This window comes from Leptidea sinapis, chromosome 13, assembly GCF_905404315.1.
Source record: "Leptidea sinapis chromosome 13, ilLepSina1.1, whole genome shotgun sequence".
NCBI classification, from domain to species: domain Eukaryota; kingdom Metazoa; phylum Arthropoda; class Insecta; order Lepidoptera; family Pieridae; genus Leptidea; species Leptidea sinapis.
In genome coordinates, this window is record NC_066277.1 from 3,845,916 (window position 1) to 3,990,094 (window position 144,179).

Consider the following 144,179-nt stretch of genomic DNA (forward strand, 5'->3'; position numbering starts at 1 on the left):
TGCTGCATTGTGTGTGAGCGATTGATTGCGAAACTGAAGTGGCAGAGGGCAGGGCACATAGCTCGACGGATAGATGGCTAGAGGGGCAGTAAAGTCCTCGAATGGCGACCACGTACCGGAAGACGCAGTGTTGGTAGGCCCCCACAAGATGGATTGACGATCTGGTCAAGATCGCCGGAATACGTTGAATGAGGGCAGCGCAGGACCGATCGTCGTGGAAATCTTTGGGGGAGGCCTTTATCCAGCATTGGATATACAAAAAAAAATACAAAAATACAAAATCATTTATTTCGCACTTTTCATATACAAATTAACATTTTATACTGACCCCCACACTAGGCATTGCCTGTCTCGTGGGGGAAATAGTAGAATTAACAGAAAATAAAGATATACAAGCGGCTAGTGACAACAAGCTGATTACTAAAATTTTACTAATCATATAAAGAAATAAAGTAACAGTAATAACTATACAAGTATTAATTGTGTGTATATGTGTTGTGTGTATGAAAGTGTGTGTATTGTGTATATGTATTGTGTGTATTTTTTTTTAGGATTGTACCTTAAGAAGATTTTCAGATTCCATATAGGATAGTTGTATTAAATATTTTGATAGAAGCTCTTTAGCCTTGAAGATGGAGTGTTCTTTAAATTTACATAGCTGGACCAGTTTATTATAAATCCGGGGGTACAAAAAGGTTGGAAAGCGACATGCAAATGCAGTTTTGACATTAGTAACAGGCAATTTGTAAACTCGGTTTTTAAGCAATGTGTTGTATTCTTTTGAGTTCATAGCTGTTTTGTGGACATGCATCGCCACTCTTATCAGGTACAGCTTTCGAACACTGAGTACCTGAGCGTCGCTGTACAAATCATTCGTTGGGTATCGAATCGGTTTCCTCAAAGCGACTTTTAACACAGCTCTTTGCGCTCTTTCCAATTTTATGAGGTTGGTGGAATTTGTACCTCCCCAGGCTAGAATGCAGTAATTTATGATTGATTGTCCGAGGGCTAAATAGATGCTTTTTAATAATGAAAGGTCAGCGGACTCTCGAAGCAATTTAATGGTGTATACCAATTTTCGTAAACGAGTTGAGACAGCAGCAACGTGATCTCTGAAACTTAATGTTTCGTCTACGACTATTCCAAGATATCTCATTGCGTTAACTCTTTTAATGTGGTCACAAGTGCACTTTTGAGCTGGACGTCTTGTACAGTTTGTACTGTGAATTTTAAGATTTTGCTGTTGGCTTGGTGATGAAGCAGAAGTCTTATAAAAGCATTGAAATCTAGTTTTAGAAGAATTTAAAGTTAGAATATTTTGTTTCAGCCAGTATGATACCAGTGACATACCTTGCTCGACATATTCGTAAACGGTATCCCAAGAGAGTCCGTGAAAAACAATAGCTGTGTCATCAGCGTAACACAGGATCTCAGCATTTTGTAATGGGATAAACATTATGTCATTAATAGATATATCTGTATCTTTCGCCTGATGATCATGTGTAAGCGGATACGGATTTTTTTTTTGATTGTATTTGAATTTTAGGAATAAGACACATTGTATATAAGAGGAGCAAACGGGCAAGATGCTCATATGATGGGAAGTGGGTAGGTACCCGCCGATGGACATCAGGGATCAAGAGATGCCTTACCAGCCTTTGGGTTGGGAGTATGCTCTACCGCATCAGTTAGGGAAAACTGCAGCCATGCTTGATTCCACAATGTGGCTGTGCGAAGCAAGAATTCTCACAAATCGCGCGGTTGTAGAATGCCAGATGTCAATATGATGTGGAACTTCGAATTTTGACGTAATGACTGGCGGTGGAATTCAGCCATAGACCAAGTATAATATCTAGACTAATTGATAGCTTCCGTCTCACTCACACGAGAAAATGAAAAATTTATGCGAGTCTTATGTAAAGAAATGAGATAGAGTGATTAGATTTTTCAATTTCAATTTCAATTTATTGCAATTCCATAATAATAGTCCTTAAATATAACATTCGAAGTTAATACTATAATTATTATACAAGGCAGTATATTATGGATACCCAGTTTGGGTGTCGCAATTTGGTCTGAACAGCAGACCGTAGTAGGGAGACCCATTTTTTAATTTATTTTAGTTTGGCTCGTTTAAAAAATCATTTACGGCATAGTAACATTTTTCTAATAAAAAGTTTTTCAGTGTTTTAATAAATTCATTTTCATCATTTATGCTTCGAATTTTGTTAAGCAGATTATTATATATTTTTATAGACATTACATAAGGACTCGATGTATGTAGTACTAAATTAGATTTTGGGAGGTTTAATTTATTTATATATCTTTCGGGATATCGACGGGGCTTATTTTCTTTCTTCGTGTAATTGTGTAGATTATTTTTAACAAATTTGCATATTTCGAAGATATATATGGAGGGTAGGTTTAGAATATTTAATTTTTTGAAATGGGGTAGACATGAGTCTGTTATTTTTTGTGCTGTTTCCCCAGAGAATAACTCCGTACCTCAAAAATGCGTAGCCATATGCATAATACCCGGCTAGTACGGTTTTTAAGTTGGTAGTTCTTTTTAGTTCTCTGAGTCCATATATAAATTTCGATAATTTTATTTTTGTTTTTTCGATATGGCCTTTCCAATTTAAATTACTGTCGATTTCAATGCCTAAAAATGTTAATTTCTCGGCGCATTCGATGTCCGTGTTTTTAAAAGTATATTTAATATTTAATGGTTCCCTTTGGTACGGTCGAAATTGGATTATTTTTGTTTTATTATAGTTGATTTCTAATTTATGGTCATTCATCCAGTCAGTAATGTCATTTTATAGTCGAGTGATTTTATCATTAAAATTATAATTTTTTGTTAAAGGAAGTAATAAAGAAATGTCATCAGCAAATAATATACAATGTTCGTCAAAAATTTTCGGCAAGTCATTTACATAAATTAAAAACAAAATACACCCAAGGACACTTCCTTGGGGTATTGAGTTAGTCATGGTTGTCATGTCCGATCTGATGTAACTAACTAGCCCTGTTTTATGGTCACAATTTTCTACGTCGACGTGTTGTTCGCGGTTTTCTAATACGATTTAAACCATTCGTGTGGTGTGCCTCGTATACCTATGCCGTATAGTTTATTTAATAATATGTCATATTGGACTTTGTCATATGCCTTTGACATGTGCAACATTATCCCTATTGCATATTTTTTGTCATTTAGGATCTTATATACCTCTTGAATGTATTTATAAACTGCTAATGTCGTACTGCGATTTTTTCGAAAGCCGTAATGGCTTTCGTCAAATATTTTAAACTTTTCACAGAACAAATTTAGTTGTCGACACATAGCGGTTTCAAAATTTTTTGATGCTGCAGGGAGTAAAGATATGGGACGATAATTTCTTGGGTCCGTTTTTTCCCCCTTTTTCTTATAAACTGGCCTTATAATGCATTTTTTAAGGAGGTCTGGGAACACGCCATCAGTGAAAGATTGGTTAGTAAGGAGGTATAATGGTAGTGTGAGCTCTTTTGCACATTTTCTTAGTAACGAGGGCGGCACTTCGTCAATTCCGCAGCTGTTTTTATTTTTAGCGAGCGTATAATATCGTATATTTCGCGCGGCTCCACTAGGGGCAGGAACATACTATTTTCGACCGGGTTGTATACTGGACGACCCGCGGTCGACTGATCAGTCGAGTGACGGGCGCATGCGGCCCCTCCAACGGAAGCAAAGTAAGTATTGAATGCATTTGCTTTTGATTCGCCATGCGTGCCGGTTTTTTCAAAGTAAGCAATTTTGGCCACGCTAAACCGATGTCTAGTTACTAATAATACTTGGTCTATGAATTCAGCTGCTGATATCAACCTGTACAATAACTCTGAGCACTTCCATGATAGAAGTATCAGCTAGAAGTTTCAGAGAGAACCCACATCTCTAAGCAACAATAAAGGCGATTGCAGATGACTGATTGTCGACGATTTGTTGCTCGATCCGCCCTTCGTTATATGTGAGTGAGGAGATCATCAACGCCAAGACGCTCCTGTACGAGGTTTTGATGAAAACCGACCAGATGCCATCCCGCAGGGAGAGAGAAGTCTTCAGGACATGATAAATCTCCTGAAGGTGACTGATCCTGACGACGTGGCAAGGAACTTGAACAAGTTACCGCCCGTCACCTTCGACCATGTCGACGTCACCAGGTTGCTGAAGGACATCACAAACCTCAAGGCAGGCCTGGCAGAAGAAGTGTTGAAATTAGAGGCATCTCAGAACACCATCAGGGATCTGCAAGCTGAAGTTGCGACTTTTCGCAACAATACTGTTGTAAGTAGGTCAATAGAGGCCAATAACATCAACACACGACGTGGGGCTTGCATTGCTTCGCCAGCGAGTATTGAATCAGCGAAATTCGACTCGACACCGGCCGCTGCGCCCGCACGTGTAATGTACTTGCCGCCCGTCCCTCACCTCCTCCCCTCTCGGAGGTGTCGCCTGCTGTCGTTACGTCAACACCTCAACGTGACTATGCTGCTGCCATCCGCCCGCAACCCAGAAAGCGGAAAGTGCTGAGGACAGAAAGTGGAAGCGGGCACGCCCGCAACGAACCCGCTTGTAGAGCTCTGTCGAAGGGTCTGACTGACAAGGATGGCTTCATTAAGGTGGAGCGGAAGACGAGGAGACCTCCTAGTCATAACCAATGTGGCACAGCACCGATAGGACAGAACCAGCTCCTGTGTCCCGTAATCCCAGCGACGTATATCTACGTCTCTCGCTTTCACCACACCACCAAGGCCTCCGACATTGTTCAGTACTTGGTGGAGAAGACAAGGTTCCGGTTGGGTTGAAAAGTTCGTGACGCGTCACGCAGTAGACTTCAACTCTTTTGTTGTTCGCGTCCCGACAGAACATATATCAACCTTCCTGGACGTGCAGCTGTGGCCGAAGGGGGTCGTGTTCCGCAAGTATCGCGGACGTCGCCGACCGCCGGAAGCTACCGAACCCGCGCCTCACATCGCCGCGAAAATGTGACGTAGATTTAAGTTATATATCATATGTATGTTAGACTATAAGGTATTTATTTTATGGGCCATGTAGCCAATTATTATAATTATTATTATATACGGTCAAATGGAACAGGCTGGTACTGGATAGAATGTGTAATGAGATACCATAAATGATGCCAATAGTAAAACTATTTTATAAAAAAAAACAACAATGAAATACCGACTTTAAGCATATTATTAGATATTTTTTATTAATTAAAAAATAAGTTTTTTCTACGACATCTGAAGTTCGTGCCAAGATAAACATAAATTAAGAAATTACATTGAGTTAAACATAAATAACTATACCACAGATTGGGAATGGAGCGACCGCCCTCAGGCAAATAAACAGTTAATTTATTTGTACGATATTACTTTATAATAATATTATTTTTATGTAAAATAAGAAGCCCACTGAGTTTGTTGCGCCCATTTCTTCTTAGGTCTGAGGCATACTTTATGGGATGGGTGTTTGACTTTCAATAAGTGATAGAACATCCTATTTTGAATAAAAATATTTGAATTTGAATTCAATATTTATTTGTTCAGTTATAATACAAGCATCGGCTTTGTTAACATAACTACATAAATAACATTGAAGTAGGTAATTTCCATGTATCGAAACTAATAAAATCAACAAGATTTGGTTCTAAAAATGACTTTTGATCAAAGCTATTATTATTAATAGTTAAAAAGATATATGCCGGCAAAGATATTCGTAAAACTATTAAATCATACACACATACAATCGGCTCGATACTGTTTTTGTCGCTGGTGCGAACGGTGGAATCTACATCTTACTCGTCGATTCTTAGCTATTTGTAAGATTTAAAGATTAACGTATATTTATTTATTATATTATATATTATAGTATATTTATATATATTTCGGCTCGCGGTTGAAAATCTGTAATTTAAACATTTCTACCACCATCGCACCATTAAAAACAGCCGCTCTTTGCGAGGGCACGCCAATTATGATTTATGACCGTTTCAAATATTTATAACATAAAAAAAGGAATCGTCCACCGAGGGTTCCGGGTACATATTATTAGGTATCTACCTATTCTTTAAAAAAAAAAAAGGATAGCGGTGTTTTTTTTTTCATTCTTCGTCATTAATCGAAAACTATAATTCTTAAAAAATAATTAAAAAATTGTTTAAGTTTGTTGTTAATTGTTTAATTTTATTCATAGCCCACACACACATGGTTCAATTAATTCAAAATTAGGACCGCCGTTCCTAGCATAAATACTATCCTGTTTTTTTTTATGATTTTATAACAAATGTTTAGTTTTCAGACGCTTCCTTATATTTGTAGTAAAAGACGGTATTACTTGCTAAATTTCAACGGAAAATACCAAATAAATTTTGATTCTTTTAAGAGTGTCGATTTATACGTTTCTTGCGGCATAAACGGCCATATCTTTTCTGTACGTTAACTTAGAAATGTTAAAGCTTTTTCATAACTTCAAGAAACTAGACTTGAGAATATTGTTTTGATTTCAACTCGATACCTCCACGCGTTCCCGAGATAAAGGGTCTTGACGGTCCTAGATCCTAAAAGGGTTCTGTTATTTTCTTTTGAGGTACGGAATCCCAAAAATAGTCGTCCACATTTCCATATCACAAAATCAATACATTTATCACGTCGGTATCATGAAAGAAAGTATTAGGTAATTAATTATTCAAATATCTATTTGATTTGATGCAATGTTATCTGTTGATGTCCGATAACACTATCGTATAACAAATTTCATTGCGGTTCACCTTCAAATGAGCTATTTTTTAATGGCACAGGTTTTCTAGCATGGCAGGCTAGCACTGTAGATCTAACTAGACGTAGTTGCGCTTTAGTCCGACAATACGACATAAGTTGTATGAAACGCTGCTTGCTTCGTATATGCAATCATAAGAGTGCCTACCGTTGGTAGTAAATTAACTCTTATACTAAGTGCCGGATTAGCCATAAAGCAAGTGTAGCATTTGCTACGGGCCCCGCGCAAAAGGGGGCCCCGAATGTCCCACTCATCTCTGTCTGAGCATAATTTTTTGAGAGAAGCTTATTAAGATATTGAATTTCTTGATGTGGCAAAAACGTGAAACGTTACAACTTTTTCTATTGAGAAAACCCACGTCAGACACTCGGTAGCTGACTATTTCCAGTATATATACCAAGGGCTCTTTGAAAGAATTTGCTACGGGCCCCGCGTAAGCTTAATCCGTTACTGCTAACACTAGTGCTATATTTATTTAGGTTACTAACGAGGTAGGCACTGTTTAATTGCCTATATGATATGCAGGCCCCTGCTATGGTAGTAATGAACGAGACAAGGAGGACGTTCAGCTGATACACTCTGCCTATTACAATGCAGTACCGCTCAGGATTCTTTAAAAATCCAATAATTCTGAGCGGCATTACAATTGCGCTCGTCACCTTGAGACATCAGATGTAAAGTCTCACTTGGTCAGTAATTTCACTAGCTACGGCGGCCTTCAGACCGAAACACAGTAATGCTTACACATTACTGCTTCACTGTAGAAATAGGCACCATTGTGGTACTCGTAATGCTGACGCTGTATGAGTTACTAGGGAACAAACACCTCTTACAAGGAAAGAAACCCATACGATATAGTATATTACTATATTGACCACCTATATTCTATTCTATATTCCCATACGTTATAGTATATATTGAAAACCTATATTCTATTCTATATCTACCATGCTCCTTTGCACAGGATGCCGCCTAGATTATGGGTATCACAACGGCGCTTATTTCTGCCGTGAAGCAGTAATGTGAAAGCATTATAGTGTTTCGGTCTGAAGGTCGCCGTAGCTAGTGCAATTACTGGGCAAATAAGACTTAACATCTTATGTCTCAAGGTGATGAGCGCAGTTGTAGAGCCACTCAGAATTTTTGGGTTTTTCAATAATTTTGAGCAGCACTGCATTGTAATGGGCAGGGCGTATCAATTACCATCAGCTAAACGTCTTCATCGTCTCGTCCCTTATTATCATAAAAAAGTTATTCAAATTTTTTGAGTCATCCTGAGTTTAAGTTCCGCTAATATTTGTCTTCAATCAATATGAGACGTGTTTCGCCTGTACACGAGGCATCTTCAGGAGATGTAGACTCGCCAAATTATGGCGCGAGACGAGTTTTTCAAAACAATTGGATTGTTGTGCCGGGTCGACTTCCTCCCTCAAGTATGTGCGAAGGGAACGATGGCTTATCCATGCGTCAACACGTAAATGGGTGCTGCTTGTTGTACCAGGTCGACCTGTTAAAGTTAATAGATCATTGTATTTGTTGAATGCAATAAATAATTGTCTGCAGTAACCACGACCATCATGTTCACGAAGCATCCTTATACAAACTATGAATTCAAGCTCTAAAGGTATGTACATTCAATATACGATAATTTATATTTATACAGTTTATTATTTATTACTTTTTATGAAATCTATAAAGCTGCAGTGTTTGTTTGTTTGTTTGAACGCGCTAATCTCTGGTACTACTGGTCCGATTTGAATGATTATTTCAGTGTTGGGTAGTCCATTTATCGAGGAAGGCTATAGGCTATGTTTTTTTTTCAAAATTAGGGATCCGTAATAAAATTGCTATTTTGTAACACAAGGTGTAAAATCGAAAACCTATTTTTGCGTGCGCTGCAAAAACTATTGACAATAGAACAAAATGATGTAAAGGCTATAATATAGGCAATATTTTATTACTTATAAAACTATCGCGTGAATTATACTTTATATGGCAAAACAACGTTTGCCGGGTCAGCTAGTAATTTATATTACTTAAACACGATTCAAATATTGGATGCAGTACCTTACAAACTAATTTGTTATGTATATTACAGCCATTGTAAAATACTCTATTTGATTTAAAAGAGTGGCCGTTGAATTTCTTGTATGTTCTTCTCACGAGCTAAATTTTTAACGAACATATTTTTATGACAATACGGGACGAGACGAGCAGAACGTTCGGCTGATGGTAATTGATACGCCCTGCCCATTACAATGCAGTGCCACTCCGGATTCTTGAAAAGACCAAATATTTTGAGCAGAACAACAATTGCGCTCGTCACCTCATTTTTTTTGGAATAGGAGGACAAACGAGCGTACGGGTCACCTGTTGTTAAGTGATCACCGCCGCCCACAATCTCTTGCAACACCAGAGGAATCACAGGAGCGTTGCCGGCCTTTAAGGAAGGTGTACGCGCTTTTTTTGAAGGTACCCATGTCGTATCGTCCCTGAAACACCGCACAAGGAAGCTCATTCCACAGCTTTGTAGTACGTGGAAGAAAGCTCCTTGAAAACCGCACTGTGGAGGTCACACATCCAGATGGTGAGGATGATATCCTAACTTGTGGCGTGTCGTGCGAAGGTGGAATTCGGCGGCAGGAATCAGGTTAAACAGCTCTTCGGAACACTCCCCGTGATAAATGCGGTAGAAGACACACAATGAAGCGACGTCTCTACGCAACGTGTGATCAAGTGATCCAGCCGTTCACAGAGCACTGGGTCCCCGACAATTCGAGCTGCTCTGCGTTGCACGCGGTCAAATGGATCGAGCTGATACTGGGGTGCGCCAGACCAGAGATGACAGCAATACTCCATGTGTGGCCGGACCTGCGCTTTGTAGAGCGCTAGTATGTGGGCCGGCTTGAAGTATTGCCGTGCTCTATTAATGACGCCCAGTTTCTTTGAAGCCAATTTGGCTTTGCCTTCCAGATGACCACGAAATTGGCAATCGCTCGAGATTTCGAGACCCAGTATTCCGATACGGTACGACACGACACGGTCGGTATACGGTGATACGACAAACGGGGTTTTTTTAGTGGTGAACGCGCAAACTTGAGTCTTCTGGGGGTTAAAATGGACAAGGTTCAATTAATTTGCTCAGTAATTTCACTAGCTACGGCGCCCTTCAGACCGAAACACAGTAGGTAATGCTTAAACACTACTATTTCACGGCAGAAATAGGCGCCGTTGTGGTACCCATTACTAAGCCTGGCATCCTGTGCAAAGCAGCCTCCCACTCCTCCCAACATATGGTAAATTCAGTAATTTAAAAGAAATATTTGTAGTAATAAACTTTGACTAATGCCTAATTCAATAAATATACAGTTGGTTAGTTGAAACTATCTCTAATTTGATTTAGTAAATATCTTTTTCACAAATAAATAAAGTTCCAAGTACATAAAACGTAAGTAACAAACGTGTGTTTGAGTTACCTGTGTATCTGTTGATCACCGCTCACTGCATCATTATGAGAGGGCATCAGAAGTATTAATCGTGAGCAAAATCAGTTCTACATTTTATGGGAGTAGTGAGAAGATGTTGTGTTTTACGGGAGATTTTTTCTTTGGTGATGAATCTTGCTAAGTCTTATCGTTAGCCCAAAGCCTGTAGCCAAAAACATGTAGAATAATATTCTATTAACTGGGTTCCGAATTACAATGGGACCCCCAATTGACGGATTGGCTAGTAGACTAACGGCTGTTCCCAATATACTATCTACAGATAGAGATAAATAACTACCATCTACTGTCAGTAATCAGCTGTCAACAATCTGAAGCTGTACCAATATACCCGATAAGTCATTCTTATCGCCTTATATTGGGACGCGTGAATTGCAATTTCCAAACAAACTTTATACCGCTGGTAAGCTATACGTCGTCCCATTGACAGTCAGCGTGCAAGGATAAGGTGAGTTACCGTCGATAAGTTTATTGGAACAGAAAAGTCAACGATAGTTACGATTTTTATCCCAAGTAAGAGATAGGCTGAATATTGGGAACGGCCGTTAGCTCTGCAGCAAACGCTGTTGAAAAGATTAGAAAATTAACATACTTACATATGGCGCGACTGTTTTAGTATTTTATTACCACTTAACAAGTGCTAGCGCGGTGGCTGTGACCTACCCATAGGCAGCAGACCACAGCAGCGCAGTCAAATAGTAGTATCTTACCTAGCAAGATGCTAACACCTTAAATCATTTATGCGTCTAGATAAACAAAATACAAATACAAAAATACAAAATCATTTATTTCGCACTTTTCATATACAAATTAACATTTTATACTGACCCCCACACTAGGCATTGCCTGTCTCGTGGGGGAAATAGTAGAATTAACAGAAAATAAAGATATACAACTGTGACAACGTCGAAAAAAATCATACGGTTGACAGTTAAACTCTATTTTAAGATTTTAAGCAATGTACGCCCACTAACACAAAGTGACCTACAAATCACGAGTGTAACGGCCGTTCCCAATATACTATCTACAGATAAAGATAAATTACTACCTTTTACAGTCAGTAATTACCTGTCAATAATCTGAAGTTATCCCAATATACCCGACAAGTCATTCTTATTGCTTATATTGGGACCCGTGAATTGAAATTTCTATACAAACTTCTATCGCTGGTAAGGTATACGTCGTCCCATTGACAGACAAAGTGTACGGATTAGGTGAGGTAAGATGTAACTTGTCACGCACACTAACGGCCCTTCCCAATATTCAGTCTATCCCTTACTTGAGATAAAAATCGTAACTATCGTTGACTTTTCTGTCCCAATAAACTTATCGACGGTAACTCACCTTATCCGTCATACACGCTGTCTGTCTATGGGAGGACGTATAGCTTACCAGCGATAGTTTAGTTTGTATGGAAATTGCAATTCACGCGTTCCAATATAAGGCGATAAGGATGACTTATCGGGTAAATTGGTACAGCTTCAGATTATTGACAGTAGAAGGTAGTAATTTATCTCTATCTGTAGATAGTATATTAGGAGCGGCCGTAAAGGAATAAACCTGATCTTTTTCCATCATTTATCTAGCAGCAAGTAGCTCTTTGGAGGCGTATAAACTATCGAAGGCTAACACTATTTGTATCGAAAATACTGGGCCTATGAGACTTACCATTTTCTCTCAAGGTGACAAACGTGTGATGACGCTAAATTTTGTTTTACAATAACCTCGAGCGGCATTGTATTGCAATGGGCAGCCGGGCAGGGCATATCACGTTAACGTGTTGCTCGTCTCGTCACGTATTTCATCGCACAACATAAAGCAGGCTAAATGCTGAAGCATTTGTATCATGTCAGCTACATTTTTTTTTATTAAGTTGCCAACGGTAAGAAGTTGACGTGATGCTCAGTTGTGAAGCTACTAACTACCTATTGGCTTGAACATTAAATTGGGAGTATTCTTTTGAATCTTGAAGGTCCCCGAAGTCGTATCGGTTCGGGAAAACTGCAGCCGGTAATTAATTTGGCTGTGCGAGGCAAGACTCGCGGTTGTATGATGAAAGAACATGGGCGTGAAACTACTGTCTACTGTCCGCTGCTGAAATTCAATTGCTGCTTCCACGATTGACTTCCCATTTATCAGTGTAACCATTTTATAAGGGTTATAATATATTGTATTCGTGTTACAAAGCTGCCACATCGGTAGATGTATTCAAAACAATCATCTCTCATCGTTAATGCAGCACTCGTAAGATTTTGTTCCAGACTTACCTTGCAATTCTCGGGTTAGTAATTATATACCATATGATACTTACAAATACTTTTTGAATCAGTTCAGTAGATCCAGAGATTATTCCCTACAATTTTACATACCTCTTATCTCTTGTGCCGATGTTTGTCATCAAATCTTGCAAATTAAATTTGATTCAGATCCCGGTTACCGATTGAGTTGAAATTTTGCAGACATTTGTAAATCGCGTGACAATACAATATTATGAGATGGTGCTGATCTGATTATGTGGCTGTGAGGTGGCCAAAGGAACTTTGCAATTAAACGACACAACCTCCATAGAATTTTGGCTCGATTGATTCGTCTTGATGAGTAGGTACTTTGGATGGTTACAAAGATCTCATCTCATGATGGAGCTGGAAGGTGGTCATAGGATCTCAGTAAAGAAACGACGCAACCCCATCGACAATCGGCTCGTTTAATTTGTCTTGACGAGTACTTTGGTGTTAGATGCTAACCAGGATCTGATGAAGGAACTGCAAGAGGGCCATAGGAGCTCAGTAATTAAACGATGCAACCCCATATAGATGTAAAATACACACGCTCAATAAAACTTTGTCGTATTTTTTAAATTAATAACTACTTCTTATTTAATTCAGCAACAAAAATAAAACACCACACAACTTTCAAATTTTCTTTAATAATTTAAAGCTTACAGGAGACATTATCTGGTATCGTCAGCGACTGTAACGCGCTTCGAACAACTCGTTTTAACCGAAACTTTGTAATATTTATACGTTCCACTTATACACTGCTCGAATCACTAAGCCACCGTAGTAAACATAATGAACTGGCTAGACGCAAGTGAATATTGTATCTTCTGTATATCCGTTAGAGGGACACGCCCTATGCGGGTGCGGGCGTGTACGCAATTTACAAGTAGGTACGTGCGTGCCCGCATTGCAGAGCACACATACATGCATATGTATGAAGGTTTGCGCTATGAAGGTTTCAAACCTTGGACTTTTGGAGTAGAATGCCAACGTGTTCTGATGTAGTTGATTCAAAAACTCGTTTTTCGAATGAATCTTTACATTTCTCGCGCCTGTTAAAAAAAAGATCGAGCAATAGCAGTATTTTACAACAATAAGGCGTACAGTTTAATTAACAGGGCCACTGCTCACAAATCTCGTCGGCTTTAGCGCTCTGCGTATAAACTACGATGGCTTAGAGCAAGCTACTCAGGAACATCAAATCGCCACACTCTAGAACATTCCAATTTTTCATATTTGCATCCGATAAAATAAATAAAAAAATAGTATCAAACCGACACATGATTATCATATAGGTGGTTACGTTGGTCAAAATAGAGTGTGTGACCAACGACGATATGGTCGAGATTATTGCTACATACGAGTCGAGATATTAATGGACGGTTTATATCGACTAATCGATATCGATCTCGGCTAATTGACACGACGCCAGATGCCGACTTTCGCACTCATTATGTACCTACTGAAATGATAAGAGTGCTGCTAGAGAAATGATAAGAGACTGCCTCTAAAATATAGTGTGAAAACAATCCGTATAAAATAGATTCTAGTTTAAATTTTAACTTATCATCAGGAAATTTTATCGATAACCGTGTGATCGCCTCTTAATAGAGAATTTATACAATTTTTTAGATTTAAGGAAAAAGTTATTTATAAAGAGCGTAGTGGAAAATCCAATCATTGAAAGAGAAATTTGAGGATAAGATAGAGATGTATAGAGAAAGATATCGACAGCAACAAAAAGCGGATAGCCAGAAAGTAAAGTAATTACGAATGGTAACGATAAATATTTGTAGGAAAATATTAGTTCGATACATCGAAATTCAATGAGGCGCTTGACATTTGACATTGACAGGTTTGACGGCCATTCAAAAAAAGATTTTCGCAATCAGATTTGAATGTGGTGAGACTTTTTCAACAATATGTGTGTAGGCACATTAACGAGAATTGTCCAACTTGGTGATTTTTTTCTTTATCATGCAAAACGCTATTGAAACGTACGTGTGCGAATAACACGTTTTTTTAACGCAAGGGGCACCTCACGCATTTAGTATTTTAATATTTCACCTTATTACGTAAAGCAGGCTAAATGCTAAAGCGTATCACCAAATCAGCTTCATTGCATCACATATTAATACTTCGTCGCCACAAGATGGCGCTGATCGCAAATATAATACAACCAATATAACAAACACAGTCCACAATCGTCTGGCGTCGCTTATCGTAATACAACAAAGTTCAAATTAAAATAGAAAATGTCGGACAGACGAGTGAGCATTACAAAAACGCCGCCTTTAAATAGAAATCGATTGTAAAAAGACTTGAAAATGAGAAATATATATTTTTTTCAACCTAAACTCATCTCTCCTTAAGAAAAAATACCAATAGAGTAACAAAAAAATCCCGGGAACACAACCGTTGATATTATGCATGTTTATATCCGAATCACTTCGTTTTAACAACCATAGACAATAGAAACAAGGCGGAGTTGTCTTGATCATACTTTTGTTTTTTTATCGGGTTAAGCAATAGCCAATAGACAGCCCATATCTTCATGCATTTGTAATTAGTACAACTATTTTCATCGCAAAGTTTATATCTTTATCACAATCTTTAACAATCAACTATGTTATATATGCAACTGAAAATAAATTCAACAAAGAAGTTAAGTAAATGAACCGAATTTCATCTCCCTTGTTCCCATTTGTCTGGTCTGGTCTACAGAACAACATAGTATTGTACAGTTTCTTATGTCATAATAACGCCTTACAAATCCTCACCAAAAGTAAGAAATCTCAACGTAAAAACGAAACCATTTTTAACGATATACACTAAATAATTTATTGTATTTAGATACTTTTTTTTTTTAATAAATTAGTGAAAAACCACTGATATTATTTTATTGCATAACATGTTTTATTAAATTATAGTGACTCTATTCAAATCACATGAGATATTATCAGGTCTTTTCGTAGCTATCTAAATCTAAAATATGTTAAAAATGGTTTCACATTATATTTTATACAATATCTATCAACTTATCATCACAATCTTATTATTCGGCCTCGCCCACACATGACGTTGCGAATCGCAGTAGCGGGGATTTTCGCTTTTTATTAGCTTCACCTGTATATGTATGTTTGTTTGCAACCGACTCATTTGGGCGCGATTTTGAACCACTTTAAACGGTCAGATTTCGTTCAAACTTCGTAGATTTATCGAGGACCGATGACAATACATTATTTTGATAAAATTATTCCATTTTTCATAATAAGGCAGGAATTGCTGTTCATTTTAAATTTCAATCAAAGCGTTTTTTTAGTGTTTTTTAAATACTTTATATTTATAATTATCAACTCAACTTTGTTATTATCGTTCACGGTCAATCTTCAGTATTCAGGCTACAAGGCTTTTCAATCGAAATAGAACCGTATTCGAAAAAGTACCTAATTGATAAAAAAAATTGTAAATAAAATGAAATCGCACTGTCTTCTAACAAATTTAAAAGCAAATGGAATAAAACGAAGTTCTGTTATAGGAATCAATTCGAAACGAGTGAGACGACAATATGCTCAAGATATGCGTTCGCAGCGTCGATGTGGGAAGGCCTTTACACTACTAATGGTCGTATAGTCAAGAGCCAACATTATCTTAATACTTGTAAATTATAATTCATTATTAGTTTAAGTCACATTTTATCGCTCTTCTCACACTCTTGTTTTCTTCTCTTAAGTAAAGAAACAATGTTGTACGGGATTTTTTAGCCATCAGCAGAAGCTGGGGCTCATTTCATGGTGACCATTCCCTCCAATTATATCAATGAGGAAGATATAAATCTTTGTTTTAACATAGCCAATGGGGAGACTTTCAATAACGATACGATTGCTCGAGGATCTCCTCTGCACGTAAAATAGGCGTTGAGGCGTTGCAGAGATTATGGCCCCGTCACGCGTTTGCCCGTTCACGCAATTGATTGTACGCACGTGTACGGGCTTTAACGTGTTAAAAATTATTTAAAATGTATTAAGATCATATAAATTGTCAATAAAACAAATGTAAGATTGGGTTTGGTATTGTTTTTTCATCCTCGCACAACTTAAAATGTAAAATATTTAATAATTTATATATAACTTGAGCTGGATATGGCGATGTTAACTTTAAGACACGTTTTTTATTGCTATATTTTATATTCGCGTAGATTATTATGCTCCATCCTTCGATTACTAATTTTATATATTCTTTTTAATTTAATTTTGACTTAATATCTTTTTAAAGCATTATTAATGTTTCGCTCTTCACGGTTGGTTATAAATTAAATATAATTCAAAAATGTTGTTTTCATAGAATAAAAAAATCAAGGTTTGGTGTTGGTCGAAACACACGAAATTTTTTTTAAGTATAAATGAACACAAATATTTATATTCAGAACTGAGAATACTTATTTCAACTCGACTCGACGACGTTCGGAATGGGCGTTGTCAAATTCAAAACAAAAACACTTCATTGCGTTTGACACAGAATAGACATTTTGAAATCCGCGTCCAAAATTGACACCGTAAGATACACTTTTGGTTGGGTTTGTAGCACTGAATTGTTCACTAGGCGTGTGACGTCACAGATTGCGCAGTATAAAAGCGGCGTTCTCTTTGATGCCGCTCAGTTGCGCATGGGCGGCGCCGGCGAGTAGTGGTGCTTCTCGAGGTCCTCAAGAGACAACGCGTTTGGAACGTGCACTGATGGTAGCTTCCCTTCAGACGCTCGCGCCAACAATTCTGGTGAGAACCACTTCGCTAGTTGGTTATCACCACCGCCGCTATTCGCTTCTATACATTAAAGAAAAAAAAATATTAATACACAGTATTTCACAATACATTAATGAAGATGAAGAAAACAACATCTTATTTTTATCTTACATATTTATGGAAGAATATTCAAGGCTACCCCATATTTTTTTTGTGAAGAGCCCATTCTACTACTGAACTACAGGTTACAATAACTTTCGAGACGTTTTTGCATTTGTAGCAGTATTTGTATAATCTTGGTACAGTCAGAGAAATGAGGTTCGTTACATTTTGAAGAAGAAAATATATTGACACTTAAAAGTTGAATGGTGAGTGCCAAATAAAGAATAACTATATTTAAAAACATTGCTAATTGTTGTGAGGTCCGAGTGTAGAGAGAGATGGATAGAGATATAGAGAGAATATAATGAGAGAGAGTTTTAGTTAATAATTGAATGAATTGATTTTATTTGTGGTTTATTCTTATGGTTTATTATAATATTTATTGTTCAGTGTTATTATTGTAAGGTTATTAGAAACTTCAAGGGACGGACTAGTCTTTAGATAAATGATTATTTTGTTTAACAAATGTACACGCTTAAAATATATACATAATATAGGGCAATGTCAAAATAATTAACTGTGATGGGACTTTGAATTTTTTAAGCAGTATAGATAGCTTATGAGGGACATCAAAACGTTCTCGAAGGTATCTCGGGTCCGAATCTGCATTGCACTCACCAAGGGTCCTTTGATGTGACTGCACCAACAGTTTGTGCAGGGTCGTACCACTGGGCATGCCTCTGCCTGTGTTGTTCATGTTGTACTACAAAAATATTACAAATGTTACAAATTATAATAATCACGCAGTGTGCCAAAATTACAATGGGGCCCCCATATTGACGGATTGACGAACAGACTTAGTTCTGCAGCATACGCGGTTAAATAGATTAGACAATTAACTGACATAGATAATTTAGTATGTCCTATGGTATATTGCAATGGGGCAGTTCGTCCGATATTAATACCATATTTGTGCTGCACAAGAGGGTTGGATCTAAAAACCTGGGTCCTAAAGAATCATTAAGAGATTTTTTTTAAGAAATACACATTTTGACTGTTGCTTCTCAATATATTCTTGATAATGTTTTATATGTTCATAAGCACATTGGGGAATTTGCTAAAAACTGTGACAATCATAATGATAACACGAGCAACAAACATAATCAAATCAAATCAAAATCACTTTATTCATGTAGGTCACGGAAATGACACTTATGAATGTCAAAAAAATATTTTTCTTATTGAATCTACCGCTACTTCGTAAAGGGTTGAGCTATTGAGAAGAAGTAGCAAGAAACTCATTGCCCCTCTTTTATGTCAAGATTTACATTTCCATCGATTTACAAATCATTTCAATTACAATATAATATGTAAAATGATGCAACAAAAATACTAAGTCTTTTATTGGGCGATGTATATGCTTCTACAATATGATCCCAGAATATGTTCAAAACAAAAGTATTACGATATTCAAAAGAATTGGTAAAAAACGTTTGTGTGGTAAAGGTTACTTATTATAACATAAATGAATTTCTTAATGATACCACAGATTAGGAATGGAACGACCGCCCTCATTCTATTCGAGACATGAGATGTTAAGTTTCATTTGCCCAGTAATTTCACTAGCTGCGGCGCCCTTCAGACCGAAACACAGTAACGTTTTTACTGCAAACTTGATTTCATGCCAAATGTAAATAGTTCTGTACTTACAGTATTATTCACCGGCACTCTTTGCTGTTGTTGTTGTTGACTTGGGTAACCACCACGCGAACCAATCGCAGAACCAATTTGCTGAAAACACACAAAGTATTTTGATATGGGAGACTCACGATGCCGTCTTATGACGACAACACGAACGGGCCAGAGTCAAATGAATGAACTCTCATGGAAAAGCAGCGTGAAGTAGCGGCCTTACACCGCTACGTTAGGCTCAGGTTAGTGTCAAGAACCGATGTCAATCGCCCCCAATCCGTCCACCAGTACCACAATTCATGCCGTGAAGCAGTAATGCGTAAGCATTATTGTGCTTCGGTCAGAAGGGCGCCGTATCTAGTGAAATTACTGGGCAAATGAGACTTGACATCTTATGTCTCAAGGTGAGAGGCGCAATTGTAGTGACGCTCAGAATTGATGGGTTTTTCAATAATCCTGAGCGGCACTGTATTGTAATGGGCAGGGCGTATCAATTCCCATCAGCTGAACTTCCTGCTCGTCTCTTCCCTTATTTTCATAAAAAAAAAATATAACAACTGTCTGAATGCCTTTGAAATATCCTCGGTATTCACTGGCCCGACAAAATTTCCAACGATCATCTTTGGCAACGCTGTCATGGAGTCCCAATCGACTAACAAATAAAACGCCGCAAATGGAGCTGGATAGGCCACACACTGAGGACGGATCCCAACCATATACCGAGACAAGCCCTAGATTGGAACCCTCAAGGAAAACGCAAACGTGGCCGTCCAAAGCAAACCTGGCGGCGGACTGTTATGACGAAGCGAATGACATCGGAAAGACCTGGGGAGAAATTAGGAGATGCTCAGGACCGACCGCGATGGAGATGCACTGTGGATGCCCTCTGCCCCAGCTAGGGGTACAGGAATTTAATGAATGACTTTTAGAGAAGGTGTAGTTATAAAGATATTTAGTGTGTGATGGTTGCCGTACCGGTGTGTTCATGTAGTGTTGGTACTCTGGTGACGGCGCGTACCCAATAGGAGCGGTGCCACCCTGGTTGCCCTGGAAGATATACAAAATTCTTAGATAATTTATACGTCTAGATAGACTTTGACAGCCGTAAAATCTAAATTGAGGTTGACAGTTAACCTCTTATTTTGAGGAATGCACGCACACTAACAAAAAGTGACATAAAAATCGCGAGCGTAAGACGTAGCTTATCACGCACACTGTTTTCATCAGTTGTCTAGCAGCAACAGACTATCTAGAAGTATAAATTAGTGAGGCTCCTTGCACAAGAAGCCGGCTAGATTATTGGTACCACAACGGCGCCTATTTCTGCCGTGAAGGAGTAATGTAATCTTTACTGTGTTTCGGTTTGAAGGGCGTCGTGGCTAGTGAAATTACTGGGCAAATGAGACTTAACATGTTATGTCTCAAGGTGAAGAGGGCAATTATAGTGCCGCTCAGAATTTTTGTGTTTTTCAAGAATCCTGAGTGGCACTGTATTGTTATGGGCATGACGCATCAATTACCATTAACTGAACGTCCTGCTCGTCTCGTCTCTTATTGATATAAAAAATAGCTTAGGTCAAACGTGCGGTGTGCACTCCACGGTGCCACCTGCATTTTGTGCTTATCGGTGGCTCATTGGCCACTAGAAATTTAAATTTTGAAAATAAAATTTAATGAGCTGGTTAAGTGAAGCCACAACCTGAAAGTTGAACAAAGCATACAAGATTGTCACTCGAACGGTTAGCTCAGCTTGCGAGCACTGGCACGGAACGCCCGAGGTCGTGAGCTCGAATCCCGCATCGTTCATAAAATTTTGTATTAAAATTTTATTTGTGTATTAATCCTAGAAGTGAGGGTTATGACTTTAACAACAAAATAAAATGCACTAGAAATTTATTGATTATACAATCCTATCGCATGGAACGTGCCTTTTGAGGAAATTTACAAACACTGAATACCAGAATTGAATGTGACCAAGAGAGATACAGTTGCATCTAGCAAACATGAGACAAACAAACTGCAGGCGCTCTCTCATAATTAACTTTTAACCCTTACTTAAGTTTTTATTCAGAAATTGAAGTGGCAGTGGGCAGGGCACGTAGTTCGACGGACAGATGGCCGTTGGGGCAGTAAAGTCCTCGAATGGGCGACCACGTAGGTACCGGAAGACGCAGTGTTGGTAGCCCCCCACAAGATGAACCGACAATCTGGTCAAGATCGCCGGAATAAGTTGGACGAGGGCAGCGCAGGACCGATCGTCGTGGAGATCTTTGGGGGAATTTGTCCAGCAGTGGACATCTTCCGGCAGATTGCCTATTATAAATAAAAATAGACGCTGATGATACGAACCTTAACGATGGGCCTCCCTTGCGGCATTTTGATTGGCTGACTCCACTGCATTTGAGGTTTAGGACTCAACGCTTCCTCCTTATCGGCGGTCCTCTTCCGCAATACCTAAAATTTCATTACATAGAAATGTGAAAGATAAGTAAATTTTTATATCACTACTTAGTATATGTCTATCTCTTAGAGATAGCCCACAATAAACATTATTTATCCTTTACTTTTTAACAGAAATAATGGTTTAATTACGATTTAAAGCAATATAGCATTGATCTATATTAAATACATTGTGCATTTAATATAGATCAATATGGTCCTATGCAGCATGTAAATTAAATGAATATTTTCGAAAACATTACATATTTTAAATGCAGGGACTTAGCCGTTGCGTAAGTATCGGCCGGGAAAGTATTAGAATGCAGTCTACGAAAGATTATTGTTGACATATAAATAACGGGATCACTCGAAAATTACATTATATTTATTTAATTTTTAATATTAATTTTGACAGCACAAAGTCTGTACGGGCAGCTACAATAGTGTATAATAGTATTTTAAGCAACAGTTGTATAAGAGGGGTCAGACAACGTGAGTGGTGTGGGTTGCGATGTCACCTGTAGGCGAACATCGCAATTGATGACGCCACGAGCGATTATTGGCCTAGTTATACAACGTTGCATATCATAATAATTTTTCTACGACTAGGTAATTTATATGAAACAAAAATTACGAGTTGCGGCTTCAATTGGGCTGGAAATATATCACTGGTGAGTGGTTTTATTTTTACTTCAAGTAAAGGCAAAAGCCATACAGGCAACGCGGGAAAGTGAATATTAAAGAATGTACCTATCAACCAGCAAAATTTGTTTTTAAGCGGACATGAAAAAAATACATTTATTATTTAAAATGTAAGAACATGGAAATATTATGTATGTGTACAACTACCATACCTAATCTACATTTAGTTGTCTATTAGGTACAGACAACTTAACGAAACTAAAAAAAAATTGTGTGTGTACCCAGAGTACACAGGTGAGAAGTGAAACTTATAAAATATAATGTTTTACTTATTACAACTTCACAGAAATTCGGTAGATAAGTCTAAGAAAAAAAGGCGGCCCAGATTCAATATCCATATTGTTGAAATCATAATTTTGCGCGGCGGCCATCTTGGATTAAAACAAGATAGCGCGTAACCGAAAATCGTGACGGTTTGCTATAAAAATTTCTCTGAAACGTCGATAAAGAAGTTTCACATCAAAAATCTCTAATTTTTGGCGACATGGCCGAATCAAATGAGAAGTAAATAAATGTTTTACATTGCTCCTTATTGACCAAGTATATTGAAAACACATGGATTAAACGCGGCAATTGATGCGTGCTACGTTGTAATTTATGGCATGTTCGTCTATATGTATAGAACGTCATTAAGTTTAACCATCCGCTTACAGATGCGTTAAAATTCCAACTACTCACCGAGGTGGGAGTGAAGGCGAGCTGAGTGGGCGGCTTGATCTGCTGCACCTCGTGACGACGCCTCAGGTCGCGCTGCTCCTCGATCTTCTTCTTCAGCATGGCGCCCTGCATGAGCGACTGAGTGTGCGCCATCTCTCGCGGCGACGGGATCCTGCCTTGACCTACATCACGGAAGTCGTTAACGAGTTACAAGTTACTTGAAGTATTTATTAACTGGCTGTTTGGTACATAGCTACGACATTTAATAAGTGCTTAAACGTCTTAGATCATTTACACGTCTAGGTTTTTTTTATGAAACTAATGGATGTTTATGGTATTTGATACGCCCTGCCCATTACAATGCAGTGCCGCTCAGGATTCTTGAAAAATACAAATATTCTGAGCGGCAATACAATCACCTAGAGATATAAGATTTTAAATCTCATTTCCCCAGTAATTTCACTAGCTACGGCGCCCTTCAGACCGATACACAATAATGCTTACAAATTACTGCTTCACGGCAGATATAGGCGTCTAGGTAGACTGCGACAGCTGTGAAAACGTCGAAAATAATGGAGGTTGACAGTGACCCTCTATTTTGGTCAATGCACACACACTAACACAAAGTGAGATAGAAACCGCGAGTGTAAGACGTAGAGCTTGTCACGCACACTAAGCTAATAAACCTGGCCTGTTTTCATCGGTTGTCTAGCATCAATAGGCTCTATCTAGACGTATGAATTATCTATAGTCTATACTAATATCTTGCGTGCAGCGTGATTTGACATAAGTTTAAAATAGTAATTACAGTACGGTGACTAAGTACAATTCGGTTTTAAGTTTGAAAGCGAACAGTTTCTTAAAACGCAGTGGATTTCGGCTATCTCCGTTTTTCACAAATTTTAGCTGTCGTCTGTCAATCTATCAATGTCTGCACGATACATACAATCGAGTGAATCGCTTTTTTTTAGAGAATCTCGCTAAGCTGGAAGGTACCCCCGTACTTGGAAGGATAATCTTTTTGGTACGCTCTTTACGGTATCAGGTATCAGGATACCGCAATTCGATGGTAACCAAATACTATGATTAATATACAATACCTTGTTGATGCATGTTGAGTGAATTGGGGCTTCCCATCATGATTGGAGACATGCAGAACGCTGCGTCCCATACAACACAATTCGATAATAATTAAATCGATAAAAATATTTTTATAACTTAACCGACTCCGGCCGAACCCCATCACTATTACTTTCTTACCCATCCCTTCATTACTTCATACAATGGAGTAAGTATCGAGCATTTTAGTGATAATATTATATTCATGAACATTATCTTTTGTATTTTGGTAGAGTTCTCGTGACAGGCATTGTCATGCTCGCCTAATGCCTCTGCTTGTGGCGGCGACGTGGGGCGGGTCGTTCCCTTCCCCAAAATATGATCGAGGGAGGCGATGGCTGGTCCATGCGTCGTGCTCGTGAACGGGTGCTGTATTCTCTCACCGCGAAATCTGATTTATGTTTTTTTATTCTTTTTTAATTAAAGTTATTATATATTTTTACTTAATGCCTGTATTTTATTTACGGTATGTGTGGATTGATTCATCTACTGTAGTGTACTATATGTATGTACTCAATAACTATGACTATGTTTTTACTTATTAATTTACATTTTTGTGACTTACTCGTGTAAGACATTTAGTAATTGACTTTTGTGTATTTTGTTGCATCACTTTGCATATATTGTAAATAAAAATCTGTAAGTAATATCATTCGGTTTTGAAAAGAGCTTAAAGTTTCTTTATCGTTCTTCTCTATGGAAATCTGCCTTCCGAATGAGCTGTATAAAAAAATTGCATATTTCAAGTGTAATGCAATTTACCTACGAAATAAAATATTTTTGTATATTTGCATGTCAATGTATAAATTTACCTCAAAAATAATTCTAAAATAACTAACAATTTGCCTCGTAATAGTAATAAATTAATATTCATATAAACAAATTTCGTAAGACGTTTTAAACTTGATCTCCATGTACATTTATAGCGACACGACTGTACCTATTAGTTATATTTCGACACGATTGTACTTTTTCATTATTTAATTATATTAAAGCAATGTCATTGGTATCTGTTGTATGAGCACTAACTTTAATATGTAAGGTAATCTTCGTTTCGAAGACTCCAGAAAAAAATATAGTAGCATAACAGTAGCACTGTGAGATTAAAGATACCTAAAAATCATCGTAGCATACTTAAAAAATTAAAAAGTATTGTTATGTTTTCAAGGAGTTCTGTTGTGATGTTATTGTGAAAATTAATAGAATAACACGTTATCTTGCGGAAATCCATTGCTATTTAAAATATTACAAACGATAATCTTTAGTATTATTTCTACTAAGCTCGAACGAGACAGCGTCGTTGCAGCATTTGGCGAGTCAAAAACGCCTGAAGATGCCTCGTGTAGAGGCGAAACACGTGTCGAAGTGTTAGCGATTAATAGAAAGAGTTTAAGACTACTTATACGGGTATATTGACATTTTAAATTTATTTGTGATCAATCCTTAGTCCTCGCGTCTTCAAATTAAAGTTCAGTAAGAACATAATGTGATAACTATGAAGAATAGCTTAATTACAAAGTTGTGACTCACCTGAGTGGGATATTGGGGACAGTCGTAAGGGTTGATGAGCCACGCCCATATTGGGAGTGCTCATACCTGGTAGTGGAGACGCTTGCATCTGTTTACAAATAGATAACATAATGTATTCATTTTGTATTTTTTATGTCCGCGATGTCTCGCTTGAGGTAGATGCTCGGAAGAATATAAAGGTGGTAACGATGTCAGCTTGCAATAGAAGAGGAATCACAGGAGCGTTTCCGGCCTTAAAGGTAGGTGTACGCGCTTTTAAAGGTACCCATGTCGTATCGTCCTGGAAACACCGCACAATTAAGCTCATTCCACAGCTTTTTTAGTACTGTGGAGGATCGCCACATATCCAGATGGTGGGGATGATATCCTAACTTGTGGCGTGTCGTGCGAAGGCGTAATTCGGCGGCAGGAATGAGACGTCGTTCTGTACATAATTAATAAAATTTATTAACTTGTCAATAAAATTTCATAACATCAAGAGTTATTTCGGAAGATATGCTCCCTGTAGTTATAATGAAATTGTTCCACAGCAGAACTGTCAAACTGGGCGACAATAAATTGTCTCAGAAAATATGTCCATACAAAACAAATATTGGAAATAAAAATAATTATGGGTACCAAATCGAAATAAAAACTATCCTATCACTCAAGTTGGACTAAACTGCACCCCATGAAGTAATCCCCACTAAAATCTGTTCATATGTTTAGGAGTTCATTTCATTTTTTCAGTTTTTTATTACCTGTCTCTGATGATGATGAAGCCTCAGTATCGTGAGCAGCACTTCACGATGCCGACTCTGCAGGCCAGGGTTGCCGAGCTGCTGCATTAAATGCTGCACGGTTATCTCACCACCCTTGAGGCCTGCAAGTAATTACAAACATTATAAATCCACCAATTTGAAGTTTACATTGCAATTAGAGTCCGTATATACAACAGTACTTTAGCACCCTGATATAGACACCTAATTTGTTTTTCTTACAACGCAAATACAATTTTTTTTTTATTTTGGATATCTATCACTTATAAAAAGTTACAGCCGGTCCGGAACACAGGACAGTACCGAGAATAGGCGTAAGAGACACAGCGGGCAATTAAATTGCCTCCTCTTATATAAAAAAACTAGCTGACCCGACAGACGTTTTTCTATGCTTAAGAAATAAAATACAATTTTTTACGAATTTGTCAATTATATTTCATAACACCAAGAATTATTTTGTAAAATATGCTCGCTCTCAATAACGTTCTTATGTATAGAACGTTGTTTCACAGCAGAACTGTCAAACCGTCCGTCAACAGATTTTCTCGAAGAAAATAATATGTCCATACAAAACAAATATTGGAATTAAAAATAATTATGGGTCTCTAATGGAAATAAAAACTATCCTATCTCTCAAGTTGGACTAAACTGCACTCGATGAAGTAATTCCCATTAAAATCCGTTCATTAGTTTAAGAGTCCATCGCGGACAAACGTGTCACGTAATTTATATATGTTTTTTAATTATATATGTGTATGCTGATATTAAAATCGCGATACAATAGTAACTGTTGATCGCAGATGGGAGAAAATTTGAAGTTGTATGTATTTTTAAATGCTGACACATAATCAAAAAAAAAGTCAAAAAAAATTAAAAAAAAAAACATCGTGTGGACCACCCTTAAAATTAACATTTAGGGGGATGAAAAATAGATGTTGTCCGATTCTCAGATCTACGCAATATGCACTCAAAATTTCATGAGAATCGGTCAAGCCGTTTCGGAGGAGTTCAAAGTTAAACAACATGACACGAGAATTTTATATATTAGAAGGTAACAAAATTATTTAGAGTATAAAAATGATGAGAAATAAATGACCCTCTTCTATAGTACAAAAATCATATTATTATTGGGTGCATTCCACCATAGCATATAGACCATAATGCATAAATATTATAAAATATTACGAAAATTCCAGTCGTTTGTCAAATCTTTTAAACCGTGTATGCTGCGTAGTTATGCATATACATTAGTATGGAGCCTACATTGTAAATTTCAATGAACAGTACTACTTAATAGTAATTTTTGATTCCTATATCCAATAAAGTCGTTTCTATATCTTTAACATTGAATGTGCTAAATTGATGACTGCCTAGTTATGTTCAACGGCAGTTACACGAGAGTCAAACGGGGACAAAAGTGTAATATTTATAAATTTTTATAAGATTTTTGAAGTGATAACTTCTTATGGGAGAGTAAACTGCTTCGTAACGTAACGCGTTACGGCGCCAGTGTATCTGGCTTCCCTTTCTCTCACGCTCTCTCAGCGGTAGGCAGGCTCCTAAATAATGAACATACATAAAATTCTAATGAACATACTCAAGTATTGTAAATAAGAATAAAATATATTATGTTATAATCAATAAAATATTTTATTAATAATATACACAAAACTTAAGTAATAACATAAGTTTTTCTCAAGTTAAACAATTTCAATATTAAATAGTTCAACTTAGATTTAACAAATAAAATTTATAAACAAGATTATATGAATGATGCGAAACTCGAATCCAAGACCTCTCGACATCCGTGCGAGCGCTCTTCCACTGAGCCAATCGTTTGAGTTACGTATCGTTGATAAATCTTGTGTATATCTTGTTCAACTCTTGTTGTGGCTTCATCTACAGGCTAGGTCCTGTTAACTTGCTCAACCCCAGTATTTACATATTAGGAAATTGACGTGAGATGTCGCTCTTGTTAATCTAAACAATTTGTTATGTTTTTAAAGTGATAACCCTCACTTCCAGGATTAAAACACAACCAAGACTAGTTCAAGTTATCACTTCTATTGGGCGTCCAGAGACGCACACGTTTTTTAATGGATAAAAAACGCCAAAATATCCAAACAATATCAAGCTTTATAGAGAAGAATCGAAAAGAGTGTATTTTGTGTCAAGATCTAGTTTTATCATTAAGACTCCACTGTCACTCCGTCCACCTGTTAGCGGGCTGTATTTTCACATAAATATAATAATAGAATTAAAAATTAAATCACCATGAATGATCGCTTGAGCTTCGGGCCTCTGCAACAGTTCCCGGTCAGCCACGGAGAGACTCATTCCGGCCATTTCTGAAGGTGCCTGCTGTTGCCGCTGTAAATAAAAATACCAATTTACAGGCGAGCGTTTAAAGGCCTAAAATGACTTTAATTTTTTTTATCTTTTTACCAGTGGGAGGCTCCTTTGCACATGATGCCGGCTAGATTATGGGTACCACAACGGCGCCCATTGCTGCCGTGAAGCGGTAATGTGTAAGCATTACTGTGTTTCGGTCTGAAGGGCGCCGTAACTAGTGAAATGACTGGGCAAATGAGATTTATCGTCCTATGTCTCAAGGTGACTAATCAATTACCACCGACTGAACGGCCTGCTTGTCGTGTCCCTTATTGCCAAAAATAAATAAAAGAAAAACGCAAATGTGCCGTAGTACCTGGCCGTTGTCTCGTCCGGTTACTGTCACGGCCGTGTCGATATACAAGAAGCTCGCACGCTTCCTTAAGCGTGGTATTCACTGTCCCATTTCACTACATTTAGGTATACGAGTTAGATAGTACAGGAGAAGTTATCTAAGTTCAATCGGATGTGATAAAATAGTATATTGTCCAATCGACAATTTGTCGCACGAGTTGCACATAATATGTTGAATTACCAATGCGACGATTTATGTATTATTTCCGACTCCATATTCGGTTTTAAACTTTTGTATTTAAATTATAATTTTATTTATTATTAATTGAACTGTCAGACGCGTCAACCTCCATTCAGTTTTGGATTTTTCGATTGTGTTTTGTTTTTGTTATTATTTTATTTATTTTAGCAATTCTATCTAAATTTGCGTGTGCGAAGTTTAATTTGCTTGCGACAAGTGAACTTTTCGCACTCAAACAACAGTTTCATATAAGGAAAAACTCACGCGTAATTTTATAATGGGCAAACGGCTCTTTTTCAACCGCAACAGCGAGCGCCAAGATACTACTTTTCCCGCATGACTAATACAAAATAATAATAGTAAGTAGAAAAGAGTGTTAAAAGGCATCATTTACCAATAACAGTGGCAGATTGATCTGAACTGAATGTCTGATTAATTGTAATTGATTACTGTATCGTGTTAAATATTGGATTGGTTTCCACTTTGGTAGTAAATGCTTATTGTTTTAAATATATTCATAACATACAACATACCTGTTGCACTTGCAGCAGCTTGTATAGGAGCTCCTGCGGAATGTGCGGCTGTTGTTGCTGCTGTTGCTGTTGTTGCTGTTGCTGCTGCGCCTTCTGCTGCTGCTGTTGCTCCATGCTCTTGTTCAGCATCTGTATATTTATAATTAATCATTTAAAATTAAAATGAAACCATGAACTCTTTAAATTTTAGATTTATTTGGTTACATTGGTTGGTGGTTCACCTAGCGATCTAAAAGTTTATATGTTTATTTGTAAGTACCTCATCAACTGTACTTCGCCTAATGACACTCTCTGGATATTTACATGCTTGGTTTCGTAATCCAAATATGTAGTACACACTTTGACACGATTTCAGATGTCAAACTGTTACCATATTACGTGGTAAAAAAAAACAAATAGTAAACCAATTGCTTTGTTCTGCCTCTAAATTGCTCGACATCTAGTCACGTAAAAATGCAAAGGAACATTTAAATCAGAAAATGTAGCTGTTATTCGATAAGAACAATTACAAAACTAGCAAAATCATGTATTGAAATGAAAACACCAAACGCGTGTAATTCTCTTACGCGTTTTACTACCGATTTGCAATGGAATGAATCGGTCTAGACGCAAACTGCATAAGGATACCGTTCTATTTAGCGGCTGAGTTGATTCACCATTTGTATGTATTACACTCATATGCTACTGGGATGAGAGAGGTAGAGAAAGATTAGCGAAATTTTGAATGACACTTCCCATTGCTGACCCTTCGTGTAGGTACAGAACCCGAACGAGGAATTTGTAAAAGGTTTTCCAATTCTATTAACTATACAATAAATAGTATGACGACTTATTATTTTACACCCATATCTATATGTTATAGTCATATATTCAGTAGTGGGCTGGTCAGATTTAAAGAACGCGTTGTTAAGCACTTAGCAGGTACTCAATCTGCATTAGTCATATAAGTAGTGTCGTTTTTTTTTTTCAATTAAATTATAGGTTTAATTGATAATTTTATTTCTTCTTTTGTTTTTGTTTTATTTATTTATTTATTATATACGGGCGAACCCTTTTTACAATATTAAAACTATGAAACTGATACAATATTAACTTAACTAACAAATAATAATATTTAACTAACTAATCAACACATCTTAATTTCTAATTATAAATAAACATGGTTTTAGTGTGTCTTGCCACAGATAGTAAACTAGTATTATATAAATCAATCCAGTTTATCTGGTTGTTAGTAGCTTCGCTGAGCCTAAAAATAGGAGAGTGATGATACACACCTGTTTTCAACAATTGAGTAGAAAAGTAAGTGTCATTCTTTCTCAAGATTCTACTAGGAACAGAAAAATTTAATAAAGCTAAAAGTTGACTACAATCAATATTACTTGATAAAATTTTAAATGTAAAAATATAATCACATCTCAGCCGAGCCGAATAAAGAGTGGGTATATTCATGACTCGACGCATAAAACCATAATCGTGAATAGAGTACGACATAGGAGATCCAATTCGATAAACCACATATCTCAAGTAAACATGATTCAGCCTTTCGAGCGTATTAACCTGATATTTTAAGTAAGGATTCCAAATTACTGAACCATACATTAAGTTGGGATATATAAATGAATAATAAAGCACTCTAAAACTAGCAATATTATTAAATTTTTTGGTGAATCTTCTAATAAAGTTTATTCTTCTTGTAGTGATGATTTTTATATAGACTATGTGATCATTAAATGAAAGTTTGCTGTCAAAAATTACCCCTAAGTCTTTAGTTGTAATAACATTCGGTAAAGCAATGTTATGTATTGAATAGTGACTGGAAGAGTCTTGTTTCCTTCCGAATGAAATACAAAAACATTTCTTGATATTGAATGAAAGCCCATTAAGGATGCACCAAGATTGAAAAGAATCAATATCAAGTTGTAAGAGTATTCGGTCATGGTCACTAGCGATTGCTTTAAATATTTTCATATCATCCGCAAATAACAAGAATTCACTATACTTAATGCAAACATTAATGTCATTTATAAAAACCAAAAACAACAATGGACCTAGATGGGTACCTTGCGCTACACCTGAGATGACATGAATAATCGTTGATAAAAAGTTTTTAATTTTCACACGTTGAATGCGATTCGATAAGAATGATTCAAACCATTTTAACAAACTTCCAGTAATACCATATCTCTCTAATTTTCTAATCAATTGAGTTGAATATTAACTACATCAAAAGCTCTGCTTAAATCCGTGTAAATGGAATCTACAATCAGATTCTTATTAATATTAGAAACTAAGTACTCAAGGTAGATACATAAGTTGGACATTGTTGATCTACCCGCCAAGAAACCATGTTGTTGGGGAATGATAAACTTGGATATTTATTACTTTTATTTTTCAAAAGCAAGTAGGGAGTATTTTTTGTAATTTTTATGTTCAACATAATTGTCATATAATATGTTAGAACACCAATTTGTTACTTAAGATGTAGAAAATTGTCCAACTGTATATGCTGGGACGTGCATTGGTATATTGGCTAATGAAACGAAAATATTTATGAGTGGGTGTTCAATAGAAGTTTGGTAATAAAATAACGGAACCAAACTAAACTAAATTAACTTTAACACTATATTCATTTAGGTTAATGACGCGGTAGGCACTGCCTAATTCCCTATATGATACGCACGCCCCTGTGTATATGATGTGGTGTACTTTAATAAATAGGGAAGAAATAGTACATTATTGCAAAGGCCGGGAAATAGGCAAGTGTAGGACCGAGCATGAGTTTGAAGGCCGAGCCGTAAGCGATGAATTCACTAAATATGAGACAGGCAATTACCAATTCCTGCCTAGGCACACATAGTGCTTTTCTCAAAACAATGCAGGGAGATAAAACACACTTTATATATTATACATAAAATTTAATTTACCTTTGATTTCGCTGGATGCGATTTGCATTGCCAATTTGGGTACTGATCTTAAATCTGGTGGAGTACAATCAATCTTCATTTCACTCTCTGAACCATTGGTACTAATTTTACATATTATTAAATTTATATTTATTACGTTGGTATGTAAATAACAAATCAAAACGAATTTATAGCTTTGCTGCCAATTTGTTTATCATCTGTGCCGAAAAGCAAACGCATTTATGGCTATACAGCCACGTAAACGCAATTTTTACTAAGAAAATATACTATGGTATGCCAAGAATGTCAAAAGAGATCCAATCAAAGAGTATTTAATAACCCCAGCACGCCGTTTCATACAACATTGCAGGAGCGTTGTAATGTTCCAAATTCAAAAAACGTCCAGCAATAGATTTGATTTGCTTCGTCCGAAAATTCGATACTTTGCGTGGTCTCTTTTCGAAAATAATGACAATATTGCCATGCATGTTAAAGTGACATATAAATAAGTAGGTATATATTACCTGTAACAAGCTCATCGGCTGCGGTTGCGGCTGCGGTAGCGGGTTGTGTAACGGATGCGGGGCGTGTGACGTCAGCGGGCCGTGAGCGGTGAGGGGGGCGCGGTCTGCCGCCACCGCGTGGCCGCCCGACACCTGCGCCAGCTGAAATACCGTTCACGACATTTGAATACGGCACAAGTCATCGTCGCGTTTCTGATTGGTTGGTCTCAAGCGAGTGTGGTGATGACAAAACGCCCATTGGCTACATACAATCGGTGTAAAATAATCTCAGTTTATAATTTCCTACAACAATCCCGAATTGTGCTGGGGACTGTACAATCTTACATACTACTACGTATATGCTACTACGTAAGTCGGTACTGGCAAGGAGCCGATCTAATTCCTAGCCAACAGATTTGTTTGAAGCGTTAAAGCAAAAAGCAATCATACATATATCATATTTTACAATTCACACGTGCTTTGTGATAAGCCTTCTCGAATAAATTCAGTAACACGACGCACCTCATCGTTCGCCTCAAGTACATCAATCTAGAAACCAATGGAACAGATGGGATCTGAACCAAGTAACAACCTTACTGAAAGTTAGCCGGTGTCTAATGCCTCTGGTATTCATAATGAGCTCATTCGACTGTTAATTCCTGACAATGATATTCGTAGCATAAAACAAAGTCTTATGGCGGTACCCGCGTGTCACACGGTAAGTACGCGCTGCGGCGCCCGTGCCACGAGTCCTAAAAGTGTTTAATCTATTTACTAGTAACTAGTAGTAACTAACAATAGCTATAGATGTAATTGATTAATATAATTGTTTTTTTAACACCTAGAACCTTCAATTTTTTAATAAAATACCAGACAGTAAGTAACTAACTAAGCAAGAACTTAAGAAATATATTAAAGCGTATTTAAGAATGAAAGCTTACTGCAGTACACGAACTAGTAAGAATATAAGGACTCCATGTCACCTTACATAAAAGTGTAGCACCAAAACAAGCCGATTAACATGTAAATACATAGCCCCACGCACACACTTTCACTACTACAGGCCCATAGGCTTCCATTACGATAATTGTCATCGTCTGTGACAGATCAGTTTGCGTCTCAATAAAATATTTTAAAAATTCCGTCGTGCGTTGTGAATAAGTGTAAAAACGATACTTTATAAGTATTTGTGGCCATTTAAGAGAGAAAAAATTGTGTAACTAGTGGCCCCCGTAACCGCACACACTAGCATAACGGTGCTTCACTTGCTAATATCACGGCACGGAGCAATGATATTATAGTATTAAAAGAGGGCGGAGTCCTTCTTTTTTTACTCGTCCGTGCTGCAGTATAGTATATTATATAGAAGATAAAAATTCACGGTTCTTGACTGGTTATGTGCAGTCCATCTAACATAGTACAATATTATATTAAGTACTAGGCTAAGCAGTTATTATATATTTTATCTACACCCATGCTTTAAATCCTCTATTAAAGATTCTGAAACAGTTAGCTTATTGCCAACATTAAAAACACCCAATGTCCTAATAAGCATTACATCATCCAAACGAGTGTTGTAATGTTGTACTGAATTTCATAACAACACTCCTATGTTTTTTTTCGATCCCTTCATGCGTAAAGAGTTTCAACAGACAGCCACATTCTTATTGCTCGATGCGTGGTATCTGTACGAATTTAAAAAAAAAAATTTTCGTTTACGCCCGTTCCACACTACCAGAACGTCGCGCGCCGTAAAAAAAAGTAGGTTATTCGAATCTCCGCCACTTTGCTTCGATATTTTTATTGTTTTGTTTACAAAAAAAGAGCGATTCATTTTACACGCTGCAAAAGGACATTATATTCGAGTGAATTTTAATTACTGCACTATACAAAATGTAAATTACTACTAAAATAAATAATTGTTTCATTAATACTTATTTTATTTGTATATAATCAGTAACGAATGATATTAGGTTACTACTAGGATTGGTGTTTTAATGTTAGCAGTAAGCTAACTGTTCCAGAATTTTTTAGAGGATTCATATTGTGGGTGTAGATAAAGTCTTGTATGCAACTGTTGATAATTAGGTATTAAAACACTCATGTGATACTATTATCACACTCGGCTCACAATCCACATTCGTGTTTTAATACCCCTTATAACACAACAGTTGCATAAATAACTATTAAAAGGAGAGGGCTGAGAGTTTGTTATCAGATTTTCTCCCCATGTCAAAGCCTTTTACGAACTGATGCAGCTTCATGGTCTTTACCAAGTGTTGTTGCTATATGTTGTCACAGTTATAATTTACTTATTTTCCTAGCACCCGGAATACACGATCGAATATGCCCCGATATGTTAAAATATGCAATGTTCTGATCAAAGCCATGACCATATGTCAAAACATGTTCAACTGGATGAGCACAATGTGTATATTATATATAAAAAAAAGTAAATAATGTTACTTACCAGTCTTTTAAATGCAGATAGATCTCTGTCGGGCTGCGGGGGCGGTTGCGGCCTGAGTCTCGCTTCCAGCTCCTCCAAGCTGTGGATCTTGCCTCCCATCGACGAATTCATCTCTGAAACCATAATATTTTTTCTTCATTTATTGTTCAAAATATACAAACTACCAAACAATTAAAGCTAGCTTGAAACTTAAGCGTTTGTGAGAGGAATAGCGAGTTCACTTACCCTAAACTTAATAATGAAGATATTTAATAGTAATTATTATTCTAAAAAAAATCAAATTAAAGCAGAAAAAAAGCAAATACAAAAAAAAACAAAGAAAAACATGAAAAAACGAGACAATGAGACACCTGTAGAATATCTATAACAATAATTAACAAGAATTATATGTATCAAACACACATTATTAAATGAGTGAGCCAGTAATATTTCATTTAGTAAGCAAGGCATTCATATTCAAAATCAAATATGATACAAATAGGATTTAACATCACCCATTGAACATCAAAAACTACCACCACCCATTCGAAAAAGTTACCTCAGTAGACTACTTTGAAGGCTACTTTTTTAAACTAAAATTTCATTACATTCTAAATTAATTTTAAAATTAATATTTTCTCTTAATAATTCTTTAGGACCTAAGATATAAAAAGATGGTATTAATATCGGCTGCACTGCCCCATAACAATATACCACAGGACATAATACTATGAAAATAATAAAAGTAAACAAAACATGTCTACTGCAACCAGCTCATTCCTAGCTCACTGCCACTAGCTCCGCCCAAAATGACAGTTTAATATGTTTTACTTTCAACAATCAAATAAGCTAGCATTTTATTTTTTTTTTCTTTTCTGTATCTATTTTTTTTTTTTTTATGGAATAGGAGGACAAACGAGCGTACGGGTCACCTGGTGTTAAGTGATCACCGCCGCCCACATTCTCTTGCAACACCAGAGGAATCACAAGAGCGTTGCCGGCCTTTAAGGAAGGTGTACGCGCTTTTCTTGAAGGTGTAGTCGTATCGTCCCGGAAACACCGCACAAGGAAGCTCATTCCACAGCTTTGTAGTACGAGGAAGAAAGCTCCTTGAAAACCGCACTGTGGAGGACCGCCACACATCCACTATTTTTCAATGTCTTGATTGTTAGTAACATTATATTAAGTTTACTCTTGTTAATCACCACATATATATGTTTACATCAACCAGTCAAAGCCACCACCACACAAAAACCCAATAGGTAAAATTTCTATAAAAACCAATTTACCAAACTGTTTTAGATAAAATCAACCTAAAAAAATCAATGGAACTGTTTATGAATGTAATACTCGGATTTATTAGAAATTCTTAGTAAAAATCCGATTGATAACTATTTAAGAACAAGATTTTTAGGAAAACTACTAATTCTTTGACCATTCTATAGTTGTGGGTACAGACTAGAAAGTTAAAATAGTATATTACGCACCCAGGGAGAAAAGTTGGTCATTCTCTACTATACTCCTGGATGAAATGCTTTTAGTCCCTGGTACGAGGAACAAATTCGTCTTGCCGGGGCCGGGAGAGAATCGGCCACTGTTGTCCCTCGTACCAGAGACTAAAAGACAACTTTTCATTGATAAAGTTGACCAGCATCTTCATGATTTTTTATGAAAATAAGGGACGAGCCGAGCAGGGCGTTCAGCTGATGGTAATTGATACTGCCCTGCCCATAAGACGCAGTGCCGGTCAGGATTCTCGGAAAACCCCAAAAAATCTGAGCGGCACTACAATTACGTTTCAAGGTGATGACCTTGAAACGTAAGATGTTATTTAGGCTACTGGGCAAATGAGACCATTTGCCTGGGCAAATGCAATTACTGGTAATTTCACTATCTACGGTGCCCTTCAGATCGAAACACAGTAACGCTAACACATTACTGCTTCACGGCAAAAATAGGCTGGTAACCCATAATCTAGCATCCTGTGCATAGGAGCCTCCCACTGATGAAGATTCTTGACAACAGTTAAGAACACAGTACTCACCTTGTCTCTCGGACTGTGCATTGGCTCTCCTCAATAAGTCAAGCAGCGAAGGAGACTGGTTAAACACAGTCGGTTCCGCATTGTAACTGTTAACACTATTCACACTGGTACTACCTAAAACACTGTTACCCACCATACTACTGTTCCCAACCATGCCATTGTTTACACTCATACCACTATTCACTCCCATACCACTGTTCACACCGATGCCACTGTTCAAACCAATGCCACTGTTCAAACCAATGCCACTGTTCACACCAATGCCACTGTTCATACCCATGTGGCCAATTATGCCATTGTTCATCGAGATGCCGGCCATGTTCATGCCATGGTTGACGTTTGGTGTCTCCACTTGAGTCGAGTTGTCCAGATCTGAAATTGAGATGTTGGTAAAGCTTTTGCAGACCATAAAGTTGAACCAAAATTTTACTGCATAAAAGGCATTTATATTCTCAAAATCGATACTTTTAGAATTCTTTTTGATGTTATTTCTTACTAGACACTAGTACCGTTTCGGAAACAAATGGCGCTCTGAGAGAGAAGATGCGGCACAAGAAACTCTCCCAGCATTTTTTTTCGCGCTCTTGCTATAAAATAGTCATAATCTAGACCCAAGCTATCGGGACACTTAGATATTCAGCTGTGGAGTAGTAGGATATACAACAGAGCCATTTTTGAATAAAACATTTAAATTTATTTACATAATAACATAGATCTATCTTATTTATTATTTGGCAGAAATTAATTTTCTTGATAGAAAGTTGACGTCCATGACGTTTTCATCATTTTACAACTGAATAATTTTAATTTAAAATTAAGTATGTTATATTTGTACTTATGATACTTTACTAAAGATTAACAAGAAATTATTTTCATTAAAATATAGTTTGTCACTACATATTGTTAAGTCACTTCCCTCTGTCTGTCCCTATGTATGCTTAAATCTTTAAAACTACGCTACAGATTTTGATGCGGTTGTTTTAATATATAGAATGATTCAAGAGTAAGGTTTACATGTATAATACACTCATAATATAGTAGAGAAACACTGACAACTTGTGAGGTTTCTAATGAGATGTATAAGTAAGCACACTTTTTTTGAGCTAACATTGCAAACGATGGCTGAACCCTACGAGATAAAACAAAATAATGTATAACAGTATTGTACACCCGAAAAAGGTCTAAATAAAAGTCCGCGATGGAAAAGGTCTTTTAACCCACAATATCCATTTTTATCCTTTACTTTTTAAGAAATTCAGTGTTAATCCTTATCCAATTGAGTACATCAAATAATATAGGTCAATATGGCTCTTTACACCAGGTAATTTAAATAAATATTTTCGAAGATATTACAGATTTAAAACGCATGTTAAGACACAAATAACGGGAAATAGCTGCAATAAATATATTTAAAGGAACAACAAATAAAATTTGAAAAACAAAATTTTATGAATTCTCATGTTGTGGCTTCATTTACAGGATCTACTTTACAGTTGATAACCTACTCAACCCCAATATTTGCACATTAGGAAATTGACTTGACATGTCGCTCTTGTAAATCTAAACAATAATATGTTATGTCTTTAAAGTGATAACCCTTACTGAAGCCACAACCTGAGAGTTGAACAAAGCAAACAGAATTTTATAACGAAGCGCTACTCGAACGGTTAGCTCAGTGGTTTAGAGTACCGGCACGGAACGCCGGAGGTCGTGGGTGCGAATCCCGCATCGTTCATAAAGTTTTGTTTTACAAATTTTATTTGTGTATTAATCCTAGAAGTGAGGGTTAACACTTAAAAAACACATATTGTAAAGAAGACAAATATTTTTTGGGCCCACTGGATATGGTATGTTTATTAACCGTATTATGCTAGTGAAATTGTAACTAATATATTATTGTCAAAAGGCCACATACCTTATTGTAAAATCTAACCGGGATCGTGAAATTATAATAAAAAGGCAAACACATGATACATTATGGTCACCATGGCAAAAAATGCGTAAAATGAAACATTTGTAACATTCAGTAAGTAAGAAAATAAAAATATTACTGCAAAACGTGGTAACCGTGATTATCGATCGGCTTTTGAAATGTAACAAATAGCAATTGGATCCATAACCTTATTTTAATTATTGTTTTACAGGTAACACTAATTTTCACATTTTTGTCGTATTTCTCAGTATTCCGGTTAGACCATTTCTAACTATATATACCGTTGTAATCTAGGGATTATCTATATTATATAAAAATGAGTTGCTGTTCGTTAGTCTCGATAAAACTCGAGAACGGCAGGACCGATTTGGCTAATTTTGGTCTTGAATTATTTGCGGAAGTCCAGATAAGTGATATGTGCATGAAATGTATATGAATAAATATGAAAGTGCTCGGAATTAAATAAAAACAACAATTTCATTTTTCCTTTGAAATATCCCCCGTTGTATAGAAATCCAATTTAGTTTCAAATGAATAACAAATTAGAATTTTTATATCATTCCAACTTTCTCAGGAGGTAATAAATAAACTTAATTTTCGCTAACTATAGTTGGTCGAGTACTTACAGTTGTTAACTATCTATCAGATTATTTTTATGTAAATTGATAAAATATGGCGATATGATCATTTAATATGAAGTTGATATAGTTTTAGGAAATAAAGATTTTTTTTATAAGTACTACGTGCTTAGTGATGTGTGTACGTGGACAAAATCGCGGGTATCAGCTAGTAAGGTATAAATTAGAGATGAAATGGATATCCGGTAACTATCCGGTATCCGGCCTATCCGGCGGCCTTAATACTATCCGGCCGAATACCGGATAACTATTCGGCCGGATAGGCATCATGCCGAATTAAAAAAAATCTGTACAAAAAATATATTTTCGAGTAATTATTTGCTTTATTTAGTTAGTTTAAGTATCATTTAAGAAATATAATTAGTTTTAGTTGTAAATTTTTAATCACACCATAGTAAATAAATGTAATAGAAAAAAATAATTAGTGAATACTCATACTGCACTAAAGGCAAATTATGGTGGATTAATACTAATTTCTCTGCATTGAGAGGTAGCAAGCGGTTTCGCTTCTCTCAACCGAATCTAACCGAGTCTAATCGATCGTTCGCGCGCCGCCTACGCAAGTCTGTGTTTGTGTGTGCGATACACCAAACGGCTAAGTTCCGCCGGGTATCCGGCGGCCGGATATTCGGCTATTCGGCCGCATGGTTGGCCGAATATCTGGTATCCGGTATCCGGCCAAACTGCTATCCGTTTCATCTCTAGTATAAAACAATATAATATTTTTCAATACTGTACTACATTTCGAATTTCTACGAAAAAAATTGCCTTCTTTTACTATTAACTTTTGACACAACGAAGTCTGCCCGGGCAGCTAGCAATACTTATAATAATAATATTTACTTTTACACAAATATACATTTGCAGAAGTGATGTAAAAACACGGAAATTGTTACGGGTGAAGATTTTGCGTACAAAATAAAAGTGGTCAAGTGCGAGTCGGTCTCAAACATGGATATAATATTTTCATACAATAGTTGACCAAAATGAAGGTATTTTATGAAAACATCTAAAAGAGCTCCAATTATTAAAATAGTATTTATATATATATATTAATATTCAACTCTAAACAATTTGTCAGTTTCGAAAATTTCGAGGATTAATTACTATACGAATTAAATTTGAAAACAAAATTTTAGAACGATGCGCGACTCGAACCCGCGACCTTTCGCGTTCCGTGCGAGCGCTCTTCCACTGAGCCAACCGTTTGAATGACGTATCGTTGATAAATCTTGGAATGTCTTGTTCAACTCTCAGGTTGGGGCTATATCTACAGCATCTACTTTACAGTAATTGATAACCTAAATATATAGATTATGAATTATCCACTGCAATGGTAGGAAATTAGATTATTAAATCTAAAGCTTATAGCTTTTGATCAATGGAGAATAGTGATTTATTAAATCTACCCTCAGTGATACAGTATTAAAATGCAAATTTTTAACGCGTTACGTGCGAGCGCTCTTCCACTGAGCCAACAGTTCGTGTGACGTCTTGTTCACCACAACGAATGATGTAATATTCAACTCACCATCAACCATGTTATGCATGAGCCTTTCGTAGTGTTTCGCGTCGTTGGTGGGACTGTCTCTGTGGAACCATCTGCTGAACTTACTCTCTTCACTCTCGCCGGCACCGTTCTATAAAATATAACAATTACTCCATAACTTAGTTAAACAGGTAACTTGGCGTTGCGTAGGGACGTCACTTCATTGTGTATCTTCTACCGCATTTATCACGGGGAGAAGAGCTATTTAACCTGATTCCTGCCGCCGAAATCCACCTTCGTACGACACGCCACAATTAAGATATTATAATCCCCACCATCGGATGTCTGGCGTACTTCCACAGAGCGGTTTTCAAGGAACTTTCTTCCACGTACGACCAAGCTGTGCAGCTGTGGAATGTGCTTCCTGGTGCGGTGTTTCCGGGACAATACGACATGGGTACCTTCAAAAAAAGTGCGTACACCTTCCTTAAAGGCCCATCCATAAAAATATGTGAATTTTGTATCAACATCATCTGCGCTATGTCGGTCGAAGGTACCAATGGTTCTTCTAACGATGGTTGCGAATCTGAATCTGAAGTGGCAGTGGCCAGGGTACATAGTTCGACGGACAAATGGCCGTTGGGGCAGTAAAGTACTCGAATGGTGACCACGTAGGTACCGGAAGACGCAGTGTTGGTAGGCCCCCCACAAGATGGACCGACGATCTGGTCAAGATCGCCGGAATACGTTGGACGAGGGCTCCGCAGGAGTGATCGTCATGACGAGCTTTGGGGGAGGCCTTTGTCCAGCAGTGGACGTCAGAACCCGTCAAAACCGTTCAGAGTTACGTACGAGTAAGGGAGTACTAAATGGTCACATTAAAATTTATTTAGCTTGTGTTTTAATCATAATATGTTAATCAAGATGGGTATTTTAATATAGAACATATCGAGAATATCTTAAACATCATTAAAATTATTCCAGTTTGTAACGGATTCTCTAGAAAAGTAATTTTAGTTGCCACTCATACATAGAAGACTCGAAAATAAACAAACATTTTGGCATTCGATTTTTAAAAATGATGATTCTCCTAAGGCTTCGGCCACATTATAATAATTCTCTGTGTGAAGTACTTACTGTGAGTTCCACTGGTATTGAATCAAACTCGAGGAACTCGTCCAAATTGAACTCCGGTTCATCGCTGCCCCCCAGTACATTTTTATTGTTCAACTCCACTCTCGAGTCCTTATCCTGGGTTTCCTGCGGGTTTGGTGATTATTAATAATAAAACACATAAACAATTACAAGGAACAAAAGAAACACAATAAGGGGGGGGAATTTACAATACAAAGTAATAATAAAAATAATACTTTAATACATTTATTACAAAATTATACTTAATTTTTTTACCACAGGTTAATTTAATATAATTTTTGTAAACGTCTGTGGGATTATGGACTACTAGTGCAGTGAGGTATTAAAAAAGACTAATACAGGCATTTTCCAGAGGTACTGTAGAGTAGTGACATCTAGTCTGAATTGAGTGTGTGTTAACAATGTCACTGTCATGACACCGACAGTGACATTAACCGTGTGACTTTCAGTGCTATATAAGGAATGCACAATACAGCGAAAGGACGTCCCCGGGTGTAGTGCTACATAGTAAAGATTAGTTGTTTGTCATTGAGAGAAAAGTTTAGTGAAATTAATATTATGACAGTACACTACCAGTACATATACGAGAATCTCATATACACTCATAAACATAACAGCCAATTTAAAAAGAATAGTGATGTACATAATGTCAATACTTGAAACAAACATAAACTCGCAATTCCATCTACTAGGCTCCGTAAAATTGCTAAATCTTTTAAAGTGGATTGTGTTATATTTGATAATAAACTCCCAAAGAATATTAAAAAAATTAAAATATATCCTAAAAAATAAATTAACATCTAAGACCTATTATAACGTAAAATATTATTTGAATGATAAAGATAGTTGGAAGTAATGTTCTAAATTTTGTTAATGAATATTGTTATACTCATTTGAATGCTATTGTAACTTTTGTACTTCATCCTGACTTGCACTAAATAACTTATAAAGTTTTACAGTGAATAAAGATTTTATTGACTTTGACTTTGTTTCACTCGTGATCGAACGTGGAACATTACAACTACTATATTTTCACGATGCCTCGTGTAGAGGTGACACACGTGTCGAATTGTTTGACCACAAATATTGGCGGAATTAACACTAAAGAAAACTCAAAACAATTGGATAATCTATGGTTTATATGTAGTTAAAGAATCTTTATTTCTCAAATTCTCTGTTAATTCTTTAACAAAACACTTAATGAGAAAACTTAAATTATCTTAAAAGTAAAAAGTAACTAATTTACGTACAAAGCAAACGAGTATGAAAAGTAACAAAAGAAAGGTTCACTAATATCTAATAGTACAACAAAATATAACTACACACAAATAATATGAGAATCGGTGAGTAGTCACAATTAGTCAAAAACTATTAGAACAATACTTCTGTATGTTCATAAGCACATTGAGGAATTTTCTAGAAACCGTGACATTCATAATGTTAACACGAGGAACAAACATAAACTTGTTATTCGTACTACTCGGTTGGATAGAGTTAGTAAGTCTTTAGTTGGGCGATGTATATGCTTCTACAATATGATCCCAGAAAATGTACAAAACAAATGTGTTACGAAATTTACAAGAATTGTTAAAAAATGTTTGTGTTGAAAAGGTTACTATAGCATAAACGATTTTCTTAATGACACCACGGACTGGGAATAAAGCAAACACCCTAAGGCTCTTTAATTATAAATGTTTATTGTACGATATCACATTGTAATCCATATTTTATATTAAAAAAAATCCCGCTGAGTTTCTTGCGCCCATTCTTTTCAGGTCTGAGGCAGTCTCTTTTGAATGGGTGGTAGTTTTTGACGTTCAATAAGTGATTTTAAATCCTATTTTGAATAAAAATATTTGAATTTGAATTAGTATCTGTTATTAAAATCAACTGGACACGTCCACGCAATGGTCGAACAGACAGATTGATATTTTATAACGCATCATAAATCGACTTATGGCATAGAATACCGGAATACAAGCACGAGCACTGCGCTCATTATGATCAAACTTAAAGATGCGAGTGTCTCATGTGCCTTTATTTATTCTGTTTACATATATGTGTAGGTGTTATTAACTCCGTAAATCCAATTTTGAATAAAAATATTTGAATTTGAATAAATAAAATATGGTAGCACAAACAACGTAGACACAACCGGATCGCGCGTCAAAGAATTAAAAAACTGAATATGACACATTAGGAATAACAAGTTTGGAAAAAAATTAACTTTAAAATTATTATGTAGTACATTGAAGTACTTACTATGGATATTTTATGATTTTAATTATTTATATTATCTGTTGCAATGATTAAAAGTACCTACCCAAAATTTTAATTTCATGTTTTTAATTTGTGCTTAATTGATTCCTTTAACTTAAGAATTACATAAGTGATTTTCTTATTAAGCTATTGCATAGCTTCTATCGCGGGCCTTGAGCGTGGAGACCGAATCCAGAAATTCCGTAACGAAAATAACCTAAGACCCCACTTACTAGATCTATATAGATATTTCGCCACGGTCATTACAGTTGCCGTGGAACAGCGGTTATTACTTAGATTTATGTGCAGAAAGTCCCAGGTTCGAGCCTGGGGTACGTCTTGATTTTTATTTAATTTTTTTTTTTTTTTATCACGTTTCTTTATTTTTTATTATTATGACAAGCATTTTTATTTAGTTTCACTTGTCCCATTGTCGGTCTGTAATCAAATCTTGCAAGTAATTAATTTTATAAAAAAACAACTGCATAAATAAAATAAATAAATAATTATAATTGCATAAGTCGATAAAAAATGCTATGCTTAGCATTAGCTTTACCGCGGCAGTCCCCGAGTGCCACACGTCTTTTTTATTTATTTGTAATTTAGCTAACTTATTAAACGGCAATGGTTGTGGTCTAGTTATACTCACATCAGTATTGTTCTCGACGGGCTGCGGCACCGGCGACTGAGACTCTCCCTTCCACTTGTCAGAAGCCGGCGATGACGCGTTCTTATTACTCTTACTCCACTTCTGCTGCAACAAAAATACATTGTTAGTGCCGTGATATTAGCAAGTGAAGCACCTTTATGCTAGTGTGTGTGGTTACGGGGGATACCAGTTACACAATTTTTTCTCCCTTAAATAATCATATATCCACAAAAACTTTATTTATGTTATTGTTTTTACACTTTTTCACGACGCACGATGGCATTTTTAAAATATTTTATTGCGACGCAAACTGATCTGTCACAGACGATGACAATTCTCGTAATGGCCGCCAATCGGCCTGTAGTAGTGTACGTGTGTGCGTGGGGTATGTATTTACACGTTAATCGGCTTGTTTTGGTGCTACACTGTTATGTAAGGTGACACGGAGTCCTTATTTTTTACTTGTCCGTGTGTTAGAGGTATTATTTCTGGACGACAACGGTAAAGGACCGCGAAGAAAACTGGCACTGCTTGAAATAATGTCAAAGTCAAATAAACTTTATTTTTTATACGGAAAAGGAGGACAAACGAGCGTACGGGTCACAAGTTGTTAAGTGATCACCGTCGCCCACATTCTCTTGCAATTCCAGTGGAATCACAGGAGCGTTGCCGGCCTTTTAGGAAGGTGTACGCATTTCTTTTGAAGGTACCTATGTCGTATCGTCCCAGAAACACCGCACAAGGAATATCATTCCACAGCTTTGTAGTTTTGTGTTATCTTTTGTCTTTATTCAATTAGTTAAACTGAGCGCTTTTGAATAGTCACTATAATTTTTTTTTATTACTGTATTTACCATGTTCGGAAGAAGATACAAGAAACTCAACGGCCACTCTTTTCAATCAAATATAGTGTTTTACAATGGCTGTAATTTACATGACAAATTAGTTTGTAAGGTGCGGCATCCAATATATGAATCGTGTTTTAATTATCTCATAAAAAGTAAATAAGAGTCGTAAACAGCGCCGTAAGTTGAAAACAACACATACGAAAAGAAAAATTTGTAAATACAGGCGCAGCCAACGTTTCGCGATAACTACGCCGAACTACGGCGAACACATCCGAATGACTCGAGTGACGTAGGAGCGCTTTCGCACTACGTCCGATCAGATTCCGATCTAGAAAATCTAGATCTAGAAATCTCGGACCAAATTCGGATATTGCTTACGCACTAGTCTGTTCTCTGATCCAATTCCAAGCAATTCAGGGGCCACTTTTTGACATGTTACAGCAGAGCATTCATTCATTCAGGCTCAAAGAACTTGCATATTTCAATCCATGCATTTCTGATCGATGTTGTGTTTTTGTAATCTACTATTGATTTGTCCCTTAAGCAGGGTTTATTTTCCACATTTTCGATTAACGTAAAACCATTGTAGGGAAACATTATGCATAACTGGTCGCCCCCCGGCTACATATACCATCGCGCCACTGCCTCTGTGCTCCAACACAGGTCGGAATCCCGGATTCGGTTCGGACGCAGTGCGCAAGCGTTCATACAAATAATACTATCGCTACTTCGGTCCGTCAATAATCTTCTCGAAATTCAGATTATCGGATGACAGAAGCCGGATCTAGTGCGTAAACAATCATAGAAATAGCTCTACGACTGCTCTGCACCGTATTTTCACTGATCGGACGTATATTTTTTAGTGAAAATACGAGACGAGACGAGCAGGACGTGCTCAGGATTATTGAAAATCCCAAAAATTCTGAGCGCCATTACAATTGTGGTAGTCACCTTGAGACAAAAGATTTTAAGTGTCATTTGCCCAGTCATTTCACTAGCTACGGCGCCCTTCAGACCGAAGCACAGTAAATTTTACACATTACAGCTTCACGGCAGAAATAGGCGCCGTTGTTGTACTCCTAATCTAGCCGGCATGCTGTGCAAAGGAGCCTCCCACCGGTTAAACGTAGTGTGAAAGCGCACTTATAACGCGTTGACATTACCGGCCACTTCACTCTAACATAGAGTGAAAGCCGTATAAAAAAAGTAATATCCAACATTGCATTTTAAATAAGTAGAGAGTTGCTTCCAATAATAATAATAATAGTACACTCACCTCATTATCCTTTCCTTTTAGCTTCTCCTTGATCGGCTCATCGAACCCACGAAGCTCTATAGTCTCCAACTTGGAAGTTGGCCCTCCGCTAAACCTGCAACAATTTGGTCAACAACCGGTTTGGTCAAAAAAATTGTATTGCCGGCCTTTTGAGAAGTACGCGCTGAAAATACCGCGCAAGAATAGTAGGTTGTTAACCGAGGGTCGAAAGAATAAATTCCCGAGGTATTAAGACGGTTATAGTCCGAGTAGGAATTGATTTTTTTACCCGTGTTAAACACTCTACTTTTCATTTCGAATATGAGGAAAACAAAACTAGTTGTTATGTGTATAATATGTAATAATATTAGTAGTATCTATTTAAAATTAATTTGTCATATTAGGACAATTTATGTCAACTTTTTGAATTTTAAATATGGAACTCACCGTAATTGTTGCGGCTTATTCCGCTCAAAGAAGTTTGCGCTAAGTTCACACTGGCTGTTTAGAAAGTCACATGGCTGCAGCATGTTTTTTATTAATTTTTCTTTTACATAAAACTCTTCACAGCAGACAACATTTACAAAAGTAATTTGTATGAGTTTTTCCCTCTCTGTGGAGGGAAGCAGCATTTTGTACCTTTGTACCCAATAATCAGATCAAAACAACAATACTTTCCGAGTATGAGAAATGAAAAAGTTATTCCACAATTCGGATGAAAGTTTGAAAACGCAACGAGGACGCCACACATACCCACAATTTGTGAGGATGATATTTTTATATGTTGCATGCGGTGCGATGGTGGAATTCGGCGCCCATGATAAATAGTTCTTTGGAAAACTCCATGTTATAAATGGGGTAGAAGACACACAAGTGTGTGAAGTGATCCGGCTCGACGTGTTAAGCGCAGACGAATGTTTTAAGCTGATTTTTTATAAAAATAAGGGACAAGACGAGCAGGACGTTCAGCTGATGGCAATTGATACGCCCCACACATTACAATGCAGTGCCGCTCAGGATTCTTGAAAAAAACAAAAATTTTGAGCGGCACTACGCTTGCGCTCGTCACCTTGCGACATAACATGTTAAGTCTCACATGCCCAGTAATTTCACTAGCTACGGCGCCCTTCAGACCGAAACACATTAATGTTTACACATTACTGCTTCACAGCAGAAATAGGCGTCGCTGTAGTTCCTGTGCAAAGGAGCCTCGTGCTGGTAAAAAGGGGAGTTGTCATGCTCGTCAACGGGCGCTAGTTGTGGTGGCAGTTATCCTGCAGTTAACCAGAAACTCTAGCTTCACGGTTTTAAAATTAAATGTTACTATATTTTTATAATTGCATTAGCATTTTTGCTGCATCACTTCACATAAATTGTAACTGAAATGATTTGAAAAACGATGAAGATGTAAATGTTGATTTTAAAGAGTGGCAATGAGTTGTTTGCCACTTCTTCTCCTTATTAAAGCTCAACGGTGGATTTTATATCCAAAAAAGACAAAATTTTTACATTCAAAAGTGTCATTACCTTGACCTACATCAATAAAGTGATTTCTTTTTGATTTGATACTGACACCAGATCATCCCATGGTATCTGATTTGTTCAGCGTCATATTGAACTTAGACAAGATTAACATAACCTAACCTAAACAATTGTAGCGGGTGTCTGAGAAATGGCGCTAGTGTAGCGGTGTGAAGTATGAGGCGAGTCGTGGAGGGGTGAGGAAAGAGGTGGCGAAGGGTATATAAGCCTTGCTCTCGATTAAATTAGTTCCTCCCGGCCCGGCTGATTGCCCTCCTTCTTCTTCGGGGCTGATCGCCAGGGTCCGCGCAAACCGGCGATAACTCACCGGACTTGACACCAGAGCTGAGGGAACAGGCGCTTCCTCAGCTCCTAAGATTACCACAAAGGGGAGCATCCGCTCCCCCGACAAATGACACCATTTAAAGCGAAGTAGAGGACAGCAGGAGCAATCGCTCCCACCCCAATGACCTGCCCGTATCCACGGGCGGCGAGTGAAATCTGCTGCAGGGGACAAGAAGTCCCGATCAGCATTCCCCCACCGCGCCCTCGCAAGCGCGGCGAGAGAAGACCAAGACGAATTAGTTATTCTGCAGTGATAAAATGTTGTTAAACAATTCCAAGAGTGTATATTTGAAAGTTAAAAGTTATAATTGTTGAATATGTACATAGTGCAGTGGTTTGTGTTGGAATTCTGTTATAATTTTCCCTGACTGCTTTACAAATTTTTATGCTTACTTACATTATTTTTATTTTTTTCGCCGTATATGTGCATTGCCAGAGAATAGTACTGTCGAAGGAGTAAGTAAACTTTCGAAGCTGTGTGTCGTCGAACTATTGTTTTGTCGAACTAATGTCATGTCTAGGCAATGTAAGTTCAATATTACATTCGATTAGTTACATTAAGTCCATTTAAACCAAATATGAGGAGAGATGCCAGATAGTGTATGTATCCTTATAAAGAGTACCCGCTGAACAATATAGTACGAATGAAAGTGAAAGTGCATTAATAAAAATATAATATCTCACCATTCGGGCTCGTCCTCCTTGTCATAGCGTCGGTGAGAGTAGCGACCACCAGATCTGCGGTTGTCCTCTCTGAATAAAATTAAACAAAAAACTATTAAACCGTTCACATGAGTGCAAATTGAAAGGTTACTGCAATGTGTCAGATGTCCGGCACAAAAGTGTCAAAATTTAAGAATAGCATGTGTCATTCCGTTCCATAAAATACGATCGAGGGAAGCGATAGTGGGCGATCCTTATTAAAGTAACCCAGATTTTGTTTAATACTTCGAGCTATTATTATAAAATATTCGTATAATGAATTTAACTATCTACAGTGTATAACTGTTTGTTGTTTTTTAATAAAAATTGTGCAGTTCACAGGCCATTTATATTATAAAAGTTATTAGGTTCGCTAAAGTTTCTATCATCCGAATCAGAATAATAAAATTATTAAAATAACTTGTCGTATAATTTCTACCCTTCTACCCGGATACTTTTCATTCACTACATAAAAACCATTCAGTTCAGTCGTTCATTCGTTCGATGATCCCCATCTCTGAATTATCACTCGGTCCGAGCTGGTTCTCTGTACGCCATATTTGTTTACTATTTAAGATAAGTAACGAAAAATAGACTATACATATAGGACAAAACACAAACATGACCAAAATATTGAAATCCTTTAAAAGATAAAACACAATATAATGACTAAACAAAATATATCGAATATCGATTACCTGTCTCTGTTCTTCTCGTTGTTAAACCGATCATCCCTTTCCCTCTTAATGTCGGAAGAGAAGGAATCTCGGTTGAATGAACGCCTCTCAAACCTAAACATGAAATAAAATTAGACGTTACTAATTAGTATTACTAATCCTGTTGCAATAACTAGAGAAAGAGAGACTCGAATTGCAGAGTCGCTGACGGCTGTTTGACATAAAGACAGAAACTGTGTGATTTTTAGAAAACAATTAAATTGAATAGTATTATTAAATATTACCTTTATGTTATTTTATATAATAAAGACAATTTGTCATTATTAAATTATTTAGTTGTGTACCTACTTAGGTTGGATTTAGATTTTCATCACCCGACCGGTGACCCGACCAACCATCCCGTTTGCTTGGTTTAATCTGCGACGACTCGCGGATACAATACATACATACATAAAAATAAGCCTCTTTCCCGTAGGGGTAGGCAGAGACCACTTCTTTCCACTTGCTACGATCCTTACATACTTGTTTCGCTTTGTCCACTTTCATTGCCTACGGACACAATTACCTACTTAATCAGTAACTACTAATTTTTATAATCGAGACATTTTTATAATCGAATGATTTCATTAGTATATCTCATAATCGTTCCCCCACCACACTAGCTCACCTATCACTGTTAGTCCTTCGGTCGTCGCGGTCACGCTCGGAGTCCCGGTCGCGGTCCCGATCCCGAAGCGCTCCCGGCGGCCGGTAGATGTTATCCGCCTGCCGGAATTCGCTGTCCTCCCAACTGCCAGACGCCGCGTCTCGCACCATAATGCGGCCGGAACCGATGCGGCGACCGACTGGAAAATTACTTTACATTATAACTAACTGACCCAGCAAACATTGTGTTGCCATATAAAGTAATAATATCCGGACGACCGAGCCTTGCTCGGATTTTTAAGAATGTACAAAACTTGAACAAAAAAAAAACTAATAGGACATCTGGATTCGAACCGGGGTCTTCTGCTTTCCGGATCACCCAATGTCCCATCTGAGCTATAATAGTCTTGCATATAGTGGCGAAATTTACCTTTGTTTCTCATTCAAACATGGATAAAACCATTTTTTTAAATTGAAACCTAGCTAGATCGATTTATCACCCCCGAAATCCCCTGCATACTTAATTTTATGAAAATCGTTGGAGCCGTTTCCGAGATTCATATTATATATATACAAGAATTGCTCGTTTAAAGATATAAGATAAAAATCGCGATACAAAAATAGGTGATTATCGAAAAAGGGTGAAATTTTAAGTTGCATGTATTTTTTAATGCCGAATCAGAATAACAAAAAAATATTGTCCAAAAAAAATGTTAAGGGTGAACAACTCTTATCACTAAGGGGTATAAAAAATAGATAGTAGCCGATTCTCAGACCTACTGAAAATGCATATAAAATTTGGTAAAAATCAGTAAAGCCGTTTCGGAACAGTAAGGTAACTAACATTGTGACACGAGAATTTTATATATAAGATAATAATAATAGCCTAGATCATTTATACGTGTAGACAGAGTAACTACAAAAATTAATTGATATACAATATTTTCAAAGAAATACATCGTATCCAATAATAGGCTCGTTAAGATTTCCTACAAATGAAGTGAACTCATCGGTAGGCAGGTATATAATATCATAGTACTTAGGATTTCATAAAATCCCTACCTAGTATTATAAGTGTAAGTTTGTTTGTTACGCCTTCACGCCTAAGCCACTGAAACGATTTTGATTAAATTCTAAACAAAAATAGACTAGAACTTGAAAAAGGACATAGGTAAGGACAGGGTGGAGTTTTGAATTGAAGTTTGTCGTTATCAAAGATGGCACCATGAAAATTTGTATTTAGGCACTTGATAAGAAATAAATATTCGTTCTAGCGGTTTTTGAATTTCGATCTGCGTGGGAATGGAAAAGGGGGACGAAAGAATCCATGCCACGCCTAACTTTGAATTCTATTTTGATTACATTTTTGTGCCAAAAAATTACGTTTTAGCAAATGATGCGAAAACAAAAATAACGTAGTTTGTAAAAAATTATTAGCCACAGCAACTTGTATGTGTTATTGTTTGCAAAGTATTTTAAAAAATAATACTAAATGTTGCCCAAAGTTACGATTCCACGCGGACGAATTCGCGGATGAAGTTAGTAAATATAAAACATAACAATGGGTCGAGACAAATCTTCCACAGCTTCATTAGGCGCCATCTAGTGTCTGGCGCCTTCAATAAAAATCCGATTGAACTTAAACTATGGAAATAACAAGGAAGATGAATTAAATCTTGCCAGTCTTAGATTAATAATACGACTAGAATCTAGATAGTCTCTTGCTGTTAGACAACCGATAAAAACAGGCTAGGAATATTAGTACGTCTTACACTCGCGATTTGTATGACACTTTGTGTCAGTGTGCATGCATTCCTGTATAGCCGAGTGGTCAGCGATCCTACCTACTAAGCTAGAGGTCCCGGGTTCGAATCCCGGTAGGTGCAAGCATTTATATGATGAATATGGATGTTTGTTTCCGAGTCATGGATGTTTAAATGTATTTATGTATGTTTAAGTAAGTATATTGTATTAAATATATCATTGTCTTGTAACCCATAACACAGGTTATGTATGCTTAACTTGGGGCAAGATAATTTGTGTAAAAAGTGTGTCAATATTATTATTATTTCTCAAAATAGATGTTAGTTCTAAATACAATTTTTTTTCACAGCTGTCATAGTCCATCTAGACGTATGCTAGTCTAAGCAGCTGTCTGTATTAACACTTAAAAAAATATGTATTGCCTGTTTTAAATGTTCGTGTGTGCCTAAAAAAGAAGGTAAAAATATTTTGTACCTTCAATTAATTTATTTTAATTTTATCAATGTTGGCAATACCATACAACAAAGGGATATATCTTAAAGCCCGTGTCACCTGTAATTGCCGTATTATATAGGCCTTCATTAAATACTTTATGTACAAGAATGTAAATAAAATAGAGAATATTTTAGTTTAAGCTATAAATTTATAGCTTATGCTAAAAAATTCAAAGGCCAATCATTAAATTCAGTTTGTGGTACCTACCGAAACAGTTGACGTAAAGTACCTATTTTAAAGCAGATTGCTAGCGACAACTCAACGAATACAACAAGAAACGAAGTGACAAATGACAATGACGAAGAATTGAAATGATCTGTCTGTCATTGTCAAAACATAGCGTTCAGGAATAAGGATTTCACTATAACCGAACATATTTTAAAGTGAATCGATTTATTGACTAAATATTGCTCAGTTCTTTTTTCTCATTAGAAAATAATATATTTTATTCATAACATGGCCATTAGAAGTTCAACTATGCTAGGTGCATATGCACTATGCACTAATATTATTTAAATAAAACAACTGGATTTTAATTTTTTTAATCGATTAATATTCATTCGATTACATTTTAATCGATTCTCTCTAGCTTAATGTTTTTTCGATTTGTAGCTTGCAAAATGAGCTAGCATTCTGTATTTTACATCAGAAAAATATAAGCTTTTTTTAAAGTATATTTCAACTTGTTAACATTAGGCCCACGAGTCACATTCTCCTTTATAGGGTATTTTGTAAGGATAGGAAATTTGGCGGTAATAGCGTCTTATAGTACAACTACTCCAAGGCCACACACTCTCTGGGCCTCGCTGGAACATGAAGCTTCCTCCCGTTCCCCATTCACCCCCTCGCACTCGTCCTGTTGCGTCAGTACGGTTTGCAGTTTCATTGCTGTTACATGTGATATTTTCGTGCTATAGCTGCTTTATTTTTGAACATTTCGTTGTAACGTTGTGACTCTTGTTGTTAGTACTGTCAGAAAAATAAATGCTTACTTTTTGTACTTAACCCAGATTCTCTCATTGTTTTTTCATAATTATAATAATATATTGCAAACATGCACACACTTCCTTATCGCGAGCGTTATCAACACTGAATGGATTCAATAACAATATAATAATTTCAAGTGCGTACAACAATAAGTATTAATAATAAACAATAACTGTTTTCTACTTTATATTATAACACACAACCTTATCCCGCGAGTGTTTACAAGACGCTGGTGGCTGCGAAGTGTCCTTGACCTATTTATAGAAAACGCATAATCTTCTTATTTTGCGAGCGGTTAAATAAAGTTGCATTAAGTAATTGACTGCGCAGTTTAAGGAATGCTGACGTCGTGACCTTGACTTATTATTCGTTGAGTACTTACTAAGTATGTACATACCGTACATACTTCTGGCCGTGTCGGGATAATAAAAGCTACTTGATCGAATTTGATGCAATGTTATTAAGGCGAAGAGTAAGCAGAAAACACGCAAACATGGTGTTTTTAGACAAGTTTTGTGGTGAAAGTATAGCATTTCGAGCTATGAACACTACTTAATCCTGTTACACATATCCTTAAGTCTTATTTGTAGGTTGCTATTGGTTATAGTTAACACTGCCGAGCCTTTTTGAACTACCACTTTTCTTTGAAGTTAAGTTTTTTCGCATGGCGTGACGCTTTTTTTTGGTACTTCTCTCAGAAAAGTTATTCTTATAGCTTGTACTTTTTTGTGTAGGTTTATTTATTCAGATAAGTAGTGAATAACGAGGATTGTAAGCATATAAACTGAGGGGTGGGTTCTTTGATAGGGCAATAGGATAAGCGGCTTACCTGATAGTAACTTAATTTATACAGCTGCAAATGGACATATGCAGTACCTGAGGTATGCACAATTTTCGAAGGAATCTAAGTCATATCGGTTCGGGAATGCTGCAACCAACAGATAATTCCACAACTACTTAGCTGTATGAGACAACAAGTTTGTTCAGAAAGGCTTGGGGGAAAAATCATGAAATTAGTATATCAAAAATGAATGAATGGCGCCTATATCTGCCTAACTGACCTGACTAACATCTTATGTTTCAACGTGACGGGCGCAATTATTGTAGTGCCGCTCAGAATTTTGGGGGTATTCAAGAATCCTTTGCGGCACTGTATTGTAATGGGCATGGCGTATCAGTTACCGTCAGCTGAACGTCCTGATCGTCTCGTCCCTTACTTTCACTAAAAAAACCCTTTTGCACTAAAGAAATAAAAATTATAAAATTTGTAAGTACATAATAGTTATAGTAGCACAATTAAGCGTCCTAATCGCTATTCAGCGTTCTTATCGCTATTCAGCGTCCTAATCGCTATTCAGCGTGCTTATCGCTATTCAGCGTGCTTATCGCTATTCAGCGTGCTTATCGCTATTCAGCGTCCTAATCGCTATTCAGCGTTCTAATCGCTATTCAGCGTGCTTATCGCTATTCAGCGTGCTTATCGCTATTCAGTGTGCTTATCGCTATTCAGCGTGCTTATCGCTATTCAGCGTCCTAATCGCTATTCAGCGTTCTTATCGCTATTCAGCGTCCTAATCGATATTCAGCGAACTCTTCCAGGTAACCTAAAGGCGCAGATGACCCCTTATCGACAGCTCACCTTCACTGACCTCTTTTATATACCACTGTACTGGCGGCTGTCAAAGTGCTTTTGTGCCTGTTTGATATTCACCATTTTGGCGCTGTTGGCCATGTAGTGAGAGTCTGCGGTACTAAAACTAGTGATGAAAACCTCAGCTAAACAAACATCGATAGATGGTGAAACTATTCACAAAAAGATAAAAATTGTGTACGTTATTATGTTGATTCCTGAAGTATAAATAACACGGAAAACGAACGAAATTAATTCAAAATGCAAAAATACTTCAGAGTACTGTACGCTTCTCTCGCAGCCATTTGTCAAAATTAGTTCTGTGGACGACCGCGAGTGGCCATTCAAATAGACATAATAAAATTTGCTGTCAAACATATGGAATAACCTATCCAGTGGTATCTATACAGGTCAGAGGCTCACCTTGCTCAGTCTTCTGTATCTGCGGGGTCGCGGTGGAGAGTGGCGACTCCGGCCTGGTTCGAGTCAGCTGAGGTGGGGGCTGTGCTACCGAGCCAGGCCCACCGCAGCCCGAAGTGAAGGAGCGCCGCTGCGGGGACAGGACGATGCCTGATCCGGTCTCGCTCTCTTTACGAACACGCTCACGAGGGTCCGCCGAGCGTCGCTCGCGTTCACGATCACGGTCTCGACCGAAACCAGCCTGAGTCAAAATATGAGAAATGTTGGTCAGCCAAATTACACACACATGCAATTTAAGCATAAATAAAACTTGAACAAAAATAGAAACTTCTTGAAATTAATTGCTCACTCATTAAATAGAATATTTTCTGTTGTCACATCTAGTAACTCGTTATCCATGAATCTATGTAATCTTGTGTAGTAAGTTGTGAGTAACTGAGTAGCGAGTGGTGACTCATCCGTGGCTCGCGTCGACTGTTGACGTCGACCGTCCCGCGTCGGTATGATTTTAATGCGATGATGTTTTAAAACTACCCACTGATATTATATTTTTATGTATTAGAAATTTATATAAGCTATACTTACCTACTTAACCTATTTCAATTACTATGTATTTACTGTATGCAATTTTGTAAGCCACTTTTTATAACATAGCCTGTAAGTTCCATTGAAGTAGAAATACCTTTATGGAACAATAAACGTCTAAAGCCACATGTATGCAATATGGGTGACATACCCAACACCAGAGGACTTTAAGAATACCTTCGTCACCTAACCATAAGGTTAAATTATTAAAACTTTCGCGAGACATCGTTAACTTATTTAGTAATACGGCTTTACTCACGTCAAATTATAGTAGGTTCGATATGGTAAAAGTATTGGCTCGTGATAAAAAAAGCTTTGCGTCTCACAAGCTGGTGGAAGCCATAGAAATCGACCGTCGCCCTAATTTTAATAGAGACAAGGGTTGGGCTCTGCCACCTACTTGGAAACCAGTGTTGCAAAACGCGTCTCAATAATGCGCCTATTTCTGCCATGAAGCAGTAATATGTAAGCATTACTGTGTTTCAGTCTAAAGGGCGCCGTAGCTAGTGAAATTACTGGGCAAATGAGACTTAACATCTTATCTCTCAAGGTGACGAGCGCAGTTGTAGTGCCGCTCAGAATTATTGGGGTTTTTCAAGAATCCTGAGCGGCACTGCATTGTAATCAGCTGAACGTCCTGCTCGTCTCATCCCTTATTTTCATTAAAAAAAGACCCATAGTGCCGATGATCACGTAGTGGACATTGTGAGTACATTTTGTGCACCAGTGGATACCAATAGTGACACCGTGTCAGTGATACGGTGCACGCGGTGTGCGCACTGCGAGCACAAGTCCGCAGTAACAGACGGGACGTTATCGCGAACTCCCTACACTCATCCGGATGAAGGAAACTAGTCGGTACTCACACTGATGAACCGTGAGTAACCCTCACCAAGTTCTGACCCTTATTTTGTTTATAAGATGGTTTATTTTGCATGGTCCTATAGCTTGTTGCAATAGCTTTCCGATACATTCACTCAAATCATCCTAATTATAGACAGAACGCTGCGCGGACGCCAAAATCGCGCTGATCTGTGGCATACCGCGTAAAGGCATTTTAACGAGCAAAAAAGAAAACAAATGTCTTATGATCATTCTGAAACACTAGAAGTGCCTACTCCTTAATAAAACAATAACAAACCTTATTGTTACCGCTCCCCTCCCCCTTGGAACCGTTATCTTCTTCCGTTGGAGAATCGGGATTCTTCTTCAGCACCCTTCAACAAAAAAATCAAATCAGTTCAGATGTTTTCTTGACACACGCAAAAAAAGTACCAACCAACTGAAATCGTTACGTCATAAATACGAATATAATTTGTTTGTTATAGTCCGGTCAATCTAGAGCAAAGGATCTCAACGTGGGCGATAACGCCCCCTTGTGGGGGTTTGAGACTTTCGGGGGGGGCAGTAGAAGACCCAGAGAAAATTAGGGGGCATTGAGATGGCGCAGACGGGGCGTGGGTTGATTTAAAATATAGTCTAAAAAGGCAAAAAAATACACGAAGATACTCTAGAAAAAAACATATTCTCAAAGTGGGCGGTGAGCACAGTAAGGTTGAGAAACTATTATCAAGAGTCTAGACATTAGAAGGTGCGTATAATCACAACAAGCAAAACTAAAATTGTTAAGAACATAATCGATATATATAAAAGATAATGTATGTTTGTATGTTCCCTAATAACCCCTAAACTATTCGACCTGAAATCTCAATGAAATCTTTTGCAATAGATTCGTTTAATCTCAAGGAAAGTTTACATAATATATAATTTATATGGCAAGACAACGTTTGCCATGTCAGCTATAAATGAAATTTTAAGGTCCCCATCATTACCGTGTATGGATAAATATTTACCTCGAGTGAGGTCAAAGGTCAGAAAGTGTTATATTTCGCGATTTTCAGCAAAACTGTAAGATTTATCATAAAAGACAAAAATTATTGTAGATCATAAAATTATCTATTCTTTTTCTCCTACGAGCCACCGTTTCTGAGAACTATTCAAAAAGTTGAAGTTGCTATCGTCATAATACGCGCTCGTTTCCACGCTACCCTCTGTTCCATTGAAGAAGTCTACTTAGCGCGCTTACTTTTTATCGCTATATCTTAGACCAAGTATAGTAACTAGACATCGGTTTGGCGTGGCCAACATTCTTCTTCTTCTTCGCGTGCCTCTCCGACTAGCGAAGGTTGGCGGTCAGCTTGGTAGTTTTAATTGTTTGTCCTTCGCGAGACAAAATAGTTCTGCCGCACTCGCAATGCCAGTCCACTCTCGGATGTTGCGCAGCCAAGACTTTTTTCTGCGACCTACGCCTCTTCTTCCGGCAACTTTTCGTCTATATGCCCACATTTCAAAAGCTTCTATACGTTTTCTGAGGTCTTCTTTTATAGTCCACGCCTCACATCCGTATAGAAGTATGGGCCAGATGTAACAGTGCAGTAAACGAGTGCGCAAGGAAATCTTAAGACCACGGTTGCACAGCACTTTTTTCATTTTACTAAAGGTGCTTCGAGCCACTTCAATTCTGGTCTTAATTTCTTGGTCGCTATTCCAGTTGTCATTTAACCACGTACCTAGATATTTGTATTTGCGCACTCTTTCTAGTTTTTGGCCTGCTACTGTAATGTCAAAGTCATCAATTTCTTTCTTGCCATGTCCGTGGCCAACATGATTCAGATAATATCCTATATATATAGATATATAATATAACACAAGTGTTTTTTCACTATCACTTTTACATCCAAAAACACAACATCGCACCATATTTTCTTCGATTGTACTTAAAATTGTCACTGATGTTGAATAAGTAGTGGATATTTCACACGTTTCACAACAATAATAGCTTATTTTTATAGACGCAAATAAAAGTAAACAAAATATCTGTGCAGCGCTGTCAAGTTTGTTTAGCACACCGGGTGTGCTGACCTTGAAAAAACCTGCACGCATGGCGAAACAAAAAATTTAATCACTGTATCTCATTTCTTTACATAAGATTCGCATAAGTTTTTCTTTTTCTCGTGTGGGTGAGACGGAAGCTATCAATTAGTCTAGATACTATACTTGGTCTATGTGAGAAGCGGTGGCTCAAAGTCAAAAGTATGGGTGAATTTTTTATAGATAATTTTATGATCTACAACCTCAAGTAATTTAATTAAATTATTTTTTTTTCCATACACGGGAATGATGGGGAATTTAAAATTATGTTATTATTATTCCTGATATTCAAGCTTGTTGATTTTATGCACCTTCACTCTCATTTTTTGGTCTAGATTGACCGGACTAATAATTATACTTTCACGCCTTAAATACTCAACCGATAATCATGAAATTTCATTCATTTTGTACACACGTTGTCAGGGATCCATGGTACGTTTTATGTGAACATTTTTAAGTGTTAACAACGGAGTGTGATACGAATTTAAGGCGAAGAAGCTGCGGACAAATGCATAATCCTACTATGTATAATCCTGGTAAATGTATGCAAAATATACTCGCACTTCGCACGACACGCCACAAATTAGGATATCATCCCCGCCATGTGGATGCGTCCTCCACGCTTTTTTTCCACGTACTGTAAAGCTGTGGATGAGCTTCCTTGTGCGGTGTTTCCGGGACAATACATGGGTACCGTCAAAAAAAGCGCGTAGCGCATCCTCTGGTGTTGCAAGAGAATATGGGCGGCGGTGATCGCTTAACACCAGGTGACCCGTACGCTCGTTTGTCCTCCTTTTCCATATAAAAAAAGATACTTACAGAGCCAATGCTTCGCAGCCAGCGAACGCGTTCTCCAGACCCTGGGTGACCAGCGGTGAGTTTCGTATCCGCATAAGCTGCTCAATGGTGTAGGTGAAAGGTTTCCGGGCTGGGCCAACGGCGAGTACCGCGGGGTCACCTCCCCCCGACATACCATTCTCTTCGTGACCTGATAAAACATACAAAGTATAAAGTATCTGTCGTTTATGGAAATAAGGGAATTAGTACTGGAACGAGTAGAGTCCTATTCTCGTTTTCTTACGACAATATATTTTTTTTTTATGAAAATAAGGGACGAGACGCGCAGGACGTTCAGCTGATGGTAAGTGATACGCCCTACCTAGTACAATGCAGTGCCGCTCAGTATTCTTGAAAACCCAAAAATTCTAAGCCGCACTACAATTACGCTCGTCACCTTGAGACGTAAGATGTTAAGTCTCATTTGCCCAGTAATTTCACTAGCTACGGCGCCCTTTAGGCAGAAACACAGTAATGCTTTACGCTACATTACTGCAGAAATAGGCGCCGTATATGACATGTTATGTACAGATAAATTACTTTCGAGACGTTTTTGCATTTGTAGCAGTATTTCTATATTTACAGAAATTCTAAGCTTGAAATTTGAATTTCCTTGTACAGTCAGAAGAAGAGGTTCGTTACATTTTTAAGAAAACAAAACATTTTTAAGAAGACAATATTACATTAACAATCAAAAGTGAATGGTGAATGTCAAATAAATAATAATTATACTTATAAACATTGCTAATTATTGTCTGGTACTGAGTAGGTATTTTTTTTTTTTTTAGTGATTTATTCTTATGGTTTATAATATATATTTTTCAGTGTTATTATTGTAAAATTATTAGAAATTTCAAAAAACAAATGACATTTAAGATATAAATTACAGTTAACACAAATGATTCATCGGATGAAAGTGAGGATTGGTACGAAATGTCTGTACTTGCAAGAAATTAAAAAAAATATAGTTTAATACTAATATTCACTATTTAAATCATGTTTAATATTATTAGTTTCATATGAAGTACCTGGCCATAAAAATTATAAAAGTAAGAGTATTGTTTTATTTATTTATGTGCTGACCGTACACGTAAACACACACACACACAAATGTGATTTACCTGTACGCGCTTTATTTGAAGGTGCCTATGTCTTAGAAACACCGCAATATTCTTACCCCCTTATTCATAATGGTCCGCTAACTTTAAACAGCCGCTAAGGAGTGTTTTTTCTCATTCTGACTTAGGTCAATAGAAGAAGACAGAGTGAGAATTAGCAATGCTTTAAGTTAGCAGACTATTATGAATAAGGGGGTTAGATTTCCATATAATACATCAACAGTGTACGCCACGCAAAGGTTTTGTTGTCTTTGTCTGCTAAGCGGGGTATGACAGAGACAATCGATGCGTCAGACGCGCTTTCTACATACGCCTAAAATGTGTAAAATTAATCGCCTCTGTACGAGAGTAAATGACCAGCTATCCTACAAAACAAGACAAGGGACTTGTAAGAGATCATATTTCCGGTTATTACATAAAAAATTAAAATCTAAAAGATAACCTACGTTTACTAACCTCTCGGCAAAAGTCGTTACTAAGCCGGTGTAAAGAGCGAGAGACATGGCGTTGGTAATATAAGTCAGGCGTTTTTATACGCTGAAATCAGGTTCCACGTTTTGGCTTCACTTTAAAATATAATGCACGAAATAAGCAGCGTTAAGGCATGGTTTCAAATAGGTAGTGCTAATTAAGACTTGAAAACGATCTACTAATTATAAATAACCAAATTCTCAAAATAGTAAATATGTAATAGAAAACACCAACTCTGCGAAAATGTGCTTATAAGTTGCAGAAAGCATTCTTAAAGATAATATCTCATTATGGGTATGTTCCGATATGCACTGCGAGCACCGCACAGTGCTATCACTGTAGAAACATTCGTTGCGTTAAGGACTGCCAGTATACTGCCGCAGTACCCTAGGGAAGGATATGACGTCATAAATCGCCGCCATATTCTACTGTGAGCACTGGCGTTTACGAGGTAACGTACTCGCAGTACTTTGATCACGTGATCAGATCAAAACCACTCGAGTGCCTAACGTTTTATAAACAATACCTACAGTTTAATCCCAAATAGTTTTAATTTGACAGTACTTCAACAACGGTTTTTTTAATAAACTAGAAAACTTTAATACACTCATTTGAATGCTGCGCTAAATGCGGTGGACAGCATACGGGATTGCGTTCCGTTTTAAATAGTAACCAATATAACTGGCTATAAAGGAACGGCTTCACAGTATACTAAATTGACGTCACACTGGACAGTGGTCGCAGTGCATATCGGAACATACCCTATATCACATGCTATCTTTGACTTTCAAATGAAAAAGAAAGTGACGGTATTATATTTAGTGAAACATTAACTTTATGGATGCTTTCTGCAACTAGCGGTATTTCACTAAGTTGTTACAAATATAGCAAAACTTCAATCGGAATTAAATCAAAATGGCGGAATAATGTGCCTTATTTTGGCCGTGACTCTGCTTGATTTGTAGGCTTTGTAACTACATAAAAGGTATCCTTTCATATTATCGAACAATATAGTGGTATTAAATTAAAAAAAATGCACTTCAAGAACTGACTTTAAAAAAAATAATACTATTAAGAAATATAATAACTTACACCACGAAACACGCTTAACCCTCTTGGACGGAGGCCCAGCGCGGACCCTGGGCGGAAGCCTAGCTGGCACCTTCCACATCACGCTTTGATATCGATGCAAAAAAACATGGACGGCACATTCGTACAGGGAGGCTTTCTCGTCACCCGGGTACAAGTTGGCCGCGAGCGCTGCTAATTTCCTAGCCCGACGTCTTTGCGATCGAGTGCCTGCTCTACTACGACGTCTGCTGCGCCTTTTACGACCTTTCTTCGACAATTCATTTGCAGCATCCTTCACTACCATTGTTGCTCACGCGTCAAACAAAATGGCGGAACGCGGGATTTAGAAAACAAAGCCTAACTATCTCAATTGCTAAAACTAAATATAAATTATGATTAAAATAATAAAACTAACTATTTACAACGAATAATAAAAACTAAACTTATAATAGAGTTGTCGTCGCAACGAATCGTAAGCAATAAGCGCGCAAATCTACGTAAGGCAAGAACGACCGGCGCCCTTTATCTACGTATTGATGGTACAATGAAAAAATTCACGAGAAACTTTTCGTAACTATCGCGGACACTTGTGCTGCCAACGGAGACGTTACAAAGACTAGAAGTTGCCGCGATACATACACATACTGGCGACCGATATCATAATTACCCCAAATCATTTTACATCTACCCTCAATTCTTTGAAAATTTAACACATTGATTGAATAATACTAAACATGCGTCATTAAAGAAATCCGTTACAAAAAAATATGATTTTTACACGAAATACGAAATAAAACATGATTTTGCAGCGATACTTAGTCTCTTGACTAATAAAAAATAATTTAACATAGATAACAAAGCCGCTTTTCGCTATCTGCCATATAATGGGTAATTCCTGAAGCAGGCAACGGCTTTTAATGCTATTTGATGATTTTACCATCTTACAAGTACTTAGTAAAGGTATGGTCTTACGATACAATGCAATTTCCATATTATACTAGCTTGTCTATAAAGAGAGTATACAGGTTTACAACACGAGCAAAATCGAAATCCAAAATTTATTACACAGACATAATATCTTTGATGATCATTTCGATATTTCCAAGTAGCGCAAACTAGCAGTCTGTGTCGTTCACAGTGGCTGAACTACGTTGATTTATTACGTGCTAAAGTTATTAGAAAATAGATAGTAACATTATCGTTTCGGATCAAAATTCATCAACAAAACTAGAAAATAATTGTTTCAATGTGCGTATATGTTTGTTGCGGGCAAATGTTTTATTCCTAAGACTTAACCCTTATCTAAAAAGAATATTGCGATATCACTACATATAATAAAACAAGGTCCTCCGCCGCGTCTGTCTGTCTGTTCGCGATAAACTCATAAACTACTGCACCGATTTCCATGCTGATGTCACCGATGCATAGCATGGTTTACGAGGAAGGTTTTAGTATGTAATTTGTTTTAATCTTTATCATTTTATTACTTCATAATATAACAAAATTTTTCAGAAATACGTTTTTGTTTCATTTTTAACTCATTAACTTTGATTACACATTTTCGTTAGGCTACATTATTCCTATACTTAAATCATATATTTTTCTATTGACAGAACAGCGTCTGTCGGATCAACTACTTAAAATTTAAAATGGATATATATATCTAGGGTTTTGAAACAGATTATTTGAATCAAGTACAATGAGGGACCCCTGACCTTCAAAAACCCCTGCATTGCACCCTTCAAGTATTAACAGCTACGGGACTAAACCCTTTAATGTAACATTTACATTACTTCCATAACAATAGACAATAATAGGCAATGAATGCATGCCCTAAAAGATGCCTAGATTCAGCATTCACTTTAAATGATAATCAAACTTAATTTAAATCATTTTTTACTTTAGAATATTCATAACTGTATTCGATCTTTTAATTTCAACAATATTTAATTAGATCTTAATTAAATCTTGTCTCAGTTATATACTTATCGGTATGAAGGTAACCTGAGCCTAAGAAAAGGTTCTAAGATATACATTTTTAATGGTATCCATTTTCCATGTAGAGATTTTAATGTTTATGTGTATGACCAGACTTCAAAAGTATAACACCCCTTTTTATATATGGAAGGAATGTTCAAAACAAAAGTATTATGTTATTCAAAAGAATTGTTAAAAAATGTTTGTGTGGTAAAGGTTACTATAACATAAATGACTTTCTTAATGATACCACAGATTGGGAATGGAGCAACCTATTATTATCAGGCTATTAAATAATAAGTTTAATTGTACAATGTTACTTTAATTGTAAAACATATTTTTGATGAAAAAAAAAACCCGCTGAGTTTGTTGCGCCCATTCTTCTCAGGCCTGAGGCATTCATTTTGGAATGGGTGATAGTTTTTTGACTTTCAATAAGTGATTTCACATCCTATTTTGAATAAAATTATTTGAATTTGAATATAAATCAAATCCACTTTATTCATCTAGGCCAAGGAAATGAAACTTATGAATATCAAAAGTTTTATATGCAAAATCAATTGATTACACTAATTCAATAGCACACATTCTGAATGTGATAACAGCAGTCAGAAAAGTAATCGTCTTAGAGACATCGGTATCACATCATACATCACAAATGAAACAGCGTTTCAGAGTTGTCAATTTACCATGATAAGAAGAATCTACATACCTTGATTGATTATTAATACTCTCTTCATGTCACTTTTATTTTGCAACTTTGATTTTCTTTCTATTCTCTTGTCATTAGTGTGTTCATTGTATTGAATGGAAGGAAAACAATTAAAATCTCAAAATTTCATTCAGGTCTTTATCGTTATTCATTCAAGGATTCTGTGGATGCTCAATCTTACCATACATAGACTTTGAACACATTTAAAGTACATAATATATGAGTTAGAAGAGACTTGGCAGGGTCAAAGTTGATAGTTTTAGAGTCAGAATGTAAGATAAGTGGCAGTTGACAAAATGTGTTACTAAATAGAGGTAATCAAGGTAAATTTCTTTGCTGTTGATGAATAAAAAAATCTAAAAAATTATTACCAATACATCTCTTATGAGTGTCATTTGTTTCTGAAATAGTGATAGTGATTTAAATTACACAAAAAAAAGATTTCTCAGGGAATCAATGAAGGAAAATCAGGGAAAAAAATCAGGGAGAAAATGGGATCTATTGTTTATCAAAACCATGGTAACACCATCATGATGCACAGCACTGGTAGATTACTTCACAATGGCTATTAAGATTGAATAAATGAAGAAATTAATGTAGGTCATGATTCAGAATAGTGATATACCTATATAAATAACACATTCACTGCTATACTATACCCAAAAATTCAAAATTTTGTCACACTGTGTGGTGACTATGGGGTGTAGAGCCAGTCTCATTTTACTACACTTCTGTAAGATATATCCAGTCCATAAGTTTAAGTATAAGTCCATATAACTTAAACTTCTAAACTTTTTTTTACAGGCAACAAAATGCAAAACAATGTCTTATTGCACCCCTCTGATGTACTTTAGTAAGCAGACTAAGATAATAAAAGAAATGCTGTGATTCAAAAATCACAAGCTTATCAAATTTTAAAAAATGCATCACTAGACTGATATATACAACTAGCTGACCCGACAGACATTCTTCTGTACATAATAAATAAAATACTGTTTTAATGAATTTGTCAATATTTATATAAATTATTTCGTAAATATGCTCCCTGTTGTTATAATGAAATTGTTTCACAGCCGAACTGTCAAACTGTGTGTCAATAAATTAGAAAATAAGTCCATGCAAAACAAATATTGGAAATAAAAATAATTATGGATCCCAAATCAAAATAAAAACTATCCCATCTCTCAAGTTGGACTGACCTCCATAAAGTACTCCCCATTAAAATCCATTCAATAGTTTTGGAGTTCACTGAGAAAAAACATCAGGACACTTGATATTATATATATATATATATACAATATAAACTTAATTGTCTACAGAATACTATTTGATTCTAATACTAGTAGTGCCTACATAAACTGAAATTTTTCATCAAAAAGGTATGAAACTACTAAATATATATTATTAGCATCAGTACTCTTTTAAGTACCAATATTCCTTAGACTGACTAACCCTTTTGATGTACATTTCATATAAAAAATATTATGTATTAGAAGTCCGTTTACTTGTTTCTGCAGTTTTATGTAATTGTTGTTTATATAAATCTTGTTAGAATGATCTTAAGCTATTAGGACATCACAAGATTGTAGTCTTTGCAAATAATTAAAAATCTATTATTTATATGCCAGAATGTCGGCAGCATTAAAACTAAATAAATATTTTTGTTACCTGGTTGGACAACATCATCGTTTTGGATCTCTTCCGTAGGTTTCTCCTTCAATGTAGACAATAGACTCACAGCTGACATAGCTTTCAATCTCTCACAATATATCTCAGTCTTCTTTGAATTTATTATTTCTACTAAAAATCCAAAATATTTTTACAGTATTTACAATATAATATTAGAAACTAATCTATCACCTATGTATTGTTTATATCACAGACTTCGTTTTTCAGCAATGACCCGTATAAACGTCCACGAATCAAAATATTATTTACACAATTCTAGGTACAATAAACTAATTTACAAATTAAAAACTAACGATTATCATCTAAATATAACAAATATACGTTCTAGTGGTCACAAGGCAGTCATAACGAAAAGAATTTGTCAGTTTCTCATGCAAAAATATATAAAACGTCCGCCATATGCCTTTTGAGACCTGCATTACCTTACCAAATTGCAAAGATGGAAAAATTTATAATGTATTCGAGAAATCATTGACAATGTTATTTGGCACCCTAACACTAAGTTGCCATTGTTTATTTTTTTTATTCCACGGTCTGTGTGGCAACTTTTAACCCTTCAAATTCAAATATTTTTATTCAAAATAGGATTTAGAACCACACATTGAGATAATGTTCTGTAATCAAATCTACCACAAATTTGAAAATGTATGCCTCAGACCTGAAAAAAACGGGCGCAAGAAACTCAGAAGACTTTTTTAAATCGATACAATCGAATTTAAAATTTAAATTCACTCACTATTGTGTTATCATGAAGTCTTTTAAGGTAAAGTACCTTAACCACATAGGTATGCTAGGTAGTAATAGATACATTTGTTTTTAACATTTTCTGAGATCTTGTAGTACAAGTGTTTATTATACATTCGTCTAACGACGTACTAACTCAATTATCAGAGTAGTAGTCATAAAAAATAATATTTGTTGTTGTTTTATTTATTTATATCATTGGTAACAAAACCATCAGCTCAAACCAAAATACAATTAAATAAGCCTATTTAAATCATTTTTCAGTATACTCGATTACAAGAAAATCCACCGTAACTATATGGGCCTTTATGTTTGTTCCTGGTATTAACATAATGGCATAGTAAGTGTTAGCATAATAGCAATTCCTAATATTAGATTACATGGTTTCTTCTGCATATAATCATTAATATTATATTGGACGCCTCCAACAACCTTGCTATGTGGGTGTAGTGCATACATCCCACTACAATTAAAATGTCGTCACCAGTTTTATTATATGTCGGTATTGATGTTACGTATTAGGTAACCCAATGTTTTCATTTGAAAACGCCACTCATCATTTAGGAAACCTTCTGAAAAACTATAGAGTAGTAAATAACCCTCCCCTTATCATTTTAAACGGAACTAATACTGTCAATTAGTGGTAAGTGAATGTCACCAGTGTCTTCTATCGAGTCCTCTCTTGGGAAGGTCACGAAATGGGGTAAAATGAACCTTGCAAAATTTAATTCGACATTTCAAGCAGCTCTGCGTTGCACGCGGTCAAATGGTTCGACAGTTGATGCTGGGGTGCGCTAGATCATAGATGACAGCAATATTCCATATGTGGCTGCACCTGCGCTTTGTAGAGCGCTGTAATGTGGACCGGCTTGAAGTTATGCCGTGCTCTATTTATGACGCCCAGTTTGCCCGCCATATGAACGCGGAATTGGCAATCGCTCGTGATTTCGAGACCCAGTATTCTGATACTAGGCGAGGCAATAAGGGAGGGGTTGTCGAAAAGCGGTTGTACGACTAATCCTTCGACCAACCATGTCCAAAGCCGTACTGTCGGTCGTTGATCAATTGGTGACCCTCTAGGTATACTAAGAACTGGCGAATTATACTCTCCATGATTTTGGAGAGCAGGGAGGTAATAGCCATAGGCATGTTTGCCAGAACCAAACAGTCTCCTTTTCTATCGATGGAATGGCGTGGGCTGACTTCTGACTTGAAGAGTCAGGGACTACGTTTTTTAACAATGAGTGCCGGAATAAACGCGTTAGCACCTTCGTCAGCTTGGGGGCACACGTTCTTAGCTCAATGGTCTCCCATCCAATGCCATCCGGCCCACTCAACTTCTTCACGTACGTTGCGCTGCTCATGTGTAGCGGTGGCAGGGATAGCAGTTCGAAGTTATCAAGAGCAGCTCTCGACAGTGCCCAGAAGTTACGTGTTTCAGTCGGGTAACTAGGGAGCCACCATGCTTCGATTTCGCATGGGTGATTTGCCGCTTAATAATCTGGAGGCATAGGTTATACTTCCTCTTTAGAACATTAAAGTTCGGATCCTTTGTGTTCAGCGCCGGAACCCGTGTTCGATATGCCTGTTTTTTATAGTCAGATGCTGCTTTAACCGACGCATTGAACCAGGGCCAGTGATCTGCCACCGATTGTTACTACTGAGCTTGGTATAAAAATATCCATGCCTATCGGCTATTGCAATGGCACAGGCACTTGATCATACGAACCGAAATAAACCTTCCGAGAATTCTCGGTGAGGGATTCTTTAACTCTGGCAGAGCCTGGGATAAAAGCCAAACAAAATGAATAGGTATCGTCTCTAGAGTGAGGTGATTAAATTCTCTTTGTATTGATTGAGTTTTGAATGCAAAGCGGATGTAAAATATAAATACTACGTAATTAGTGGCGGGAATGCATATGTAAATATTGAAATTTATTGTAATTAGCAAAGAGAGCTTAAACACTACGTTCGTAATTATTATGAAGCGTACATCTTGCAGTGAGATTTGTATTATGTTTGAAATAGTAATTACTGGCGTATGGCGATTGGGGATGATAATTCAGCTAAGTTTGAGAGCGAACACTTGCTTATAACGTAGCTGATTTCGGCTATCTCCGTTTTTACAAGGTTATAGCCGTCATATGTCAATCTATCATTGCACGTTTACAACTCGGACGATTAACATGATAACCCGCTCGATCTTGACAGTCGCCTTGCGAGAGCAGTAACGACAGCATAGTTGTGTTTGTCGTTAAATTTGTTAAGTTAAAGCGTAAATTACAATAACACTATTAATAATTAAAAGTAACTAAAGCGTTATGCGTAGTTAAAAATCCCATTTTGTTTATTTAACATTTCCACAACATTTTACTTATGCTAGCAACTACAAATATATAAAATTTGGCGGTTTTTTCTTGAAATATCTATAATTTCATTATCATAATAGTTTTTTTTGATATAGAACAGTAGAAATTGATGAAAGTAACGATTCAGCGTGTAAAAATATATCTTTTCAATTATAGTTAATAAATGAATATCATACAAAAATACGAATTTATTTTTGTTTTATTTCGTGAAAGTAAATGGAAACCAAAACTTGTTTGCTCACTGTACAAATGACATTTCAGCCGGTGTCATGTCATGTTGATATAAATTATAAACTAAAGTAGTAGAGAGATTTGCTAGGCTGTTTGAATCACGTTTGATTGAAGGAATGTGGATTTGATTTAGCGTGATTTTTATGAATTGTAATCGATAAGTATTTCTTATGTAAAATATGTCTGTGAAGTGGACTAGTAGTGAAACTGGTATATTGAGGAAATGTCAGTTCAAGGAGAAGAAAGAAGAATTACTCGTGTTTGGCTACTCGTGCAAATTGTTCAGGGACGATGACAGAGCCCTACAAGTTGATCAAGGAAAGCACCTCATACCATGGATGGGGGATGAAACTTTGAAAATCGACAGGTTCGATACGTTTTTTTTTCTATAAGACTGTTAATGTGCGCTAATAATTCAAAGTAATTTCAATTAAGAAAATATTAATTTTTTGGAAGAGCCATAGTATTTCACAGAAAAGATGCGCAAGTATCGGCGTCTTATCGAAGATGAAGTATTTTGCAGCCAGCAAAGCGGCTTCAAATTAGTTACGGTGACATCCACCAGTGGTATGTATAATTTCAACATTGAAAGGTTCAAATTGCGTATGTATTGTATTATTTATTGTATAATATGTAAGGCTAGATAAGAATATAAATTCATAAATTTGTGGAGGAGTAATTTTTCAAATTTCAATATATTTTTAGACAATCATGGTTTGAATTGCCAACTGTTAGGGAATTATTGATTCCAACTGAGATAATATATTCTGTTAAGGATCAAATTAAAGAACTGTTTTGTCCCTCTGTATTCATCAAGCATTGCTAACAGTTTTTGTTTTGTTTCGATAAATGAAAGATGTTTTCAGTTGTGGTCTAAGTAGTTGTAGTCTTGATTGTAATACAGGGTTTATTGGCAGGTATGATGCAAGGGGAGCTCTTCATGATCTCTCTGCATTAGAGGCTCCACCAGGTGGCTTCGATTGGAGATTGGAACTCAAAAAGTCTGAGTATGAAGTGGAACAATTGTGTGATGAAGAGAGATACAGAGCATTGCATACAGATGAAGATGAAGAGGAAATGTATAAAGGTAAGTTATATAAATATTATTATGTAACCCTTTAAATAAACTTGGTGTTGAACACTTAATGGGATTTATAACCATCAATAAGGTATTTTTTCCGCTATGGTATGTATCTATGTTATTACATTTGCATCAACTTTTATATATCACTAAACACAAAAATCAGCAAATTGTGGTGAATACAGATAGAGGCTAATATTTAATTAAAGTAAATCATTATATTTCATTATACTTTCAGGGTTCATAGCATTTGTATTTTGTGTGACACATTATTATGCAACTTATCACCTTCTAAATATTTTCTCATGCTCATCATAATGATTTATGATCAAAGTATCAATGATATTGTTTAACATTAACCTTCCCAAATCGGCAGTGCTCCAGAGCACTACATTTTTCTGATACACCAAAACCGAAAGTGCTGTATGGCACCCTACTCCCTTGCCAAGTTCTGACCCTTATTTTCTTTATAAGAACTTTTCGATATATTCACTGAAATCATCCTAATTATAAGCTATCTATTGCTACATGTAAAAAATACTGATATAATTTGAGGCATACCACACTTTCTGAGTTTCACAGAACTGCAAGGTTAAATAAGTTTAATGATTATAGACTGCAGATTATATGCTACAAAAAATGCCCAAAATATGCAAGTAAAATTACTAAAATATGTATGCAAATACATAAAAAGGGCCAAAATATGCGTACCATTAAACAGGAAAAAATAAAAAGTCATATTTTTATTTAATTTTATAAAGGCTTGTACTGACAATAGTATTTGTGAAAATATATATAAACTATAACAAGGTATATCTACTCAGGTAACAATGAAATTTAAGATTTACCTTTAAAAATATGTACTACTAAGTACTGTTCTAAATGTTCTGTAGACAAATAAAAAATAATTTTTTTTTTTGTTAATTGGGCAGAATTTTTTGAGTGTAATGTTCGGGCGTACTCTGAAAAGCATCGAACAATGGGCATGATTGAGCGTAAATATGCATAGTATTTTTTTTTTCTAAAATATGCAACTACTACTGAAAAGGTACTAAATATGCATTTGCATATAATCCCGTCTCTGTTAATGATGAATTAGATTATTTGAGTTATGATATATACAGCCCACTTATCCAAAAACAAAGAGCTCAGAATGCTACATTAGCTATGAGAACTTGCTCATCATAGCATTCTTTAGATTTGTAGTCCATCACTTTGGAATAGGACAATAAGACCGATATGCTGTTATCATTATCATCTGCCCTTATGGGTTTGCTGGACTATCTGGATAATATATGGATGCAAATTATTTTTCAGAGGAAGAACTGAAGAGGCTCCATGCTGCAGGCTATGGTCAAGTCGGCTTCAACTATGAAACATCTGAGCAGAATGTCGTAGAAACACCAGCAGCTGAAGTTGAAGAACCTTTCCTTCCGTCAGAGGAATTCAAGGCTCTCCTACCCAATGATATGGTTTATGTAAGTTGTTAGATATGAAATGACATGTGGTTCTCACTAATCCACGGAACTACCAGATGAATTAAAATAATTCTTCTTCAATATAGTAGCCAGATACAGAATACTGTACTAAAGTAGAATAATTCCTTTGTTCACCTGATCCTATTTATCATACTGCTCAGTCAACCTGGTGGTTTTTTTTTTGATGTAAATTAGGGGCGAGATGAGCAGGACATTCAGCTGATGGTAATTGATATGCAATACCCATTACAATGCAGTGCCACTCAGAATTCTTGAAATATCCAAAAATTCTGACCGGCACTACAATTGCGCTCGTCACCTTAAGATGTGAAGTCTCATTTGCCCAGTAATTTCACTAGCTATGGCGCCCTTCAGACCAAAAGAGTAATGTTTACACATTACTGCATCACGGCAAAAATAGGCGGCATTATGCTACCCGACTTCCTGTGCAAAGGAGCCTCCCACTATGGCATTGTGTGGCCTGTAAGCTTATTTGTTGTCCTCTCACGAAAAAACAGGCTCACAAAATTCTGTAATCGCAACATCAATGGTTCTATACTGTAATTTTAATTTGGAAAAGGAGGACAAATGATTTTACAGGTCACCTGGTATATGTAATAAGTGAGTGTCACCTTTTTTTTTTTATGGAATAGGAGGACAAACGAGATTACGGGTCACCTGGTTTTAAGTGATCACCGCCACCCACATTCTCTTGCAACACCAGAGGAATCACAAGAGCGTTGCCGGCCTTTAAGGAAGGCGTACGCGCTTTTTTTGAAGGTACCCATTGCCTTACTATATTACATTAATTAATTTTAATTATATCCACTCTAGAAGGCTCTGTCTACCTTAGAATTCAGCAGGATGAAAGAAGAAGGAAGACTACTAGACAGCTTTAAATATTCTGGGAGAATAAACAGGACTATTCTACAAGGATTTATAGGGATATAGGACAAATAATGTGCCGATAAACTAGTAGGAATTGGTTTTAAAAACAATCAATTCCCATTTTGTTTGTTTGTGTGTTTTAATTTAACACCCTTATTATTATAAATTATTTCTTATAAAGTAGTTATATTCAGCCAGGGCTGAATGGTCAGATCTGAATATAACCTATATGCAGATCTAAATTCTTACTGTATGTAACTATTTGTAATATTTTAAAGTGATAACTCAAGTGATACTGGGATTAATAACAAAAATTAAATTTATAAATAAAATCTATGAACTAAATGAGGTTGCAATGACGCAGTTCGAATCCCACATCCATAGTAATATTATAAATTTGAATGTAAATTTGTGTGTTACACTTTCACACCTAAAGCGCCTACAGATTCTGATAAAATTTAGTACAGAGATAGACAAGACCTTGAAAAAGGACATGGTCTACCTTTTATTGCAAAAATATAAATGGTGGGGTTGAAGTAGGGGATGGCAGTTTGTATGGAAATTCGTCATGAAACTTTGTATTTAGGCACTTGATAAGAAATAATTTATAAACATTTGTTGGATTTCTGTAACTTTGACCTACATGGGGATGAAATAGGAGATTAAAAGTTCACAGGGAAAAACTATTAAAGAGACTGTCCTTAATGACAAGGGATAAACGGAAAGAGTAGTTAGCCTAAACTGCCCTAAGTAACTATTCAATGTGGACGGAATCGCGAGTAAAAGCTAGTCGTTCATAGATTTCGTTTATAAATTTATTGTATGTTGCTAGAAAATGTTACAGATTATTTAATAAAGTTCATAAACTTACAGCCGGAGTCCATCAAGCAAAATGCTATTATAGAGAAGACTGCAATGTTCATTGCATCCCAAGGTGCTCAAATGGAGATACTTATAAAAGCAAAACAGGGTGAAAATCCACAGTTCAAATTTCTAAACAAAGAATCACCGTTAAACATATATTATATGGCACTCATTGCATTGGTGAAATCTGGGAAATGGCCCGAGAAGAAACAGGAAATTGTTGATGGTATTCATATATTTATTTATTAATGAAATACAAATTTTATATTAATAATTAAGTTCCTTAGTAATAAGCACTACAGCTGAATTTGTCTACAGAGTGTGAAATTTAAAATTTATATGGTATCGAAAGAGTGCTATCATGTTTTCCTCTACTGTCACTAGATGGCGCTCTTTCGTAAAAACTCTCACACTTGGCACTCTGAACTAAAAAGCAAGCGTAATTTTACATTAAAAATATTTATGAACAGAAAGAATAACAATAATTCTTATAATATTTTAAATAATAATAAGAGTTATTAAGTACAAGTTATGTAAGCACTAGATAATAATGTTATTGGTTTGGTGATCGGTCTTTATCTCAATAAGTTGTCTTTAACTTCTATTTTAAGTCTTGTCTAAGAGTCAGTGAACACATGTAGACTTCACCAAATGTGTTAGCTCTTTTTTAAATTCTATCCTATATATGTTTATGTAGTGTTAATATGAGAGATTTATGATTTTTAATCTACATTAATATTAAAAAGAGGTACATTTTGTGAGAGTGTAGGGGGTTATCACTGGATATTAGATAATTTATATGTCTAGATAGTCTCTTGCTGTTAGATAACCGATACAAAAACAGATCAGGAATATTAGTTTAGTGTGTGTGACAAGCTATGTCTTAGACTCGAAATAGAGGTTAGTTCTAAAGTCTTATTTTTTTATTGTCTAGACGTTTTCACAGCTGTTATAGTATATCTACACGTATAAATGATCTAAGTTCAGGATTTACTCAACCAATTTTGAAAATAATCTCACCAATAGAAAGTTATTTTATTTGGAGTGTCATAGGCCATGATTAACCCAAAAAAATTAAAAGACTTTCGTGGTAGTCGGATTTGCAAAGTAACTCGGAGAAGAAATGGTTGAACGAAAACAGTTCTTACAAAAGCTGCCTTAACTATGAGAGATATAATATGATTGTTTTGCATATATGTTAGTGGCAGTATTGAAAGACCAACTAATATTGTTACTCTGGTAAATGCGGATCAAGACGCGGGTAACAAATAGTTTATGATTAGAATAACAACTGACAAAAAAACCTATTATTTTACAGACAAACCGAACGAGCATGATGAATACTTGCATCCAAGTTTAGCCGCAACAATAATTGAATCAGTAAGTTTTCTTTATTTTTCGTTTTATTAATATTTTATAATATTTGAAAGGTTTGTCTGCCTAAAATTTAAGATCTGTTTATAATCTAATTTAAAGCCTTACACACGTAAGGCTATATTAATAATAATAAATGTACGCTGTGTCAGATGTGACACACCAAAATCCCATTACTTGGTTAATAAAAGGGTTATTTAAAGGGTTGTGGAAACCTTCCTAATAGTTAACTATTAGGTGTAGCAAACCCTCGGAAATATTCAACAAATCAAATCAGTTTATTCACGTAGGTCACGGAAATGACACTTATGAATGTCATAAAAAAAAATTTTTGTTATTGAATCTACCGCTACTTCGTAAAGGGTTGAGCTAATGAGAAGAAGTAGCAAGAAACTCACTGCCAAACTAAAATATTATATCAAGATTTACATTTAAGTACATCGATTTACAAGCCATTTTTTTTTTTATGGAATAGGAGGACAAACGAGCGTACGGGTCACCTGTTGTTAAGTGATCACCGCCGCCCATACTCTCTTGCAACACCAGAGGAATCACAGGAACGTTGCCGGCCTTTAATTTCAAACACAATATAATATGTAAAATGATGCAACAGACACACTCAAACGTCAAATAGTCAATGGCTTACATGAGTAAGTCAAAAAAGTAAATGTAAATTCATACAAAAGTTATTGAGTACAGTAGCTGCATCATCCACATACACCATAATTATCACATTAATGTTTACAAGTATAAACTTGTTTACCCGTCAGTCATAATAATATGAAAATTTTTTAGGCACCATCAATACCAAGCATACATTACAAACCGTCTGCCGATTGCGACTACACTCTTTTGATATCCAAGATGAGAGGTGAAGCGGCCACAGATGAGGCCTACAGTGCAGAGCTGGCACCTGGGGAAGTGGCCCCTCCAGGAACCGAACCACTCCCACCAAGGAACCCTGCTGAGATAACCCGGGCACCTGTTATGTATAATCAGACTGAACAAGGTATTTCTTAACTTCTTTAGTAATCTTTATTTTTTTTAGTACCTACAATAATTTAATGGAGTTAAAGGATATTACTAGGTCACTCATGTCAATACTTGACACATATATAATATAATATTGACACACTTTTTACACAAATTATCTTGCCCCAAGTTAAGCATAATATATAGCCTGTGTTATGGGTTACAAGACAATGATATATTTAATACAATATACTTACTTATACATACATATAAACATTAAACATCCATGACTCCGAAACACACATCCATATTCATCATATAAATGCTTGCACCTACCGGGATTCGAATCTTGGACCTCTAGCTTACATATAACGATCAGTTTCGTAAAAAAACAAAAAACTCCACCTTATTGAAAACCTGACTAAACAATAATATTCAAGAGGCCTCAGATTAAGGATTGGGCTCCGCTGCGCACCAACTAGATACCGCACTACCTAAGAACAATAGCTTTTTTATTACGGTAACTTTATATTGTAGGGTGTATAGGCTATTTGTAAAGATGCTTGTGTGCGCGGCATCATGACATTCAATGGCATCTTTCAAATTTTGTCAATCAAATTACGCTTCGTGTTATTTTACATTGAAATTAATAAAATGCAAAATACTTACTGGTGATATGTGATCGCTGTGTCTTTCTTATTTCTTGTAGTATTATTTTTTACAAAGTCTTACTAACCCGGCATTTTAGTTTCAATTATTAGCAAAGTTTAACAGAACAGGTGGCACGTGAACGTCGCACATTGTTCGAGGCTGGCTCGAGTACGCCCACTTGGGCGTAGTCTACGCTTGCGGTAGTTGGAGCGCAGCGGAGACCAATCCTAAATTTAAGCAAGAGGCATCTAAAACTACAAATAGTATCATTACGTAATAAAAACATGATTTTTATTTTAATAAAGTGTTTGGTGCTTGATGTCTCTCTCCTTTGAATGACTAGTCATAGTCAATTTAAAGATTTCTTAAATGTTTTTTAACAACAAAATACATTTATTTATTACATTTTAAAATTTCGTAGTTTATGCGTATTGAAAATATACAAATTTTTGGTTTCCTTATCTTAAATGCGTGTTTTTTAGTTTTTTTTAAAGTAAGTATTTAGTTTTGCTTTTTAATCTTAAAATGATAAATGTCGTAGTAACGAATAATGGATGTAAAATACGCGTCATAATCTTTGGCACAGCTACCGGGTATCAGACAAAAAAAATCGCTTTTCCTGAAGATACTAGTAAGAAGAATGGGACAGACTATTAAAATTATTAAATTGACATCACTCCTTGACCAGTGTGAAAAGGTTGAAATAAATTCGACGTTTTGAAGAGGTCGAAAATCACGTACAAAGATTTCGAAACTATTTTTATCTGACATTTTAAAGTGGGTGAAAATCGTGTCATGAGACTTTATTACACAAATTCAAATTCAAACAATTTTATTCAAAATAGGATGTGACATCACTTATTGAAAGTCAAAAACTACCACCCATTCCAAAATGTATGCCTTAGACCTGAGAAGAACGGGCTCAACAAACTCAGCAGGCTTATTTTTTCGTCGTAAAAATATGTTTACAAAGTAATATTATACAATTAAACTTATTATTTAAAAGCCCGAGGGCGGTCACTCCATTCCCAATCTGTGGTATCATTAAGAAAGTCATTTATGTAATAGTAACCTTTACCACACAAACTTTTTTTAACAATTCTTTTGGATAACTTAATACTTTTGTTTTGAACATTACATTACATAAATACAGGGTCAAGCTAATATATAGAGCCCGTGAAAAGTAGAAACATTATTCATTTTAAATATTTTAATCTAAAATATTGGCCTGATATTAATATTTGAAATGGTGTTTGAATTTGTTATTTATATTATGACAATAAGAGACACGTGTAGGACGTTCAACTGATGGTAATTGATACGCCCTGCCCATTACAATGCAGTGCTGCTCAGGATTCTTGAAAAACCCGAAAATTCTAAGTAGCAGTACAACTTCTCGTCACCTTGAGACATAAGATGTTAAGTCTCATTTGCCCAGTAATTTCACTGGCTACGGCCCCCTTCAGCCCGTAACAGTATTGCTTACACATTACTGTTTCACAGTAGAAATAGGTGCCGTTGTGGTACCCATTAATCTAGCCGGCATCCTGTGCAAAGGAGCCTCCCACTGAAGAATTTATAATATAATATGCACTATATAATATAGACTATAAAATGGGTACTTCAAAAAAATGTTTTCCAAGATCCTTTATAAAAAAAAAAGATTAATGTAAATATTTTTCAGCCGTTAACATGATGGAGTACAACCAATATGCTGCATATTACAAGCAATACATGAGCCAAACAATAGTGCAAGCCCAGCAGGTGGTGGAACCAAGTAACAAGCCCCCAAGTATGGCCCCCTCCAAGTCTACCGGACTCAGTCTAATGAAGAACTATAATACTGATAGTGACAGTGACCTGTCAGGTATGAGTCTCTTGCCCCCTCCCATAGTAAAAGGCATGAAAGGCATTAAAATTGATTCCTTTAGAATGATTTTTGATGCCATTTCAAATATACTAGATACTACAACCGCTTCGGAAACAAATGGAGCTCTGCGAGAGAAGGAGCGACGCATGAAACGTTCCCAGAATTCTTTTTTGAGCTCTTTTAATAATGTACATATTGCTATTGCTATAAAATAATCGTAATCTAGTCCCAGGCTGTCGGATCTCTTAGATATTCAGCTGTGCAGTAGTAGGATTTACGACAGAGCCATTTTTTTTTATTTTTTTATAGAGAATGCCGGAACAGTGTATACATTTACCTTTAAAGCTATTGTGTATCTTATGGATATACCAGTATTTATTTGTAAATGTCGGTCAGATGATAATTTTAATTAATAACCTATCAAGCAAACAGTAGTGAATTTATTCTTCTACATGTGACAACTGTATGTGCCTATATATTAATATGAGTAGGTAGATAGAGGATATGGATGCACTTCAATCCTAGGATCTATTGTTTTTTTTTATAATTTTTTTTTTATGAAATATGGGATGAGACCAGGTGGACGTTCAGCTAATGGTAATTGATACGCCCTGCCCATTATAATGCAGTGCCACTCAGGATTCTTGAAAAGCCAAAAAATTCTGAGTGGCACTACAATTGCGCTCGTACCTTGAGGCATAAGATGGTAAGTATCATTTGCCCAGTAATTTCACTAGCTACGGCGCCCTTCAGATTGAAACACAGTAAAGTTTACACATTACTGCCTCACGGCAGAAAAAGGCGCCGTTGTGGCCCACTGGTTGTATTATTGTGCCCCTTGCTTGCGATTGCGCGTCTACCCTCGACTTCCTGTATGTAAAAAACAAATTAACTGCGGAAAAATCGAGGCTACTGACCAGGAAACGTGTGCCGAGGTTTAAATTATATTCTCAATTTGCCTATATAAGTTGCTATGCAAGTATATTTATATATATAATAAAATCGTACATTCGTACGTCTGTGTATTGAATATAAAAAAAAATAAGTTGTAAGCCAGACCAATAAAAGTTTTAATCATTACAAAAAGAAGTTGTTAAGATGGTCGTAATAATAAATACACTGAAATCTATGCGGGAGTGGTGATGTGGGCACATTCGCTCTATATATGTATATTAGTAATGTATTATCACTTAACATCAGGTGACCCATACGCTCGTTTGACCTCTCTCCTCTTCAATAAAAAAAAACTAACGGGCCAGGTGATCAAATACCATTAAGTGAGCTTATGTGAAATAACATCGTGTAATTAAATTTAGCGGTGGATTAACGAAAGAATTCTATAGTATTCTAGAATTTCATGAATTATGGATATTATGAGTGCATCAGTTAACATACACATATATTCGTCTTATAGTATAAAAAAGTACCTGTTTTACTTTACCTGCACGTATTTTTTATAGATTTCGACGACACCTCTTCAGAGGAGAACAAGCGCAAGCCCGTAATTGCAATACCGCCCGATGACGTCAAACTCGTGATCGACAAGATGGCGGCGTACGTGGCACGTAATGGCGACGAGTTCGCCGACATCGTGCGTGCGAAGAATGACCCGCGTTTCACGTTCCTGGACCCGGGAAACGTGTACCATCCGTTTTATAAAAAACTAATGCAGGAAAAGAGAGGGGTGAATGTAAATGGAATGGATAAATCTGTTAGTAATACAAGTGAGTAAAATTCTTTTTTTTTTGTAATAATAAAATATGAATGAATAATGTTTATCATTTTCTTTTTCTGTTTTCATTATGATGAAGTATATAACTTTCAATAATAAACCAGTGACACACATTGTTATAAAAATAACTAGCTGACCCAGCAAACGTTGTATTGCCGATATTAAAATCGCGATACAAAAGTAACTGTTGATCGTAGATGGGTGAAAATTTCAACTTATATGTATTTTTTAATGTTGACTCATAATCGAACAAGTTTAAAAAAAAATGTCAAAAAAATTTTGGCGTGGACCACCCTTAACATTTAGGTGGATGAAAAATAGATGTTGTCTGATTCTCAGACATATTGCACTCAAAATATCATAAGAATCGGTCAAGCCGTTTCGAACGAGTTTAACTACAGACACCGCGACATGAGAATTTTATATATTAGATAAACATCATGGTGGTGCTATATTTAATTAATTTAGTTTAAATATAGTTATATGTATAAATTGTAAATGTAGTATTGTGTACCGTAGTCGCTGTCCGTGCTGTGAAACACTGTCCAATGAAAATCAGTGTTAGTAGGTTCAGATGGCTTGACGTATACTGAGTGTGCCTCTGATTGGCAACACTAAAGTGTTTGCACTGCTCCTCAATGTTATTGTTATCTTTAAATATATTTATATATTTATCTTTATTATTGTTACATATTATGTTAAAGTTACTTATTTAGTTAAAGATTCTTTTTTGTTCATTATAAATAATGAACTATGTTTAGTAGTGTAATTATGTTGCTAATAAAGTTTATTATTATGACTACGTACATAGTAAATGTGTACTAAACGCTTAAATTCATTAAAGAAATAAGAAAGGTATTGTCGACTATTACCTTAAATGAAAATACAATAAATGGTGAATATTTTAGTAATTTTTCAAGAAAAACCTCCTTTTGGATTAGTGGGGAACATCTTGGTGATATGCCTATTTTGAAAGTTTTAACCTATGTCGAATAAATAAAAAACAAGTTTACACTTCAATAATTGAATATTATTTACTTACAGCTCCTGTGTCGTTTTCAATTAAAAAGTTAAAAGAGCCAGATCCAATATTGCCGAAACCTGCTCTACCTTACGAGTCCAGTTCTGATGATGATGAGAAAAAAGACGCGACTGAAACTGAGTCACAAGAAGATAAGACAAACATTCCCAATGTATCACACATGAATACTGAAATCAGTCATATTCCCCCAGTAGTAGTGTACAAAATGGAAAGTGCTCTGGAAAATCAAAAAAATGACTTGCCAACAGTAAGAGCTACTGAACAAAAGGTGAAAACAGAACCGAAAGTAGTAATGCAAGAAACTACTGAAGTAAAAGAGAGGATCAAAGTTGAAATGAAACCAGTAGCTTTTGCACAAATTGTTGAAATTAAAACAGATATTCCAGAACTACAGGAAACAAAAGACTCGTTATCAGAAGTAAAAAATGATCATTGTGATAAAATAAAACGAGAAGATTTCAAAATGGACTATAGAGATACAAAAAAAGAAAAGAATTATGAAAGTGAGAAACGCAAAGAGAAAGACAAGGAATTAAAAAGAGAAAGAGAGAGGGATATTGATAGGGATGTAAAAAGGGAGAGATCGAAACGAGACAAGGATGGCGAGAGGTCGAAGAGGGAGAAGCATAAAAGCGAGTCGAAAAGATCAAAGAGGGAAAGAGACCGTGAGAAGGAGGGAACAAGAGATAGTGAACGACATAAGAAGAAAAAGAAACATAACAAGGAGGAATTAATGGAGACTGAAATTATATCTTTAGAAGATAATTCAGATGAGATGATTGACTTGACTGGCGATGTTTCTGATGCCAAGGGTGAGAGGTTTTCTTAATTTACTTTTCTTGAATTAGTAGATGTCACCTTTAAACTAATCAATGATCTCACACATTAATATTATAAAAAGGGTTCTTTTTTACGTACTTTATGACAAACCAAAAGGTTTTCCATGTTTCTGTAGGATAAGCAAAAAAATAATCAAATACAGTTGGTATAATCAGCTTAAAATATAATATACTAGCTGACCCGGCAAACGTTGTTTTGCCATATAAAGTATAATTCACGCGATAGTTTTATAAGTAATAAAATATTGCCTATATTATAGCCTGTACATCATTTTGTTCTATTGTCAATAGTTTTTGCAGCGCACGCAAAAATAGGTTTTCGATTTTACATCTTGTGTTACAAAATAGCAATTTTATTACGGATCCCTAATTTTGGACTACCCAACACTGAAAGAATCATTCAAATCGGACCAGTAGTACCAGAGATTAGCGCGTTCAAACAAACAAACAAACACTGCAGCTTTATAATATTAGTATAGATATTAGTATAGATAATATAATAATAATAACATTATTTCCCAAACATTACAATAATTAATAATAGTTAGTAGTTACAATGACTCCTATGTAGTCATACTAATTGGAAATTAACTTTGTTTATAATGAATTCAGAACTCTGCTTTCATCGTATTACACCATATTATGACCTATTTTAAGGCAGATAATTTTTGATGATATTATAAGCGTACACTAACGGCCGTTCCCAATATACTATCTACAGATAGAGATAAATTACTACCTTCTACTGTCAGTAATTAGCTATCAATAATCTGAAGCTGTCCCAATACACCCGGTAAGTCATTCTTATCGCCTTATATTATGACCTATTTTAAGGCAGATAATTTTCGATGATATTATAAGCGTACACTAACGGCCGTTCCCAATATACTATCTACAGATAGAGATAAATTACTACCTTCTACTGTCAGTAATTAGCTATCAATAATCTGAAGCTGTCCCAATACACCCGGTAAGTCATTCTTATCGCCTTATATTGGGACACGTGAATTGCAATTTCCATACAAACTTCTATCGCTGGTAACGTATACGTCGTCCCATTGACAGACAGCGTGTACGGATATAGTGAGTTACCGTCGGTAAGTTTATTGGGACAGAAAAGTCAACGGTAGTTACGATTGTTATAAGTAAGAGACAGACTGAATATTGGGAACGGCCGAACGGACGATCGGTCCTGCGCTGCCCTCATCCAACGTATTCCGGCGATCTTGACCAGATCGTCGGTCCATCTTGTGGGGGCCTACCAACGCGTCTTCCGGTACGTGGTCGCCATTCGAGGACTTTACTGCCCCAACGGCCATTTGTCCGTCGAACTATGTGCCCTGCACACTGCCACTACAGCTGTACAATCGCTTGTACTATGTCGGTTAGTTTGGCTCTCCTACGGACCTTCTCATTTCTGATTCGATATCGCAGGGAATCTTCGAGCATAGCCCTCTCCATTACCCTCTGCGCGACCATGAGCTTCACCTAAATAAATAAATTTCCATAACATCATTTCGGAACATCCTGTAAAAAATCTAGTAGTCACGAGCTAGCGTAGGTACTGACACCTACTCCTTCCAGGGTGCGTCGTAGCCGAACTCGTATGTAAGTCTAGAATCTAGATAGAGTATCTTGCTGTTAGACACACTCACGATTTATTACACTTTGTGTTGGTGTGCGTGAATTTCTCTTAATAGAGGTTAAGTCCTAAATACGATGTTTTTCGACGTTTTCATAGAGAGATAGAGAGTTTAGAGTTCACCTCTATTTTAAGCAATGTACGCACATGACACAAAGTGTCATACAAATCGCAAGTGTCAGACGTAGCTTGTCACGCACACTAAAGTATTAAACCTGTGATTTTTTTATTGGTTGTCTAACATCAAGAGACTCTTATCTAGAAGGTAGGCATGCAAAGATAATATTGTATATAATGGTAGGAGAAAGTGAGACTGAAGTGGACGCCAGCAAGCAGCATGACCGACGGCGGAGAGCGGCCGAGTTCCTGAAGAAGGTGGGAGTAGACCCCGGCGCGGCGCTGTGCAACACATCCCTTGCGAGCGCCATGGTGACGTACTTTATATACACACACACACACACACACACTCACTCACGCCTTGTTCCCGTCGGGGCTGGCAAAGACAATAGAATGCCACTTGCTTCTATCATTACAAACCTCACGCGCGTCCTCTTCATTCATTACTCTTTTTATACATTCTCGCCGGTAGCGGGTGCTTCGGACCTTTCCTTTTCTCAAAAGGTCTCCAATTTGGTCGACGAATGTTCTACGACGTCTTCCGCGACCGGCCTGCCCACACATACTTGTCTTATATATTTGATGCGTCATTCTTACTTCACTCATTCGCTCCACGTGTTCAAACCAAACCTAAAAAAACCTTTATATAACCCTTACAAATAAATGCGAATTAAGTTTGTTTGTTAGTCGCTAACGACTCCACCGATTATCGCGATATAGATAGGGTACATTTTATCCCAAAATTTTAAGAATTTACGAGGGCGTGCGGCATGACGTATCATTTTTTAAACGACGGGTAAGACAGATGCAACAGAGAAAGAGTGTGTTATGTAAAAGTTGGAGCGAAAGAGATGGGAGATAAAGATAAGCCAACATCATGAAGTCCTGTCATGTGGAATAGATTTGGACAGTTTTCAGTTGTCCTTCGTTTTTAGTTAGCTGAAAGTAAAATAACTTCAAAATTGCTTTAATTCTATTAGTTCGAGTGTATTAGTTATTTTTATCTACACCCATGCTTTAAATCCTCTATTAAAGATTCTGAAACAGTTAGCTTATTGCCAACATTAAAACACCCAATGCTCTAATAACCATTACATCATCCAAACGAGTGTTGTAATGTTGTACTGAATTTCATAACAACACTCCTATGTTTGTTTTCGATCCCCTCATGCGCAAAGAGTTTCAACAGACAGCCACATTCTTATTGCTCGATGCGTGGTATCTGTATGAATTTCAAAAAAAGAACATTTTCGTTTACGCGCGTTCCACACTACCAGAAGTCGCGCGCTGTAAAAAAAAGTAGGTTATTAAAAGTAGGTTATTCGAATTTTTTAAACGCTGCAAAAGAACATTATATTCGAGTGAATTTTAATAATTGTACTATACAAAATGTAAATTAATACTAAAATAAAAAATAATTGTTTCATTAATACTTAGTTTATTTGTATATAATCAGTAATTAATGATATTAGGTTACTACTAGGACTGGCTGTTTTTATGTTAGCAGTAAGCTAACTGTTTCAGAATCTTTTAGAGGATTCATATTCTGGGTGTAGATAAATTCTTGTATGCTACTGTTGATAATTAGGTATTTAAACACTCATGTGATACTATTATCACACGAGGCGAAGCCGAGAATCCACATTCGTGTTTTAATACCCCTTATTACACAACAGTTGCATAAACAACTATATACAGCTTTTGTGTAATAAGAAGTTAAGGTTAATAAGGCTTTATCTACAGCCATAAAATGAATCCTCTATAATAAAAGATTCTGAAACAGTAAGCTTACTGCTAACATTAAAAAGCCAGTCCTAATAACCATAATATCATCCAAATTATGAAAACAGATGATATAATGTTGTACTGAATTTCATTACAACACTCGTTTGGATGATGTAATGGTTATTAGGACATTGGGTGTTTTAATGTTGGCAATAAACTAACTGTTTTTGAATCTTTAATAGCGGATTTAAAGTATGGATGTAGATAAAATTATTAATTGATATAATAAAAAAATAAAGAGGTTGTTTTTTTGCTGTTGATTAAATTTGATTATAGTTTATATATTCGAGTTGATTTAATTGAGTAAAACAAAAAAACAAACAGAAGCAAAAATGGTACCATGTAGAGCTCAAGGGTTTTTTTTTATATTTTCATATTTTTTCATAAATATAACATAAACTTATTGTGCCTACTACCTTAGAAAGTACTTTTTTGTGGGAAGAAAAAATCTTATGTTTTTACAAGATATAAATAAGATCCCAGAAAATAATGTTCAAAACAAATAATTTATTACGAAATTCAAGGGAATTGTTAAAAGACGTTTATTTGGTATACCACAAAGGTTACGGTAACATAAATCATTTTCTTAACGATACCACAGATTGGGAATGGAGCGACTGCTGTCAGGCTATTTAAATTTTAAATTTGATTCGGTCAAAATTTAATTAAAAATAAAGAAGCAGCCCAAGGAGTGTTTTGTGACCGTTCTTTTCAGGACTTGGCATTATTATCCGAATGGGTGATAGTTTTTTCACTTTAAATAAGTGATTTGATATTCTGAATGAAAACTTTGATTTCAATTTGAATTTCATCGAACAGGTGGACACGTTAGAATCAATACGAAAGAAGAAGGCAGAAGAAGAGGAAAAGAGACGCAGAAGAGATAAGCGGAGACGACGGCGTGGTAATGAATAGTTTACTTCATATTTTTAGCGTTTCCCTATTTCCATATATTGTTAAATTTTCTTTTTCCTAAAGTCCAACCTTTTCTCAAGATGTAGCCAGCGCCAATTTCTATCTCATAATATTCAATTTAAATTTCGATTAACAGTTGTAAATTACAAAACCGTTAAAATAATTGCTTTTTCATTTGGGGTATTATCGGTCATTCTAAGATATGATTCCTGACCAGAGATTAAAAGAAAAAAGACATAAAAACGTAACTCGACTATTGGTGAGGGCCCATTGGTTTCTGGTAATTCCATTTCATGCAGTTCTCCTTTGGGATTCCAAACTATTTACTTACCAGGTGAATAAAATAAATTTGTGTTAAATTGTAGCCATAATTTTTTTTTTTAATCTCTTTCAGAATATGACGAGGAATCAGAACGTCGGCGCAAAAGGCGACGAAAGGAAAGGTACTACAATTTTTTTCATTATTAATAAAATCTGTTAACCATCGTACTTATATAGTTCATCGTATGGTTAAAGTACTCATTTTATAGGTCATACACTCCCATAAGTTATATACAATGTTTGTACAAAGCCGGGTCTAGTTTTGCCGCCGAATTCCACCTTCGCACGACACGCCACTAATTAGGATATCATCCCCACCATCTGGATGTGTGGCGGTCCTCCACAGTGCGGTTTTCAAGGAGCTTTCTTCCTCGTACTACAAAGCTGTGGAATGAGCTTCCTTGTGCGGTGTTTCCGGGACGATACGACATGGGTACCTTCAAAGAAAGCGCGTACACCTTCCTTAAAGGCCGGCAACGCTCTTGTGATTCCTCTGGTGTTGCAAGAGAATGTGGACGGCGCTGATCACTTTACACCAGGTGACCCGTACGCTCGTTTGTCCTTCTATTCCATAAAAAAAAAAAAAACTACTTTCTAAAACACTAATAAAACATGTTAGCAAAACAGTTCGTCCGCTGTACCTGTTTTTGTTTCATTTCAAAATTGAGTTCCGACGAAGTGCATCCAGCTTTTTGTATTTAATTTTATGATCTACCGTTGTCACATCCCAAAGAACTGGTCCTTCTGTTATCAGTTGTATAAAAAACAAAGTATTTTCGTTATTCCACTCCATCACAAACAAACTAAATAGAATTACCGCTAGCTACGAATGATTTTGCTTTATGGTCTTTATACAGGTGTCCCAGAAAGAATGGATAATCCTTGAACACCGCACGGGACAGCTCTCCAGCGCTCAGAAAAAAATATCTAAAAAAATAATTCCAACTGATACCCAAAATATGATTTTTTTAGTAAAACAGACGTTTTTTTTACTTCACATTCATGTGCACAACACCCACAAAGTAATGAAAATGTGAAGTAAAGTAAAAAAAACGTATGTTTTTCTAAAAAAAACATATTTTTGGTATCACTTGGATTTTTTTTTTGATATATTTTCTGAGCGCTGGAGAGGTGTCCCGTGCAGGGTTCAAGGATTATCCATTTTTTCTGGGACATCCTGTATATTCGAAATATTTTATATTGTTAATTAATATTAAATTAATACAGTAAGAGCCCGTGGGACCCCAGTACTACGTTATTATACGCTTTATATTAGCTTCACCTGTATGTTTGTAACCGACTTCTTTGGGCGCGATTTTGACCCACTTTAAACGGCTAGATTTCGTTCAAACTTTGTACATTTATCGAGGACCGATGATATTACACTAATTTGATAAAATTATTAAATTTTTGAATTTGCAAAATATGATTTTTGTTAATTTATATAATTTTTAAATAAATAAATCACTAATAAGCCATCTAGTAATTTATTGTAAACTTCAAAGGAAACGCGCGACATGTCAAGACTAGAGATGAAACGGATATCCGGTAACTATCCGGTATCCGGCCTATCCGGCGGCCTTAATACTATCCGGCCGAATATCGGATAACTACCTACTATTCGGCCGGATAGGCATCAGGCCGAATTAAAAAAAATCTGTATAAAAATATATTTTTAAGTAATTATTTGCTTTATTTAGTTAGTTTTAGTATCACTTAAGAAATATAATTAGTTTTAGTTGTAAATTTTTAATCACACCATAGTAAATGAATGTAATAGAAAAAAAAATAGTACTCATACTGAACTAAAGGCAAATTATGGTGGATAAATACTATTTTCTCTGCATTGAGAGGTAGCAAGCGGTTTCGCTTCTTTTCATAAATAAGGCCAGCTTCAGAAAAAAGTCTTTCGCTGTACACACTGCTGCAAGGTGCTGAAAGATAGATTTTGGCAAACTTTGTTAAATTTGGGTATTGTTTGGCATTAGCTGCCTACCAAGAATAAGGGTCACGATTGCGATCAATTCTCATTGACTTGAGATAAAAATCCAGCTCACAGGTTATCGCGTTTCTTTCTTCACGTTGAACCTGGTCAGTATTGTTTTCATTTGCTACCTCATCAAAGCAATCCCAAAACGTGTCATGAGCTTTGCGAGATACAGCTGACTCTGTCTCCTCTCCTCTACTCTTTTTAGCCGGTGTTGAAGATAAACTGCTACTTGAGTACTCTTCACAAGACATTTTCAAATATTCCCATAAGATCTCCAAACGGCTAAGTTCCGCCGGATATCCGGCGGCCGGATATCCGGTATCAGGTAGCCGGCCAATCTGCTATCCGTTTCATCTCTAGTCAAGACAGTTCCACAAAAATAAAGTATCTAATTCGTTTAGGAGCGAATAGATGGCGGTGAATTTATATTTCCATTATAAATTATTAATGCGTGATTTAACTGAGCTAATTATTATAAGAGCTAGTTCGGGGATCTCGGGCTAGCTAAATTAAGTGATCTTTCAATATAACTAAAATATTTTTATTCGCTAATATTAAAATCCCTTCATTCAATCTAAAAAAAATAACTAAAAAATGAAAAATAAATAATAGTTTAAAAAACTAAAGAACACGCTTTATATAAAATTCAACTAAAAAATAGAAAATAAATTTAAATAGAAAATAGTGTAAAAAAATATTATATATTTCATTATAAAATAAGCGTGGGGTGCTTTTTAAGATATTATTAAAATAATAATTCTTCTACATTAAAGCGTGTTCTTTAGTTTTTTAAACTATTATTTTTTTGTTTATGTTTTTGTTGTTATCAGTCTCTGGCAATCAATAACGTGATTTTCAATAATATTCCGAAGGTAATAGCGAAAAATCGCACTTTTGTTGTTTGATGTATTTAGATCGGTATTTTACACACCTTTAGTACCGTTTACCTGCCAAAGCCACTGTAACCCAAACTCCATAATGCTCCATCGTTCTTGCCTGTGGTGGGAGCATGCGCTGACGAAACTTTCAGCTTTTATTTAAATGTCTGGTGTTCACGGGCTCTTGTTCTATAAGGGTTGACTTCTTTACCTAAAACGGTAGGTACCTATCTAGATAAGTTAACCTTTTAAGTATAGCTTAGTTATTTCTATAAAATAAATAGGTATTTTAAATAAATATTCTTTCGTTGTAAAACCTACATTAATTGAAGATTGTAATATATCTGTCTGGAAGATCACGATATTTTCAACATACTTAATTTTTCCTTCCATGCCGCCGCATGTACTTATTGTTCCATACCTACACGGGGAATGAGACAGGCCTGGCTATTATCTCCGTAACCGAAACATTGACATGAACATGACATCACAAAATGACAAATTGCTTGACATATTGAGATATGATCTGAAATACGAGTGTAAAATGAATACCATCTGTCTGTGAATATTCGCATTACAATGTTATGTTTTTTATTTCAGATCGTCAGATGAAGATGCGTCCGATTACGAGAGGTAATATTATTTTTCTCATAATACTTCAGGATTCTCCAGGTGTAATGAATCTGATTATCATGTTATTGTTATTATGTTGCCTTCTGGACATCTTCCAGCTGGTGATGATGAATGTACTATCTTGAACTTGTCCATACATGTCGCAGTGTTGCTAGACCCCACAAGATGGACCGACGATCGGTTCAAGGTCGCCGACAGCCTAGCTAAACTGTATGAAAAAAGCGATTGCATCAATGACTTAAAACTAAGATTGACAGACGATTTAATACTTTTATTAAACGCAGACTTATGTCGAAGGCTTATTACAGTATTGAAGATTACGTAAACGATATTACAATGTGGAATTGAATATTATGTATTATAGTTTTTTTTTTATAGATTTTATGGTTCAGCCTTGTATTGTTTTACTAGATTGCATTTTTTTTAAATATGCATATGTTAAAACTTTTATGTAATTAATATGTATCTGAATTGTTTATTTACTGATTGACGTAGACGAGCAATATTTTGATTTTTATGTCAATAATATATTTTTGATTTTGTCTTTGATGACAGCTAGGTATAATCTTGTAGAAACACAGATAGCCGAAATCATTTTAAGCAACTGTTCGCTTTCAAACTTACCCGGATTATACTTGCACTTGATTTTGCGGATTATACTTAATTACTGCAGTCAAATCACTGCATGTTTCATACCTAACTAAATTCCTATTACATAGGCAGCCCCGCCTCTTGTTACGTCGCCGGAATACGTTGGATGAGGAAAGCGTAGAACTGATTGTCGTGGAGATCTCTGGGGGAGGCCTTTGTCCAGCAGATAGTATATACACTTCAGCCGCTGCCCTCATCCAACGCGTTCCGGTCCATCTTGTGGGGGGACTACCAACACTACGTCTTCCGGTACGTGGTCGCGACATTCGAGGACTTTACATTAGGAGGATAGTATATTATTGAAGATAAATTAGAAAAAAGAAATATAACTCCTAAGTATTCTTGCAGCTCGAAGAGAAGACGACACAAGAAAGAGAAAAAACAATCAAAGGACAAGAAGAGAAGACGCGGTTCGATGTGTTCTGAAGAAGACCAGCCAATGAGCATTGATCTCACGAACACCTTGAAAGAATTGCGGAACGTCTCGCCGACCAGGGCGTTGGAGTTGGATGCCGGGAGAGCGGCTTCGGACGACGACGGAGAAGTTAAACGGGAGAAGAAGAAAGAGAGGGAGTACAGTGAAGGGGAGTGGTCTAGCGATAGTGATGAGGATTCTTTGACTTCATTGAGCCAATGAGTTGAGATAAGAAAAATGATCGAATTAAGTTCATTAATATTTTGTAATGCACTATTTTTTTGTGACAATATAGACGGGATGGGCAGGAATTTTATCTGATGGTAGTTGATACGCCTTGCACATTACAATGCAGTGCCGCTCATGATTCTTGAAAAACCCAAAATTTCTGAGCGGCACTACAATTTACCTGTATTATTCACCTTGTCACCAGGATTCCGACTTCCTCGGGACTTTTACACAGTGCCTAAAAAGCTCTAATAATCAAAAGGATAGGGGTAAATGTGTGTGTGTGTGTATGCATGACCGTGCTAACCATTCAAGACCTCCAAAAGAGACACACACAGAGGGAGTGTGACAGTAGTCTTGCAAAAGGAGCCATTCGTGTGCAGTTGATCGACATTTGTACATGTTTAGACCATACATACATAATACCTTATGGAGCTTATTGTACTGCAGAAACAGAAAGAATCTGCGGCTAAATGATGTCCTTACCTTCGTAGATATAGCGGCAAGTCGACCCTGGCCTAAACTCTGTTAAAGGGTGCTGTTTGATAACAATAGCCAATATGAACGTATCAATATCCTTTAGTTTTACGAATTAAAATGTGCATTTTTCGATGCTATTAAGCTCGGCAACGGTCTTATGATTACTTCAAGTGACCCGCATGTATACTCTTCCATAAAAAAGTACAAATCCGGAACGTCTTCGTATCTGTAGGTAGCAAATAGTTCGGATAAAACTCATTTCAAAATGGCCGACACGTGCATAATATGGCATTCTCGAAGATGTCACTATCACCTGTTATTGTTATATCATTATTTTTTGTTTATTTTAACGAGTAGGTGAGGCGATTGGCTTTAATCCAAAACATATATAGCAAAACATCATTTTTAAATTCCGCAATGTCACAAGAATAAACTAGGTTTTTGGTTATGAACAAATTTCATAATGTAGGTTAATCCTCCATTTTGTAAAGTCTGTAAGTGTCACGTGTTTTATTTTGTTTTACGGAAACTTTCTATGTTGATTAAATTATTCCATTTTTTATAAGCGTTTATGGCTAAGTAGACTTTAAGGGTCGTTTATATATATGTATGAGTTCATACCCAGGTGTTTTTAATCTAATATCTCATGATTACCAGAAGATAACCTAAAAAGTGTATATTTTATGTAATTATACATTATTAAATATTGAAAAATATAAATTTTAAATTTTAAGGACCTTAAATAGTTTAATATTTTTTTGAATGATTCAGAATAAAATTATTGTATCTGTTTTTTACTACCAATATGTCAATGCGGCCAAAAACGGCCACTCGCATGTACTGTAACTGTATAAAATAATTAAGATATTAAAGATTTATATGATATTGGTTTTTTATTTACTAGGGTATATTTACCCTTACTGAATATGGCGAATTAAAGAGATCATAATTTATCAAATTTTGGCACATGTATGCCATAGTACCCACCGTCCTCGCCAAACTTTTATTTCGATCGTTATTCGATATTGCCACCTGTTTGCGCAGACCATAGATTCCGCATTCGTTCCTCCTAGATACAGGCAAATAATATATTTTATTTTATTTTTTTTTTATTTTATTAAGAAAACCAACAGCATATTACAGATTAGATAAATAACAAATAATATTTTACAATAATAATGCCAATAACAGGTTTCCCTTATATTATATTATATTAAATTACGGTTTCCGAAAAATTTCAACATGGTGCGATACCTACTAAACAAAAATGAGATTTATCTTGAGATTATATAGGTCGTTTCATTACATAAAAAAAAAAAACTGTTACTAAATATATACATAAATATGTATACTATATGTGGTAAAATAAATAAACACATTAATATATTATGTTAGTGCATCAGTTACTTAGATGTATCATTGAAAGTAGCTATGAGTTCTGATTTAAATTTAGATTTATTTATGCTGAAAAGATCTACGTGACTGAAGGTTGTGTTGTAAGTATGTATTGCCCGTGATATGAAAGTGTTTTTGGAATAGTTTGTATAGTGTAGTGGTTCATATAGTAGATTCGTGTGCCTCGTGCGGGTTGACGGTGTACAGTATGATATTTTAGAGGTCAATTTATCACAGTCAACAAAGCTGTTCACAATATCAAATAGTAGGCTCATATCAAGTAAAATGCGTCTCTGCTCCAACGTTAATAGTTTGTGCGCCTTACAACTGTCATAATAAGAGCCGGTGTGTAATTTTTTACGGTAGTTTAGGTGGTTTAAGAATTTTTTCTGTATACGTTCCAAGCGTTCATTGTAAATTATATATTGTGGAGACCATATTGGACAAGCATATTCCAGAATACTCCTGACATATGCATAGTAAATAACTTTAATAGGTTCTATATCAGAAAATGGTTTGCACGTGCGCAAGACAAATCCCAGATTTCTTATGATTTTTTTGCTATGTTGTTAATGTGGTCGCAGAGTAACATTTTGTGATCAAAATATACTCCGAGGTCACGAACAAGTTTGGATTTCTGTAAAAGTGTGCCATTTAAGGTGTAGTTATAGACAAAGGGCTTTGATTTACGCGTATAACTGATTTGCACGCATTTGAGTATGTTGACTGTAATGTTGTTTCTTTTATAATATTCAAAAAGACAGTCGAGATCCTTTTGCATCAACTGACAATCATTTATAGATTTTATACTACGATATATCTTCTTATCGTCAGCATACATAAGATATTCAGAGTTAGCTAAGCAGGAACCGATATCATAGAGATATGCATTATAAAACAATGGCCCTAAATGCGAACCCGGTGTATCACAGGGTTCGCATGGAATATCAACGAGATCAGACCTGTAACCACCAATTACAACCGCTTGAGATCTATTTGAAAGATACGACTGTACCCAACGAAGTAAATCTCCATGAATTCCAAGGAACTGCAGTTTGTGGAGAAGGATGACATGGTCCACACGATCGAAAGTTTTTTACAAAATCAGTGTAGATCACGTCAACCTGACCACCACGTTGCATAATAGTAAGGAAGTCTCGCTCCCCAAAATCAATTAAAGAAAAAGGGACTCTTGCGGTACTACAATACGGTGTAATTCAGATCGCCCAGCGATAGTAACCTATATATTTTGTATTCACCTAGTAGTTGCCTCTCTTTCTATCGCGTGACTCTTTCCTCTTCTGACGACATACGGGTTGACTTCTTTACCTATAAAAATAGGTATGTGATCGTAATTTTAAATCAATATTCTTTCGTTCTCAAACCTTCATTAGGTGCAGATGGTAATGTATGCGTTGGAACACCACAACATAGTCAAATTTACTTAGCCCTACTGTCTTGATTACTCTATAGAGATCGCCGTACGAACTTACGATTTCGGTACCTACACGGTGAGTGAAACAGGTCGGACACAGGCTCTTTTTATTCCCATGAAAACACCATGTATCTTTTTTATTTATTTTTATTAAAAACAATGTAAGTATGTCGCAAGTAATACATATTAAATTAGATTGTTTAGTGCTGTTGCCATGTCAATCTATTTATTTTAAACATAAAAGATTTTTAATATATATGGTATAAGACATTAGGTTAGCTAATTGCGTAATGACTTGAGACAGAAGGACCTTTAAGTAGAGACTAAATAAATAATTGACCGACATGGTATTTTACGACAGTTATTTGACAACTTTTTACGTTCATTATACTTGAAACATTTTATAAAATCAACCATATTAATAGACGTAGGTATTACTATTTATAAAATAATATAATTTGGCTTTCAGAGACCGACTTCAAAAAAGGAGGAGGTTGTCAAATCGTCGGTATGTTTTTTTTTATGTTTGTTACCTCAGAACTCGACTGGGTGAACCGATTTTGAATATTTTTTATTATTTGAAAGCTGGTGCTTCCCTTGTGGTAGGTAATCATATTATAATATGAGAAAAGGTAGCGAAACGAGCAAGACATCTACCTTATGTTAGGTAGGGTACGCCCTGTCCATTGGTTGAACCCTAAATTATAAATATGTTATCTCATTTGCTTAGTAATTTCACTTGCTACGGCGCCCTACAAACTGAAACAATATGCTCGGCAGAAAGAGCCATCGTCAGGCAAGCTGTAGGTCCGCAGCTCTTCAAGAGACAACAAAAAGATCTAATTACAGAAGATTGAACTAAAAGTCGCCAAAACGAACCTATTACAGTACATTTTACCTCAACATAATATTTAGACTTCTCTAGAAGCTAATTTAAGTAAAATACCTAGTCTACTAGGTATATTACTTAAGTTAGCTCAAGAAACAATTAGGGAAATGGCAGTTATATTTTAAACACACTCGTAGGGTTGCCAACCGTACTCTAAAATAGAGTATTGTATATATTTATGTACATATTATCCATAACACTAATAGAGTATGCTAAAATATTGTTTTTAACACAATGTTTACTATACTAGTGCTAGTCATGTAATATTATGTAAACCTATAAACATAACAACAATGTAACATATATCCTCTTGCAACATTTTCATGTAAATCCGTTGTTAATAAATGGCTCCTATCAAAAACATACACAGAAACTGAAGATCTCCTCAAGATATGTAACTTGTAAAACTAAAAAATACTATTGAGTATATACTGTTTACAACATAGGAATATTCTACAAATATTATGAATTATTGTAAAATGCTGTTTAGATGAGATGTATGCGCGCTTCTTCATTTTAATCTTATTATCTTAAACCAATATAAATTGATTTACGCAAACACTGATACCCATAACACAAGTTAGATCTTGTCATGGGTATCAGAGTTTAAATTCAACACTGTATTTTATTTAAGATAATTTCATTTTTAAGACATAGTACATATATATTTAAGTGTCGTGAACCTCTGTTTTTTTTGTGAAATAAAGTTTATTATTATTATAACCAAAAAAGTCGACCGTTTACTGTAGATATGTTGGTATCCCCGATTCCCCAAGCCACATTCGATGTCATTATGTCAATGTCATGTTGCAAGTTGTTTTGCGAAGTGTTATGAGATTACGTTAATTTTTAAAAATATAAAATAAATTATACTCTTTTTTGTAAGCCCGTAGGTAGTCTTTATTTACCTCCTTTGAAATCAGATTTACCTACTCTATTTCTTCTAATAAAAGTTGGCAAATCTACACACACGCATCACTTAAAGATTTCCCTTATATTAAAAGTCTGAAGTAAAAAACGATGTTTCGATAAAATATCATAAATAAATATTAATATATATTTTAATATATATCAGTATTTAATTCAGGAGGAAGCTCATGGTCGCTCAGAAAGCAATGGAGAGGGCTATGTTCGGAGTATTCCTGCGAGATTGAATCATAAATTAGGAGAACCAAAGACAACGACGGATGCTTGGAATCTGAAGTGGCAGTCAGCAGGACATTAAGTTCGACGGACAGATGGTAGTTGGGGAGTAAAGACCTCGAGATGATGTTCCTCATCCCACAAGATGGGCCGATGATCTGGTCAAGATCGCCCGAATAGGTTGGATGAGGGCTGACTGATCCTCATGGCTATCTTTGGGGGAGGCGTTTGTCCAACAGTGGAGGTCTTCCGGCTGATGATGTGAATTGATGATTCAATACAATTGTCAAAGCCCTACCTAGACCACCCTATTCCATTAAAAAAAGTTTAAAGTGATGAATATAGTCATAGGTACTAAGGCTGAAATCTATAAAGCGTGCTTAGTCTTTGCTCAGACTTTACTTGCGTAAAACTTAAGGGAGTTTGATAAAACATGAACTTGACTTTTCCATTGGGCTGTCTTAGCTTAAGTTTAACATAATTTCAGCTGTTAAACGACCACTGACCTCTACTATTTACCACTGGACTGGCGGCTGTCAAAGTGCTTTTGTGCCTGTTTGATAGTCGCCATTTTGACGCTGTTGGCCATGTAGCGAGAGTCTGCGGTACTAAAACTAGTGATGACAACCTCAGCTACAGGATAGGGAAACTATTTACAAAAAAAAAATTGTGTACCTTATTACGTTAATCCCTGAAGTATAAATAATACGGAAAACGACCGAAATTAATTCAAAATGCAAAAATACTTCAGAGTAAGTAGGTATTTTACGCTTCACTCGCAGCATTTTTTATTATACTTATGTCAAAATTCTCTGGACGCTCGCAAGTGGCGCTTCAAATAGGCACATAAAATTTGCTGTCAAACATATGGAACAGACTGTCCAGTGGTATTTATACAGGTCAGTGAATTTTTTTTTTATGGAATAGAAGGACAAACGAGCGTACGGGTCACCTGGTATTAAGTGATCACCGCCGCCCACACTCTCCTGCAACACCAGAGGAATCACAGGAGCGTTGCCGGCCTTTAAGGAAGGTGTACGCGCTTTTCTTGAAGGTACCCATGTCGTATCGTCCCGGAAACACCGCACAAGGAAGCTCATTCCACACATCCAGATGGTGGGGATGATATCGTAACTTGTGGCTTGTCGTGCGAAGGTAAAATTCGGCAGCAGGAATCAGGTTGAACAGCTCTTCAGAACACTCCCCGTGATAAATGCGGTAGAAGACACACAATGAAGCGACGTCTCTACGCAATGCCAAGTTATCCAGCCGTTCACAGAGCGCTAGGTCCCCGACAATTCGAGCTACTCTGCGTTGCACGCGGTCAAATGGATCGAGCTGATACTGGGGTGCGCCAAACCAGAGATGACAGCAATACTCCATGTGAGGCCGGACCTGCGCTTTGTAGAGCGCTAGAATGTGGGCCGGATTGAAGTATTGCCGTGCTCTATTTATGACGCCCAGTTTCTTCGAAGCCAATTTGGCTTTGCCCTCCAGATGGCCACGGAATTGGCAATCGCTCGAGATTTCGAGACCCAGTATTCCGATACTAGGCGAGGCTTTAAGGGAAGTGTTCTCGAAGAGCGGTGATACGGCAAATGGGGTTTTATTTGTGGTAAACGCGCAAATTGAGTCTTCTGGGGGTTAAATTGGACAAGGTTCAATTTACCCCATTCCGCGACCTTCTCGAGAGAGGACTCGATAGAAGACACAAGTTTCTCCCGGCACTGCTCGACGTTTTCCCGAGAGAGACCTGCATGGCCCGTGTATACGGCATCACCAGTGCTATCGTCTGCATAGCAATGCATGTTGGCGGTGTCCAACATATCATTGATATGCAGAAGAAACAGCGTGGGAGATAGCACACAGCCTTGGGGCACTCCAGCGCTCACGGGCTTGGGAATCGAGCAATAACCGTCGACAACGACCTGTATGCTGCGCTCAGTGAGGAAGCTGGAGGTCCACTTGCATAAGCTCTCGGGAAGCCCAAATGATGGAAGTATTGCGAGGAGCGCCTTGTGCCATACATGATCAAAGGCCTTCGCTATATCCAGACCAACTGCCAGGCCTTCCCCCTTGCTTTCAATAGCCGCCGCCCATCTATGTGTTAGGTATACCAGAAGATCGCCAGTCGACCGACCATGGCGAAAGCCGTACTGCCGGTCGTTGATCAACTGGTGACCCCCAAGGTATACCAAGAGCTGGCGGTTAATTATGCTCTCTATGATTTTGGAGAGTAGGGAGGTAATAGCAATAGACCTGTAGTTTGCCGGATCCGAACTGTCGCCTTTTTTTTGGATCGGATGGACTTTTGAATAAGAGTGTCGGAATAAACGCGTTAGCACCGGCGTCAACTCAGGAGCACACGTTCTAAGCACGATCGGAGAAATGCCATCCGGCACGCTCGACTTCCTGACGACCAACGAAAACAGAGCTCGCCTAACAGTCTTCTGTCGGAACTGTACTTCAGGCATGGAGCTCTGACACCGCGGGATGGTCGGCGGTGTTGTTCCGTTGTCGTCAAGAGTCGAGTTGGAGGCAAAAAAAATGCACAGGAGATTGGCTTTCTCTTTTGCCGTATGGGCCAGGGTGTCATTTCTCATGTGCAACGGCGGCATGGACGGCTGGTTGAAGTTACCAAGAGCAGCTTTCGACAACGACCAGAACTTGCGTGTTCCGGTCGGGTAGCTGGAAAGCTGCTCGCCAATTTTGATGACGTGCTTCGATTTCGCACGGGCGATTTGCCGCTTAAAAAATCTGGAGGCACGGTTATATTTCCTCTTCAGAACTTTGCAGTTCGGATCCTGTGAGCCCAGCGCCGCAACCCAAGTTCAATGCGCCTGTTTTTTGCAGTCAGATGCTGCTTTAACTGACTCATCGAACCAGGGCTGTGATCTGCCACCGATCGGTACTTAATAAATAAATAATATAAATAATAAATGACTATAAATACCAAATCAAAGATCATGCTAAGCTTGCACTCAGGTACGTTTTACGTAAGTGAAGTCTACGCTAAGTCGAAGTACTCTCTACATATCTCATACTTAGTATAATCATGGTATATAATAAAATGTGAATTATATTAAACATTCGTATTTCGATTTATCAGACTGTTAATTGCGAGGTCATAACAATAATGTTAATAACATAATTGTAGGTTATCGATAACGAACATATTTTGATTATCCCGTTAGTTGAGCGGTGTAAGTGTCTTCTGGATCTGGTAAGAGGGGGTCGACGTTGTTATATAATATGTCAATGACGTCATGCGTACCTTTAAGTATTATTTCCTTATACCTATACGCGTAGGTATAGGAAAATAATCTTATTTTCTTTCAACCTGAGTCAGTGCTGCCCAACTGCTTCAACTAACTTGCCAAAAGATACTTTGTTATTAAATCATAATCTAGGCCACTAAAACAATTACAGATTTACTTGAACTGCTTTTGGGGACCAAAGAGGATGTAAATACTACGTAATAAGAGGCGTGACTGCCTAAGTAAAATTTGTAATTTACTTTGTATGAAACGTGCAGTGAGATTTGACATGAGTTTGAAATAGTAGTAATTACAGTATGGCGATTGGCGTCGAAGTATAATCTGACCAAGCTTGAAAGCGAACAGTTGCTTAAAACGTAGTGGATTTCGGCTATCTCAGTTTTTAACAAGATTATAGCCGTCATCTGTCAATTTATCATTCACTGCACGTTTCATACAATCGAGTGTATCGCTTTTTTCTCAGTGTATAAAAGTACACACAGCGAAGAAGCTACTGATTCTCTTGTAAAACTTTCATGAAGGAAAGTTAAAGAGAAGCTTAAAAGATCCTCCTTTTTATAAATTAGGTAAGTTTATAAACGACTAGCTGAACCGACAGACACTGCCGAGTTAATAGAAAAAGTGATGTAAGTATTCGGGAATATTGTAGTCTAAAGCCATCGGAAATGAGTAGTCAACGTTAATGAGTTAAAAATGAAACAAAAACGTATTTCTCAATGATTTTAAAAATTTATATAGCAATAAAATGATAAGGAATAATATTGTTTTTGTGTAAACAGTTTTTATATTACCGCTTTATAATTGCCAATTTTTTTAAGTATTAAAATAGATATAGTACGTTATCCTTAAGAGATAGACATATGCCATCCATCATTTTCTGTAGACCTTTAAAAGATACACAACTCCACCATACATTATTTTGTTATATCTCAAAGGGTTTAGACAGCGTTTTCGTTGAAATCTCCCAGACGGCATATTTTTTCCGACACATCCAACAAATATCGTTAATGTGTACAAAAATGCAAACAAAAACTTAATAAAATATATACTAAAACCTTCCTCGAGAACCTCGCTATACATTGGTGAAAACAGCATGAAAATCGGTTCCTTTTTGAGTTTATCGCGAACAGATAGACAGACAGATGCGGCAGAGGACCTTCTTTATAATATTATGTAGTGATTAAAACACTCAGACCACTCTGGTTTTACCAAATTAATAATTTTAACTGTTAGAAATTATAAACTTAACAACGACGATGACTTGGCAAATTCATTAATCTACTTGTTATGTTATTTTTCCATTGTAAGATAAGTTATATAATTCGTAGGAATCCTATATCAATTGTTTTATATTCCGCTTCCCGTATGATTATCAACAACATGCCGTGGTAGGTATATCTATAAACAACATTAACAATGTCAGGCATCTTGCGAAATCCTAGATTACATAAATCCTTTAATCCGCAAACATTTGCGGTTCGTTTCAGCTAATGCGACTATTGCTGTTTCTTATCAACGCTAAGCTGATTGTCAACGCTGATGTTATCTGACACATGTCAGCACTAGTGCACCCCCCTGGATCTATTGGCTTTCTTACACGCGACGCTAAGGGTATGATAAGATTGTGGGTGTGTTTTAGTAGTGTCATATCTAGGTATACAAATTGATTTGAAAACAGAATTTATGAACGAGTCGAGAGTCGAACCCGTGAACTGTCGCGTTCCGTGTGAGCGCTCTTCTACTGTGCGAACCGTTCGAATGATGTAAAGTTCATAAATCTAGATATTATGTCTTCATGTTCAACTCTCAGGTTATCAACTGTAAAGTAGATGCTGTAGAGTGTAGTAGTACTAAGTACTACCACAAAAATATCAAACATGTATATTTCATACTTAAATGTGTTTAATAGTTAAAACGAAAAAAGGGATTTATGGCAAAGGTACAACATACCCTATGTAGGTACCTAAGCCAGTGCTATGGTGTACCTAGGAATCTTTGAGGACACGTACTACAAAGCTGTGGAATGAGCTTCCTTGTGCGGTGTTTCCGGGACGATACGACATGGGTACCTTCAAAAAAAGCGCGTACATTTTCCTTAAAGGCCGGCAACGCTCCTGTGATTCCTCTGGTGTTGCAAGAGGTTGTTGGCGGCGGTGATCACTTAACAACAGGTACCCGTACGTTCGTTTGTCCTCCTATTCCATAAAAAAACACACTTTTGTAATGAGACAAATCGTGTATATTTTATTAGGAATATTTATTTACGTGAATGTGAAATAATTTAAGAAAATATCTGCTGGCCGAAGTACAACATCTAAATGTACTTTGGCCACTGACCAATGATTGACAGTGCCCGAGGTACGAACACTACTCCAACTTCAACAAAACGGTGGATTTCATATAATTTGTGGTTACTTATCTCGTAACGTTATTATTGTTTACTACTAGTTAAAGAAAATAACCAAAGGCAAAATAAAGTTCAGTGACTATAATAAAACGTTGAAAACTATCAGACTTCAAAGCATATTAAAAATACTTACCTTTTTCCCCAAAAATCTTTTTAACGTCGATAACACCAAACACCGGCTTAATGGCGGTATGTGACTACTTTCAAATTGACGTACAGAATACACTAGACAATAGAATTAAACATTGCGGGAATTTTTTAAACCAGCCTAATGGCCTAGGTACACATAGTGCCAAGGTTCAACAGTTTCCCCTAATTGTAACCAATCTTATATCTACTATGATATTTTTTTTCTATAGTATACTAGTGGAACCGACAGACGTTGTCCTGTACACACGTCTTAAATTTGAAAAATCGGTCCAGCCGTTAGGAGGAGTTCACTAACATACACATGTGCAGGAGAATTATATTATATGGACGGAATTGAGAACCTAAACCAATCTCAAATTCACTGGAACACAAAAAAATCATCAAAATCGGTCCAGCCGTGCAGGAGGTAGTTCAATAGTGAATCTCAACCATTCTCGATTCCACCTGAAGACACACACCAATCTCAAATTCACTGGAACAACCAAAAACTTCATCAAAATCGGTCCAGCCGTTTAGGAGGTACTTCAATTGTGAATCTAAACCATCCTCGAATCCCCTTGAACTCATACAAAAAAATTCATCAAAATCGGTCCAGCCGTCTAGGAGGAGTTCAGTGACATACACTCGCACAGAAATACATAAACTTTTGAAAAGTATCACCTTGTGGTGTCACATAGACTACTTCCTGTACTTGTATAGAGCTTTTGTTACAAATGACACCTTTGTCTAAATATCTTTAAGTCCCGTAACCATTACATGTTTTTTTTTTAAATAAGGACGAGACCAGCAGGACACTCAGCTGATGGTACGCCCTGCCGATTACAATACTTCTTGAGAAACCCAAAACATACCCAAGACATAAGATTCTCATTTGCCCAGTAATTTCACTAGCTACGGCGCCCATCAGACCGAAACACAATAATGCTTACACATTACTGCTTGACGGCAGAAATAGGCGCCGTTGTGGTACCCATAATCAAGCCGGCATCCTGTCCAAAGGAGCCTGGTAAAGACTAGTCTTCTATTTAGCAAAATAATCAATAACTAATAAAAATATTAAAAAACAATTATATCTATCTATATTATCTATATTTTTATTGCAATTATAAATTTTACGACTTGCGATATAGACCTACTTATAATCTACTATTACTTAACTATGTCCGTTTATCATTATTGTTATGATAGATATGAAGAACTTTCTATAATATCTACGTATTAGGGTTTACAGCATATTACAATTATTGAGTTTAAACATTTTCTTTGTAAAAAAAAACCGTACGCAGTACACATGTCAGAAGTGAAACCTGCATAGGTTATATTAAAATTTATTTAAACAAAACAAATCTTATAACTATATTTACAATATTATGACTACATAAAATTAAAACTATCATTACGTGGAAGCGTACCTAAAATACTGGCAGCAATTCCGCGTTGGTTATCTAGGCTGATCCGTTGCCCGAGATAGCTGCCAGCCCTTGGGTTTCCAGTAGCCTTATTGAGGCGTGAAGATGGTATTTTGAATATTCTCCGCGCCTCTGGGCCCCACGGGCCAAGTGTCTCGACACCAAAGGGCACAAAGATGAACCTGCATTATGCATGAACTTCTAAAATGCATATGAAGTCCTGGTACATAGGGCACACTAAAGGGTTCACACACTTCTAGCTAATCGGAACTACCTATTTAAATTTCGAATGTTATATTTTTTTAAATGTTGCAACCACCTTAGTAATAAAAAAAAGCAATTGGCGGGAAATCATTTGTCAATTGTTTTTTATCACACATCAAAGTTCTACGTACGCAACCAAAATGGAATTAAGTCGAAAAGGTTTTAGAGCGATCATTTTATATGATTTTAAAAGTTCTCTCTCTCCTCAAGACTGTGCCGCTCGTCTTCAAAATGGTAATGGGAGAGAAGCACGTTGCTTGAGCACCGTGAGGCGATGGTTTGCTGAATTCGAGAGAGGTCGGGTTTCTTGACATGACGAATTTCGTGAAGGGCGACCTTCAACTGCCGTCAACGAAAATAATGTGGCTAATGTTAAGAGGCTTATTGAAGCTGACAATTCGAGGACTATTGGGGATTGGTATGAGCCAAGTTTAGAACATTTTACACAAAGAATTGAAAGTTGGGAAACTTTGTTGTCGTTGGATCGGTCATGAATTGACAGCGGAACAGAAGCGGGCACGCGTGGAATGGTACTCATAGATGCTTGAAGTATGACCACGGACATTCTAATGCTGTTTATGACATTGTAACAGGAGACGAAATGTGGATTTATTATTTTAAACCCGAAATAAAACGACAATCTTGTGAATGGGTGTTTGAAAATGAGGTAGGCGAGAAACGTTGGTAAAAAATTATCGCATTTTTTTCTCAGCTACGGGTCCCATCTGCACAATTCCGTCAATGAAGATCAAAAGAGTGCTAATGCCGAGTGGTATTCTACCATTTGTTTACCCAGTCTGTTAAAAAAAGTTCGCGAAAGACGACCAAAAATCTGCTTTCTTCTACATAATGACAACGCTTTTTCACATACGGCCAACAAGACTAAGTCATTTTTCAACCCGTTAACAGAGCACTGGGGGACCCAGTTCGACAATTCGAGCTGCTCTGCGTTACACGCGGTCAAATGGATCGAGCTGATACTGGGATGCGTCAGACCAGAAATGACAGCAATACTCCATATGTGGCCGGACCTGCGCATTGTAGAGTACTAGGATGTGGCCCGGCTTGCAGTATTGCCGTGCTCTATCTATGACGCTCAGGTTATTCGAAGCCAATTTGGCTTTGCCCTCCAGATGACTACGGAATTGGCAAGACCCAGTAATTCGATACGAGGCGAGACTTTAAGTGTTGTCAAAGAGCGGTGATACGACAAATGGGTTTTTTTTTGTGGTAAACGCGCAAACTTGAGTCTTCTGGGAGTTAGATTGGATAAGGTTCAATTCATCCCATTCTCCGACCTTCTCAAGAGAGGACTCAATAGAAGACACAAGTTTCTCCCCGCACTGATTTCCCCAGAGAGACCTGCATGGCCCGTGTATACTGCATCACAAATACTGTCGTCTGCATAGGAATGTATGTTGTAAACATATCATTGAAATGCAAAAGAAACAGTTTGGGAGATATCACACAGCCTTGGAGCACTCCAGTGCTGTTCACGGGCTTTGGGTTCGAGCAATAACCGTCGACAACGACCGCTATGCTGCGTCCAGTGATGAAGCTGAATGTCCACTAGCATAAGCTCTCGGGAAGCCCAAATGGTGGAATTTTTGAGCGAAGCGCCTTGTGCCATACACAATCAAAAGCCTTCGCTACATCCAGGCTAACTGCCACTATCATTCCTCATGTGCAACGGCGGCAGGGACGGCTGGTTGAAGTTATCAACAGCAGCTTTCGACAGCGACCAGAAATTGCGTGTTCCAGTCGGGTAAGTGGAAAGCGGCTCGCCGGTTTTGGACAACGTGCTTCGATTTCGCACCGGTGATTTTCGCTCAAAGAATCTGGAGGCACGGTTATATTTCCCCTTTAGAACTTTGCAGTTTGGATCCTTTCAGCCCAGCGTCGCAACCCAAGTTCAATGCGCCTGCTTTTTGCAGTCAGATGCTGCTTTCTGGGATAAAATCTCTTTTAGCTTCTGGTGAAGAATCCTCCGGTCCTCAACACTAACCTATGCGAAACATAGCGGCACTAGGCCGCTACTTCACTATCCTTACCTGGCATAAAAAGGCATTTATTTGCTCAAAATTGACTCCTTTAGAATTCTTTTTGATGTCATTTCTAATAAACTAGATACTGCTACCGCTTCGGAAACAAATGGCGCTCTGAGAGAGAAGAAGCGGCGCAAGAAACTCTCCCAGTATTTTTTTTTGCGCTCTAAGTGTGGTAATTAACCCGGACGAGTGTGGCCCGATTGTACTTACGTCATAAGACGGCAGCGTGACTCTCCCACTTCCTAAAAGCCCTTTCTCGCCCCTTACGACACCCTTGGGTGTTCTAGTATTCTTATAAGATTATTATTATCATTACAGTAAACTAGTATTTCACGTTACTTATTTATGTTTTCATTGATATAAAGTATAACTTAATAATATTATCTATAATTATTAAAATATAATTTGAGCACATAACTTTCTGTGTTATAACTTGAATTTTGTTTTTTAAATACATCAAATTAAGATCAGTTTCAATCCACTTACAAGTATTGTTTTTTTGCGAGCGTTATCAGTTTATGACAGGAAACGGAAAGATGGCGTCTATCCCGCATTAGGTGTATCAACAATAGAATTATGATTATCTAAGACGCAAATTAATGCGCTTTATCAATAGATATAACCACTTGAAATTGATCGGCGCGTTTATATAAATGTTCAAAGATGACATCTCTTCATTTACTGTCAACACAACCGCTCGCCTGCTCAGGAAGAAGTAACTTCGAAAATGGCGCAAGCTGTAAGTACCCAACGAGACATACAATATATTACAATCATTTCATTCCAAACAATTTGCATTCCAATTAAAAATAATAGTTACTAATAGTTAATAAATATATTATTTTATTAATTAATAAAATAAGAGAATTGTGTTAAATATTTTATAGCTATATTAAAGTAATTTTATAAAGTATGTTAATTTGATAAGTGCAAAGGTTGCAAACCTTACTTACTTATTGGTTTTAGATAAACAATTACATAACAAAGGTTTCATATAAATGTTATAATAATCTTAAATAAAGCACAATAAAAAAAAAACAAATCAATTTTCTATGATTTATAGGTACCTAAGTATAGATTTATTTTAACATAAACTTATTTGATGTTCAGTCAATTCGTTAATAAATTACCCAAGTCTATAGCATACCTTTTAAAAACAATAAATATTATTAAAAAAAAATATTTTAAGCAAAGAAAAAAAAAATGATAAAAATTTTCATTAGTGTTAATTCCGCCAATGTAGTATGTCTTAAAATAATTCGACACGTGTTTCGCCTCTACACGAAATCTGTAGCCAGATTTTGGCGGGACAACACGTCCTGAGGATGCCTCGCGTAGAGGCGAAACACGTATCGATTTGTTTTAAGAAATCATTTTGACAATTATGGATTTCCGCAAAGTAACGCATACTAAAATAATTTTTCAAAGAAATTAAATTAATTTCCAAAACAAACTGTTAAAGACTTAAGAAGATATAAAACTTATTTTGTTTTGTTTAGGTTAGACTTCATTTTATTTTAACAATGTTGTTTATAGCAGCGACATGTTTACAGTCGTATAATTTATCGTGCATTTCTACTAAAAATATTATTGTAGTCATAAAAATATATAGTTTTATCATTGCAGTGGTGGAATTATAAGCTTTATTCGTTTTGTTTCAACGGAATTTGAAATATATAGTTAAACAAGCTGACCCAGCAAACGTTGTATTGCCGATATTAAAATCGCGATACAAAAGTAACTGTTGATCGTAGATGGGTGAAAGTTTGAAGTTATATGTATTTTTTAAACCCACGTTATAAAAAAATAAAAACATAAAATATTGTCCAAAAATTAAAAAAAAAAATTAAGGGTGAACAACCCTTATTACTTAGGGGTATGAAAAATAGATTGGACGATTCTCAGACCTACTCAATATGCTCACAAAATTTCATGAGAATCGGTCAAGCCGGACGAACATTGTGACACGAGAATTTTATATATAAGATTTAAACACCTACTTGTATATGTTACAAAAAAAATTTACTCATAATAAAAAAAATAGTATATCACGCACCTAGGGCAAAAAGTAGGTCATTCTCACTCTCTCTGTCGTTCTCTCCCGTGGAATATTGAATGGCAATGTCCTACTTATCTCACGTGGTGCATATACGTTTTTTTTCCCCACCTGGATGAGAAGCTCGCTTTTAGCCCCTGGTACGAGGGACAAAAGTCGTCTTGCCGGGAGAGAATCGGCTACTTTTGTCCCTCGTACCAGGGGCAGCTTTTCATCGAGGTGGTAAAAAAAACGCTTTTTTTATTTTTGATACAAAGTGCATTGATCATTACACTAGTTTATAAGTAACAAACAAGTTGGTCATGTTCAACAAACTAAGACAGCATACTCAGACTTTTCTTATGTAAAAAGCAGCTTAGCATAATCTTTGATGTCATTTATATAGTCTTTTATCAGCTAAATTATGCTGAGTTTAATGCGTTTTATCACACTCAGGACGTCACTTCGTAAAAGGTTGATCTTTAATGAGAAGAAGTGGCAAGAAACTCATTGCCACTCTTTTAATTTATCATTTACAGCTTCATAGTTTTACACTTCAACGACAGTATCATATTATGTTTACACGCAACAAAAATACTCAAACGTAAAATAATTAAAAGTAAAAAGGTGATCAAGTCTTTTTGTCTCTTTTATACGCAGTTATAATAATAATAATTCTTTATTTGCATAATGTGTGTATACAAGTTAACGAAAAAACCCTATACGAATCAAAACATAAGTCAAAAAGGGCATGCAAATTACATAACCTCCATGTCATTATATAATATCTAATAAAATTCTAACCCCCTTATTCATAATGGTCCGCTAAGCCCCGTTACAGAGTGCTATTTCTCATTCTGACTTAGGTCAATAGAAGAAGACAGAGTGAGAATTAGCAATGCTTTAAGTTAGCAGACCATTATGAATAAGGGGGTAAGATTACAGCACATAATATTTAATTGTTACATTATATTAGCATCTACACAAAATATAGGTACATGTCATATACATATTATGTAGTCAAAGTTAAATACAAGATAATAAAAAAGAAAATCACAAATTTAAAAAGTCAGATACCATTGACATAAGCGAGTTTTTAAAAGGACCAATATTAAACATTTTAATAGAATCGGGAAGTTTATTAAATATATGAATACACATGGCATGACAATTTTTAGTAAACAGAGTAGTCCTGGGTGCTTTTTTGTAAACAAGTCTATTAGGATGTCGTTGGTCGCGGTCATACATGTTATGAAGACAGTGATAAACCATATTTGATCACGACGTGTTGCGATAGATTCTGGAAGGCAGTGACAGATCCGTACCTCAGAGGCCATCCCGCATCCGACAGAGAACTGTAAAAGCCTTGGCTTTTTTGCGATACGGATCATGTCGCGTAACAACCGCATAGCTTCCGTAAATTCTACAAAAAAATACATCGTAACTGTTTTTTAAATAGCGGAAACAGACTAGCGTTCTGAACGTCACTTCCGCCAGCAAAAAAGAACGAGAACTGAGAATTCGATGAACCGTCAGAGTTTTTTAAATTCGTATTCCCACTTCTGAATGTTATGGGAAGTAATACGCGCCTGTCAACACTAGAATAGAATGCAAAAAAGGCCGGATGAGTTTCTCGCGTCTATACTTCGAGTCTCAAGCTTATAGAATATTCAAATTAAAATACAAATATTGTTATTCAAAATAGGATGTGACATCACTTATTGAAAGTCAAAAACTACCACCCATTCCAAAACGAATGCCTCAGACCTGAGAAGAACGCGCGCAACAAAATCAGTGGGCTTTTTATTTTCATCGAAAAAAATATGTTTACAAAGTAATATATATTAAACTTATTATTTAATAGCCTGAGGGCGGTCGCTCCATTCCCAATATGTGGTATCATCAAGAAAGTCATTTATGTTATAGTAACCACAAACGTTTTCTAACAATTCTTTTAAAATCGATTTAATTTAATATGGTTCTGTTCTTCTATAACCAAAGGTCTATTCAACACCCACTCATTAAGTAAGTTTTGTAAGGTAGGCCTTGCTGAAAAACAACGCACGCTCCTTGTGACGACCTATATATATTAGGTATATTCTAAGTGACAAAAAAAAAACTTTTTGCCTACTTATTTTATTTTGAGCATAATATTGGCCAGAAGCTTTAATTGGCCAGAAAAAATTATTTCCAATATCAGATATCGGCCAGCCATTTCATACATTAAAATCGCAAACTAACGGCTAGTCCTTATTTTTTTAAATTGTTAGGTGCTATAATTATTAGGCTTACAAATAATATAATCGCACAGGACTTATAATAAAAATTGTTTTTTCAAAGTATTTTTTACTAAAATTGCTACAACTTGAAAACGAAAATTTAAAAAGAATATCACGTTGTCTAATTTTGAAAAACCTAAAGAGCTGATTCTGATCTCAAATTGTAGCAGTCTACTTAAAATGTTTATTTTATAAATGCAGACTTATATTGAGAATAAAATAAAGTGCCAATAATTTCGCGGTTTTATGAATGCGGCAAAGTTAGCACTGGTCTTACGATGGTGCAAAAAATGGTCCTTACAACATATTAATAAAATCCGAAATCAGATCGAAAACAATAAGGTTTGTATTCCAGAGAGCGTCTCGTCGTAATTCATGATCAACTATCTCTGTTTTATTAACTGTGTATAAAAGAGACAACAATAACCAGTAAATTTACTCGAGCATGGACTTCGTGACACGTCTCAACCTTGTTATAAATAGATTCATATCAATTGTATTAATGATGCTATTGACACAATAATGACCCGCAGAAGACCGTGAGCATGATTGACCCCTCCCAGCTCCTACGACCTGAAGAGTCGTTCACAGACAAGCCGGTGAACGCTTACCGGGACTACTCCATCGACGTCAACGATCCCATCAAGGAGCGCGTGCGCAGGACCTACTACGAGATGCACTCCAAGATGACCGTCGATCTTGTTAAAGGTAAATGAAAGGTGAAAACGAAAAGTTGTCACATCAAAAAATATCTGAAGACAAACATTCGATTTTTCACACCTTTTTATGACAGTAAAGGAGGAGACGAGCAGCTCGTTCACTTGAGGGTAATTGATACCCATTACAATGCAGTGCGCGCAAAAATTCCGAGCAGCACTACAATTATTGCGCTCGTCAATTAAATCGTAATTTCACTCGCTACGGCGCATCGCGCTATCCGTCACTAGAGGATACGTTATTGAAAACGGCCGTTAGAGAGCAACTCAGTATTATCATAATTATTTTTTAGTTTAGTTTTAGTTTTTAGTATTAGCAATTTTACATTCATGGGCGTTTCTATTATATATATATGTCTATATTATTATAATGACCACCTACCTAGCATCCTGTGCAAATATAATCTATGCAAATAAATAAATCTTCTATTAGTAAAATTAGTTCTGCAACTTGATGTTTGATAGGCAGACAGACAGATAATTCTCGATAAAGAAGTTGAAGCTATAGTTACTATACTACGAAACATACACGTTATCTTACCAACTTAGCCAGCATCATAAAAGAGGTAAACGTATCCAAATTTGCTGAACATCTGTGTCATTGTAAGCATATGATAGAAGCTCTTCCTGTCTATGATGGCCGACTCCGGTCGCAATATCTTATAGGCATTTGTTACAAAAAAAAAAATTTGAATTTTTAACCGACTTCAAAAAAGGAGGAGGTTCTCAATTCGACGGTATTTTGATGATTCTTTTTTTATTTGAAAATTGGATTTCAAAAATAACAATAATCGTTAATGTATACACTTCTATAATAAAGTCCCAGCCACTGTTCAGGCATTATCTATAAATACATTTAAATGTTTTATAAAAAATGGCTCTGTCGTAAATCCTATTACTCCACTGCTGAATATCTAAATGATCGAACAGCCTGGGACTAGATCGTGATTATTTTATAGCGATAGAAATGATTGTACAATATTGTATATTTTGTATTGAAAAGAGCGCAAAAAAAGAATGCTGGGAGAGTTTCTTGCGCCGCTTCTTCTCTCTCAGAGCGCTATTTGTTGCCGAAGCGGTAGTAGTATCTAGTAGTTATTAGAAATTACATCAAAAAGAATTCTAAAGGAATCAATTTTAAGAAAATAAATGCCTTTTATGTCTTTTAATAATCGTAACGTAATTAATTAGATTGTATAAAAATACGTAATTATTTTTATACCTTTTAGTGTATTATAGATATCTATTTTTTTTGGAATAGTGTTTTTGAAGTCTGTTGTTTTTTTGGTTAAATTTTTTTTACATAAAGTATGCTTTAAGTTCAAGGGATTTAGATTTTACGTCGATATACCTAAATGGTCATTTCAACCAAGGTCGTAACTTATAAATGAAATCCACTGTATTATTTAAAATATTACAAGACCTGAAACACAATTAAAATAAATGTTCACAAATAAATAGGATATCAAGTTAGGATATCATCCCCACCATCTGGATGTGTGGCGGTCCTCCACAATGCGGTTTTCAAGGAGCTTTCTTCCACGTACTACAAAGCTGTGGAATGAACTTCCTTGTGCGGTGTTTCCGTGACGATACGACATGGGTACCTTCAAAAAAAGCGCGTACACCTTCCTTAAAGGCCGGCAACGTTCCTGTGATTCCTCTGGTGTTGCAAGAGAATGTGGGCGGCGGTGATCACTTAACACCAGGTGACTCGTACGCTCGTTTGTCCTCCTATTCCATAAAAAAAAAAGAAAAAAAATCGAAAAAGTATAATACAGTACTTACGATAATGGCTTTGGGCGGATTTGTGCACTTACTATATTTTTTACATGTTATTGGGATGAAACGTTAACCGCGTAGTCCCACGCGGTTAAGCATCTCTAATGTATATAATGTATCTCCATAAGAATTACATTTGATAAAGCTTTCAATGTTATCCACTTTATTTTGTCCAGAAAAACGCGCGAAATGGATGAAATTCAACCACTTTAAGGCTACTATTAAGGAAGGACTTATTAAGCTGAACGAAGTGGTTGACGAGTCCGACCCTGACTTGGACTTGCCGAACATCGTTCACGCCTTCCAAACGGCTGAGAGGATCCGTGAGGACTATCCTGACGATGATTGGTTTCAGCTGACCGGTCTTATACACGATTTGGGCAAGGTATGTATATAGTGTTAGTACAGGGACGGAATCATATTAAAAAGTTGCAACCAGTACTTTTCTTGGTCGATTTGTGACTATTATGATTTCATTAAAATGGCGGTGTATACAGTCTTTGTCGCGCGGGTATTATATGAGACACTAATCTATACTATTCAAATGTTATTTAAAGTACTTTTATGCTTTATAATTTAAGCTGGTAAAAAGTTAAAACACTATATTATGTATGTATATAAAACATAATGCTCATAAATATATCTAGGAACCTAAGAAGAATTCATTATGAAATAAATAAAATTCCAAATTTTAAGAACCTACGATTAAAAGACCGATAATGAGTCAACTATTTTTCAGTGCAAAGATATAAAAACCTTATTGATTTTGCAACTAAAACAGGTATTTTTACTTTTGTTGGGTCCTAGTAAATTTATTGAGACGCATCCCATGATTGTTGGAGGGTGGGGACGGGGTCCATGAAAAATCCCCCATTGTCCTTTCAGTTTAAATAAAAATTAAAAAAAAAGTATGTAAATAAGGGCGAGACGAGCAAAGAGTAATTGATACGCCCTGCTCTGATTACAATGCAGTGCCGCTCAGGATTCTTGAAAAACCCAAAAGATATATAAGATAAGATGTTAAGTCTCATTTGCCCAGAATTTTCAGTAGCTACGGCGCCCTTTAGACCGAAACACAGTAATGCTTACACATTGCTGCTTCACGGCAGAAAAATTCGCCGTTCTGGTACCCATAATCTAGCCGGCATCCTGTGCAAAGGAGCCTCCCATTGGTAATTTTACAGATAATACCGGATACCTAACAAATAGTAAAAACATTTATTATATTAAATAGCTCTACACATGTTTAACCATTGAATCACGGTATGATGGAGTGTTATATGGTGCACATGATAAGATAAAAATTGTGGCAAAATAAGTTCAAAGGCTATTATGGCTATCATAAAGACGTCAGCTATGGCATTGTCCAATTAATATTTGCGAATAAGCTAGCTATATTGTATAATGTTATAGATTTCAATAACGTTAACTTAAAGTATTGCTGTGAGATCAATAATAATGGAAACGACTTTAATTAAAAAGACTTTAATAAATTTTATCTACACCCACGCTTTAAATCCTCTATTAAAGATTCTAAAACAGTAAGCTTATTGCCAACATTTAAACACCCAATGTCCAAATAACCATTACATCATCCAAACGAGTGTTGTAATGTTGTACTGAATTTCATAACAACACTCCTTTGTTTTTTTTCGATCCCTTCATGTGTAAAGAGTTTCAACAGACAGCCACGTTCTTATTGCTCGATGTGTGGTATCCGTATGAATTTCAAAAAATGAAAATTTTCGTTTACGCGCGTTCCACACTACCAGAAAGTCGCGCGCCGAAAAAAAAGTTGGTTATTCGAATCCCCGCCATTTTTCTTCGATATTTTTATTGTTTTGTTTATTCAAGTTTTGACAGCACACCGGAGATATTTTAAACGCTGCAAAAGAGCATAATATTCAAGTGAATTTTAATAATTGCAGTATACAAAATGTAAATTACAACTAAAATAAATAATTATTTCATTAATACTTAGTTTATTTGTATATAATCAATAATGGATGATAAGGTTACTATTAGGACTGGCTGTTTTAATGTTATCAGAAAGCTAACTGTTTCGGAATCTTTTAGAAGATTCATATTATAGGTGTAGATAAAGTCTTGTATGCAACTGTTGATAATTAGGTATTAAAACACTTATAAACCCACATTCGTGTTTTAATGCCCCTTATTACGCAACAGTTGCATAAATAATTGACAATTGCTTAACGATTACTGGTTGAAGACCAATTTAATTACAGTTAATGAATTCGCTTAAAAATATTTATTTGAGCCATAATAGTGCCCCTTAGGGTCAGTCTTTTAAGTTGTACAGTATTCTACTCATCTGGATTCACAAATAATGCGGAACAGAATTGCCGAAGATAATATTTACTGTACTGTATATCTACTGTACTGTCACGCTAAACGTATTAAGTTTTGTCTATGACTTATGTAAAGCGTTTGCCTTGGAGAGTCTTTTATTTTTCTATGAAATTGGCATAGCTTTGGTAAGATTTAGCTCTTAGACTCTTTGCTTCATATATTAATTATAGTACCCTGAGTCTGATGGATCCAATAACCAATCAGAAAATCTTTTCGATTCCAATATACATAGGTGTTCCACAAGGATCTTTATTCGGGCCATTTTATTTTTGAACAATGTGATTTATCTAATTTGGTTTTGCACTAAGTACTTCCTATATCATTTATTGTAAATAAATTAATAATAACCATATCTTTTATAGCAAATTCGATAAGGTTCAAATAAGTATAAGAAATAGATATCATAAAGAGGTATCAAAATTAATTATTTATATTTGCGTACATATTGTATTGCGGTCACACATAGTTAATATTATCTGTAACTTAATACATACATAATCATAACTTGTATAATTATAATATTACACTACTTACTACATGAATGTGACGATAAATCCAAATTTAGTATTTAGGTCCTCCTGTTCTCAAGTGTAGGAGGTATTACTTAGTCTTCCATACGAATGCATTCAATTTTAATATTTAATATATAGTCCAGGCTATTTAAATCTATTTGAAACTAGGTCATGGCACTGTATGATGAGCCACAATGGTGTGTTGTCGGTGATACATTTGCTGTGGGCTGCCAGTGGGCAGAATCCATCGTGTACGGAGTCGAAAGCTTCAAGGACAACCCCGATACCTACAACCCTAAATACAAGTAAGTTTCAGGCATAACATGTATTTATTGCAATAAAAAATATACTACTTTACAACACAACATGCGGTCGGGTTTAAAAAGTTGCTTGCTATGCAAACGTACACCCACCTACATGGACACAACACCCTATTATTCCTAAGGTAAATATTCTGGCAGCGCTAAAAAAAATCTTCAAGTCTTATATTGAATGGAATTACGTGATTCATCATTCTTTTCCAAAGAATAATTATCGAATCCTTACCCTGATTTCCAGCACTGCATTGCAAAATATCATTCACTTATCTGCTACTTATCATCTTGATTCCTTGACCCTTTCTTAGTTTTTTCTTATATTATACTAACATCAATAAACAGAGAACCATTTTTTTGCCGGTTTTGGCTATTACTGTAACTTAAAAATACATTATTAAGGTTGGTTGCGGCTTCGTAGAAAACCTGTTGTCTCGAAGACAGGCCCATGAAATGGCCGCTTCTTTACCCTTCATTTCCATAAAGAAGGCTTTTTTCCTTACTACTCTGTTTATATCATAGCTGAATAATCCTATAACTATTTGTGTGTCTATTGTCCTCAACGATTTATTCTGTCTTGGTCTATCACAGGATTATCTTTTTCAATGTGATATCATAGTACATATTGTTATTATTTTCTTTTTCAGCACGAAGTACGGCATGTACAAACCCAACTGCGGCATTGACAACGTGTTAATCTCCTGGAGTCACGACGAGTACCTCTACCAATTCCTCAAGCACAACAAGTCCACGATACCCGAGAAGGGTCTTAAGATTATCAGGTAATACTTGATACTACTGCTATCCAGCTTAATTTTTTGGAGTTCACTCCTTAAAAATCGATTTTCAAGGCGTCCCGTATGCGAAAAATATGGAGAGTAAAACCTACTCATCAAATAGGATAGTGACGTTTTTGGTGCGCATCATTTGTCGCGCACCTTTCACTTTTCAGTTGTGTGTGTGTGTGTGAATATATACTTGTGTGTAGCCAGCTTACACAGTATACTGCGTGATAGCTTATTTAATTAATAGTTTTTTTAGCTTCTGCTGTATGTCTGTTTGTAACCGACTCCATTGGACTTGATTTTGTTTAGTACCTGTTCAAAGACAATCAATCGTTCTTGAGGAGTAAACTCCAGTCGTGCGTCGGAGCTGACACACACATTTTTTTCTCTAATAATAATGTACGGAAAATATATTATTTACTAGCTGACCCAACAGAAAGGTGTTCTGTCGTTATAAAATGATAAGGATTAATATCGTATTTGTGTAAATAGCTTTTACATTAGCAGTATTTAAATGGATATAGTATGGTATCCTTAAGAGATAGACACATACCATCGCGGACTTTTCTGTAGAACTATATAAGATACACAATTCCACCTTGCATTATTTTGTTATAGCTCACAGGATTTAGACAGCGTTTTCGTTGAAATCTCCCAGACGGCTTTTTTTCCGACACTTCCAACAAATATCGTTTATATATATGAAAATGGATACAAAAACTTAATAAATTACATACTAAAACCTTCTTCGCTATCCCTTGGTCTAAACAGCACGAAAGTTGGAGGAGCAGACGTTGAGTTTATCGCGCACAGACAGACAGACGCAGCGAAGGTTTTGTCTTATCATATTTAGTGATATTATGTTATTTATGTTCAAAGGCACATTAACGAATTTGCTCGAAACTGCGACAGTCAGAATGTTAACACGAGGAACAAATATAAACTTGTTATGCCTAGTATTCGGTTAAGTCGAGTTAGTAATTGGGTGATATGCTTTTTCAACATCCCAGAAATTGTACAAAGCCAATGGTGTTACGAAATTCAAACGTATTGATAAAAATCGTTTGTGTGGTAAAGGTTACTATAACATAAATTATTTTCTTAATGATACCACAGACTGGGAATGGAGCGACTGCCCTCAAGCTATTTAATTATAAATTTTATTGTTTGATATTATATTATAATGTAATAAAAAAAAGCCCGCTGAGTTTCTTACACACGTTCATCTCAGGGCTAAGGCATACTATTTCGTTTGTGTTGGTAGTTTTGGACGTTCAATAAGTGGTATTTTCTTTGATTAAAGCGAGTGTTACACCATATAAATAAATTTAAACAAACACTTTTAAAAGATTAAATCTCGTTTTCAGGGGGACTAGGTCTGGAAAGGTCTTGTTAACTAAAATAAAAATGTAACTTTTACGCAAAAATCTGATGTAAAAACAGTTACAATTACACGCGTTTTAATCCTTTAAAAGTGTTTTATTAAAATGTTCAATAAGTGGTTTTAAGTCCTATTTTGAATATTTTTCATTTGATTGATGTGCTATTTATATAATAATTGCAACTCTTTTTACCAGGTACCACTCGTTCTACCCCTGGCACTCTGGCGGTGAATACGCTCACCTCATGAAGGAGTCAGACAAGGAGGTACTCAAGTGGTGCCGCGAATTCAAGTAAGTCTAAACATCGTCTATTCCATCTTCTGTTATACAGACCTCTTATGCGTAAGGTATATCACCGTTTACGGTTTATCTCTATAAACGGTTTCATTCTATGCCAAGGTATTTGTTCTGTTAAAGCGATGGCCTTTAAACTGTATGCACATACTTCCATCTTTTATGGGCTTTCCGAGAGTTTTTTGACTGTGGTTCAAAAGCATCCTCACTGAGTTTATTTGTGAAGGTCGCAGAATGAGGTAAAATTTATCTTGTTTAGTTTTAAAAACCCACAAGAAGCACAAAAATCTATTTGTCTTGTCACGGCTCTTCGACGTTACTTTCTTTTAGTCACTTGCATAATATCGGAATGCTGGCTCTCGAAATTTCGAGCGATTGCCATTCCGCGTTCAAATTGGCAAAGGTAATTTTACCGCGTGCAACGCAGAGCAGCTCGAATTGTCGGAGACCCAGTGCTCTGTGAACGTCGCTTCATTATGTGTCTTCTACCACATTTATCACGGGGAGTGTTCCGAAGAGCTGTTTAACCTGATTCCTGCCGCCGAATTCCACCTTCGCACGACACGCCATAAGTTAGGATATCATCCCCACCATCTCGATGGCGGTCATCCACAGTGCGGTTTTCAAGGAGCTTTCTTCCACGTACTACACAGCTGTGGAATGAACTTCCTTGTGCGGTGTTTCCGGGACGATATGACATGGGTACCTTCAAAATAAGCGCGTACACCTACCTTAAACGCTCCTGTGATTCCTCTGGTGTTGCAAGATTGTGGGCGGCGGTGATACCTTAACAACAGGTGACCCACGCGCTCGTTTGTCCTATCATGACTATCAAAATTTTATTTTTTTATTCTACCGTATTGTAGGTGTCTCAATTACGAATCACATTCAGATGTATGCGTGTCGCTGTTACCCTAACGAAATATAAGATAGATAAGTTATATTTATTATCAACTTGAGTAATATAAAATTATTCGCAGTTGATGAGCCTACTGAGACGAGAACTATATTTAGACATTGTTGGCTGATAAAGTTATTATTGATTACTTCTGCACAGGATTTAATTGAAACACATCTATATTATATGACCAATCTATATTGCATTCAATTATTATATTATTATATCTTTCAAGCAACACAAACATTTTTTTTTATTATTTTAAAAAAAAGAGTCTCAAGTATAAGATGCGTCACAGAAACCTGTGTAGGTTTATGCGTGGGGCAAATGCATTGAGCATGCAATTGCTCACAACGACTGTCCTTAAGAAGTATTTATATCAATATTTTATTTTTATACAGAAAAAGGTATACTGTTAAATAACAAAAGATGAAAAAACATACCTAATAAACATAAATATTAAGAACAGTTAACACCAGCCATTACATCCTCTTTTTCTCTTAGTACTGCATATTTTTAAATGCGTATTTACACGAATTTTTTATTTTTGAGCATGATTGTGTCTTCAGGTAAGTTATTTAATATGTTAGGTGGCATGTATTCTCACGTCCTTTTGCCATACACATTAACATACCTAGGTTAAATATATCTGGTTTGATTAACGAAATAAATTACCAAGCATGGATGTCCATGTGGCGACAACGAATTTATTTATTTACTAGCTGACCCGGCAAACGTTGTTTTGCCATATAAAGTATAATTCACGCGATAGTTTTATAAGTAATAAAATATTGCCTATATTATAGCCTGTACATCATTTTGTTCTATTGTCAATAGCAATTTTATTACGGATCCCTAATTTTGAAAAAAAAACATAGCCTATAGCCTTCCTCAATAAATGGACTACCCAACACTGAAAGAATCATTCAAATCGGACCAGTAGTACCAGAGATTAGCGCGTTCAAACAAACAAACAAACACTACAGCTTTATAATATTAGTATAGATTAATGAAAGGTCCACCAACACAGAATACACATGTCAATTCATAAAATTGTAACATAAAGTTCAAAAACGTGTTCCTGCAATTACAGATGAACACATCATGCACATAAACATACAAACAATTTAGTTCATAATTATATGAAAGTAAATAGAAGTCCTATACACTAACATGTGAAAACATTATACAAAGATAAATTAATTACAAGCTACAATACAGTCACAGAGTAGGTTGGATGAAGGCAGCGCAGGAGCCCTATTACCAAAATCGAAATACGAAGTTTCGGTTGACGGATCGTACATTTTCCTATTACGAAAGTGTTTCAGATCCGAAGATCGATACGAAGTTCGCGATTAGAAATATTGTATTTCGTTTGCCTTATTCATAAATTGACTTGACATTAACTTTTTCGTTGTTTGATCTTAATAAGGTCGTAACTACAACTTAATTTTTTATGGTTCCGAAACGAAATCCGTCCGAACTATTCGGATCCGAACTACTTTGGTAATAGGATTTAATTTGAAGTTCGTCGTTCTTTCGTTTCGGACGAAACTTCGGGTTCGATTTTGGTAATAGACCTCCAGGACCGATTGTCATGGCGATCATTGGGTCCTGATGCCTTTGTCCAGCTGTGGACGTCTTCTGGCTGAAAATGATGACGATGCAGTCACTTCAATATGATTATAAAAAAATAATGCTCGTTATAATTACTTACGACCAATTCCTATATTAATTTGTAATCTCTTTAATGAATAAAAATATTAAAAATACAAAATTTCGGCATTTCAATAACCAATTAAATGTTTTAGTGCTGGAATTTTTAGATTAGTTTTTATAAACGCGACAGTTAAGTTGTTGTAGATATAATATATGCATTTGGAACTTAAAATTGTTTAAATTGAGAGATAAAATTTTGGTTTGTAAGTTATCCTTAAAATATCACGGATTCCTAATGAAAGTGGTCGGTGATAGAATTTTTATAAAATTTCACCCTACAAAGAGAAATTCTTGAGTTTTTTTGTGCATTCTTCTCAACAAAGGCACAACGAATCTGGAAGAGTGTGAAAATTTTAATTGATTACTAAAAATTGTTTTTTTAAATTACTTAAGTAATTAAAAATATTTGAATTTGACGTCTGGGAGTCCCAAGTCCGATAGTATTTTTATGTTTCCGAAGGAGCGAGAATTTTCACATAATATGTATGTTTAAGTAGAGGCAAATAGTTTCTCAGATTAAGAATGATTGTTAAACAATATTTCTGTAGGTATAATGAAACGGGCGAGTCAAAATCAGTGTTATAAGGAAGAAAATTCATTAATAAAACATAAAAACAATCACTGCCTTATTCATAATAAAACGCTTTTCGAAGGTATAAAGCTATATTAGTTAAAACGTGTTTTAAGCCTTAAAAGTTTTAAGTTTTAAGCGTAAAATTCTTATTCATATTTATTTATTTATAGCTTTATTTCCTTACATCTATACATTAAGATATTTACTTATAAATTGTATTTGTTAGTATGTGTTAGTATTTCACTATTTTAAACAAAAATATAAATTTTGTTACTATAATTAGTTATTAATTTCGACATAAGGACCGCAGTTAGCGGTAAAAAGCCTCCTCCATTGATTTCCACTTGTTCCTGTCTCTTGCAATTCTTGTCCACATCTTTCCTGCTGTTTCTACTATGTCATCGCTCCATCTCTTATCTCTTATTAGGTCTGCCTCGATTTCGTTTCCTATTTATAGGGTACCAATTCGTTACTACTTTGCACCATCTTTCGTCTTTTGTTCTTTGTATATGTCCAGCCCATTTCCATTTTAAACGTAGAACATATAAGGCTACATCTGTTGATTTTGTTTTATTTCTTATTGTGACATTTTTAATTTTGTCTCTTATTCTTAGCCCCATATAACTTCTCTCAATTCCTCTCTGACAAACTTTAATTTTTTCTAAGTTTCTATAGGTTAGTTAGGTTCCTTATTCATAATCGTTAGATAAATCTCCCATAACTAATACGTCTCTATAGTACGCAATGTTGCCATTTCGTACAAAAAACATGATTTTAACAAATTTAATGAGGAACTGTCAATGGAAAAAGACATCTTTTCAATGTCAATGGTTTGTCAGTTGTCAAAATAATTTAAAACTACAAAAATCAAAGTTTTGAAGTCTGTCGGTTGTCAATTTATGACGGATATCCAACAACTTTGAGCGGGAAGCTATATAACACATTATTTAACGAACAGCTGATCGAGTGCTTAAAATAGGTACTATACGTCAGCTTTATCGAAGAGATAATGAGCGTTTTAGCTCTAATATGCGATTATGAATACCATTTTGTAACAAGCGTATATTAGCGATGTTTTAAATCTCCGCTAAGTCATTATGAATAAGACAGAGTTTATTAGTCGAATTAACCAAAACTTTATGAAATTTTGAACGAAATGGGAAGGAAAATTATACTTATTATTTACTTAAGTATATAAGTATTACTTACAAAAATAAAAAATAAGTCATTATTAATGACGATATTGATTTGATTTGAAAACAAGTGACGACTCGCTCGTTCGTCGGGTGTCATTCATTACATATTCTTTGGTGTAACAGTAATACAAAAATTACATTTGAAATAGTAATTTATGAACGGTGCGGGACGCGAACCCGCGACCTCTCTTGTTCTGTGTGAGCTAACCGTTCGAGTGACGTATCGTTGATAAATCTTGTATGTCTTGTTCAACTCTCATAAATTTTCTTTATAAATTTAATTTGTGTAATCAGTCCCAGAAGTGAGGGTTATCACATTAAAAAATAACAAATTGTAGTGTATTTCTTTTTAATGTTAATATCATCAATAACTTTAAATATATTTCCAGTAAATACGACTTGTATACGAAGTGCGAGACAATCCCAGACATCGAAGCCCTGTGGCCCTACTACCAGGGACTTATCGACAAGTACATCCCTGGCGTCTGCGAGTGGTGATCCATACGTTGGCTGGAAGAAACTACCATCAAAACAAGCCTAGTTGTAGATATCTATCTTATCGATGCCATATATTATCAGTATTTTTTATATTAAGTCAGTATTTTTAGATATTTTTGTTTTTTTCTAATTACCAACTCATTCTTATTTCGTTTGGTTTGAATATAATGACAATATTTCTATCAAAGAAAAATCGGATTATCTAATATATAGTTGTACATAATAATATTGTGAATATTGTGCTATTGTTTCATTATTATAATATTCGATAACATGTTGCAGCATTTAAAAAAAATGTTTATTTGTATTATATAGTAACATTTTTAACCATTTAGTACCAGTGTTTAGTTTCGATAATCAAATACTATATATATATACATGAAACTGGCTGATAAAAGTAATATTTATAATTTATTCATTATAATTAATTTAATTTTTATCATTATAATGGAAAGGGGCTCACAAATTATGGGGTTATTCCAATGGTTTAATAAATTTTGTAAACACAAACAGTTCTTTCATTTGTTTAACTTAGTATTAGGTATATATATCTATAATTAAGGCATTTACAACGATTTCTATCGAATGTATTTTGATTTCATTAAACTACAACTGGTTTGGAACCAAATGAAGCGCTGATAGTGAAGAAACGGCATAAGAAACTCTCCCAGTAAATACCTCTAATATAATCTCCCAGACAGATTATCAGACATCGATGAATTACAAAAACAACTGGCTGACTGAACAAAGTGTTAGGTTATTTTCGTTACAGAATTTCTGGATTCGGTCTTCACGCTCAAGGCCCGCGATAGAAGCTATGCAATAGCTTAAAACAATAAGACAGAGTTGCACCAGAAAAAAGAGACTTAATTAAACGAAGATCCCTTTTATTCAAAATCTAGAACAACATTAAAGAAGAAAATACAAACAGAACAGGAACGCTGCAGCTACTTATGGTAAAATCAGGCGGAACCAAAAACGCAGAGAAATAACCCCAAGAAAAAGCTATATATTAGTAGTAAATATCATAAAACTAAAATACATAAATTACTGGGCAAATGAGACTTAACATCTTGTCTCAAGGTGACGAGCGCAGTTGTAGTGCCGCTAAGAATTTTTGGGGGTTTTCAAGAATCCTGAGCGGCACTGCATTGTAATGGGCAGGGCGTATCAATTATCATCAGCTGAACGTCCTGCTCGTCTCGTCCCTTATTTTCGTAAAAAAAAACAAATCAAGGAAAAGCGATATACTTAAGTATTGACTATTTATTGAAGTAGGCGTTACTTGCGAAAATCCATAATTATCCAAATGATTTGAGTTTTCTTTAGTGTTAATTCCGCCAATATTTGTCTTTAAACAGTTCGACACGTGTTTCGCCTCTACACGAGGCATCCTCAGGACGTGTGGACTCACCGAAATCTCGCCAGTTTCGTACGAAAAAGCAAATGACGTTATAGAATGTCATTGCAAAAAGCGAATGAAGTCAATCGGAAACTTTCTCGGTAATCGGAAGTCGTTACAAGGACGAAATTATGGTTACAACGTAACTTTTTCTCACAGAAAACTGTACAATTAAAGTATTGGAAATGAAATTATTAGGATTTAGATTAGTATAAAACGAGGCACAGTAGATAGTGATCTATTGAAAACTGTGGAAAAAAAAATTGAAAAAAAAAATGCGTCGGCACAGCAGATTGGAGGGGTTTCACAAATGTTACCACTTGTGACAATTTCGAGGGGGGGGCTAAGAATCTATATTAAGCCTTGAAGGGGTAACGTTGTCCACCGAAGGAGAGGAGAGGAGAAGAAAGGAGATAAGCCGCGAAGCTTTCAGGTTATTTCCACCAAGGCAGTGGGAAAAGGTGCGTGCAAACGCAGGCGTTGCCCGTCCGTCCGCCTACAATCTTCTCTTCGCTGCCTGATCCATTTCCACTTAAGCTAAGCGGAGACGAGATGTGGAAATAACAAAATCTGATTAGTTATCAAAATACATCTCCTGTCCTCTCCGCTTTGGTGGGTACATGGCCTTAGACGTGAAGGACCGGATGGGATAATAATGCCGTGCCTGGAGTAAAAAAAGATAGCAAAGGTTATAAAATTTAGATTGATAAACTTATTTTTGAAATGCAACGAGATGTATACGAGTATATGTATTGTTTGAATGAGTTTCATTTAAATTTTAGTTTAAGTGTTAACGTGTTGAGTTAAAAATAATATGCCGTGCCCGCATAATGATGTAACCTACAAAATTATAACACGCTATATAAACGATTGGAGGAGCTAGTGTTAATATGAGGTCAAGAATAATATAATAAAATAGTCAACACGTAACAAGCGCGATTGAACATGATTACAATATTGGCAACACTTACACGTGCACATAGTTTTTAATCAAATTCAAATATTTTTATTCAAAACTAGCTGACCCGACAGACGTTGTCCTGTATATAATAAATAAAATAATGTTTTTATATGAATTTGTCAATAATATATCATAACATCAAAAATTACTTCGTAAAATATGCACCCTGCTGTCGTAATGAAATTGTTTCACATCAGAACTGTCAAACCGTGCGTCAATAAATTCTCTCATAGAAATTATGTATGGACACTTCAAAGGAAAAACAAATTTGTTGTTTTTATTTAATTTAGCAGCATTTTCCTATTTATTCACCTTTTAAACCTTTTCTGGACTTCCACAAATAATTCAAGACCAAAATTAGCCAAATCGGTCCAGCCGTTCTCGAGTTTTAGCGAGACTAACGAACAGCAATTCATTTTTAAATGAAAATCATCAAAATTGGTCCAGCCGTTTAACAGGTAGTTTAATTGTGAATCTAAACCATTCTCGAATCCACCTGAAGACACACACCAATCTCAAATTCACCGGAACACACAAAAATATCACCAAAATCGGTCCAGCCGTTTATGAGGTAGTTCAATTGTGAATCTAAACCATCCTCGAATCCCCTTGAACTCACACAAATTTTTTTATCAAAATCGGTCCAGCCGTCTAGGAGGAGTTCAGTGACATACACACGCACACAAGAAATATATACATAAAGATAGTTAGTTAGTTAGTTACACTTATTGAAAGTCAAAAACAACCACCCATTCCAAAATGAATGTCTCAGACCTGAGAAGAATGGGCGCAACAAACTCAGCGCGCTTTTTTTTCTTCGAAAAAATATTTTTACAAAGTAATATTGTACAATTTAACTTATTTTTTAATAGCCTGAGGGCGGTCACTCCATTCCCAATCTGTGGTATCATTAAGAAAGTCATTTATGTAATAGTAACCTTTACCACACAAACGTTTTTTAACAATTCTTTTGAATAACGTAACACTTTTGTTTTGAACATTTTCTGAGATCTTGTTGTAAAAGCATATACCGTACTGGTTAGCTGGTGTTAAGTGATCACCGCTACCTGCATTCTCTTTCATCACCAGGGGAATCACAGGATCGTTGCCAGTCTTTAAGGACGCTGTACGCGCTTTTTTTGAAGGTACCCATGTCGTATCGTCCTGGAAACACCACACAAGTAAGTTCATTCCACAGCTTTGTAGTACGTGGAAGAAAGCTCCTTGAAAACTGCACTGTGGAAGACAGTTTCTTGTTTATTCAACCATCAGCCCTGTAGGAATAAATCATCTGTTCATCCATCAGCCCTAGGTGTACCGCTAAAGATAATGTTGTTATTTTCTTTAGCTATTCTCTATCCGATATCCTTCTAAGTATCAAGTAAACACCATACTTTTATCAAATCGTAAAAAACTCATAAACTTTATCTTATTTTGTTTGATGTTTTGATGGCAATTTAATTGTGGTAGCACAGGTCGTGACCATATCTAAACTATTATAAGCATACGGATTTCAATACAAATTAATTATTGTAACGTAATTTATATCTTTAATGAATTTTATACAAAACTTGCAAGTTTAGAAGAACTTCAAAGCTTACTTTTTGGGGAATAGTGAAATTTATGAGTTACTAATAATTATAATTTAACCTTCCGAAATCGGCAGTGCCCCAGGGCAGTAGATTTTTCAGATACATTAAAACCGAAAGTGCCGAACGGCACACTATCCGCTCACCAAGTGCTGACTCTTATTTTGTTTATAAGGTGGTTTGTTAGTCTTATAGCTTGTTACAATAGCTTTCAGATACATTCACTCAAATCACCATAATTATAAGTAATCTATCAATACACGTAAAAATAATACGCATTAACAGAACGCTGCGCGAGCGCTAAAGTCACACCGATCTGAGGCATACCGCGCGATCAGTTTCCCGGAACGGGAAGGTGAATAGTATTTTTTAAAGAGGAAAAGGCTCAAGAAAAAGGGGCAAGGGGCTCATGTGAAGGCAAGTGGAAAGGCAGCTTTGGAACATTGGATAACAATAGCATAAAATTTTTAATATTAATGAATATCTGAATTCAAAATAACTATCATGAAGTAGAAACTTATTTTTATTTCTTTATGCGAGCTGAGTACTTCATTGTGTGGTTATTGAATGAGACCGACCCGTCACGAGTTAACGAAGGGAGAGTAGCTCGGTGAACATAGTATTTTCTATTATTAACCTCCCTAGATGAAGTTTCAATTTTGTTGTTTGGTCCAAGCACACACCGGTATTTTTAATTTATATTTTGCTTTTCAATTATTAATGTAGCATTAATGTAGAATCTTTTTCACCTTCAGCATCTAGATATGTAGGTATATATTATTACTAGTTTTGATATAATTGTAAAAGTGAGCACGTATGAAAAGAGTAATGAATATAGAGGAAGCGCGTGAGCTTTGTAAGGATAGAGGCAAGTGGCATTCTTTGTTGTCTCTGCCTACCCCGACGAGAACAAGCCTTAAGTGTATGTGTGTGTAGGAGTGAGATACATTCTTTAAAAAAAAACTCTTGGGATTATCATTAATCATCGCACCACGCCAGTCCCGCTGCCAGTTATTTCTACGGCACCAACGCTCATCCCACCAGAACTTAGATGGGGCACTGAGAAATTTTGAATTTTCGTCTTTCATTTGTTTTTTAAGAATGAGAATCACTGTTAATATTTAAAAAATATGATATAGATTCTACATTATAATTGCGGAGGTTGAATTAGGTGACAATTATATGATAAATTTTATCATATAATTGTCACCTAATTCAACCTTATCTTATATATAGAAAAAAAACATAAATCTACGCCTATTTTATCAAATTTTAAAAAATTGAGACAAGAAATATAACTGTTGTATCTCTAACGTGATCAATAGCAATATCTATCTATGTATTTTTACTAGTTAATCGCACAATTGAAAATGAATAACGCGTGGTTGAAATCAGATTTTTTTTTGGGTTGTTAGTCGGTCTGAACAATTTTATTACTTTTATGAAATATTCCATATTTAAAACCCTTTTTAACTTTAAACATGATTCATAATATTGGATGCAGCCCAATAACAATTTACAGCCATATAATAATGCGATAATTGAATTTCTTTTATATTCTTCTCACAAGCTTATCGTTTTGAACATAATGGTAGATTCAGGTAATTTAAATTAAATATTTTAAATGATGATACAAAAACGTTTAGTTTAAGCTTGCTTGAATAAAGTTTATTTGACTTTGACTAACAGTTCAACGCTGTTTTCGGGTGAAAATTTCAGAGTGCGATGAATGACTGCACATACCAAACCAGAAAGTTCTACTTCTACGTTATCACCAATATGCTCCCAACTAAACTCTCGGCCTAACAAATAAAATTGGCATAAAGTTTTTGTTTTTTTTTGGGATATTATGACCTGGTAACTAAGACCTTTAAGTCAATGGCATAAAGTTATAACTAAGCATAAACAAAGAATATGTAAAATGTTTACAAATAGACATTTTGCTGACGAATGGTTTATTCCGATTTATAACGTTTCCCTCGTTTATTTGCAAGGCAGCTTGTCATTCAAAAAACTTCAGAATTAATATTGTATTGAGTGTTGTCAACGATATTGTAAACATTTTGCATATTCTTTGTTTATCATCATTTATAACTTTATACCAAGTTTATTTGTAAGGCCGTATGAATTCCATTCGAAAAAAAGCAACATTCTCATAGTATGAGTCAAAATAATTTTCTAAATTCTTTGTTATCTTCGATTTCCACTTAATCCTAATCCTAAAAGTTATTTACAACCATTTGTCTGTCCGTCTATTGATAAGTAAAAATGCAAAAAAAGGAAGGCCAAACCCACACATTTAGCCGCTATCTACAACTTTAGAAACAAATAACCATTGATAATAATGACATTGAAATTTGCCATAATATTTGTATTACGTACATAGATAAGTTGACCTGACCCACCGATAAATCTGACGACATTTAAGGACTGCTTCAGAAGCCGAAGCATCAGTCACTTTGAACACACTCAACAGCTATGAAGGACAAGAAAGTGAGTTAAACATTTTTTTGAAGGCTAATTTTAATTCTTGGGTAGAATTTGACTGTGACACTTGTGTTTGAAGTTAGTATTGAACTTGTTATAATGTGCGCTTGTGGATTGGACCATCCCGGTTCTGATTTTTTTATGGACTTAGAGATCGTCAGTCTCCCGTTTTACGTATGTTTTACGACATTTTTTTAACTCTAATTTGAATATTAAATTAACTGCTTTGGTTATTTCTACTTTTTCTTCTAAATTCAGTATTTTTTTAACTTTGAAATTTTTTACTCTTTTACGAAATGTTTATAAAAAAAGTCGATAGATTCAAATATATCTTAAATTACATATCGTAATTGATATAATACCAATAAATATTTTTTTATCAGTAGCAGGTAGGTATTCATTTTATGTGGTATGTAGGTACCTACAGCTACATATTCTTTTGAGAAAGAAATCTGAGTTTATGTTTGTCCAATTCTCATTTACTTTATTTAATACATTAATTTAATATATCTTTATTTTGTATGCGATTAAAGTTTACTTTTCTTTAAGACTAGAGAAAGAAAAAAGGTATAGAAAAATGAACAATAATAAAGTTAAAAAGGGAATTGACGGGTAACAAAATTAAAAAACGGGTTATAAATATCTTCTAATGTCGTATAATGTAGGTAGGTATATAGTTTATAATAAAATAGTATTTTAGCGAATTATAGACAGGAATATTACTCAAATTTTGAGATCAGATAAATAGGATGTTGCTAGGATGACACATGATTTCAACCGCTATGAAAGACATGACTATAACTGTTACCATATTTATGTTCTCCTGGTGTCTACGCAGTGATAGTCAGAATATTAAGGTATACTCACGTCATACATAAGGCAATCTCTTCATCAACTATGATCGCCTGGTACCTTAACACTGTATAATGCTTCCTGACACATTTTCTCCCACGTTAAATCTTATGAATTTATGTGTCTGTCTCTTTCTACTGTCTCGCTTTTTCGTTTCATCAACATTCAAACTACAACGATGCTAAAGAAGTTTTCATTTCTAACAAGTGAGATTTTTCTTGCACGATTGAATACAATCGTAACTTTATATGATCTTATATTACGAAATGTATAATACCTATTTAAAAAACAAGGCAGAAAGAACATAACACTCCCGCTCACATTAAGCGAACTAAAAATGATTTTGTACGTACCTAACAACTTGTAAACAGTGATAGAGATCAGAGATCAGAAACAATAAATTATTTAGGAGTGAACTGTATATTAAATATGGATTTAATCGCAGCAGTAAATGATATCTGAAAACTGTTGGTTCTCCAAGAGCCCTGGTTGTATACAAGAAGAAAAATTTTAAGGAAACCCTTGAAGCAATAGGAGTCTCCTTTGCACAGGATGCCGGCTAGATTATGGGTACCACAACGGCGCCTATTTCTGCCGTGAAGCAGTAATGTGTAAGCATTACTGTGTTTAGGTCTGAAAGGCGTCGTAGCTAGTGAAATTACTGGGCAAATGAGACTTGACATCTTATGTCTCAATGTGATCAGAGCTGTTGTAGTGCCGTGAGAATTTTTGGGTATTTCAAGAATCCTGAGCGGCACTGAATTGTAATGGGCAGGATGTATCAATTACCATAATTAAGTCCTGCTCATCTCGACCCTTATTTTCATAAAAAAAATCACTCAGATGCTTCGATGCTCCTGGTGGTTATGTTGGTGATCAGCAACCACGTGTCATTTACATTAAGTAGATATATGAATAAGTAGCTGATGAAATAGTAGCAGCTATGGTAGCTGGGTTTGTTTTGCTCATTTTTTATCTTTTATCATAATAGCACAGAGTGAAACAGCCATAATTCTAAGTGTAAAGCTTGTCTTTATGGGTAAAGATAAAAGAATACATAATATCTATCTTGGGACCAAGCCAATGGCTTTGAGGAATTGGGCGGAGCTAGGTTACCTTTGTCTGCGTAAGATCGCCTCTGTCTTAATTATTCAGAATCGGAAGCATTTTTATTAATTACAAACTATCTTTAATACGCTTACAAAACGATATCTTGTTAAATAATATTTAAATACAGTATAGTACATTACGATACAAGTGCGCAAATTCGACCACTATAATTATTTTCAAACATTCCCGTACGCGCACAACATTCATCCAGGCTCGGTTACGGTTTTCAAGGAGCTTTCTTCCTCGTACTACAAAGCTGTGGAATAAGCTTCCTTGTGCGGTGTTTCCAGGACGATACGACATGGATACCTTCAATAAAAGCGCGTACACCTACCTTAAAGGCCGGCAACGTTCTTGTGATTCCTGTGGTGTTGCAGGAGAGTGTGGGCGGCGGTGATCACTTAACACCAGGTGACCCGTACGCTCGTTTGTCCTGCTATTCCATAAAAAAATAGTTACATTCCCGCACGCTCGTGTCAACGTGTGTGGAAAGTGGTACTTTGCGAACGCAAATGCATGCGTAAAATCGAACTTTGCGCACAAAAATAATAAAAAAAACTCATAGATTTTTGCTTCTGTTTTAAGGAAACTGTTGGAGTAATTGACCCATCCCAGCTGCTTCGGCCAGAAAAGATTTACGATGACAAGCCCGTGACGGCATTCCGGGACTACTCCATCGACGACAATGATCCTATCAGGCAGAGGGTCAGAAAGACCTACTACACAATGCACACTTACATGACCGTTGACTTTGTAAAATGTAAGTGGTCTCATTTCATTTGTAACTATATTGTAATAAAGTTGACCGCAGGAAAATAAATGTAGGTTTAATGAGCACACCTTTCATTAATAGATACAATTAATGCGTGTGTATCCATATCTACTCTGTGGTTATAATAACACTTAACAATTATGGAGGGTATCAATCATGCGTGTATCACGGACGAGTAAAAAAAAGGACTCCGTGTCACCTTACATAACAGTGAGGCACCAAAACAACCCGGTAAAACGTGTAAATACTTAGCCCCAAGCTGACACACTAATTCAAGCCGATCGGCCGCCATTATGAGATTTGCCATCGTCTGTAACAGATCAGTTTGCGTCGCAATAAAATATTTTAAAAATGCCGTTGTGCGTTGTGATTAAGTGTAAAAACAATAATATAAAAGAATTTGTGGTTATATGATTATCTAAGGGAGAAAAAATTGTGTAACTGGTATACCCCGTAACCGCACACACACTAGCATAAAGGTGCTTCACTTGCTAATATCACGGCGCGGAGTCCTTCTTTTTTTACTAGTCTAGTGGCGTGTAAATGAAAAAGTGTCTGTCAAAATGTATCAAATAAGGGTGGCGCTACAGGGTAAATCTTAAAAGTAGCGCCAAATACAAAATAATACTAATCACTCTAGTTACACGTTTTCTCATAATAATTCTTAAAGGTTATATTCACTACATTATTTTGTACAACGTAAGTTATTAAAATTTTCAATAATTAACTAATTTAGTCGACAATGTTAATAATTTTTTTAACTCCTTCAATTTTCATACCATACCCTGTGCCTACACCAGCGCCATTGTGGAAGCTTTTTGAACTGTTATTTACAGCATAAGCTGGACACTTTTTGAACTTCTCTCCCATATGAGATGATTCTCCTTGCCTCTACCCTCCATATAAACAATTAAGCTATAGAACTTGTATGTGCAATGTTCGTTTTAGGACAGTACTGCCACATGAGTGACCTAGTTCCTCTGTTGTATTGCGACTACACTTACTCAGTCAATAGAAATAGAAATATATTTATTTACAATGGGAATGACAATGACATAACATTCACTAAGGATTATTCAAAAACACGTATTTCCTGAAAGAGGTTTTATGTACGATAGATAGGACCGGGAAGGGCCCGTCTTAGTTTATAACATTTATTTCCACTGTCTGTGACTCATTTTGCTGTAACCGTATGTATGTATTCATAGACCTGCATGTTTTCCTAACAATTAAGTAAATAAACTGTTGGTAAAACGTGCATTCAGAATTTCACGGCCATTACATAAGAAATCCAACCTTAATCGTTCCTTCTTCTTAATGTTGTAAACATAGCCACAACTTCATAAATATATAACGGCCGCTCCCAATATACTATCTACAGATAGAGATAAATTACTACCTTCTACTGTCAGTAGTTAGCTGTCAATAATCTGAAGCTGTCATAATATACCCGATAAGTCATTATTATCGCCTTATATTGGTACGCGTGAATTGCAATTTCCATTCAAACTTCTATCGCCGGTAAGCTTTACGTTGTCCCATTGACAGAGAGCATGTATCGATAAGTATTAGGCCGGAAAAGTCAACGATAGTAACGATTTTTATTTTCAAGTAAGAGATAGACTGAATATTGGGAACGGACGTAAGTCAATAAATACCATTGTCGCCCGATAGCGAAATCCAACTTCAAAACCAATCCTGTCTCACAAACACAATGTGGACATTAGGCAAAGATTTCGGAATTACATAAATACCTACCTCTCTATTTCCATCTATTATTGAAATTCTAACTTCACCCTGATTATGACATTTTTAGAAGTAAGTTTAACTTTAGGCGCGATGAGGGTAAAAATAAACTTGCAGGGTGTGAGATAAAAATATAGATATAAGTTTTATTATTAATAACTAGTATTGTTATATTAATAGTTGCATTTGTCTGCACTAAGTTGTTTATTTATTCGATCCATCACTGATAATTACATTAATTCAAGCTACAATAAAATATTTAATCTAAAGTTAATTCTAAATGCATTATCGTTTAAGGTAGATACAGCATGCAATTATTATGAAGCTTACAAATATTTATATCAAATTAAGTACTTATACATAATTTAAAAAACGTATTAACTTATTACCGAAAAATAAAACACAATGAAATAGTTCTTGGTATTTCGCTAAATTGAAATCAGTTAAATATAAAATATATTTTGTTAATATTACAAATTATTTAATTTATCACATAATAAAATTTTACTTCGGAATGTTTGAGTGAGTCCCCGAAAGGATCCAAATGTTTGCTACATATGACACTACCATACTCTACACTTCTTACCAAGCTGTTATATAAAAGTATTTTGGTGTGTAAATTTCGGAATACTTTGCTGTGCCTCAGGACAAAACCCAGTTAGTTGTACTAACACACACTCTTCTTTCATTAATAACCCCATAAGTGCATTCAGTTTCTTTATGACTACTTCACCTTAACACCTCATTAACCTTTTTATCAAATAATTTATTTTATAATTATTATGAATGGTCTGTTATCCAGCTAAAATGGACAAATGGCTGAAGTTCAACCACTTCAAAGCGACTATGAAGGAGGCTCTCTACAGGATGAACGAGCTGGTGGATGAGTCAGACCCTGACCTGAACCTGCCCAACATCGTGCACGCCTTCCAGACTGCGGAGCGGATTCGCCAGGACTATCCTGACGAGGAATGGTTCCAGCTAATTGGACTGATCCATGATGTCGGAAAGGTGAGTTTAAGAGAAAATATTCATTTTTTTTGTAGCCATAAAATCACCTTTAGAAGAAAATATTTATAAAAATAAACTGATATCTTAATATAAATATAATAAATCACCTACTAAAAACGATTGTGTGGTTTTATGAAAATCTTGGTAAAAGTAAAAGTGAAGTGTTTTTTTTACATTATTACTTTTATTATTTATTACATTGAAATAAAAATTTTTGGAATAATATTCCATTAAGGGTATAAAAATCGCTTTATCAATCATAATTTTATACTTGGGTAATTGGAATGAAAGTAGACTAAGTCTCCAACTAATATTTTTAATTGAACTCTGAAAATGATGAAATTTGAATATAGTCTATAGGTACACTACACGGTCAGCTGCTGCGAACTATGGGCGCCGCCCAACCGTCACGCGACATGCAACACACAGATGAAAAAGTTTGAGACGATGTATTAAAAGTTTCACTTTAAAACTAGCTATTTTATTAGCAAATAAAATGGCCGAGTGAAATCGATTCTAACGACATGTACACTAGAGTTATTCCTTTGCTCTATCTCTAAAACCTATTAAAGTACACATAAAAGAATACATCCTTGCTTAAAAAGTAGAGCACTATTTAAAAACCCTAATATAGAAGAAAAATATTTCCTATATTTTTAAAGTGCCACCACAGCTTTGACTTTAGTTATTATTGAAGATTTCTTTTCAAAATACCGACAATAAAAGTTCATAACCCACGGCCATGACTACTGAATGGATTTTTGAATAATAATATGTAATTATTAGTTACTCGTGGACTACAGATTTCTCAAATGAAATTGCTTTGGATATATTTTGGGTATGGCATTATTACAAAAAGATAACACTTTCTGTTGAAGAGAAGTATAAAAGTCGCATTTATAATTTTTATCCAATATTATATCATTGTTTTTGTACCTATTGAAAAAACATTTTAATTTGCAAATCTGTGTAGCATGTATTGTCTGCTATTAAATGTTCATTTCATTAATTTACAATTATTATCTTTTGTTAGGTGCTAGCGTTGTACGACGAGCCGCAATGGTGCGTCGTAGGTGACACCTTCCCCGTCGGCTGTAAGTGGGACAAACACATCGTATACGGAGACGACAGCTTCAAAGATAACCCAGACACCCACAACCCTAAATATAAGTAAGTTCTAGATAACCCCACCCCCCTAGATAGACCGATTATCTGGTCAAGATCGCCGGAATGAGGGCAGCGCAGAACCGATCGTGTCGTGGAGATCTTTGGAGATAGGCCTTTGTTAATGGATATAATATATTTCTTCCAATGGGTAGGAGACCATGTGTTCTCAGTGTCTGTTGTGTCTAACACTTATTGATAAACTGTCCACGCACCTTACAGATTTGACAGGACACCCTAGATCTATCACGTAGGTACCTCTATCACAGAATAAGTTGGATTATTCAAAGAGGTAACGTGACCCGTATTCTGGTCACATTACCTGCCGAATGGGACCTTAATGCAGTTTTATAGTTAAGTAGTTAGACAATTGCTTATTCTAGTTAAATTTATGTTTCTTTTCGTTATGTAGGGAAAACAAATTTTAAGGTGTGTACTAAAAATGATCACGTTTGTCGCCGTGTAAAACAGAGCTGCTGCAAATGTCGAAAGACCAGTACTTTATAGTTACGTAGATATGTTCTACTGCATATCTATCACGGGAGAGTCCCGAAGAAATATTTGACGAGAAGTATCTCGTACGGAGTACGCTTTTCAATCAACAATCAAACAGCAGAACGAACTACTTTTCTGAGCGTTTAAAAGGTGATAATATATATTATAAAACGTAGGCATATATCCTTTAGGTCGGCAACACTCTTTACTCGTGTGGCAGAGATGTTATTTTCTGAGAATTTGTTTCTTTTTAAAACGTAACACTAAAATGATATGTGTATTCTTCCAGCACTAAATACGGCATGTACAAACCCAACTGTGGTATTGAGAACATCATCATGTCCTGGGGTCACGATGAGTATCTCTACCACATCCTCCTCCACAATAAAGGAAAGTTCCCGCAAGAAGGTCTTTGGATGATCAGGTAACAGACTACAGTAGAATCCGCTTTATTTAATCGAACCCGATTAAGCTTAATCGCATACGAGTAATACACCATTTTACGCCAGTCACTGTAACTTAAGACCTGTTTTCACATATATATTCTTTTAATGAAAGTAAGGGACGAGACGAGCAGGACGTTGAGCTGATGTTAATTGTTACGCCCTGTCCATTACAATGCAGTGCCGCTCATGATTCTCGAAAAACCCAAAAATTCCCTTCAGACATAAGATGTTAAGTCGTATTTTCCCAGTAATTGCACTAGCTACGGCGCCCTTCAGACCAAAACACAGTAATGTTTACACATTACTGCTCCACGTCAGAAATAGGCGCCGTTGTGCTACCCATAATCTAGCCGGCATCCTGTGCAAAGGAGCCTCCCACTGCTAGGTATATTTCTTTACGCTTAATACCATTCGTCATCCCGTTTAATGAGCCTAATACGCCAAAAACAGAAGAACAAGAAACCATGATACTGCAGGGTTTTCCTGGATATTCTTCCCTAGATGACAATGCGGTACCCTACGAAATGAAATCAATTGAAGATCTTATTGAGAATGTGAATAACACCACCTATTACCATTTATTTTTAATGCAACTTTTGGAAAGTTTTGCTTAAGATTTTTATCATAGCAACAAGAACGCCATTTTCTGCCGTGATGCAGTAGTGGAGGGTGCCATAGCTAGTGAAATTACTGGGAAAATGAAACTTACATCTTATGTCTCAAGGTGACGAGTGCAATTGTAGAGCCGTGAGAAATTTGGGTATTTCAAGAATCCTGAGCAGCACTGTAATGGTCAGGGCGTATCGATTACCATCAGCTGAACGTCCTACTCGTCTCGCTCCTATTGTCATAAAAAAAGTAATGAAACGAGCAGATGACCCACTAAGCGACATCATTTACCTACAGTCACATTACGATCACAATGCGATAAGGCCTCGATACATTGTCGTTGCAAATACTCTGAGATTTAAAGATGCCGCCATATGTCACTCAAATGACTGTACATCTTTTGTTATGCTTATTAATTACTCGGATAATTAGTCGAGTATTCGCATATTTACCCGCGTTATCAGTTTAGTCGTCAGCTCATGAATGTCAATAGCAATAGGAATGTGCAAAGATTTGCATCTTATCGATACCAGAACCGCTTTATCGCGGCAGCCGAAGTCGATACTGACATAGAAATCAGCTGAAGAAAATAATTTGTAATGGAATTTATAAATAAACATTATCTATTCATTTATTTTTTTATTGTGCTATTTTGTATTTTTATTATTTGCTATCATGTGCTAAGTATTTTATATCTCATGACTCATACGGAACGCGAGATGTCGCGGTTTCGAGTCGCGCATCGTTCATAAATTTTGTTTTCAAAACTTATTTGTGTGATTAATCCCAGAAGGTTTATCACTTTAAAAATAATAACAAATTGTTTAGATTTTCATTATTTCAAACCTTAAACAAATTATATATTAAATGTTATCGATATCGACTACCTGTGCACATCATTATGACGCTTCATAAGATCAATGAGTCCGAGCTAGAAATACTGATTACAATGTTTCACGGACTTACGAATCAGCTTATAACCTAGGCACTATGATGTGTTGTAGATACGGTTACCTGACCGCCCCCCCCCCCCCCCCCCATAAATAATACTGTAGTAAATACTAAGCGGTCATACAAACTCTGTTATGAGTTTCTTGTGCCGCTTCTTCTCTTTCAGAGTGCCATTTGTTTCCGAAGCGGTAGTAGTATCTAGTATATTAGAAATGACATCAAAAAGAATTCTAAAGGAATCAATTTTGAGGAAGTAAATGCCTTTTATGCCTATTGAATGTGTGGATTTACTTTAAGTGTAATTAAAATACGGGCCCGCTGAGTTTAGCTCGTTCTTCTCAGGTTTAAGGCATAATATCTTATCAATTAATGATCATATTAAAATAATACATTGAACTTTAAATTTGGTGTGGGCATTCCCACATATATTTATATTATGATGTTTTTAATATACCAGGTACCATTCGTTCTACCCGTGGTACGCAGGTGGTGATTACGAACACCTCATGTCCAAAGAAGACGAAAAGATCAAAGAAGCTGTCTTGAAATTCAAGTGAGTATATTTTGACATGTTTGACTCAGTTGATGCATCCACCATACGATAATTTATATTTAGACAGTTAATTCTTTATTAGTTTTTATAAAATAATTTATATTATTTAAACACGACTCATATATTGGATGTAGCACCTTACAAACTAATTTGTTATGTATATTACAGCCATTGTAAAATACTATATTTGATTAAAATGAGTGGCCGTTGAGTTTCTTGTATGTTCTTCTTTTTAAATAAATATTTGTAGTGACGATTCAAAGGTGCTTAGTTCAAGCCTAATTGAATAAATTTTATTTGACTTTGACTTTAAGAATGATTAAAGCAATAATTTATCTTAAATAAAACTATGAATTCCAGCAAATACGACCTCTACACAAAGAGTACCGTCGTTCCTGACATCGAGGCTCTATGGCCTTACTACGAGGGCTTGATCGACAAATTCATCCCCGGAGTACTTGAGTGGTAGACAAAACATTTTCCTGTTATATAATGTAAATACTTATCTTAAGGATAATAAAGCCCTCGGTTTTATTTTGTGTTTTTATTTTGTTTTTGTGTTTTCGTCTTTTATCCATCTCAAGTTCTATAAGGGCGGTTTCGACAAAACTGATAAATCCAAAAACGAAAGCTAATTTTGCATTTTACTTACCACCAACCTTAGATTAAAGATTGGTCTAGCTGCCCTCCATCTAGATACCGCATCACCTAAGAACAATGGCTTTTTTATTACGGCAACTATTAGATGCTTGTGTGCGTGGCATCTTGTCACTCAATGGATTTTTTAAAATCATGAAACATACGCTTCGTGTTATTTTACATTGAAATTAATAAAATACAAAATACTTACTATGATAAGAAAATGAAACCGAAGAATCGCTTGCAGCCAAGGTCAAAATTAACTCATCAGCACTAAGCTCAATATTTATAGCGCCTACAGATAAACATGAAGTTCTCGGTCTCATTCAGAAATCAGACCCTTATAGCTCCCCAGGTCTTGATTACCTGAATAATAAAGTCCTAAAGCCCTGCAATTGCTGAACCGCTAGCGGCGATTTTTAATCAAAGCATCGAAAGTGGTACATTCCCTAAGGCATGGAAAGTTGCGGCAGTTGTACCGATCCATAAAGGTCAATCAAAGATGGAACCCAGTAATTACAGGCCGATATCACTATTAGGGTCTGTCTCAAAACTATTGGAGCGCATTGTGAACAAAAGAGTAGTCGCTTACCTTGAATCTAACTCCCTTATAGCGAATCGGCAGTTTGGATTTAGAAGGGGCAAGTCAACAGAAGATGCAGTGACTCTTCTCACAAAAGTTGTTGCCGCCCATTTAGACGAAGGAAGGGCCTGTGTAGGAGTTTTCCTAGATTTATCGAAAGCCTTTGATACAGTTTCAATTCCCATCCTACTGCGAAAACTCGAAGCATACGGGTTCCGAGGAATTATACTGGATTGGTTTACCAGCTATTTGACGGATAGAAGCCAATGTGTTAAAGTTGGTGATAAACTTAGTGACCTGAGACCAATATCCTTCGGGGTACCACAGGGCAGCATTTTAGGTCCTA

The 144,179-nt window shown here is 36.0% G+C and overlaps 4 protein-coding genes across 9 annotated transcripts; 3 read left to right on the plus strand and 1 right to left on the minus strand.

Annotated features, from left to right (window-relative positions):
- Nucleotides 1-13,226: 13,226 nt before the first annotated feature.
- LOC126967755 (eukaryotic translation initiation factor 4E transporter-like) lies at nt 13,227-68,904 on the minus strand. 4 transcript variants are annotated; one of them, XM_050812428.1, is made up of 25 exons: nt 68,481-68,904; nt 61,446-61,614; nt 58,837-58,912; nt 57,114-57,351; nt 51,837-52,014; nt 51,191-51,283; nt 50,475-50,543; nt 47,946-48,039; nt 45,822-45,923; nt 42,896-43,018; nt 41,801-41,909; nt 37,699-38,070; nt 35,676-35,788; nt 33,227-33,367; nt 29,800-29,928; nt 28,614-28,710; nt 26,323-26,444; nt 25,583-25,670; nt 24,034-24,093; nt 22,955-23,115; nt 21,485-21,589; nt 20,111-20,182; nt 19,154-19,234; nt 18,122-18,206; nt 13,227-17,422 (listed from the first exon to the last, which is right to left on the minus strand). In XM_050812428.1, exons 1-25 carry the CDS (start codon nt 68,557-68,559, stop codon nt 17,256-17,258), a joined length of 3,123 nt encoding a protein of 1,040 aa, XP_050668385.1. In that variant the 5' UTR covers nt 68,560-68,904; the 3' UTR covers nt 13,227-17,255. The 4 variants fall into 4 exon arrangements, with proteins under 4 accessions (XP_050668385.1, XP_050668387.1, XP_050668384.1 ...); XM_050812430.1 differs by having other exon boundaries at nt 37,975-38,070; nt 45,822-45,926; XM_050812427.1 differs by having other exon boundaries at nt 45,822-45,926.
- Nucleotides 68,905-71,921: 3,017 nt separating this feature from the next.
- On the plus strand, nt 71,922-95,576 carry LOC126967756 (protein suppressor of white apricot-like). Of its 2 annotated transcripts, none has more exons than XM_050812431.1 (14): nt 71,922-72,212; nt 72,763-72,932; nt 74,244-74,404; nt 76,166-76,382; nt 77,475-77,536; nt 78,326-78,539; nt 80,838-81,020; nt 82,484-82,747; nt 83,800-84,609; nt 86,580-86,707; nt 89,000-89,084; nt 89,490-89,538; nt 92,885-92,917; nt 93,917-95,576. In XM_050812431.1, exons 1-14 carry the CDS (start codon nt 72,025-72,027, stop codon nt 94,203-94,205), a joined length of 2,853 nt encoding a protein of 950 aa, XP_050668388.1. In that variant the 5' UTR covers nt 71,922-72,024; the 3' UTR covers nt 94,206-95,576. The 2 variants fall into 2 exon arrangements, with proteins under 2 accessions (XP_050668388.1, XP_050668389.1); XM_050812432.1 differs by having other exon boundaries at nt 72,069-72,412.
- Nucleotides 95,577-109,702: 14,126 nt separating this feature from the next.
- On the plus strand, nt 109,703-126,973 carry LOC126967788 (inositol oxygenase-like). Its single transcript, XM_050812484.1, has 7 exons — nt 109,703-109,848; nt 113,957-114,131; nt 116,098-116,306; nt 118,972-119,108; nt 119,765-119,899; nt 121,480-121,575; nt 126,355-126,973. The coding sequence occupies exons 1-7, from the start codon at nt 109,837-109,839 to the stop codon at nt 126,461-126,463; spliced, it is 873 nt and encodes a 290-aa protein (XP_050668441.1). The 5' UTR covers nt 109,703-109,836; the 3' UTR covers nt 126,464-126,973.
- Nucleotides 126,974-132,784: 5,811 nt separating this feature from the next.
- On the plus strand, nt 132,785-143,145 carry LOC126967783 (inositol oxygenase-like). Of its 2 annotated transcripts, none has more exons than XM_050812477.1 (7): nt 132,785-132,908; nt 135,450-135,624; nt 138,185-138,393; nt 139,427-139,563; nt 140,342-140,476; nt 142,516-142,611; nt 142,972-143,145. In XM_050812477.1, the coding sequence occupies exons 1-7, from the start codon at nt 132,894-132,896 to the stop codon at nt 143,078-143,080; spliced, it is 876 nt and encodes a 291-aa protein (XP_050668434.1). In that variant the 5' UTR covers nt 132,785-132,893; the 3' UTR covers nt 143,081-143,145. The 2 variants fall into 2 exon arrangements, with proteins under 2 accessions (XP_050668434.1, XP_050668433.1); XM_050812476.1 differs by lacking the exon at nt 132,785-132,908 and adding an exon at nt 132,946-133,076.
- Nucleotides 143,146-144,179: the final 1,034 nt, after the last annotated feature.

Coding starts and splice junctions, on each gene's coding strand:
- LOC126967755 (XM_050812427.1), bottom strand. CDS start 68,559: ATGTCAGCTGTGAGTCTATTGTCTACATTGAAGGAGAAACCTACGGAA. Junction 41,910..42,895: donor CAATACCAGTGGAACTCACA/GTAAGTACTTCA, acceptor TATATTTTATAG/AACGGTGCCGGCGAGAGTGA. Junction 21,590..22,954: donor TCGCCTTCACTCCCACCTCG/GTGAGTAGTTGG, acceptor ATGAAATTTTAG/GTATTGCGGAAGAGGACCGC.
- LOC126967783 (XM_050812476.1), top strand. CDS start 133,002: ATGTGCGCTTGTGGATTGGACCATCCCGGTTCTGATTTTTTTATGGAC. Junction 140,477..142,515: donor GAAGGTCTTTGGATGATCAG/GTAACAGACTAC, acceptor TTAATATACCAG/GTACCATTCGTTCTACCCGT. Junction 142,612..142,971: donor GAAGCTGTCTTGAAATTCAA/GTGAGTATATTT, acceptor TATGAATTCCAG/CAAATACGACCTCTACACAA.
- LOC126967756 (XM_050812431.1), top strand. CDS start 72,025: ATGTCTGTGAAGTGGACTAGTAGTGAAACTGGTATATTGAGGAAATGT. Junction 76,383..77,474: donor GAAACAGGAAATTGTTGATG/GTATTCATATAT, acceptor ATTATTTTACAG/ACAAACCGAACGAGCATGAT. Junction 77,537..78,325: donor CCGCAACAATAATTGAATCA/GTAAGTTTTCTT, acceptor AAAATTTTTTAG/GCACCATCAATACCAAGCAT.
- LOC126967788 (XM_050812484.1), top strand. Junction 114,132..116,097: donor GACCGTCGATCTTGTTAAAG/GTAAATGAAAGG, acceptor TATTTTGTCCAG/AAAAACGCGCGAAATGGATG. Junction 121,576..126,354: donor AAGTGGTGCCGCGAATTCAA/GTAAGTCTAAAC, acceptor ATATATTTCCAG/TAAATACGACTTGTATACGA.